The following is a 144,179-nucleotide window of genomic DNA, read 5'->3' as shown; positions in this document are numbered from 1 at the left end:
GAGACACTGTTTTTTGGGTTTTATATTGTCTGTAAGCCATAATCATCAACAATAAAAGAAATAAACGCTTAAAATAGATCACTCTGTGTGTAATACATCTACAGTATATAATATACGAGATCATCCTGGTATAATAAAAGCAATAAATGATTTATTTGTATGATGTGGTTCAGCGCGAGCTGTGCTGTGTCTCCTGAGCCTCATGACGCTGTAATGTTCTCATCTTCAATCTCATCCAGTTTGTCCTCTAATGAAAATCACGAGAGGACGGGAACATGCATTGAGGTCAAAGAAACAGATGGAAAGTGGAGGATGCAGTTCCACAGAGGAGGAAGAGAGAAAAAAAAACATGTTAAATGAGATTTATGGTAAAATAAAATACTGTATTTACAGCTTTGGAAAAAAATATATAGTTGATACGTTTTTTTTTTTTTTATTTTACCAAATTGAAAACCTCTGGAATATAATCAACAGGAAAATGGATGAACTGCTGGAATTTTTGTACCACGAGTAAAGCAGCATAAAGTTATCCAAAAGCAGTGTGTAAGACTGGTGGAGGAGAACATGATGCCAAGATGCATGAAAAATGTGATTAAAACCAGGGTTATTCCACCAAATATTGATTTCTGAACTCTTAAAACTTTATGAATAAGAACTTGTTTTCTTTGCATTATCTTTTTTGTTTTTTTTTTTCTGACATTTTTCATTTTCTGCAAATAAAAAGCAAAGAATGGTTGGTGATTTGAGGTGATTTAATTGGGATGAGCTGGAGCTTCACAGCAAAGTGAAGGAAAAGCAGCAACTATTGTTCAGCACCTCCAGGAACTCCTTCCTTCAAGACGCTGAGAAAACTATTCCAGGTGACTCTCCCTCATGAAGACACTGAGATTAAAATCTCACCAAGAGTCTGCAAATCTGAACTCAAAGAGAAATCTGATACAAAAAAACAAGAAATAACATATTCTGTATAGCTTAAAAAAAGTCTATAATATTAAATTAGCAATATAAAAAAATCATAAAAAGAAAGAAAACACACTGTATAAAAAGAGCTGCATCCAAACTAGACACATTTCAGCTCAGGCGATATATCTTAATTATCGTTATCTGTATCCGTCTGTGCTCACTCACACAAAGACGCACAAAAACAGCAGCAATGTCCCGTATCTATCCTGAATCTCATGATTTACAGGCCATATGGCCTCTGTTTCTGCCCACTCTTCTCCTAAAACAACATTAACAACATCATTTCCCACCATTAGTCCCTGTTGGGTACCATTAGTTTAGGCAGGTAAAGCCCACACATCACCTGATAATTAGATTAAACATTTCAATCTTCCCACGATCTCATTACTGGCTGGGGCGGGGGCTTCCCTACTAGCCCACCGCGCTCCGCAAAACTAGCAAGCTGATTGGCTGTTTCTCCTAAAAGGCGGAACTTTATCCTTGAGCTGGCTCCGTGATTCGTGCCAAAAGATTTTCCATTCACAGCGGACAGCGGCACGTCTCCTCACTAATAATACAGCTGAGCTGAGTGAAACGATTCGGGGCTACTGGAAATTTATTTGGGCCTAAAGCCCCTGAAGCCCAGGCCAGGCGATGCCCCTGATTTTTGTCATACATGAACAAACAGCTCTTACAGAAAACGATGACTAGAAATAATTTTCCGGCATCGATTTGGCGCCCCCTCTAGTGCACCGCCCCTATGCGTCGCATACGCTGCATACCCCCTTTTTGCGCCACTGGTCACGAATACACGGATTTCACTGATGTTGGTACAAAGTAAAAAAAAACAACTGACAACTGCGACAAACCGAATAATGATGTAGCATCAACAACCATCAACATCAACAACCAATCTATCAATCTATCAGTCTTTAAAATGGACTACAGCTCTGGAAAAAAACAAGATGCCACTTAAAAACAATGAGTTTCTTTGATTTTATCAAATTGGATGATCACAAGCCATCAAACCAAGCTGAACTGCTTGAATTTTTGCACCAGGAGTAAAGCAGCATAAAGTTATCCAAAAGCAGTGTGTAAGACTGGTGGAGGAGAACATGATGCCAAGATGTATAAAAAAACTGTGATTAAAAACCTGGATTTTATTATTTATTTATTATTCCACCAAATATTGATTTCTGAACTCCTAAAACTCTTAAAAACATCCCTTTCAGACAGCTTCCTCTTACAGCGTCCACAGTTAATCCTGTTGGATGTGGTTGGTCCTTCCTGGTGGTATGCTGACATTACCCTGGATACCGTGGCTCTTGATGCATCACAAAGACTTGCTGTCTTGGTCACAGATGCTCCAGCAAGACGTGCACCAACAATTTGTCCTCTTTTGAACTCTGGTATGTCTCCCATAATGTTGTGTGCATTGTAATATTTAGAGCAGAACTGTGCTCTTACCCTGCTAATTGAACCTTCACACTCTTACAGCTCTTATTGGTGCAATGTGTAATGAAGATTTAACACCAAAAGCATTTCACTGCACCAAAAGATATGCAACAAACAATGCCCTCAACAAATCCAGAGTGAGTTCCAAAGTGCAGGGGTCTAATGAAGGGTTCCGGTGATTAGTTACAGATGGCCGATGCTGACCTCCATAGCACTGCAATCCATGCAGATACGCTTGTGATATCCGGACATCATGTCCGGCATAACGGGTGATCTCTACTTCACCCCATGTTTCACTGCCCCAGTTCAGCATATTGTAAAGAACAATCAATATTTATCCATTATGCTCTGGCACGCATCATACTGCTGAGTAACTCTACCGCCCTCAGGCTTCGGAAATTACTACATTAATCTGACTTTATCTGCAAAAAAAAATCTTACCTAATCTCAGAGGTGAAAAAGGTACAAAAAAATTGTAATTAAGTAAAAGTACCTTTACTTTGCTAAAATTCTACTCAAGTAAAAGTAAAAGTACCCATCTAAAAATTTACTCGAGTAAAAGTAAAGAAGTGTTCAATTTAAAATGTACTTTGAGTAAAAGTTACATAGTTACTTTTAATTATCTGATGTAAAAAAAAAAAGTACAAATCATAAATTAAATAATTTGGACCTTTCAGGCAGTATTAGTTCAGACCAGCCCATAAAACATTTTTAAGAACAAGTGGCATAGGTTTCTATGATCCATTTTTTTATTAACTGTTAAAAAGTTATGGTTATATAAACTGTATTTTTATAGTTTTACAGTTCATTATTATTTTTTAACTTGCCATTGCTATGCTTTAACTGCTGTTTACGTGATTTTTTAACATCCAATCAGATGTTCCTAATAAAAACGTAAGGAATCGTCATTAAAAACAGGAAATCATACAAAAAACTGTGGGTCAGCGCATGCGCAGTGGTGTAAAGAAGCACATATTGATGGGTAGCACAACTCGACAGAACACCGGTTCCCCCCGAGCCGCGCACACAGACCCCAGACTACACAGCTGATTCACACAGCATCTCCGGCTAACCAAAATAAACACTGCTGGGAAAAAGTTCAGCTGCGCTGCCATGGAGAACAAAACTTCATTTGTTACTTAGTAATCGGGAGTTTTCCAATGTAGTGAAGTAAATTGCTTGTGTCAAAATGTACTTGAGTAAAAGTAAAACTACCTATTTTAAAAACAACTTTAAAAATGACAAATTACTCATAAAATCTGCTCAATTACGGTAATGTAAGTAAATGTAATTAGTTACTTTCCACCTCTGCCTAATCTACAGTATCTAAAAATAAGGTTTCTGTCATATCGCATCTGTGCAGCTGAGTGAAAAACATAGGTGCTTGATCCCGCTTAGTAATGCAGAATAACACAAACACTTTATTAACAGTACCAGTTAAAATTTATATAAAAACTCAAAAGTCATTCAAACTATGAAGGAAGACATAATGAATCATGTTGTTACTTAAAATGATTGAGGCTGGTAACTCTGATGAACTTATTATGTACAACAGACGAAGCTCTTGCTCTTCCTTTCATAGGACGGTGCTGATAAGTGCCAGTTTCATCATTACACATTTTTGAATGTTTTTTTCGACGACTGTACTTGAGAATACTTTTAACGTTCTTGAAATTGACTTTCAGATTGACTAACCTTGGTTTCTTTTCTTATTTATGTAGTTCTTGTCATAATATGTATTAGAACATTACTCAAATAAACGATTTCGAGGTTTACATTTATCTGGGCAAATGTCTCCTGGTATTTATTTATATATATATATTGTTTTGTATATATTTTGTTTTGTCTTCTCAAATAATTTCTTTAATTCATTTACTATTATACATCAGTTTTATACAATATTACAATACAATATTATACTCAGTTTCTCTAATTTGGGAATTTACTCCAACATATGTCAAATAATATTGTTACAAGTGTTTAGACACACTAGACTAACAATGATAACATTAAATAACAGAATGATTGGACAGTAAAAAAAAGTTTAGACACACCTTCTCAATTAGCGTTTTTATTAATGATATTTTTACTGAGGTGATCCAGACTATGTAGAAACACATAAGGAATCATGTAGTAACTTAAAAGTGTTAAACAAACCAAAATACTCCTGTGCAACAGAGGAAACTCTTGTTCTTTCTGTACTTTCCTAGGGCGGTCCTGATGAGTGCCAGTTTCACCATCATATCATTTTTGATGGTCTTTTTTTTTGTGATTGCACTTGAGGATACTACTTTCAAAGTTACACTTCTCATAATATAAGATATTAGAACATTATTTAAATATTCACTATTCACTGTATACCTGTAACTCTACCTCTTCACTACTTTACTTTAACTGTTTCTCTCAAACCTTTACATTAAGAGACAAGAAATTCAAGTTTAATTAACGCTTAATGAGTTTAGCACAGCTGTTAACTGAAAGCCTGAATTCAAGCAGAATCTAAAATATGAAACTCTGTTTATTAAATCATTTCCAGTTTATTTTTAATCTACAATATAGAACATTTTAAAATGATGAAAAAAAAAAACATTGAAACTTTTGTCTCTTTATTGATTCGTTATCTTAATTTGCATTTACATTAATACTATTTTTTTATCTGATGCTCTTTTCCAGAGTAACGTATAAGGTTATTTCTATTACATAGAAGAGCCAATGTAGGGTTAGGAGTCTAGCCCAAGGACTCCTATTGGTGTAGCCCAGCTCTCAGTCACCCAGAGCAGGAATTGAACTCTAGTTTCCCACATGATGTGGTAGCTCACAAGCAGGGGGTGGAGTTATCCACTGCGCCACACCAACATCATGTCCTGATTTCATTGTGTGATGATGGTACCAAATACATGATGTTCATGTCCATCCTACACTACACTGGAATGCCAGGGCAGAGCATCTGTTCCACCCAACCCCCATCCAGCCATCACCACCCCCACCTCCACCCCATTTCTCTTTGATTTACAGTTTTTCTGGATTGTTTACACACATTTTCTGAGAACATGCCTCATATTCTCAGAACTCTAAACACAAATCCAACAAACAAGCACACAGTAGGCAAAACCCTTCAATTATCCTGCAAAATGAAACTTTACATTCAAAACAGTGTTATCTCTTCACAAAAGGCTATTTTGTGTTTAGATGATACACACAAACCATCACATGAACAGACACTCAAAAGAAGCAGCTGAACACTGATGTGCTCGGTGTAAAACACAATTCTCCATTCATCATAATGACTTTTGTCATTTTTTGTTCAGTGTCACACTTACTACAGACAGTAAATACATAAGTGCGTTGTAAATATTTAATAACATTGTTTTTATACTCAGAACACACAAATACACAGTAAAAATATATTTTATTTTTCCAATAAAAACAATGCACACAGTGTACAATGCAACCAACACAAAGATGCAGTGATTTACATACAAAACAACAGAAGAATTTATTGTATAAAGTTAGAGTAAAAAAAAAAAAAACTATGCTGCATCCTGTCTTCTGTTTCGGTCTGCTAAAGTTTTGATTGCTGATTGTATAACCTGTGTGAAGGGTGTTTGCCCATGTGACCAGTCAGTGTGCAAAGTAGACTTTTAAACTTTAGAGTTTTGAATAACAGTGTGTTCCTTGTGAAAACAAGAGATTTTATTCATGAAAATTGTGCCAAATGCAGAAAATTGTGTATGCAGCGTTTTGAAAATGTGTTTTAGAACTGCAGTTTGAGTGTTAAGCAGGAATTGTGCTTGTAGTTTAGCAGAACTGGTTCAAGGGGTTGGTACGTAAGTTACATGTTGTGGTCATTGTGTCTCAAGTACCAGAAATTGTGTGTAAACAATCCAGAAAAACTGTAATTCTCCATTGTTCACACCGGTTTTATCACTTTATTCCTGCTCTGCTGTGTTTATTCCTTCCTCCATTATTCTCCGAACCATTTCTGTAATTAATGGATTGCATTCATCTTTGATTATACATTAAGAGGCTCATTAGGGGGAGATGGAGCAGGGAAAACAGCTGGCCGGCTCTCAGAACATCCACATGTGTGTGTGTGTGTGTAAGAGTGTGTGTGTAATGGTGTATGTGTGTGTGTGTGTGTAAGGGTGTGTGTGTGTGTAAGGGTGTGTGTGTGTAATGGTGTATGTGTGTGTGTGTGTGTAAGGGTGTGTGTGTGTGTAAGGGTGTGTGTGTGTGTGTAAGGGTGTGTGTGTGTGTGTGTGTAAGGGTGTGTGTGTGTGTAAGGGTGTGTGTGTGTGTGTGTGTGTGTGTGTTTAGCACTCTAAAGGCTCGGTGTGAAGCTCGGCAGGACGCCCACGGCCCGGTCCATTTTAGAGCCTCATTACTGAACCAGCAGCACCAACAGAACTTCACACAAGTTAATAACATCCTCCTGTTAATAACATCCTCCTGTTAATAACACCCTCCTGTTAATAACATCATCCTGTTAATAACATCATCCTGTTAATAACATCCTCCTGTTAATAACATCCTCCTGTTAATAACATCATCCTGTTAATAACATCCTCCTGTTAATAACATTCTCCTGTTAATAACACCCTCCTGTTAATAACATCATCCTGTTAATAACATCATCCTGTTAATAACATCATCCTGTTAATAACACCCTCCTGTTAATAACACCCTCCTGTTAATAACATCATCCTGTTAATAACATCATCCTGTTAATAACACCCTCCTGTTAATAACATCATCCTGTTAATAACATCATCCTGTTAATAACATCATCCTGTTAATAACATCCTCCTGTTAATAACATCCTCTTGTTAATAACATTATCCTGTTAATAACATCCTCCTGTTAATAACACCCTCCTGTTAATAACATCCTCCTGTTAATAACATCCTCCTGTTAATAACACCCTCCTGTTAATAACATCCTGCTGTTAATAACATCCTCCTGTTAATAACATCCTCCTGTTAATACATCCTTCTGTTAATAACATCCTCCTGTTAATAACATCCTCCTGTTAATAACATCATCCTGTTAATAACATCCTCCTGTTAATAACATCATCCTGTTAATAACAGTATCCTGTTAATAACATCCTCCTGTTAATAACATCCTCCTGTTAATAACACCCTCCTGTTAATAACATCATCCTGTTAATAACATCCTCCTGTTAATAACACCCTCCTGTAATAACATCCTCCTGTTAATAACATCCTCCTGTTAATAACATCATCCTGTTAATAACATCCTCCTGTTAATAACATCCTCCTGTTAATAACATTCTCCTGTTAATAACACCCTCCTGTTAATAACATCCTCCTATTAACATTCTCCTGTAATAACATCCTATTGTTAATAACATTCTCCTGTTAATAACATCATCCTGTTAATAACATCATCCTGTTAATATCATCCTCCTATTAACATTCTCCTGTAATAACATCCTATTGTTAATAACATTCTCCTGTTAATAACATCATCCTGTTAATAACATCATCCTGTTAATAACATCCTCCTGTTAATAACATCCTCCTTTTAATAACATCCTCTTGTTAATAACATTATCCTGTTAATAACATCCTCCTGTTAATAACATCCTCCTGTTAATAACATTCTCCGAATAACATCCTCCTGTTAATAACATTCTCCGAATAACATCCTCCTGTTAATAACATTCTCCTAATAACATCCTCCTGTTAATAACATCCTCCTGTTAATAACATTCTCCGAATAACATCCTCCTGTTAATAACATTCTCCGAATAACATCCTCCTGTTAATAACATTCTCCTAATAACATCCTCCTGTTAATAGCACACCTTTAAATAACATTCTCCTGATAATTAGATCCTCCTGATTATAACATTCTCCTGTTAATAACATCCTCCTTTTAATAATACCCCCCTGTTAATACAATTCTCCTGATAACATCCTCCTGTTAATAACACACCTGCAAATAACATGCTCCTGTTAATACAATTTTGCTAATAACATCTTCCTGTTAATAACATCCTCTTGTCAATAACATCCTCCTCTTATTAACATTCTCCTGTTAATAACGTCCTCTTGTTAATAAAATCCTCCTGTTAATATCATCCTCCAATAAACATTCTCCTGTAATAACATCCTCCTTTTAATAACATCCTCTTGTTAATAACATTATCCTGTTAATAACATCCTCCTGTTAATAACATCCTCCTAATAACATTCTCCTGATAATAACATCTTCATCTTAGTAACATCCTCATTTTAATAACATCCTCCTGTTAATAACATCCTTCTTTTAATAACACCCTCCTAAAACATCCTCCTCTTAATAACATTCTCCTAATAACATCCTCCTGTTAATAACATCCTCCTGTTAATAACATCATCCTGTTAATAACATCCTCCTGTTAATAACATCCTCCTGTTAATAACATCCTCCTGTTAATAACATCCTCCTGTTAATAACATTCTCCTGTTAATAACATCCTCCTGTTAATAACATCATCCTGTTAATAACATCCTCCTGTTAATAACATTCTCCTGTTAATAACATCCTCCTGTTAATAACATCATCCTGTTAATAACATCATCCTGTTAATAACATCCTCCTGTTAATAACATTCTCCTGTTAATAACATCCTCCTGTTATTAACATCCTCCTGTTAATAACATCCTCCTGTTAATAACATCCTCCTGTTAATAACAGTATCCTGTTAATAACATCCTCCTGTTAATAACATTCTCCTGTTAATAACATTCTCCTGTTAATAACATCCTCCTGTTAATAACATCCTCCTGTTAATAACATCCTCCTGTTAATAACATTCTCCTGACTGATCAGATCCAGCTGTGTCCCGCACAGTAAAGTACAGGTGTGAACGGGATACATATTAGAGCTTATAGACTAAATCTAAGCGTATAGAAAAATCCTAAAATCAAAGGAAACTGTGATTTTTTTTAACATGATTTTTTGCTATTTTTGACAGAATATTTTATGTTGCCAAATATTTGATGTGGCCCTAGAATAAAGTGTCAAAAATGCTGGATTTTATAGTAATTTCAATTAATTTCCATAAGACAGGCAGAGTAAGGCATGACTAATGGAACACTGGATGATTGTTATTCACGTACAGGCCGTGTACCCGGTGTCCCTTTTTAGTTTAAACATAAAGACTGACACACACACACACACACACACACACACACACACACACACACACACACACACACACACACACACACACACACTCCTCTGTAAATATTCATATTGCAAAATGTCACAGCTCTCTTTACCTACAGCAAATCAGCAGTCGGTGATTCTCTGCCTTCAGTTCTTGTAAAAGAAAAGATGATAAAAATGAGAAATACATTTTCAAAAGTTAATAATAATAATATTATTATTATGGTACCACTTTAAAATGAGACTACCTTTATAAAGGGTTTATAAATGGTTTACAATTAGTTTATTAATGGTGACTAGTAAGGTTGTAAATGCCTTAAAAATCATTAATAATCAGTTATAACACATACATAGAAAGGGCAACAATGACCTGTTGTTTGCCAAATAGTGAACCCACAGCCATCTATATTGTTCCCCTTTCTACGTATGTGTTATAACTGATTATTAATGATTTTTAAGGCATTTACAACCTTATTAGTAACCATTAATAAACTAAATGTAAACCATTTATTAACCCTTTACAAAGGTAGTCTTATTTTAAAGTGGTACCATTACTACTACTACTACTGCTACTACTGCTACTTATAAAAATAATAATAATAATAATAATAATAATAATAATAATAATAATAATAATAATAATAATAATAATAATAATAATAATAATATGACTCTGTTTTCTTGTTGTCTTGTCTCTGTCCCAGCCCGACCCTATCTCTAATATTCCCTAGTATATATAGTATTTATAAAATAAATTAGCTAAAATAAAAAAACTGCAACTAATTCAAAGCATTAGTCTGTGTTTTTCAGTTGCTACAGGACTCAGGAATCTGACTGACAGCGTTTTTTAACCAATCAAAGCTTTTTAAAAAATGGCTTCTGCCCCCGCGTGACTGTGTGACCCTTCTACTGATTTTGAGAAGGGTGTAGTAATGAGTCTATTAGCAAAGTCGCAGTACAATCTAACCAATCAGATGCATGATTTTTACTCCAGAGGCGGGGCCATGGCTGTGTAACCCCTCCTCAGCGCTGTGTTGAAGGTGTTATGCGTTGCTTAGTCATAAACGAAGCTCATTATGGATTAATTCAATAGTTAACTAATAGTAACTATCATGGAATTGCAACTGTAAATGAGACAGATATTGTGTCATATTATATTTTAAAAAATCCCTTTTAAAGGCTGTCCTTGAGTTTTTGTGAGTGATCTTTGTTGAACGGTTGTACTTGTAGGCAAATTAAGCATTTATTGTTGGGTCTATTGTATATTTTGTAGTTTGTAGCTGTATGTGTGGGCTGTTGATGTGTATTAAGTTAATATAATATACAATATAATGTAGCCTTAGTTCATATATAGGATTTTAACATACCCAGGGAATGCCCCGTCCGTAACAGTAAGCTACACAGTGAAAATCCAGCAGAGATATAAGAACTGTAGTGACGGCTGCTCTGATATTCCTCTGCTTGTAGGGAATTCTGAGATACTCATAAAGACCCCAGAGAGCTGATGAGCAGTCTGGCTGCAGGACAGAGAATACACACTGTCACACTGAGGTCTAGTGCATCTACAGAAAAAACGAAATGACAAACAGACGTCTTTCATTCGCTATTCAGACGTCCTTAACTGCACTGATGCTGCTCTCTGTACTTCACTCTGCAATGGAAATCAAAGCAAACTTTGAGTGATTTTAAAGGGGACATATTACACAAAACTCACTTTTTGCATGCTTTTGTATTTCCACTGGGTCGAATTCTTCTCATGCAGCTTGCCATCAGCTAGTACAGAGCAGGATTAGGCAGCAGACTTTGTCTGAGGGAGGGATCTGTACCTACTGTCTCTGGTTACCTATATCTGAGTTTTTGTTGTATATCTTATTAAAGAGGATGTTCAACTGAACTCAAACTGATGCGCCATTTCCACCAATACATATAAAATCCATTATACAGCTCTGGGAAAAAAAATAAGAGAGCACTTTAGTTTCTGAATCAGTTTCTCTGATTTTGCTAATATTTATAGGTTTATGTTTGAGTAAAAGACAACATTTTCTCAAATTCCAAATAAAAATATTGTCATTTAGAGCATTTATTTACAGATGAAAAATGAAATAACCACCACAAATAATGCAAAGAAAACAAGTTCAAATTCATAAAGTTCAGAAGTAATCAATATTTGGTGGAATACCCCTGTTTTTTAATCACATTTTTTTTAATGCATCTTGGCATCATGTTCTCCTCCACCAGTCTTACACACTGCTTTTGGATAACTTTATGCTGCTTTACTGCTGGTGCAAAAAATTCAAGCAGTTCAGTTTGGTGGTTTGATGGCTTTTGATCATCCATCTTCCTCTTGATTTTATTCCAGAGGGAGCTGTATATATTGCTGTGCCTTTTGAGTAGTTTGCTGGAACTGCCAATGGTATACAGTACAATACTGAAGTACTGTTCAATAGAGGAAACTCTTGCTCTTGCTCCTGATAAGTGCCAGTTTTATCATCATCTTTAATCTTTAATGAACTCTTTTGGGTTAATATTGCAGAATGCAGAAGAATAAGTTTAGTTCCAGACATCTAAGCAATGCAAGGGGTCTTTTTTTACTATCTAGGAAAAAAGGAAAGGTCATCTGAGGCCATCAAATAAAAAAGGAGGTGATGATGATTTTACTGAAGCGTGATATCGGAGGGGGGGTTGCCCAGGATTAGACGCGTCACCGCTGCCGGTTCCCTCAGAGAGCTGCTGCTGCTGAGCTCTACAGCGTGAAATGGACCAGGATTAGGAATTTATCAGGCGGTACCGGGTCAGAGCGGGTCACTGGGGGAAAGGTATTAGATAACCCAAACCCAAAATCATCCACCCAGAGAGCCAGAGTGCTTCCTCAGCTCTAATCTCTACTGAGATGAAGTGAGGATGTGCAGAAATTGGATTTCAGTGCTTTTCAGGAGACAAAAATGACCAGAAACAATAAATGAGACTTATATTATATATTTATGCTGACATGGGTAATACCTATTAGGGATGCAATGGTACAGTGTGGCCACAGTTCGGTTCGTGTCGCGGTTCTTGGGCCACGGTATCGGTTTGGTTTTGATATATCAATATTAGAGCTTAGATTCTCTGCCCGAACCCGATCCGACACAAGATTTCGCACCTCATTCCTCGGGTCAGGCTCCAAGAAATAGACTGTGACATAGGCATCTGTTTTTTTTAATGTTATTTTCATTTTTTATAAAGCTCTGGCGTGATAATCAGAATATAACCAAGTAGCCAAGTATTATCATTAACGAAAATGAACGAAATAACAAAAACTGAAAGTAAAAAAAAAACATTTTCGATAACAGAAACTAATAAAAACGGTAATTAAAAGAAAAAAAAGTAACTAACTGGAACTGTATTGAGAGTTTATGAAACTAACTAAAACAAACTGAAATTACTGATAGAATACCCTTCGTTTTTGTGTGTGTTAATTTATTTATAAGCGCTGTTTCCACTCTAGCAGTTTTTGCAGCGGGGGAGTCGGATTCGGCACAACAGCGGCAGCACTCAGCAGCCCCTCCCCCTGGCCATTTAGTACCAGGACGTTCGTTCGCTCTACCGCGGTTCATCGGGTGTATCAAACCGAACAGGACGAACCAAACGGTTCGATAAAATACCGAGAACCGTTGCATCCCTAATACCTATTGAGTTACACATATAGAAGTAGTGTGTAACACATGTGTAATGTATAGAAACATTTAGAGAGTTGTAGAGGTTCCTAATGGGGTCCAGTCCTGTGATAATCTATTAGATCCATACAACTCCAATATCTTCACACAGTTCCTGCAGATTGAGCGGTAGGGGTATAGGAGTGTTGATAGAGGGTCCGATAAAATAGCATCCCACACATTTTCTATAATCAAGAATCCTATTTTATTGAAAGCGGGCCAAAATCTGCACCCCCGCCATGAAAAGCACCCCCTCTCGAGAGTGCTAAAGCAATTATCTCCAATTATTTTTTTATCAAGAAGACTGCAGAGAGGGGGCGCTTTTCATGGCGGGGGTGCAGATTTAGGCACTAAAAAAACTATGGTGCCGAATTAACTGTATTTAACTTAATTTTTTTGTGATTAACTGTGATGCTGCAAATGTTGTTCACTATAAGGTGGGTTTAATTTATTCTAGCAAATGTGCCCCCCCCCCCCTCCCAATATCAATCCCACTCCTACGCCGTTGGTGGACGAGCATTGTCCTGTTGAATGGGTGCACCGGAGTGTGTGTTCAGTAAAGGTAGGGCCACGTTCTGGTTGCAGGACTGTTTAGTATATTTGAGCTTTAACGAACATATCGTCACTGTCCAATGAAAAACACAATCTCCAAAACAGCAACTTTACAGGAGAGAGAAAAAAACCTTGTAAACTTTCAATGGAAGTCAATGTAAAAAAAAAAGTTTATTTCAGGTCATTTTGAAGAGTTTCTATTGGTCCGTTCATTAAGAAATTTTGCCACAGTGTAAGAGACAGTTTGGATGTTTAAATTATGTCGTAAACAAAAAAAACGGCAAAAATGGAGATAAGTGTTTAATGATGAAATGATGAAGCTGGACACGTCCCACCCAAAATTAGAAATAGGTAGATTTGTCCCACTCAAAAAAGATACTGCAGAAAAAGCTTTTATTTTGAAAACGCGCCAAAATCTGCAACCCCGCCATGAAAAGCACCCCCTCCCGAGAGCGCGTTTCTAACTAAAGTTAGCTAAAGCAATTATCTATAGTTATTATGTATATATATACAGTATATATATTGCTATATATTTTTTTATCAAGAATAGGGGGTGCTTTTCATGGTGGGGGTGCAGATTTAGGCACTAAAAAAACTATGGTGCAGGAATTAACTGTATTTAACTGTATTCAAATTATGTCATAAACTAAAAATCGACAAAAATGGAGATAAGTGTTTTTCATTGGACAGCGACGATATGTACTTAGAGCCTTTGATCTAAAAAAGTATCTAAAAAAACAAAAACCCAAATGGTTGTAAACAGTTCAGGCTGGTAGTGAAGGGCACAGAGAACACTCTGACCCACATTTCTCAACTTTTCTGACTGTGCGCATATTTATTTCTAGGTTATTTCAGTTCCTTCACTCTTCACTCTTCACTCTTATTCCGCTTGTGCTGACAGAGATGTGTCTTACTATTAAACACAGGTCTATTTATACAGCTGAGCGTGCACAGATATCTCTGTTTTGGGTCATCTGATATATTTAGTGGTTATTTCTGGTGTTATTTTATTTATACACTCACAGCAGTACGTTTCCCTAGAAACTGAGCTTATTTTTATGGATACGAAAAGTGTGGACAGTAATTAAACTTATATACGATATATGTAAGTAATACTTACATACTGTACAATATTATAGTGAAAGGATTCAAGTTTATTGGGTAAAACTGTTGAAAAAAACAATTGAAATTAGGCTCCAGTTCCCTGCTGGAACTAGAGTATTAAACATGCCATTTAACTCAATAATACACAGAATAAATTGCTTAATCATTGATAAATGATTCCATTAAATGAGTTGCTGGTGTTAGATAGATAGATAGATGGATGGATGGATGGATGGATGGATGGATGGATGGATAGATAGATAGATAGATAGATAGATAGATAGATAGATAGATAGATAGATAGATAGATAGATAGATAGATAGATAGATAGATAGATAGATAGATAGATCCTGAAAAGTGTTCCAGGTAGCTGCTCCGTTAAAATAGCAATCCGCCAAAGTCAGAGCTCACCCGGTTCTTAAAGGGAATGACGAGCAAGTGACACAATGATTGGGACAGACAGACAGACAGACAGACAGACAGACAGATAGACAGATAGACAGATAGATAGATAGATAGATAGATAGATAGATAGATAGATAGATAGATAGATAGATAGATAGAAAGATAGATCCTGAAAAGTGTTGGACACTTCCAGGTAGCTGCACTGTTAAAATAGCAATCCACCAAAGTCAGAGCTCACACGGTTCTTTAAGGGAATGATGAGAAAGTGACACAATGATTGGAATAGATAGATAGATAGATAGATAGATAGATAGATAGATAGATAGATAGATAGATAGATAGATAGATAGATAGATAGATAGATAGATAGATAGATAGATAGATAGATAGATAGATATTTTTGTACTACACTATTGTAAGTCGCTTTGGACAAAAGTGTTTGCCAAATGTAATGTAATGTAAAGAAATATAAGACACTAGACTATAAAATTCTAAACTGAGATTTACATAAAAATATATAAATACATAAATATATAAATACAAAAACTATACAAAGTGTGGAAGTAATCAGTCGTAGATGTGAGGTAGTGCAGTAACAGAATAAATTAAGTATACGAGATAACAGATATCAGCAGATTTAACAAATACTAAACATAAACCTGTACAAGTATTGTTTTTAAGTTAGGTGCGTAGTGTAGTGTCCCGGAGTACAAATGAACAGTATATACAGTAAAATGTCAATAAGGACACTAAAAAGCACAAAATAAACATTTAATAAGTCAATCTCCATCACAATTTAGCTAATAAGAGCTTAATAAGTCATTAATAGACGTGGAAGAAGTGCACCATATTCTAAAGTGAGCTTCTGTTCATCACTAATTAAGACACTGAAAATAACTGAATAAATATTTAATCATTCAAAGACCCCTAATTAAGCACCAATAACACTTAATAACACAGAATAAAGCCTGATAAGTAGTGAATAAATCATTTACAAATGTGTAATTAAGGCTTCATTAAGCAAATAATAGGACATTAATAAGCGCCTACTTTGTGTTCCTTAAAATCCACAAAATGTATAGTTTTCAGTAAGAAATAGTTAAAATTAAGGTTTCTCAAACAGTGGGCTTTAGTCGCTCTAAAGGAAGCATCTGCATTTTTATGTTATCATTTGGCTTTTTAAAGACAGCAGTTTAGCTAATCTGTGAAATGTTTGTAGACTGAACATGCTGAGACTTGGACAAAGTGTGACACAAAAGTTGAAATCATTTATTGCAATTTTTTTGATATTTTGAATGAAACTGCATGTCCATTTATTTACCTTGGTTAAAATAATAAAAAAAAACAGCTTTGCCATTGAGCCGCCGACGCTCAGAGGGAGCAAAATTAGCCCTGCTCCCTGTGGGTGGGTACAGTAGATGGTGCTCTCTCCCTTCATCACTCCTAGGGTGATGTCTAGAGCACAGGGCGACTGTGAGCTGATGTATCAGAACAAGTCGCTGCACTTTCCTCCGAGTGTTAGCGCTGTGATGCTACTCGGTAATGCTGCATCAGCAGCAGTTCAAAAAGAGGCGGAGTCTGACTTCACATGTATCAGAGGAAGCATGTGTTAGTCTTCACCCTCCTGGTGTGTTGGGGCATCACTAGTGATAGGGGGAGTCCTAATGAGTGGTTTGGGTAATTGGCCGTGTAAATTGGGGAGAAAATGGGAAAAATTTGAAATTAAAAGAAAAAAAATATATATAAAAAAATATATAAAGAAAATTGAGAATACTGGAAATCTAAGCTTATTGTACATGAACAGAAGCACTTTAATTACCCAAATAAACAGATTTCAGGAGAGAAATCTGTGTAGATTAACAACATGGCGACACCCTTGTTCCTTACTATTGTTGCCTAAAATGCACCTTATAATCTGAGTGCACCGTAAATAAACATAAAAAACATATTTTTATTGTGGACTGTTATGCCTTCTTGTTATGACAAAGTGGATAATGAGGTGGAAAACTTCTAGAATATATATATATATATACATAATGCTCACTGCAGTGAACGCCGGGTCTGATAGAGTTAAGGACATATTATAGATAATTCTTCATTTCTCTTTGATCTTGGTTATTATTATGGCTACGCCTGAAGATTATCAAAGGCTTTGTTCCATTAGAGAAGTTTTTTTTTTGACTGAGTCTCTAAACTCGCGTCCGAATACAGCGAGAAACATCAAAATCAGCCTTTAATCATCATCTCCACACATTAATCATTCACATCACAAACTTTCACTATCAGCTCCGCTCGCTTCTTTGAAGGTCAGGGGGAGGAGCTAATAGGGCTGTCAGTCACGGTCAGTAAGACTGGCTTTCTCTGATACGTTATTGCACACGGTGGCTGATAGGAGGATTAAGCGCAAGGAGAACTGGCACTAAAATACAGTTTGAGAAATGTGGCTCTATTTATAACTGTATGGGCTGATAAATTAATCCTCTGGAGAATAAAAAAATCCTCTTTCAGTTGTTCCATTTCCAATAGAGCTCTTCTGGATCAGATTTAAGTGAGATTTAAACTTCAAAAGAAAATGCTTACAAAGAGAGATGAAAGCACATGAAGGCAAATCTCACAAGAAACACTTTCACACATTTTTATATACAATACCAGTCAAAAATCCAGTGTTTTTTCATTATTTTAAAATGTTCTGCATTGTAGATTAATACACTAAAGTCATCCAAACTGTGAAGAAAAACATCTGGAGTTATTTAGTAAAGAATAAAGTATGTTTTATATTTTACATTCTTCAAAGTAGCAGTTTTATGAGGTAAAGCAGTTTTATGAGGTAAAGTCACCTGGAATTCAAGCTTTCAGTTAACAGCTGTGCTGAACTCATCAAGAGTTAATTACTTGAATTTCTTGTCTCTTAATGTAAAGTTTGAGAGCATCAGTTAAAGTAAAGTAGTGAAGAGGTAGAGTTACAGGTATACAGTGTCAGGCACTGGAGCTGAAGCAGTGGGTACCACGTGGGTGGCAGGCACTGCAGACACAGGAGCGGCGGGCACCGCTGGCACTGGAGCCGAAGCAGTGGGCACCACGTGGGCGGCAGGCACTGCAGCTTGGGCAGGCGCGGCGGGTGCAGCTTGGGCAGGCGCGGCGGGTGCCGCGGGCACAGAGTCAGAGGCGGCCGGAGCCGCGGGCACAGAGTCAGAGGCGGTCGCAGCCGCGGGAACAGGGTCAGAGGCGGCCGGAGCCGCGGGCAGCGCTGATACAGAGGCGGCCGGAGCCGCGGGCAGCGCTGATACAGCTGGCGAAGACGCCGATTCAGCGGGAGCTGAGAGTGCGGCTGCCGCCAAGATCCGGCCTGGAACCGCAGATTCAGCAGTGGGCGAGGCTGTAGAAACCAGACCGGAGCTTGCTTCTGGAGCAGGAGTCGCAGACCTGGAATCCGGCCGGGCTGGAGAGCTGGAAGCAGGTGGGGCTTGAGAGCTGGAAGCAGGTGGGGCTTGAGAGCGCGGTGGAGCTAGCAGGCTAGCTAGCTTAGCCGGAGCTTCAGAGAGCGGTGCTGCCGCCGGCGCTTTCTCGGGGGGCGGCACGGCCACCGCTGAAGTCTCGGAGGGCGGATGAGCCGCGGGGGTCTCGGAGCGCGGAGCCTCAGCCGCAAGCTTCTCAATGGAGTACGGGCTGGTGCGGGGTAGAGCTCCTCCTCCTCCTCGGAGCTACTGGGCGCACATCCCAGGTAGTCCCACGGGCTGCGCGCCACTTGCCTCGGGTACTCATGGCTACTGCCAAACACGGGATGAGACCCGAGGCACCAACCCTTAGCGCCCCCCCAAGAAAATCCTCCCCCGTAAAGGGATCCTCTTCATGCTGGCGGGACCCCTTAGAATGTCTACCCCGAGGCCTGTGGCGTCCTTTAGGCCTCGGGGATTCCAACGCCGGGGTCCCGCATGGTGCATGGCGGATCGCCAACCTGGAGCCGGTCCACTTGTTTGCTGCGTCCATATTTAGGTCGATGCTTCTGTCAGGTGCGGGTGCAGGGAGGACGCGGAGGCGGACGCAAATGCAAACAAAATGGGATTTATTAACGAAAACAAATACAAAATACAAAGGGGGTTACCGAAAACAGGACTGAGGAAACTGGGGAAAACATGGAGCACTGACAGACGATAAACGTACAAGGATCGACACCGGGGAAATGGAACACGGACCTTAAATAGAGGTGCACACACACAGGGAACAGGAAACACCTGGGACGAAGGGGCGGAGCTACAAATGAACACAGGTGAGTGGAAAAACACTGGGAATGAAACACAGACCTGAGAATAACACAGACATGAGAAGCAGACAGACAAAAGACCTGACATACAGTGAATAGTGAATATTTGAGTAATGTTTTAATCCAGATTATGAGAAGCAACAACTACACAACTAAATAAAGAAAAGTAAAGAAAAAAATGACTTTAAAAAATAAAGGTCAATCAATTTCAAAGTCAATTTCAAGAACTTTGAAAGAAGTATCATCAAGTGCAGAGTTTCCTCTGTTCTACAGGATAAGTTTATAAGTTTTTCAGAGTTTCCAGCCTCAGAAACAAACGCAAGTAAAGAGCCACCTAAATGCTTCACAGAGTATTTTGGGTTTTTTAACACTTTTAAGTTACTACATGAATTTTGATGATGATGTATACTTTTTTAAATATATATTTAAATTGTTTTTATTGTATTTGTAGGTTTTACTATTTTATCGCTGTTTATGTAAAATATTTTGCATTTGCCACTTTGTATCAAAGGTGCAATACATGTAAACTTGCCTTGCCTTGTTGTTTTTTTTTGTTTGTTTTATTATTTTTCAAGACGTTATTGATTATTAAAAATGGACTAAAAAGATGTAGGGCCCTATCTTACAAACTGTACAAGGCCATTGGAATGTTCATTGCTACCTTAGACCCCACCAACAGTCTATTTGTACGCCTTCCTCCTGCCTGATTTAAACAGCAGCAGAGCTTCTGAAGATATCTACACTGATGGGTGTGGTGGTCTGATTATGAAATGAGGTGTTTTGAGGTACATTTCTGGAGTTTTGCTTGTTTATCTTGGTAACAGAAAACACAGGAGCTCCACTGACTGAATATACCTAGACAGACATCAGTCAACAGTCAGACGTTCATTGCTATCTTGTTAACACAGGTAACACAGCAGCACCAACCCAACTTTTACATCAACTATAAACAGAATACTAAATAAAATAACACTGCTGTTCCTGTAAATGAGCTACAGGCTAATAATTTGCACACACACACACACACACACACACACACACACACACACACACACACACACACACTCACAAACACACACTATCACTACCCATTATTTTAAACTGCTGAAGGCAGGCAGTTATAATAGGCAATGTCAGTATGAGCCAAGCATGAAATGTCATTGTTTCTGCTTGGATAGTCTCAGAATTGCTCTACTTATATTAACCGCTCATCGTGCTGAATATCAATAACAAGACAATCAATAGATCTGACAAAAAAGCATCACCAACTTTAACTCTTACATAATAACATTTTAATGCACTACATATATCGTCAAAAATAAAGGTGGATTGATTGAATTATATTGAAGAAATACATTTCAATACATTTACACCACCAGATGTATGAAAAGGGCCACCTGCATCAGGAAGGATCCCACCCACCCAGCACACTCACTTCCTGTCCCGCCCCCCTAGGCCGGAGGCTGCTAGCATCAAGTGCAAAACAAGACTGAGAAACAGCTTCATTCCAGAAGCTGTAAGACTCTTAAACTCCTCCTCCTGAGCAGAGGTGGAAAGTAATGAATTACATTTACTCAAGTTACTGTAATTGAGTAGATTTTATGAGTCATTTGTCATTTTTAAAGTAGTTTTTAAAATAGGTAATTTTACTTTTACTCAAGAACATTTTGACACAAGTAATTTATTTTGCTACATTGGAAAACTCCCAATTACTGAGTAAAAAATAAAACAATTTTCTGAATTACAAAAAAAAATAATAATAATTGGCACGGATGCTCGCACATGGAATACCGAGGCAATAACATCCTCATGCAATACAAAATGTGCCCCGCCAGACAGAGCTGCCAGCTTTCAAAACCTCCACATCAAACCTGAGAAAGCATCTGCTTAATGTAAAAAAAAAATCATGTAAATAGCAGTTAAAGTACAGCAATGGCAAGTTAAAAAATAATAATGAACTGTAAAACTATAAAAATACAGTTTATAATCACCTATATGACCATAACTTTTTATTAGTAAAGAAAAAAAATGGATCATAGAAACCTATACCACTTGTTCTTGAAAATGTTTTATGGGGTGGTCTGAACAAATACTGCCTGAAAGGTCCAAATTATAATGTGTAATAATAGTTCATTTAAAACTATTTAATTTATGATTTGTTGTACTTTTTTACATCAAATAATTAAAAGTAACTATGTAATTTTTACTCAAAGTACATTTTAAATTGAGTTCTTTTTTACTTTTACTCGAGTAGATTTTTAGATGGGTACTTTTACTTTTACTTGAGTAGAATTTTAGCAAAGTAAAGGTACTTTTACTTAATTACAATTTTTCAGTACTTTTTCCACCTCTGCTCCTGAGACACTTGTCAAAGTGAAAAGTTATCACTTTTCACTTTTCACTTTTCATGTCACTAAAATCCACGCATTACTATCATGCTGCTATAATAGCAATTTGCACTTGGACTTCATGTTGCTGCTATTTCCCTACTCCTTTATATCATTCTGTGTATTTATCTTATCTATTTTATTATTGTGTTTTTTATTCTATTTTATTTTGTCTCCATATTTGTCTATTTTAAAATTGCACTGGATCGTGAGATCACAATTTCGTTCCACCTTGTCACGTCTGGTGCTGTTAGCTCCTCTGTCCCTTCCACACCCAGCTCTAACGGAGGCTCTCAGTCTAACAACTACGCTACCCAGAACGCACCACCCGCTGACATCACTGATCACATGACACCTCACCTGCTTCCTCCAGGAAGTCCTGAATACTGATTACTGGCACTATAAAAGAGCACTCCACACAAACACCCACGCCGCGTATTGTAGGTTCTCCTCATTACAAAGCGTTACTTTATCTCTTGTCTCAGTTTATCTTGTGTATGACCTTGCCTTTGTTTTCTCGACGCTGATTATTGCCTTTGCCTCTGATATTGGATTGCTTGTGTATTACCTGGACTGTGTTTTCACTACTGCCTCTTGGATTATCTCTGCTGCTGGATCTCTCGTGTATGAACTCTGGACTGTCTCAGGTTTATGGTATGGTTTTGTCTACGTTGCTCCTGTTATTGGTGATCACCTGTTTTTCTGTACCGACCACGATCTACCTTTGTTTATTTTATAATAAACAGTGTATTATCAGTATCTGTACGTGTCTGCATTCTGTACATACCATGACACACCTCATGTACCACATGTGATGCGAATGACAATAAAATCTCCTTGAATCCTTTTTTTATGTAATGGCAATTTTATACTAATTAATTTCCTTAATATTCCTTCTAATAAATATATTGTTTTAAGCATGTTTGAATCATGTTTTTTTCGTATGCTTTATTCTTATTTAATTTTTTATTTCCATTTTTATTGTTTTCTTTCTTTTACACATTTTTTTATTTGACTTCTCTTTGTATTTTCTCATTTTTAAGGCACTTTGAACAATCGTTGTGTATAAGAAGGTGCTCATATAAATAAGTCATCACGAGGGGCATCACTTGGTGTGTTAAAATATGGTTTAAAAAGCTTTATGGTGTTGTATAGCCAATCCTTTTACAGGGCTTACTGAAGAGCCATTTTTCTTCCTGTTTTTTATTTAAATATTTATTTTTTTTATCCGTGTAATTCTGTTTGTACCAAGATTGTCCTAGATTGTGCGGGATTGACCCACAGCAGAGATAGAACAGATTTCTGACATAAAACCTTTTTTTAATCATTCAAAAAACATGAAATGTGCAGCAGAGCATATTTATAAGGAGGGCCTGACCTCAATCAGGCAGGAGCTGGACGGCTTGCGGCATTTCCAGTGAATCCCGAGACCAGAATACACAGCTCATACACGTCTCATATGTCTGACTGCTCATCTCTACAGGAGCACACACACACACACACACACACACTGAAACGAGTGTGAAGAGGGTTAACGGTTTAACTCCAAGCATGAACAAAAAAAATCACAATTTAGAAGCAAATTGTCTGTGATAAAAGTAATAGAAAACACTGTAAAGGGAAAAACACTGTCGTTGTGCAGCTTGATTAAGGGCGTCAGTGTGTCTTTGCTATCGTAACGTCAGGAAAAGTACACTTTGCCCAGCTCGAAATGCGCAAAGACATGTAATAATTCTCTTAATTAATTATGGGTGGGGTTAATTTGGGGCGTAACTCGAAATAAACCAATCAGAGTGCCTCTTGCTCGTCATTCCCTTTAAGAGTCAGGTGAGCTCTGACTATTTCAACAGTGCAGCTACCTGGACATGACCAACACTTCTCAGCAGAAGAAACTGAGCTGCTCATTCACTCTATTAAAGGTTGATGTAAAAGTTGGGTTTGTGTACTGCTGTGTGTTCATATCTGTGTATAAATGCCGGGGTTTTGCCAAGATAGCAATGAACGTCTGACTGTTGACTTTTGTCTAGGCTTGTGTTGTGTACAGTAGTAAAGTTGTAGTAAAGTGGTATTAGTGAATATAATAACTCTGTATTGTAGTAGAGAAGTGGGCGGAGCTTCTTCTGGTCATGGTGAACATTATAAGGCTTGTGTTGTGTACAGTAGTAGTAAAGTTGTAGTAAAGTGGTATTAGTGAATATAGTAGCTCTGTATTGTAGTAGAAAAGTGGGCGGAGCTTCTTCTGGACATGGTGAACATAAGGCTTGTGTTGTGTACAGTAGTAAAGTTGTAGTAAAGTGGTATTAGTGAATATAGCAACTCTGTATTGTAGTAGAAAAGTGGGCGGAGCTTCTTCTGGTCATGGTGAACATAAGCAGGTTTGTGTTTTGTACAGTAGTAAAGTTGTAGTAAAGTGGTATTTGTCTAGGTTGTATTCAGTCAGTGGAGCTCCTGTGTTTTCCATTGCCACACCTCATTTCCAGACCACCACGCCCATCAGTGTAGATATATACAGAAGCACTGATGCTATTTAAACAACACAGGCAAAAGGTGTGAAAATAGGCTGTTGCTGGGGTGTAAGATGCCAATTGCCAATTGTAAAGTTTGGTAGAGGGGGGATAATGGTCTGGGATTGCTTATACCAGGCCTGATTGCAGAAGAAAAGGCTACAAGTAATACATCTGGCTTGAATGCAGACCTAAACATATTTTGGTGGATGGAATTCCACCTGTTTATCAGCAATTTAAATGCTCCCTAGTATTTATATTGTATAAGAAAGTAAAAATAAGAGTCTGCACGGCAAACAAACATTTCCCTCCATTATTCAGAGACACACTGAGAGTGTGAGCTGGGCTATTTTCAGTGTCCACATCCCGGCGTAGTGATAGCAGCACATAAAAGAGCTCAGAGATAGAGGCATGCTTCAAAAAGAGACACACGCTGACAGATGGACGGCAAACAAAAGCACATTGGGCTCTCAAATACACACTTACACACATACAAACACACTCCTATTGGCCAATTTACTAGAAACACCTTCCTAACCACAGAAGCATCCTTATTTCCTGGGGGATCTAAAACTGTGAGGACCTTAAAAGCCAATCCAGAAGCTTCAGTTATTGAACACTCAGGTAGATAATAGTGGTGCTGAGGTAAGTTTTGGATCATTATTCTATTGTTGAAGCCTTTAAAGCTGAATTAGGAGTGGTTGCATCCAGGATATGCTGGCATTTAGTGGCGATCTATTATTTCCCTCCACCTGTGAAACACTGCTGCTCAAGGGATGTTCAATATGAGTCAAAACCATATGGACAGACCGTAAATTCAGTGTTTTTTTCATTATTTTAAAATGTTTTGCACTGTAGATTAATATTAAAGTCATGCAAACTATAAAAAAACTGCTGGTCATGGTGAACATTATAAGGCTTGTGTTGTGTACAGTAGTAAAGTTGTAGTAAAGTGGTATTAGTGAATATAGTAACTCTGTATTGTAGTAGAGAAGTGGGCGGAGCTTCTTCTGGTCATGGTGAACATTATAAGGCTTGTGTTGTGTACAGTAGTAAAGTTGTAGTAAAGTGGTATTAGTGAATATAGTAACTCTGTATTGTAGTAGAGAAGTGGGTGGAGCTTCTTCTGGACATGGTGATCATAAGGCTTGTGTTGTGTACAGTAGTAGTAAAGTTGTAGTAAAGTGGTATTAGTGAACATAGTAACTCTGTATTGTAGAGTAGAGAAGTGGGCGGAGCTTCTTCTGGTCATGGTGAACATAAGGCTTGTGTTGTGTACAGTAGTAAAGTTGTAGTAAAGTGGTATTAGTGAATATAGTAACTCTGTATTGTAGAGAAGTGGGCGGAGCTTCTGGACATGGTGAACATCATAAGGCTTGTGTTGTGTACAGTAGTAAAGTTGTAGTAAAGTGGTATTAGTGAATATAGTAACTCTGTATTGTAGTAGAGAAGTGGGCAGAGCTTCTTCTGGACATGGTGAACATAAGGCTTGTGTTGTGTACAGTAGTAAAGTTGTAGTAAAGTGGTATTAGTGAATATAGTAACTCTGTATTGTAGTAGAGAAGTAGGCGGAGCTTCTTCTGGTCATGGTGAACATAAGGCTTGTGTTGTGTACAGTAGTAAAGTTGTAGTAAAGTGGTATTAGTGAATATAGTAACTCTGTATTGTAGTAGAGAAGTGGGCGGAGCTTCTTCTGGTCATGGTGAACATAAGGCTTGTGTTGTGTACAGTAGTAGTAAAGTTGTAGTATAGTGGTATTAGTGAATATAGTAACTCTGTATGGTAGTAGAGAAGTGGGCAGAGCTTCTTCTGGACATGGTGAACATAAGGCTTGTGTTGTGTACAGTAGTAAAGTTGTAGTAAAGTGGTATTAGTGAATATAGTAACTCTGTATTGTAAAGAAGAGAAGTGGGCGGAGCTTCTTCTGGTCATGGTGAACATAAGGCTTGTGTTGTGTACAGTAGTAAAGTTGTAGTAAAGTGGTATTAGTGAATATAGTAACTCTGTATTGTAAAGAAGAGAAGTGGGCGGAGCTTCTTCTGGACATGGTGAGCATAAGGCTTGTGTTGTGTACAGTAGTAAAGTTGTAGTAAAGTGGTATTAGTGAATATAGTAACTCTGTATTGTAGAGAAGTGGGCGGAGCTTCTTCTGGTCATGGTGAACATAAGGCTAGTGTTGTGTACAGTAGTAAAGTTGTAGTAAAGTGGTATTAGTGAATATAGTAACTCTGTATTGTAGTAGAGAAGTGGGCGGAGCTTCTGGACATTACCTGCCGTAAATTCCCAACTTTGTTTGAACTGTGTTACAGGTTAGAAATTAAGAAATAGATGTATAATAATAAATGAGTTCAAGTTTTTTTGAGAAGACAAAACATTAAATACCAGATTATTATTTACTAAGTAAAAAAAATTCTTAAATGTAAACCTCAGTAAAAATGAATCAGGTACGCTGTTTTTATTTAATTATTTTTTAGTTTTATCCACAGGTTGGTCCATCTCTGCCAAATCCAGACCCATCATTTAAACTGCAGTCTGAGAATAGATGCATATTCAAATGTCTAATTTCCATTTTGATTATTTCGCCTGTAACAAGCTGGCATTTGCATAATCGTCAGGTTGTAAGGCAGGAGCAGAGAGAAACACCCACAAAGCAGCAGGAGAGATAATAGGGCCAGGAATAGACCGGGACCAACTTAAAATAACTGTGTGTTTGGAAGGAAAGGTATTTTCTTACGCCAGCGAAACAAAAACACACACCAACTCTGAGCTCTAAAAACGGGTTTCTGTTCACACTAGAAAGCAACAGTGACTCTACGCCAATGCAGAGAGCAGATATTATATTTTCTTACATTTTATTTCTCCGCCTAACTGCTGCTGATATCTGTAGCATTGCCGAGTAGCATCACAGCGCTAACACAGCGCAGCGACTCTTGTGGTTCTGATACATCAGCTCACAGACGCAGCCTTGTGCTGATTCACATCACCCTAGGAGTGATGAGGGGAAAGAATAGAGCGCCCACCATCTACTGTACCCACCCACAAAGAGCAAGAGAGAGCCAATTGTGCTCCCTCTGAGCACTGGCAGCTTGATGGCAAGCTGCATGACCGGGATTCGAACCTGTGACCGCCTGCTCATAGTGGCAGCTCTTTAGATTGCTCTGATGTGATATTTTGGGGTCTTGAGGACATTACCCCATATGTTTCTTTCCAAACGAATAAAGGACTGTCAGTCAATTTTTGGTAATGGCTCATTTTTATTTATTTATTTTTTTCATTTTTAGCTAACTACTCGTGTTTATAGCAGGGGTGAGCCCTATTATATCGTACGCAATAATATAGCCAACATTTTTGATTATCTTGAACGATATTATAGCCTGAAATCTTGTGCCATATTACCCACCCCTAATTATCACATCAGGGCGCTACTTTTACTTTTTTGCTGTTTTTAGCAAAAGAAAAATTCACACTGTTCTCATTTCCCATTATATATCTACTAGAGACAGATTATATCTGTCCAGTATCATTTATTTTACTTTTATCCTGATATATGGTGATATTTGGAGTGCATTATTATTTGTATCATGATATTCTGAATCATTAACTTTTACTGTTAATAATTTTTTTACAAATCTGTAAAATAAAATTCTTGTATTTTTTTTAATATCTCAGGTAGAGGTGTGCAATATCATGTCATATGCATGAATAAAATTTAATTTTGATTTTGCTGCTGTGTTTTGTCATATACTCGCCAAGACTATCGTTATCGCGGAAATACCATGATAAATTGTGATGTTATTTTAGGGCCATATCGCCCACCTCTAGTGTATAGATATAAGTAAGCATGTAAAATTTACAGTAAGAATTCATTTATTTGGACAGAAATGCTTGAACTTATTCTGTGCAACACAGGAAACTCTTAGGGCCCTATTGTACATCCTGCATAAAGAGCGTCATAATGCTCATTGCTATCTTACACTCCATCAACAGTCCATTTTCAAGCCTTGAGCCTGCACTGTTAAAATAGCGTCTGAGTTTAGGAATAAATCTATACTGATGGGCGTGGTGGTCTGGAAGTGAGGTGTGTTCAGGTACATTTCTGCCATGTTTTTATCTTGGCAACGGGAAATACAGGTGCTCTACTGACTGATTAAAACCCTGACAACAGTCAGCCGCCCAGTCATGTCTAAAGTCCAAACCCAACTTTTACATTAACAATAAAGTTACAATAAGTTCACCCAGCTCTTAAAGGGAATGTTAACTGGTGCACTGATTTATTGGTTTGTTTCACATTACATCCAAAACACACCCATGATTAATTAAGAGAATTAGTACATGCCTTTTGTGCATTTTGAGCTGTGCAAGGTGTACTTTCCTTGTTGTTTTGATAGCAAAGATACACCAATATACACGCCCCAAATCCAACTGCTTGATTCCCACTTGACTGGTGCGCTAAAGATTACTCAAATAGGGCCTTAGACCTTCCTTTCTTGAAGAGGTCCTGATGAGAGCCAGTTTCATCAGTATAATGTTTTTGATTGTCTTTGCGACTGCACTTAATTTCTTTTTAAAGTCATTCCTTTTCTTTACTTAGTTTAATAGTTTTTGCTTATCATAATATGAAATATTAGAACATTACTCAAATATTCACTATTCACTGTATACCTGTAACTCTACCTCTTCAATACTTTACTTTAACTGATGCTCTTAAACCTTTACATTAAGAGACAAGAAATTCAAGTAATTAACTCTTGATGAGTTCAGCACAGCTGTTAACTGAAAGCCTGAATTCCAGGTGACTCTACCTCATAAAACTGACTGAGAAAATCCAGCTGTTCAAATGAGATGTTCAAAACTGATCATCTAAGACAGTTTTTTTCATTGTTTGGATGATTTTAGTATTAATCTACAATGCAAAACCTTTTAAAATAATAAAGTAAAAGTGTGTATGAATGCACATTTATCATGTAATGTGTGCAGAGTCAGTAATGTTAATAATCAGTCTAGAAACCTGTCTACAAACTGAATTACATTGATAGGGATACACACATACATAACCATGCTGGTGACGCATTCATTCTGTTGATGAAATCAAACAGGTTTTTCAGGGTTTTTATTTTTTCACTCTGTCTGTCAGCAGGGCTGTAATACAAAAAAACACTTACATAATAAAATAGATTTACTCATTACCGTTAATGTGGCTCTGCAAAGACAGCCATTACAACAAACACGAGATTGATCTTTTCATTTCCTTCAAAAGAGCACACATGCAGAGAGAGAGAGAGAGAGAGAGAGAAAACAAGAAAAAATGGGAGAGCAGAGGAAAAGAATAGCGAATAAAAGATTTAAAAAAGTGAAGAGAAAAGAATAGGCAGCAGAGCCAAGCAAGCAAGAGCAAGTCAGAGTCGCACTCTTACAGAACGCTCAAAAATCTATCTATCTATCTATCTATCTATCTATCTATCTATCTATCTATCTATCTATCTATCTATCTATCTATCTATCTATCTATCTATCTATCTATCTATCTATCTATCTATCTATCTATCTATCTATCTATCTATTCCAATCATTGTGTCACTTTCTCATCCTTCCCTTAAAGAACCGGGTGAGCTCTGACTTTGGCGGATTGCTATTTTAACAGAGCAGCTACCTGGAACACTTTTCAGGATCTATCTATCTATCTATCTATCTATCTATCTATCTATCTATCTATCTATCTATCTATCTATCTATCTATCTATCTATCTATCTATCTATCTATCTATCTATCTATCTATCTATCAATTCCAATCAGTGTGTCACTTGCTCATCATTCCCTTAAAGAACCGGGTGAGCTCTGACTCTGTTTCCAAGATAGTAATGAATGTCTGACTAAATAGAAAGGTAAAAAAAAAAATCATAGATTACTTTTTTGTAAAGAAAGTGCGCGCTATTTCCTCATTCTATAGGCGATTCATCCATCACACCTCATGTAGCTTAATTTAGGGAATGTCAGTGTGTCTTTGCTATCGTAACAATGGGAATAGCACGAGTCAAAAAATGCAAAAAGGCATGTACTAATTCTCTTAATTATTCATGGATGTGGTTAATTTTGGGTGTAACGTGAAATTAAACAATCAGAGTGTCACTTGCTCATCATTCCCTTTAAGAGCCAGGTGAGGTCTGACTTTGGCGGATTGCTATTTTAATGGTGCAGCTACCTGGACCTGTCCACGGCTCGCTGTCCATGTGTTGCCAAGATAGTAATGAACGTCTGACTAAATAGAAAGATAAAAAAAAAATCATAAATTACTTTTTTGTAAATAGAGTGGGCTCTCTTTTATCATTTTATATGTGAATCGTCCACCAGAGCAAACCATGCAGCTTGATTTATGGCAAAACGATGTGTCTTTGCTATTGTATCCACGGGAAAAGTACAGCTTGCACAACTCAAAAATGCAAAAAGGCATGTACTAACTCTTTTATTTAATCATGAATGTGGTTAATTTTGGGCGTAACGTGAAATTAACCAATCAGTGTGTCACTTGCTCATCATTCTCTTTAAGAGTCAGATGAGCTCTGACTTTGGCGGATTGCTATTTTAATGGTGCAGCTACCTGGACCTGTCCAAAGTTTCTAGCAGAAAAAAACTGACCTGCTTGTTTACGCTGCTCATCCTGTTTAATGTTGATGTAAAAGTTAACTGCTATGGGTTTGTGCACTGCTGTGTGCTCATGTGTTGCCAATATAGCAATGAACGTCTGACTGTTGACTGTTGGCGTCTGTCTAGGTTGTATTCAGTCAGTGGTGCACCTGTGTTTTCTGTTACCAAGATAAACAAGCAAAACTGCAGAAATGTACCTGAACACACCTCATTTCCATCACTTCCTCCACACCCATCAGTGTAGATATATTCAGAAGCTCTGCTGCTATTTAAACGATGCAGGTTGACGGTGTGAAATTGACTGTTGGCCTGGTGTTCAAGAATTGAAAAACACATAAAATTACCCACCGTTTCACGTCTTTGCATGTAAATTATGCATTAAAATAAAAATTCACCCAAACTCTGGTTACCCACAACTCAGCAACACCAAACAGCAGGCCAATAATTACTCACACACACACACACACACACACACAAATACACACACACATACCAGCAGTGCTGTGCCAACTTATCAGAATTCTATTCTATTGTAATGTTCTTTTGTTAGGCCGTGTTTTCACAAAGCCATGCAAGCAGCTAATGGAGGAGCTGAATGACTCAGCATGAGCCGCCTGATCTGCCTCGACTTTCATCCTAATCAGATTCACCTGCATGTAGAACCAACAGGATCTGACCACTTCAACACACCCTCCATATCTTAATTAAACAAGACCGATAAAGCGTGGGAACTGTGGACAATCTGCGGATGAAAATAAAGGAGTCATTAAAAAATTTGAAAAGGCAAAACCACAGTAATCATTTTATTATTAACTAACATGCAAAAAATCGAATATTATATAGATGTATTAGACACAGATTGATCTATTTTAAGCCACTCAAAACCCAAAAGACCAACTGGTTCTTTTGGCAGTGTGGACAGTGTGCAAATCCTGCTGGAAAATGAAATCCGTAACCTCCATAAAAGCTGTCAGTAGCAGAGGGAAGCTGTAAGATATGAAGTGCTGTAAGATTATGTGGGAAAACAAAACTGCACTGACTTTAGACTTGATAATAAAACACAGTGGATCAACACCAGCAGATGACAGACATGACTCTCCAAACCATCACTGATCATCAGTAAATTTAATTTTATCATTTCATTTGAGAAAAATCAAGGGAGCAGAGTCTGGAGGAAGAGTGGAGAGACACACAGTCCAAACTGCTCGAGGTCTAGTGTGAAGTTTCACCAATCAGTGATGGTTTGGAGAGTCATGTGAGACATCTGCTGGTGTTGATCCACTGTGTTTTATTATCAAGTCTAAAGTCAGTGCAGTTTTGTTTTCCCGCAAAATCTTACAGCACTTCATGCTTCACTCTGCTGATAACAACTTTTATGGAGATGCGGATTTCAGTTTCCAGCAGGACACTGCCCACACTGCCAAAAGTAACAATTGGTCTTATATAATATTCAAATTTTCTGAGACACTGATTTTTTGGGTTTCATTTGCTGTAAGCTTCATAATCATCAACAATAAAAAAACGCTTAAAGTACATCTATATAATATATGAGTTTCACATTTTAAAATGCATCACTGAAATAACTCTTCAATGATATTCAAAATTGTTTAGATGCATCTATTCAAATTTTTTGGATACATATTGATGCATGTGTTTCATGGTGTCCTCGTGTCTATGCTACCTCCTGTCTCTCTCCCTTTAGTTAGTTTGTTATGTATTCAGACTTGCTGCATCCTATCACAGCACCACAGTGCTGGAGTTCACTAAGCTCCTGAAAGAGACCCATTCTTTTACTAATGTTTGTAGAAGCAGTCCCAGCATGCCTAGCTGCTGCTTTTATTATTATAGACCTGTGGACACGGAAGTGTTAAATCTTCTATTCAGGTGCTCATAAGCACTTTCAGCCAGAACCTAGAGAAAAAAACACACGTCTTCAAAAGCTACATCAGACAGCCTCCGTCCAATATTACTAATGGCACATCCACTTCACTCAAGGTCCGTCTTAAAAGAGCAGAACCCAGATACTTTCAGAAGAGTGGCCTAGATACCGTGCTCCAGATGCAGGAGATCAATGAGGGACTGGTCTACAACAAACCACAAAATCATACAGTAAAAAGAAAAAGAAACACTTCAATTTCTGTCTTAGTCTATACTGTCTAAAACACATTACAAACAGACACAAATCCCATCACTCAAACCATTTCAGGAGGTGGTCTGAGACATACTTAAAATAGAGACAAATCTAATCAGTCAACCCACTTCAGGAGGTGGTCTAAGACATACTTAAAATCGAGACAAATCTGGTCAATCAAACCATATCTGAGGGTGGTCTGAGACACATTTTATACTGATTTAAATCCAATCTCTTGAACCACTTCAGGAGATGGTCTGAGACATGTTTATAACAGATACAAATCCGATCACTCTAACCATTTCAGGAGGTGGTCTAAGATGCATTTATAACAGAAACCAATCAGATCATACAAACTGTTTTAGGAGGTGGTCTGAGAAATACTTAAAATAGCGACAAATCTGATCACTCAAACCACTTCAAGAGGTGGTCTGAGACTGATTTATAACAGATACAAATCGGATCACTCAAACCAATTCAAGAGGTGGTCTGAGACACATTTAAAACAGATACAAATCAGATCATACAAACCACTTTAGGAGGTGGTCTGAGACACATTTATAACAGACACAAATCTGATTAGTCAAATCACTTGCGAAGGTGGTCTTAAATGCATTTAAAACATACAAATCCAATCACTCAAATCACTTCAGGAGATGGTCTGAAACATATTTAAAACAGATACAAATCTGATCACTCAATTTACTTCTGAATGTAGTCTGAGACACATTTTATACTGATTCAAATGCAACCTCTTGAACCACTTCAGGAGATGGTCTGAGACGTATTTATAACAGATACAAATCCAATCTGCTGAACCACTTCTAAAGCTGGTCTGAGACACATTTTATACCAATTCAAATCCAATCTCTTGAACCACTTCTAAAGGTGGTCTGAGACACATTTTATACCAATTCAAATCCAATCTCTTGAACCACTTCTAAAGCTGGTCTGAGACACATTTTATACCAATTCAAATCCAATCTCTTGAACCACTTCTAAAGGTGGTCTGAGACACATTTTATACCAATTCAAATCCAATCTCTTGAACCACTTCTAAAGGTGGTCTGAGACACATTTTATACCAGTTCAAATCCAATCTCTTGAACCACTTCTAAAGGTGGTCTGAGGTGCATTTAAAACAGAAACACATCTGATCAGTCAAACCACTTTAGGAAGTGGTCTGAGATGCATTTAAGACAGATACAAATCTAATCTGCTGAACCACTTCTAAAGCTGGTCTGAGACACATTTTATACTGATTCAAATCCAACCTTTTGAACCACTTCAGCAGATGGTCTGAGACGTATTTATAACTGATACAAATCTGATCAATCAAACCACTTCCAAAGGTGGTCTAAGATGAATTTAAAACAGAAACAAATCTGATGAGTCTATCCACTTTAGGAAGTGGTCTGAGATGCATTTAAGACAGATACAAATCCAATCTGTTGAACCACTTCTAATGCTGGTCTGACACAAATTTTATACCAATTCAAATCCAATCTCTTGAACAACGTCTAAAGGTGGTCTGAGGCGCATTTATAACTGATACAAATCCGATTAGTCAAATCACTTCTGAAGGCGGTCTGAGACATGCCTAAACCAGTTAAACATTCAATTTCATAAACCACTTCCGAAGGTGGTCTGAGACGCATTAAAATTCAATTTAATTCCAGTCTCTTGAGCCACTTCAGGAGGTGGTCTAAGACACATTTTGTACCGATTTAAATCCAATCTCTTGATCCAATCTCTTCCAAAGGTGGTCTGAGACATACTTAAAACACATACAAATCTGATCATTCAAACCACTTCACTTAATCATGTATTCCTCCTTTAATAAGTATCGAACTGGTTTATAACAGGTTCTAACAATATAGAAACCACACATTTTAGACAGTTTAAAAGAGGTAAAGTTAAAGTAAAGTTGATAAACTAACACTGACGCGGTAGCTGACCCCCCTGGACGTGGACGGAAGATAAAAACTGATGGAAGATTACAGGAAATAACAGTTTGAAGAGTTATTTCTTGCAGCACATGTGTAAAAAAGTGAACGTTCAAAATGTAATGAAGCTGAAATCGTCTGATTATTATAGACGAAAAAGAAAATGGGCTTTTTTTTTTTATATTGTTACCTATTCATTGTCATTCAATCTCAGTGTATATTATTTTTTTGTTCACATTAAAATAGAAGAAATACAATTAAGATTGGGACCAGAGATAGAAACCCATGGGGATCCATGAGGAGCTTAGTTCAATTATCGAACACATCCTCACTAATACTTTATATTTACGTTCAGATTGTAAAAGATTAAATCCTAATTATATTCATGCGGTGACAAGCTGCCTGCAAACAGTGTTCCAGTTAAACTGAGAATATAAATGGGTTTTTAGTATTTACTGATGCAAGATAGAAATATAGTCACCTCGAGCACAGTGACAAAATGCTGTAGAAGACTAAAGCTAATCTAAATCTTGGTCTAAATCAGAATAAACTATGATAGTTAAAGCATGCTGTAATGAAACATATGCATGACCCAGCATCTCAACACAAGTCTGAGCAGAACCCGCAGAACTACAGAACTGAACTACAAAATCTTATATATTTCTGATATATATCCCAGAATTCTTTATCCAGAAGCTTTCATCGAGAGGAAGATATCTGGTCCCCTTGAAACCGAGGTCTTGGTTTCACTTCAAGTGCTGTTGTTGGTTTTCCCCCGCAGGTGTGGAAACTATCTGCTCCTGGTGCAGCGTGTAGGGTTGAGAGATTGGTTCATTTTAGAGAATGATGCTTCTGACACTTCTGATATGATATTACTTCCCATTCTATCAGTATATCCTAATAAAAGTCACTGTGATATGTTCCTCACACTGATCTTCTTCTAATACCTGCACAGTGTAATGCAGAGCATTTTAAAAGTTCAGTTCTTCAAAGTATAAGTGATGGTTTACAATTAACGTGATAAAAAGTGAAAAAAATAAAAGTACAGCTTTACTGTAACTACAAAATCTTCTCTTTGTGTTACTATGCTTTTAAGGCTGATGTACATTATCATCTTTTGTGACTGAGGGCACAAAAAAACGTTACTATTAAAAATGTATATCGTCGCTCTCCAATGAAAAACACTTATCTCAATTTTTGTCGATTTTCAGTTTACTACATAATTTGATCAGACAAACTGTCCCTTACACTGTGCCAAAATTTCTTGATGAACGGACTAATAGAAACTCTTCAAAATGACCTGAAATAAACTCTTTTTACATTGACTTCCATTGAAAGTTTAAGAGTTTTTTTTCTCTCTCCTGTAAAATTGCTGTTTTGGAGATAAGTGTTTTTCATTGAACAGTGACAATATTTTAAGAATAATGGTTATAATCTATAGTTACAGTAGGTACAGAATCACCAGCACCGTAATCTATTGTACATATTATACTGCAGAAAGTGAGTGAGAGGCTGTGTTTCATATAGTGGTTAATGAGGCACAGGTGAGACTGATCAGTAGTCAGGAGACTGAGAGCACATAGAAGTCTTACAATTGGAGGACTGAGGACATGTGGATTTAATGTCCATTTTTCTAAATTTAGAGAAACTGATTTAAAATCTGATGCTTTTGGCTTAATTTCCACACAGATTTAAGTTTGGGAATTCATTGAGACTCACACATTTTGGTTGTATTAATTACTCATTTTACTTTGCGTTGACTTTAAATTTTAGTCAGGATACCTTGAAATAGTCAAGAAATCGACTTGCTTGCCTTAAGATTATTAGTTGTGTTGATGTATAACTAAAGTTGAAGTGTCAGTCTGTATTACTTTGCTTCTAAACTGAAAGCAGAATCATTTCTGAGTGGAGAAAAATATGGATAAAATATTGTGTTTAATGGTACCAGTGTGCTGAATAAAAACAAATATATATTTATTCTAAAAACTGGGGTGTTGAGTCACTTTTCACAGGAGTTCTTCTTCTTCTGACCATGTCACACGTCACACGTACAGCCTCTAAAAGAGGATCCGGCTCAGTTTTACTGAACGCGAGCGGCTGGTGGAGCAATGGAGACTTCAGAAGAGGAAACTCAGAGCTCAGTAGCTCATTCATTTACTCATAGTAAAACCAAAGAATTGAAGGAGTGAAGTTTCTGACTGAGCTCTCTCTCTCTACTCTCTCTCTCTCTCTCTCTCTCTCTCTCTCTGACTGAACATAACCTGGAATCGGATTCATCCGCTCTGAATGGAGACCGCATCACACCCGCCCAGTTTAAAATGATTCCTCCGCATGATTCTCTGTGCAATTACCCATTCTTACCAGGGAGGCACTAAATCCAAAAATTTCCCAAATCCCAAAACTTACGGACACCAGCTTTAAAATGACAAAAGACATTCTACGCATTGTCTATTGTAACAACGTTAATATACCACACAAAAAGTAAAAATCACATTGCAACAAAGTAATTTAAACATAGTTTAAATAAGGTGGTTGGACCCACTTTATAATAAGTGTCCCTAGGTACTATGTAGTTACATAGTAATAATCTATGTAACTACAGTGTAACTACTGATGAAGTTCACATTGTTACAGGTTAACTACAGAGGTACAGGTTATGTAATTACACATGTGTATTAAGGTTACTTACACAAGTAATTGTCTAGTATGTAATTAGGGCTAATTGAGTGTTTTGAATACTAAAAATCATTATTTAGATTTTAGCCCTTTCTTAGCTCACAAAGACTCCACTTATTTCCATTCATTCAGCACAAAAACCCACAGGTTTCCATCTTATAAATCAAATCATTATACACTCCTTCTTATAATATTTAATATAATGTTTAACTACAATTAAAAATCACATGTGAAGTTTGACCAATGCTATGTTTAGACAGCTTGGCAAGAGTACCAGTATGTACACTGCACCTGCACAGGTAATTAAAACATTTATAACTTTTACCTAGTTTTACCTGTATGCTTATGTTGTCACCACATTATCAGGGATCAGCCCCTCTATAACCTTGTAGTTCTAAATTAATTCTGAATTGTAAAGATAAAACTCTTAAATATCCTATTTATTACACTCCTACATTTATTACACATCTCAAAAGCAGTATTCTGATTAACAGCCTGTAATTTACCAGTACTTACATAATGTACAGTGTTGTGAAAATATATTTCCCCCCTATTGAGCCAATTTTATAGATAGGTGATCTAATAAATAACTCCCAGAAAACAAATAATATTCTGAATGAATTAAAAATAAAAATAAAATCAACATCTTGTTATGGGTGCATCTAATTCTCATAATTCTCAGTAGAAGCTGGTAATAGCTCATTAATTCTGCCGTGTGCTCCGTGCCCCGTGTGGTCTGTTAAGCGAGTGTGATCAGATTCGGGGGGGCTGGAAGTCAACATGTTCCTGTGGGCAGCAATTCTACCAGTTTCTGCCTCGTTTATGAGGCTAAAACTACACGAGTGCATGGGGGGTAGAGGAAGTGGAGGGTATAAACGGTAAGAAGCTGTACGGTAAAGGATCACTGGTTCTATCAGGGCTGTTGGTTTTTCGGTCGAGCGGTTAGTCACGACTTGGCACAGAGTTCCACCCCAACCCACTCTGCTCTGGCCTGTTCTGAACACAGCATCCTGCTTTCACTGCGCTCTCACATATAAATGCAGCCTGCGCTCGCTTTAACCCGGATACCATAGCAACACCTTAGCAACCACCTAGCAACACCTGAATAACCACCTAGCAACACCATAGCAACCACCCTGGATACCTTAGCAACACCTAAGCAACTACCTAGCAACACCTGAGCAACCACCTTGCAACACCATAGCAACTACCCCGAATACCTTAGCAACACCTGAGCAAGCACCTAGCAACACCTGAATAACCACCTAGCAACACCATAGCAACCACCCCGATACCTTAGCAACACCTGAGCAACCACCTAGCAACACCTGAGCAACCACCTAGCAACACCTTAGCAACCCCCTAGATACCTTTTACTGCGCTCTCACATATTAATGCAGCCTGCGCTCACTTTAACCCGGATACCATAGCAACACCTTAGCAACCACTTGGCAACACTTTAGCAAACACCTAACAACACCATAGCAACCACCCTGGATACCTTAGCAACACCATAGCAACTACCTAGCAACACCTGAGCAACCACCTTGCAACACCATAGCAACTACCCCGAATACCTTAGCAACACCTGAGCAAGCACCTAGCAACACCTGAATAACCACCTAGCAACACCTTAGCAACCCCCTAGATACCTTTCACTGCACTCTCACATATTAATGCAGTCTGCACTCGCTTTAACCCGGATACCATAGCAACACCTTAGCAACCACCTAGCAACACCTGAATAACCACCTAGCAACACCATAGCAACCACCCTGGATACCTTAGCAACACCTAAGCAACTACCTAGCAACACCTGAGCAACCACCTTGCAACACCATAGCAACTACCCCGAATACCTTAGCAACACCTGAGCAACCACCTAGCAACACCTGAATAACCACCTAGCAACACCTTAGTAACCCCCTAGATACCATTCACTGCACTCTCACATATTAATGCAGTCTGCACTCGCTTTAACCCGGATACCATAGCAACACCTTAGCAACCACCTAGCAACACCTGAATAACCACCTAGCAACACCATAGCAACCACCCTGGATACCTTAGCAACACCTAAGCAACTACCTAGCAACACCTGAGCAACCACCTTGCAACACCATAGCAACTACCCCCGAATACCTTAGCAACACCTGAGCAACCACCTAGCAACACCTGAATAACCACCTAGCAACACCATAGCAACCCCCTAGATACCTTTCACTGCACTCTCACATATTAATGCAGTCTGCACTCGCTTTAACCCGGATACCATAGCAACACCTTAGCAACCACTTACCACCGCCATAGCAACCACCACAGAGACCAGCCAGCACTGCAATCACACTCGCAACAGTAACGGTTATGGTAACAGGACAAAGAGCAACCACCTAGCAACACCTGAATAACCACCTAGCAACACCATAGCAACCACCCTGGATACCTTAGCAACACCTAAGCAACTACCTAGCAACACCTGAGCAACCACCTTGCAACACCATAGCAACTACCCCGAATACCTTAGCAACACCTGAGCAAGCACCTAGCAACACCTGAATAACCACCTAGCAACACCATAGCAACCACCCCGATACCTTAGCAACACCTGAGCAACCACCTAGCAACACCTGAGCAACCACCTAGCAACACCTTAGCAACCCCCTAGATACCTTTCACTGCGCTCTCACATATTAATGCAGCCTGCGCTCGCTTTAACCCGGATACCATAGCAACACCTTAGCAACCACTTACCACCGCCATAGCAACCACCACAGAGACCAGCCAGCACTGCAATCACACTCGCAACAGTAACGGTTACGGTAACAGGACAAAGAGAAACCCAGCGACATACATAAAATGTGTCTTTTTATCTTAAATATTATACATTTATTATTAAAAGAAATCTTTATTTTTAAAGCATAGATGGGATTTAGGGTGAATCCCATTTCTCCCCTTGGCCCTACCCCTTACCCCTACCCCTCTGTTTTGCGCGTGCACGTCAAGGGGTAGGGGTGTCCCGATTCCTGTTAGGATGAAGTGGTAGGGGTAAGGGGTAGGGCTAGTTAGCCCTTCAAACGGAGATTTTCCAGACCCACACTTCGTACCGAGGGGTATGAGAATGACTGGCAAGATGGCGGAACAAGCGACCAAAGAAAGTATTTTCCATGTTAAAAATTACGATTAGCACTGTATTGCCTTAGTTTATTGTGTAGTTTTGATGTTTTATGGCTGAATTCTTCGTAACAAGCATAAAAAGTTCGCTAGTAGTTCGTTTCGGTAGCTAGCTAGCTAGCTAACTTTCCCGTTCCACCTTAAATGGTGCAACAGACGGCAGGCGCTACCGCATTTAAGGCGGAACGGAAAAAATAAATCAAATAAAAAATAATCAGAGCTAATTTCAGCTCCCCATCACAGAGGAATTAAGGAATGGACAATATTAATTAATTTCTGCACCTCTTGCCCCCTTTCTGTACACATACAATGCCCTAAAGTTAACTAGTTAACCAGCAGCTAGGCTACTGAACTTTAGCGCTCCACTGCTATCATCACATCAGCCCAGCAGGGTCACCTACACACCACCGCTAGTAGCCTGGTCATAAATCAGTGCTATTTATTTATGTATTTATTGTTCATTGACAAACGTCATTGTGATATACCAGTGATTCCTCTGTCACTGAGGACCCATATTCTTGCACATTATATTGTTTTTGTAACACATTACCTGCTCCAGGACCAGTGTTGGGAACCAGTGTGATATACAATTTCTAGTATATTATGGAGGCTATTTTCAATAAGATTCACCTTTCACCGGGTGCTTGAAGGGTTGTCCCAATTCCTAGGGGTAGGATTTTACCCCTTCCCCTTGTAACTCCGTTCCAAGGGGAAGGATTACACTCGAAAAGAAGGGGTAGGGGTAAGGGGTAGGGCCAAGGGGAGAAATGGGATTCACCCTTGGAGTCACACGACAACGCAAAACAAAATACATCTCTGAAGAATTTTTCATGGTAAAGTGTATAGTTATATTATAGAAAGTGGGGACAGGTAACAAATGCTATTTTTTCAGTGTTCTAATCAGTTACCATAAATGTTTTTTTTATTACATATCTTACTTTTGCAATTAGGTCAATGTACAAACTATGCTTAGTTTTCTTGTTCTTTGTGAAATACTACAGGTCTCTGAGTTGTACAGTATATTGATACAGCTTATGAAATTGTTCTTCAGCCTCCCTTGTCTGCAGTAGCTGGTAAAAAAGAAAATCCTCAGAAATACGAGTTGATCAGAGAGACACGAAGCTGAACCCGGGCTACAGCATTAGGAGCTATATAGCTAAATAGGGATTAACAGCTCTGTTTATAGCTTATGTTTACAGAGCTAGTTAGCGTTAGCTATCTTGTGTAAGTAACTGTAGGTTTAAATCGGATCTCCGGTTGATTCTGCGTTTTACCGAGACCTTAAATAAACACTAGGGAAGCACGGTTTGACAAGATAGCACAATTCGACAGAACATCGGTCAAAGCGGGCGCCATCAGATTTTATGATTTAGAGCAGATTCTGGGGCTTTGATGTTGTGAAATTACCCAAGCACCAAATCACCAAGTATGAGAGTTTAGTAGCCTTAGTAGCCTCTGGAAACATTTTGTCCTTTAAGTTTTAGAGCTGTAAAACTGACTGTGGGAGAAGGCAGCAAGTAGGCGTTCTCTGCTGCAGTGCTGTTAGCCAATCAGAGGCGATATATTTGCATTTATGAATATTGCTGAACAAGAGCCAAAAACCTGTCTTTCTTCAGAGACCACTAATACAGTGATCTAAAGCAGGGCTAAACAGAAACACCTGAACACCTTTTTTTTTTTTCAGAAAAAACGTCTCACATGGCATTTATTCATACTAGAGACACAACTAGACATTTTAAAATGAATTTAAAATGATGAAATGAGACTCTTAAAGTTATTTTGTGTGCACATTCATACATGTAATTTCATGTGTACAGAAATGGCTCCCATTGTGTGGAATGGCTCATGACTGGTTTTAAAAAGCGATGGAATTCTGCTGGAACAAAAGAGCGGAGGTAAAAACTGTCCTGCTTTGTCTTCCCCAATTGATCCTGTAGTGCTAAAAGGCCTGAAGCAGAGCAGTGAGCCATTAGCCACATGGCAGCTCGTTCTGCGTATAGCGGGACTCGTGTATTTGGTTTGATGGTCGCGCGGCGGCGGGGAAAAAGAGGAGCAGCAGTCGATTCGGCTGCAGTAAAGAAGCTCTTGCTTGAATGGTTTGATGTGATGGGGAGTGTTCCCGTGATTTGACTGGCGTTTTTTTGGACAGTTTTTGGTCGTCAGACGCTGTTGTGAGCAGCTATTTTCAAATCACGGCGACGTTTCAGCAGTTCCACATTCAAGCACCGAGTCCGACACTATCAAAACGCTCTCCATTAATCTGTCAGTGCAGTGAAAGCTCAGAGAAAGGTTTGCAATACCAAGAAACCAAAGTGGGATAAGTGGTGCCAGTGATGATTGTTGATATATATATATATATATACCAATAATAACAGATTTTTTTTCCAGTTGTGGTCTAGTCAGACACTAATCCATCAACCGTGCAAAGTGCAGCTTGATTTATGGGGTGTCAGTGTGTCTTTGCTATCATAACGACGGGAAAAGTACCCAAGCCTTGCATAGCTCAAAACATGCAAAATGCTTGTACTAACTCTCTTAATTAATCATGGGTATGGGTTAATTTAGATTTAGATCATATATTTAAAAATATATATTTTTTTAATAATTTTATTTAAAATGATTCCCATTTTCTCCCCAATTTACACGGCCAATTACCCAACCCACTCATTATGACTCTCTCTATCAGTGTATAGTGATAGTATAGTGATGCCCCAAGAGTGATGTGGGGAGAGAGCGCCATCTACCTACGCCGGCAGCTTGATGGCAAAGCTGCATGAGTGGGGGTTCGAACCTGCGACCTCCTGCTCATAGTGGCAGGGTTTTAGACCACTGGACCACTCGGGGCCCCTTCAAAAATATTTTTACTAAAATCTTTTCTCCACTCTCCACACAAGCTGCAAGCTGATTGGCCCTTTTTGCTGAAGGGCGGGACTTTATCCTTGAACAGACGCCATGATTAGTGTTTCAGTTAGTAACATCTCTGTTTTAACAGGCTTTGACTAAAGAGAGTGAGCCAGAAGGTAACATAGACACAAGGATACTCTATTAATTACTAATTAATTACTACTACTAATTTAAAAAAAATTAAGTAAATTTGTAACATGCTAAAAATTGTATTGCAGTATATTAAAATATATTTTTATACCCAACGCAGTATACTAGAAATGTGCTACTATACATATTTGTACTTTAATGTGTATATATATGGGGTTACATACATAGTTTAAATGTTTAAATGTTACTTAAGTATATTTAAAATAGTTCCATTTTAGTACATTTAAGTACAATTAGCACAACCTAAGTAAGAGTTTTGTACTATTTTTATACAATTAAAGTGTAATAATGCATTTTAGCACTCTTTAAATATACTGATTAATAATAATGCGGCTACAAGAACACTTTAGTGCACTATAGCATAATAATGCTTAGTATATATTCATCTACTTTTTTTTCACTAGGGAAGCAGCAAGCTGATTGGCTCGTTTTGCTGAAGGGCGGGACATAGTAACATCTCTGTTATAACTGGTTATAACTAAAGAAAGTGAGTCAGAAGGTAACATAGACACAATGATACTCTAAAACACTGGTATCCATCCATCCCGGCATAATCAGAACTCAATAACGATGGTCCAAACTAAGCAATGAAACTTTAATTCAGTGAGAAGAATTGTTTAATAAACCATCAACAGTCAGGCGTCTTAAAATCGGTGAACATAAAACTTGTTTATGTTGGTAATTACCAATAAAACAGCATCAGCCATTAACAACATGAACTTATTATAATCCTTGTGAATGTAATTAACGCTGATTGGATTCCAAGTGTTTTGGAAAACAGACGCAGTAAAGCCTGTTGACAAAATAATGAGGGAAAATAAAACACTCGATGAGCTACAATAATAATTTATTATTCATAATTAAACTATAACATTTTCTCATGATTAAAAGCTCCCTGCCATCACTGAGTCAGGAGTTTAATTAATAGCAAGCTGGCAGGAAAATGCCTACTATCCTGCTTACACAGCATGCGCCAGAGAGAAAATCACTGTATTTTAAATCTGTTCCACTCAGAATTTCACTAAACAAACAGCACAGTCCCTTAATCCAGTGATGTATCAGCTTCTGTGACACAGAAAGAGATATACAGGGGTTGGACAATGAAACTGAAACACCTGGTTTTAGAGCACAATAATTGATTGTGGTGACGGACAGTTCTGGTGGAAACAGGAGAGTTGAGGTGCACATTGAATTCTGCCGTGATTTGATCAGCCGTGGTTTTATGGAGTTTTTTGGATACAATCCGGGTTAGCACCCGAACATCCCTTTCAGACAGCTTCCTCTTACAGCGTCCACAGTTAATCCTGTTGGATGTGGTTGGTTCTTCTTGGTGGTATGCTGACATTACCCTGGATACCTTGGCTCTTGATGCATCACAAAGACTTGCTGTCTTGGTTACAGATGCTCCAGCAAGACGTGCACCAACAATTTGTCCTCTTTTGAACTCTGGTATGTCTCCCATAATGTTGTGTGCATTGCAATATTTAGAGCAGAACTGTGCTCTTACCCTGATAATTGAACCTTCACACTCTGCTCTTACTGGTGCAATGTGCAATTAATGAAGATTGAACACCAGACTGCTCCAATTTAGCCGAAACTTCCCACACTAAAATGATTACAGGAGTTTCAGTACATTGTCCAACCCCTGTACATGCTTTAAAGAAGATGATCTGCTCCATTATGATGTTGTCTTGGTGGAGACGACCAACAAATCCATGGGTGGAGGCACTATATAGTTAGCGCTAGGATCAGTGGTTTGTTTGGTAGCATGATGGTTGCTTTTACCTTTACTAACACTCTCTACTCACACTCTGATGCTCTATTCCAACAGGACAATGCTTGTCCACACAAACCTTGAAACTGCTGTTTCCTGTCTCATTCGTAACCCCGCCCCCTAGTTACTTCCACAGGTGTTCCTTGTCTGTGCCTGTGTATAAATACCCCATGTGCTCCTTTGTTCTCTGTCGTGCTTTTTGTTTGACCCTGTCCTAGAGGTGGGCGGATCGATCCAAATATGAACAATATATATTATATATATTGAACAATACTCATGTAAAAAGCAAATACTCGTTTGTTAAAGCAAACATTGTTTCATTACTAAACAAAAATGTTTTGTTGCCACATACAAGTTTGGTGAAATTCTATCCTAGGTATTTTGCAATCTTTGGATCTATGATGCTTAAATATTAAAAAGTATCAAGTATCAATATCAATATCAACAATACTGGCCCTGCATTTACTTGGTATCGGATCGATACCAAAATTCCTGGTATCGCCACCTCTTCCCTGTCTGTTTGAGCTGTCTAGATGTCTGTGTTTGTCGAGCCTCTGACCTGCCGTGTTTTTCTTTGTTTGTTCATTTCACTTCGTTGTTTATTAAGACCTAGTTAGTCATTCGTTTTATAGTCTTTGTTTTTTTTAGTTTTAGTGTTGAATTTTCTTCCTGCATCCAAGGCGTTACAACTATACCATGACTATATGATAAGGAATCATATATTAACTTAAAAGTGTTAAACAAACCAAAATACTTGTGCTTTCTGAGGCTGATAACTCTGATGAACCTATCCTGTGCAACAGAGGAAACTCTTGCTTTTCCTTTTATTGTGGTGGTCCTGATGAGTGTCAGTTCCATCATCAATATAATTTTAATAGTCTTTTTTGCAACTGCACTTGATGCTTTCAAAGTTTTTGAGATTGACTTTCAGATTGACAGACCTTCATATCTTAAAGTTATTTTTAAAGCTATTCACTGTATACCTGCAACTATACTTCTTCGCAACTTCCTGTACACTAAAACTCTGCATATTTTTACATTTATTAAAATATAGAGCAGTTTGCAGGACATATGCTAGTGACAGTGGCCCCGCCCCCTTTGTCAGAGGGAATTTACACTTCAGCTGATGCATAATTCTACAGCATGGCTTTAATACTGAAATGGGAAAGACTGTCACATGATTTCAACCAACTGAGAGGCTGGATTGTAAATTTAATCCATGTTGAGTTTATAGAATGATGTCATCACTCCATTTCAGAAAGAGGAGGATTTCTGCAGGAAGAGGAAGAGAGATGAAGGTCTTCAAAATCTACCTCTTCATTTAAACTTCAAAGCTTCAAAAAAGCTCCTTTTGCACTATATTTAAATTTCTCTAAAGAGAAAAACATTAAATAAAGAGCAATTTCAGATTTTACCATCTCTCTTTTTCACTGTCCTTCTCCCTCTCTCCATCTCTCTCTCTTGCTCTTTTGCTCATTTTAATCTCCCTCTTTCCTCTCTCTTTTTATCTGTTTCTTGCTCTTTTTCTCACCCACTCTATACCCCCCTCTCTCTGTCTCTTTCTGTTGTCTCTCTCCTTCATTTCTCTCTTCTTTACTTTCTCAACTCATTATCTCTCTCTCATTATCTCTCTGTATCTCTCCTTCTCTCTCACTCTTCTCTCTCTCTTCTTCTCTCTCACTCTTCTCTCTATGTCTCTTTCTCTCTCTCCTCATTTTCTCTCCCTCTCCTCGCTCTTTCTTTTTATCTCTCAATCTCTTTCTTTGTTTCCTTCCATCTCTTACTCTCCTCTCTTTCTTCTTTTCTATGTCTTTCATTCTCTCAACTATTATTCTCTCTCTCTGTTAATGTCTGTATGTCTTTCTATATCTTTCTCTCTTTCTTTCGCTCCCTCCTTCTCTCTCCTTGTTGTATCTCCTTCTCACTTACTTTCCTCCCTCTTTCTTTTTCTTTCTTTAATTTTCTCTCCCTTTCTTTCCTTTTTCTCTTTGTCTCTCGTACTCTCTCTTTCAATCTCTCTTAATCTCTCCCGTCTCTCTCTTTCCTTCTCTTCCTCTCTCTCCTTCTCTCTTGTTGTCGTCTCTCTTTCGTTCTCTTATTATCTGTCTATCTCCTTCTCTTTTTTAACTTTCGATCCCTCTCTCACTGTTCTATCCCCCTCTTTTTCCTTCTCTCTCAATCTCCTCTTTCCCTTTTTTTTCTCTATCCTTCATTCTCTTAACTTTCACTCTTATGTCTCTCTCATTCTCTTTCTGTCTCCCTCTTTCTCCTTGTTCTCTCTCTTTTGTTGTCTTACTATCTTTCTCCCCCTCTTTTTCTCTCACTCTCTCTTTCAATCTCTCTCTTTTATCTTTCTTTTTCTTTTCCTTTATCTCTTTCTAACTTTAACTCTGTTCTTCTATTTAACTTTCTTTTTCTTCTCTTCTTTTCTGTCCTCTTTCTTTTTTCCTTTTTTCTTCAATCTCTCAATTCTCACTCTCATTTTCACTCTCTCTCACGTCTGTCTCTCTCACTTCTGTCTCTCTCTCTCCCTCTTTCTCTCTCCCTCTCTCTTCAATCTCTCTCCTTTATCTTTCTTTTTCTTTTCCTTTGTCTCTTTCTCTTTTAACTTTAACTCTGTTCTTCTATTTTACTTTCTTTTTTCTTCTATCTCTCTCTTTTTCTCCGTCCTCTTTCTTTTTTCTTTCTTCTTCAATCTCTTAACTCTCTCTCTCTCTGCAGGAATGCCTGTACTGAGTAGGATCCTCTCTGCAGGTTGCTCTGCAGCAGTAAATGGTGTAATTAGCAGCGCCGCAGAGCGGAACCGGCCGACAGCCCGAGACCCGGTTCCACACGGTACCATCTGCTGCTCGGAGTGGAGGGGCGTCGCGGGGAGGCGGCGGTGCTCTATATCAGGAAGCCAAATTAGACCCCAGGTGAGGATCTCTCAGGCAGGTACTCTGGAACCTGCAGGAGATTATCTGGAAATGAGAGAGAACGATTTGTATGAACCACATGAACTTCTCTGACCCAGGGGTCCTGGGTGTATCACGCATCGCCTGACATGCTACCTACACATTTACTGCACTTAAGAAACCTGGTAAAAGTGACTGTACCAACAGTATTCTCTCTCTTCTTCTCTCTCAGACTCCGGCTGCTGATGGAGAAACAGCATCACCTACTGTACTCTCTCTCTTTCTCTCTCTATCTCTCTCTCTCTTTCTCTCTCTCTCTGACTCCGGCTACTGATGGAGAAACAGCACAACCTACTGTACTCGCTCTCGCTCTCTCTCTCTCTCTTTCTCTCTCTCTCTGACTCCGGCTGCTGATGGAGAAACAGCATAACCTACTGTACTCTCTCTCTCTCTCTCTCTCTCTCTCAGACTCTGGCTACTGATGGAGAAACAGCACAACCTACTGTACTCGCTCTCGCTCTCTCTCTCTCTCTTTCTCTCTCTCTCTGACTCCGGCTGCTGATGGAGAAACAGCATAACCTACTGTACTCTCTCTCTCTCTCTCTCTCTCTCTCAGACTCTGGCTACTGATGGAGAAACAGCATCACCTACTGTACTCTCTCTCTCTCTCTCTCTCTCTCTCTCTCTTTCTCTCTCTCTCTGACTCCAGCTGTGTCTCCACTCTGTTTATTTTGTCAGTCCCCTGACACTGTGTTTCATTCCTTTACTGAATGTTCCAGACTAGCACCACTTATTGATTTGCTAAGCATGGTCCTCCGGGAGATGGGGTTGATTTTCTCTAAGGTCCTTTTTATATTTGGGTGCAAATACACAAAATCTCTCAGTTTTAAATGTACTTTTGTGAACTTTTTGCTGGGACAGGCTAAACTGGCCATTTGGAAATCTTTCAGACTGAAGGTAGATGGGAAGGATTTTAATGTTGTTACACTGTTTAAAGCTCTGGTGGAGTCGGGTAAGGGTTGAGTATCTGTTTTATCAAAATGCTCAAAATGAGTCTGAGTTTGAGAGAAAATGGTGTGTCACTGGAGGTTTTGTGTTACTGGAGGAAGGTGAATTGTTCTTTTCCTGGTGATGTAATTTTTAGTTTTTACACTAGCGTGTGATCATGTCTCTGTCTAACTGATTTTTCAATAAAGGGTTTGTAAACTCTCTCTCAGACTCTGGCTACTGATGGAGAAACAGCACAACCTACTGTACTCGCTCTCTCTCTCTCTCTCTCTCTCTCTCTCAGACTCTGGCTACTGATGGAGAAACAGCACAACCTACTGTACTCGCTCTCGCTCTCTCTCTCTCTCTCTCTCTCTTTCTCTCTCTCTCAGACTCTGGCTGCTGATGGATAAACAGCATGTCATAACAGTGACTTAGTCAGATTTCTCCTGGTTTTGGCTGAGAGTATGGTAGGCTACGAATTGTTAACTTTGTTAATTTATAGTTTATTTACTATAAAAAATAGAACAATGAAAACAATTAGGCCTGCATTTCTTTGTTCGCTGGCGTTCTTTTGTCAGAATATACCTGTATGGCATTTAAAAGAAGGGGTGTCCTCACGTCAAGTCTGGATTACTCAACCAGGCAAAAAACACACGTGAAAACGGGAAATTTCCAGTTGTTCCATTTTCATCCAGGTCTAAAAGAGTTATCATACTGGAGCTACAGATAGACTGTACTCTGGACGGGGCTGTGCATTAGCTGGACACCACTCATCTGGGTTATTGAGCTGCTTGAACAGAGATAACGGTCCATAAAGGGCTGATCCGACCACCAGCCAGTCGTTATTGATTTTTCCTTGCCTGTGGGCCAATTGGAGGTCACCATTTAGGGGAGAGTGGCTGACATTAGGCCACATCTCTCTTTATCTCTCTATCCTTCAATCTTTCTATCTTTTCTCTCTGTGACTCTGTAGCTTTTAATATTTCATTTTGAGGTATGGTGAGATATAAATCTCTTTAATTCTCTATAATCATCTTTTCTGTTTGATTATTTTTCTTATTCAACAGGTATCTTCACAAACATATGTTATATTTCTAGTAATAGACAGTACATCAGAGAGAAAGTAAACTATGTAATAAATAATGCACCAGTTTAAAAATCCTCCAAATATAAGGTAGTAATTGTATACTTTACTGGAGTATTATATTTCAGCTGACTAAAATATGAAATAGGAGTAACAATGCTATTTGTTTAATATAAGGAGTAGAATATTCAGATAATAAGGAATAAACTTAATAGTAAATCCCTTATCCAGATAAATCTTTCCATCCAGATAGAGTGAATCTGTTTGTGATTGGATAAGAGAAGTATAAACATACAGTGGCTTGCAAAACTATTCATACCACTTGAACTTTTCCACATTTTTATAAAATAAAAATTTAAAAATGTGATGTGCAATTTTTTTTTTTTTTTTTTTGCTGTGCATTTACTCTAAACCCCCTAAATAAAACCCAGTGCAGTCAGTCGCCTTCAGAAGTGACTAAATAAGTTAATTTAATTTAATAGAGCTGTGTGGAATTTATTCTCAGTAAAAAATACAGCTGTGGAAAAGTCCAAGGGGTATGAATACTTTTGCAGGCCACTGTATTCCATTCCGACTTATCATTATTGGCTTATACTGTGATCCATCACACCTGCACATAAGCTTTTGTTCTTAATGGCTTTATTTTTTCCCCATTTTACATTTACTTTTACTTTTATACTTTAAGTCATTTTTAAATCAGTACTTTTAGTTAAAGAGTAAAAAGCTTGAGTTGATACTTCTTCAACTTCTACAAAAGTAATTGATTAAACTCTAGTATCTATACTTGGAGATAAAATCACTATATATCTATATATCTACAATGACCCACACTTAGTCGATAGTTCATCCAGGATGATACAAGCCTGAGAAATGAGCCATTCTTCACAGCCACAGAGTAAACGATTTTCTGGAGAGACAGTAAAGCGAAGAAGAGTCGTAAAAGGGTCACAGTGTGATCATCCGCTATTAAAATGATGAACGACTGAATGGATATCAATACCTGAGAGCCGGGAACAACTCAATCAAACACAGACCATAAAAATCCAGCGTTTAGCGAATGTGATGCACGCTGTGTTCTGTTTGAGCTCAGGTGTTGGAGTAATTTCCTAGATCCAATCAGCACATTTTAACTGGAACTGGATCAATCCTACAGATCGGATTTCCTAATAGGAACCCAGACAGTCTTCCAACTGACGGCATCTTTCAGCAGGATAACGCTCACCCACACTCAGCAAAGCGTAACTGAGTTTACCCTTTCTCTTATTATTTAAAATATACAACAATGTATTGTTCTTACTTTTTATTTCTTCATTTTATGATCTTATGATCTTAGTTCATTTTTGTATCTTAGAACTTTAGTGCATCACTCTTTTCATTGCATTGTATCATTTACTTTTCCCTTTTTTTTCTTCATTTTTTATTTATTTTAAATTAGATAAATTATTATGTATATCTCGGCACAGTCCCATGAAAAATAGGTATGTCCAATAAATCTACTTTTCCATTAATAGAAAATAGTTTATTTCAGGCCATTTTGGAGAATTTTATATGTAATTCATCTATGTTAAATGTTTTTATTTTAAATGTGAATTTCTTCTTCTTCTTCTTCTTCTTCTTCTTCTTCTTCTTCTTATTATTATTATTATTATTATTTTATTATTATTATTTTTTTTTATTTTAGTATTTTTTATCTACAGCGCCATCTCAAAAAAATTAGAATATCTTTGAAAAGTTACTTTATTTCAGTAATTCAGTTCAAAATGTGAAACTCATATATTATACAGATATATTACACACACAGAGTGATCTATTTTAAGCGTTTATTTCTTCTTTTATTGTTGATGATTATGAATCTTACAGCCAATACAAAAAATTAAAAAATCAGTGTCTCAGAAAATCAGAATATTATATACAGTAAGACCAATTAGTACTTTTGGCAGTGTGGGTAGTGCTAAGTCCTGCTGGAAAATAAAATCCACATCTCTATAAAAGTTGTCAGTAGCAGAGGGAAGCATGAAGTGCTGTAAGATTTTGTGGGAAAACAGATGCAGATGCAGATTTCGTTTTCCAGCAGGATTTGGCACACTGCCCACACTGCCAAATGTACCAATCGGTCTTTTATATAATATTCTAATTTTGTGTGACACTGATTTTTGGGTTTTCATTGGCTGTAAGCCATAATCATCATCAATAAAAGAAATACACACTTAAAATAGATCACTATCTGTGTTTAATACATCTATATAATATATGATGATGACACATTTTTAACTGTATTACTGAAACAAAGTAACTTTTCAGTGATATTCAATTTTTGAGATGGCCCTGTATTTCTTTAAACTGTAAATGCTCGGCTGCATTGTTATTCCCGAGGTAAAATTAAGGTTGACCATAGAAACCTTTATTGAACATTTAGTTTTGATCTCTAAACAATAGAAGTAAAGTGTGTTTGTTTATAATATTGATGGTGTTTTCCCGCAGAGGGCAGGGACATGCTGATGTCCACACTCTGGGGCTGCTGGGTAATTTCGTAACGTCTGTATAAAGGTCAGTTAGAGCTTACACCATCTCTGTGCTATCTGTCAGTTTACTGGATGACCTGCCCTTGAAAACTTCCACTGCCCATGTAGGTTAACTCCCCCTCTAACTATTGAACTATATCTCTCTTTCTTTATTTCTCTTCCCCTCTCTCTTTCTTTCGTTCATTTATTTCTCTCTCTATCTATGTCCATTTTAGGAGAAAAAAACCTAAATAAAGTTTAATTTTTGAAAGAAAGGAGAAAATCCACGTTTATTGTAGCTTCAAATCTAAAAAAAAAAAAACCCACAGAAGAATGATTCTGTGTTTCCTCCCACTGTGAGAAATCTGCTCTGTGAGAAGCTGAACTCTGTGGCTCTGGAGGATGAGGATGACGAAGATGCTACAACTGAGAAAAGAAGACAAAAGAACTAAAACACCACTTCCAAATCACTCTGCCCGAGCTGCTGCTGATCTCAGAACAATACACCAATCCAAACCTCAGCAGCAGTGCATGTGAGAGGGGTTAGCAGGTATTCAGGGATGGTAAAAAGCAGAAAATTATAGAAAATGGAGAGAAAAATCTCCCTGAAGAGTATTCTCAAAAACTGAGAGTAATTTTCCAGTAAAGAATGAAAGAAGAATAGAATAAAGGGGGTATTATAAAACATTTCATATTATATTTTAGTGTTCAGATGTAGAAGAAAGTCACATCATTATTACTGCGCTTGTAACGTTCCAGCCTGTGGCAGAGCAGGGCATAACCTGACTTTACGTTAATTTACATAAAGTGACATTACATGATGTGACTTTATTTAATGTGATTTTATAGGATGTAACTTTACTTGATGTAACTTTACACCACGTTACTTTACACAATTTGACATTATGTGAATTGACTCTGCGTGATGTGGTTTTATGTGACATGACTTTACATGATGTAACATGACATTGCATGTGTGCCTTTGTGTGGCGTGACTTTATATGGCATGACGTTACGTGATGTGACTTTACGTGACCTGACTTTATATTTTATGACTTTACATGGCATGGCTTTATGTGAAATGACTTCAAGTGACTATGTGACATGACTTTACCTGATGTTGCTTTCAGTGACGTGACTTTAAATAGCATGACTTTACGTGACATGACTTTACGTGATGTGGCTTTACATGACGCGACTTTACATTGCATGACTTTACATGGCTTTACATTACATGACTTTACCTAATGTGGCTTTCAGTGACGTGACTTTACATTGCGTGACATGACTTTACCTGATGTGGCTTTCCGTGACGTGACTTTACATTGCATGACTATCATGACTTTACATTGCATGACTTAACGTGACATTACATGACGTAACTTTTGGTGATGTAGCTTTGCTTAACGTTATATGACTTTACTTGACATGACTTTATGTGACTTTACATGATGTGACCACATGTCATGGATTTAAGTGATGTGGCTTTACTTGACGCGACTTTACATTGCATGACTTTACATGGCTTTACACTGCGTGACTTTTAGTGCCGTGGCTTTGCATGATGTGGCTTTACGTGATGTGACTATATTACAGGACCTTACATGGCATGATATAACATGACATGACTTTAGATGACATGACTTAACATGATGTGACTTTACGAGACATTGCTTTGCTTGACATGGCCTTACGTGATGTGGCTTTACATTGCATGAATTTACAGGGCATGACTTAATGTGACATGACTTAATGTGACATGACTTTACGTGACTTTTGGTGACGTGTCTTTGCTTGACATGGCTTTATGTAATGTGACTTTACATTGCATGACTTAACATGGCATGACTATCATGACTTTACACTGCATGACTTTACATGTCATGACTTAACATGACATTACATGACGTGACTTTTGGGTATGTAGCTTTGCTTTACGTTATATGACTTTATATGACATGACTTTACATTGCATGACTTTACTTGACATGACTTTATGTGATGTGGCTTTACGGGATCTGACTTAAAATTGCATGACTTTACATGGCATGACTTAACGTGACATTACATGATGTGACTTTTGGTGATGTAGCTTTGCTTTACATTATATGACTTTACTTGACATGACTTTTTGTGACGTGGCTTTACGTGATCTGACTTTACATTGCGTGACTTTACGTTGTCACTTTTCATAATGTTATTTGACATGAGGTAACTTAACATGACAAATACTTGACGTAACCTGATGTGACATGACTTAACATGCTGTTACAGGATGTAATGTGGCATGATTTTTATGTATGATTTGTTACCCACCAAACAACAAAATCCTTTCCAGTACTTTCTTTAAATGGAGCCTTGCTGCAAGATCATGTTATACATATATACATATATTTATTATATATTTAGTACATTTACTTAATAATCTGCGTTATTAAATTGCAAAAACATAAACACATTACCCAGATGATTATGTAATGTATCTGGTATTTGTCAGCCATATGCTAACATGTTAGGAAGCCGTATGTCTGGAGCTATTAATAGTACTGATGATTAATGGGTTAATAACTGATGCATAATGTATGAAGCAGAAAGGGCACACTGAATGACTGGCCATGAGGAAAACCGGCTGAGAAACGGGTTAAATGAGTTAAAAGCTCAGAATAGTGAATACACTGTAGCACAGATATGAACGTCTATACTACGTTCCTTCAGACGTTCCTGAAAAGAGGTTACTGTGGCGCGGGGACGCAACACATGGCCTTGAGTCGAGAAACACGATGTGGGAGGCAGTGATGTTGAGTCTCAGCCACATTTGATGAGTTGCTTTCATTTACACTGCTAAAGAGAGAGAATGAGCGAGAGAGAGAGAGAGAGAGAGAGAGAGAGAGAGAGAGAGAGAGAGAGAGAGAGAGAGAGAGAGAGAAAGAGAGAATGCAGCAATGCAGGAATCAAAGAAAAACTGTCCAAATGTCTTCTAAGTAAAAATTGCACCCATCTCTCAGTATAGCTCAAGGAATACAATAATTGGATTGCTGGTAACGTGCTGCTTCAGCATCAGCAGCCAGAGTCTGAGAGAGAGTACAGTAGGTCATGCTGCTTCTCCATTAGCAGTTGGAGTCCAAAAGAATACAGTAGGTCATGCTGTTTTAGCATCAGCAGCCGGAGCCAGAGAGAAAGAGTACAGTATTTCATGCTGTGTCTCCATCAGCAGCCAGAGTCCGAGAGAGAGAGAGTACAGTACGTCATGCTGATTCAGAATCAGCAGCCGGAGTCTGAGAGAGAGACTACAGTACGTCATGCTGCTTCAGCATCAGCAGCTGGAGTCTGAGAGAGAGAGAGAGAGTACAGTAGGTCATGCTGCTGTTTCAGCATCAGCAGCCGGAGTCCGAGAGAGATCGGGAGAAAGAATCGGTAGGTCATGCTGTTTCTCCATCAGCAGTCGGAGTCAAAGAGAGTACAATAGGTCATGCTGCTGTTTCAGCATCAGCAGCCGGAGTCTAAGAGAGAGTACAGTAGGTCATGCTCATAAACATAGTAATAAAGTGATTGACAGGCATCCTTGGCTATCTGCATTACATGAAGTAGCTGAAGAGTTTTAGTCAAGCTAGTTATACTATTAATACTACTATGCCACTACTATTATACTACTGTTACAATCAATAATATCAATCATGTGGCATTATTGTACTGCTGTTTGCATTAACAGTAAAAACACTTATGTATATTATTATGTTAGCATAAAATGGTCAAATTAGTGATGAAATTAACCATAATCCAATAAACTTGTTAATGTAGTTAGTTAGATGAGCCGGACTTGTAGTATTTGTATTAGATATATATTTGGTCTCGTTCAGCACTCTCATCCAAATCCAAATAACTAAATAAACAGTTAAAACATTATTTAATCTTCTTTTAATGACTCTCTGGCAGCATCTCCAGGGGTTAAACCGTAGCACAGTAGCTTTTGTTCATCTCAGCGTTAAGCAGAGTAAACAGAGCTAAGCCCCGGTTCTGTAATTCGATTTTAGCCACAGTGCTAACAGCTGGATTCAGCAAGGTTAGAGCTGTGATGCTAACAGACACAGCAGCTCAGGCTGGAGAAGAATAATAATATAAAGAGAGGACAGAGGGTCTGTGGATCACTCTGCTGTGAACACCAAGCTGCTGAAGCTCTGTTCCTACAGGCCTTTATCAGAATGCATTGTGTGCTCTGCCACTCGCTGCTGATTGGATAACATTTGTCTGTTTGCAGTTTAACCCCTCCCCCCGTATTTGCTTTGGCAAGACAGCAATTTGCAGTTTTTTCCGAGATAGAAATCCTTAAACCAGACTGAGACTGAGTTAGACTTAAAAATGAGAAAAATCTGTGAGACGTAGAGTGATAGTCTCCCTCTCTCTCTCTTTCTTTCTCTCTCTTTCTCTCTTTCTTTCTCTCTCTGTTTCTCTCCCCATCTATCTATCTATCTATCTATCTATCTATTGCTCCCTTTCTTGGTCTCTATCTCTCTGTTCTTTAATTCTTTGCTTCTTTTTAAATAAATGTTTTAGTCTCTTTTCTCTCTCTTTTTCTGTCTCCCCCTCTCTCTCTCACTTTCTCTTATTGTCTACCTCTGTCTTTCTGTCTCTCTTTCTCCCTTTCTTGTGCTATCTATCTATCTATCTATCTATCTATCTATCTATCTATCTATCTATCTATCTATCTATCTATCTATTGCTCTCTCCCTGTTTTAATCTCTTTTCTCTCTCTGTCTCTTCCTCTCTCTCTCTCGCTTTCTCTTATTTTCGACCTCTCTCTCCCTTTCTACCTCTTTTTTGTGCTATCTATCTATCTATCTATCTATCTATCTATCTATCTATCTATCTATCTATCTATCTATCTATCTATCTATCTATCTATCTATACTTCTATTGCTCTCTCTGTCTGTTAGGCACTCTATCTCTCTGCTTCTTTTTAAATATATAGTTTTTAATCTCTCCTATCTCTTTCTCTCTCCCTCACTCCTTCTCTCACTCCTTCTCTCACTCACAGTCTCTCTCTCTCTCTTTCTCTCTCTCTCCCACACACACACACACAGCACCCCCCCCCCCTTCTCTCTCTCTCTCTCTCTCTCTCTCTCTCTCTGTCTCTGAGCTCGTGCGGAGCTCCGTGCGCGCGCTGTGATTGCAGAGCAGTCAGTGCTCATCTTCAGCACGAGCTCCACTTACCTGAGCACGCGCTCCACAGAGCAGATCCTCAAGCGCGCGCGCGCTGTCCCCAACAGAGGAATTACTATCTCCTATCTAACCCTGATCATCCCTCAACATCTCCACTGAACATCTCCACTAAATATCTCCACACGTCTCCTCCAGAATGAACTGGACTCTACCAGCGACTCTACACGGTCTGACTGAAGGTAGGACGTCCATTTAACATTTAATATTAAATAATATATTACTATTATTATTATTATTATTATTATTATTATTATTATTATTATTATTATAGAGTATTATAGAGCATATGATTACTCATGCTTCAAAAATACATTTATCTTATTTATTCATCCAAATAGAAAAACACAGCAGTCATATTTTACACATTATTGACTTCATAGTTTCATATATTTATATATTTTTAATATTATTTACCTGAATGCATCCACCCTGTTATGGTGAGCTGTGTGATGAGTTGAGGGAACTGTTGCTCTCAAGCTTGTTTTTTTTTATTATTAAAGCTTTAATATTTAAGTTTTAACTCTGATCTGATCTGATTCAGACTCAATAAAGCTCATTCTAGTATTCAGCACTTCTGCCTGTATTAATTATCACTTATATTATTGATTTCTGGACAGCTGTTAAGCCTAGTCCTGGAGTATATACATATATATTTTTATTTATTTATTTATTTATTTATTTATTTATTTCAGTGAAGATTCACCACTATTCACAATGCTGTATAGTCCAGGACTGGGCTTAGTTCCCACACTGCAAAAAAAACTAAAGCTTAGCAAGTGAAATTGTTTTAATTTCTAATAATTTAAATTTATATAATTTATAATCAGTGTTATTGAAAACATCCACCTTATTCCACTTTAAGTAATGTGAATTAAAATAAACACAGAATAAGCTCCTAGTCAAGTCATTCTGATTCTTGTGTCCAAATGAGTGATTTTTAGCTTATTTTAAGATATTCTACTAATAAACCTTTTCTTACACCATTGGCAGATTTACGTTGCTTAATATAATCATACACTACTGTAAAAAATACTCAATTTACATATACTTTGTGTAGTTTTTTCCAATGGACTTTTTTCAGAGCATCTAAAAGACTGTCTCTCAGTGTTAAATCAACCCATAAATAAATTTACCCATATACAAAATATTAAATCAACATACTGCAGTAAACTAAAGGTTAGCAACTGAAATTGTCCAATTGCAAGGCAATTAAAGCTATTTATTCTCTGATTTATACATGTTTGTCTTCCTAAGTATTTCAGAATAATGATCTTAATCAGTCTTACTTAGGACCCCCACCTTATTCCACCTTAAATAATGTGAATTAAAATAAGCACAGGATAGGTCACCAGTCAAGTTATTCTGATTCTTGTGTCCAAATTTAAGCCAAATAAAATCATATCAATGATTTTTCTTGATTTAAGTCTAATAAAATTAATTTAATAAACATTTTCTTACACCATTGACTATATGGTATATTTTTGCTTGATATAAGCATATACCTCTCACTATACATATATTTTGACTAGTTTTTGCCAGTGGATTTTGTTGCAGTGTATCTAGGAAACTGGATGTCAGCATTAAATCAACTTAACACTCATCAGAATCTTAATTTAACAATATTTAACTCAAATTGTGTTGATTGCAATGTATGCAAGATAATATATTGGCACTAAAAACTAATGATCAACTTACTTTTGTATAAGATTATAACTATATATTAATCAGAAATCAGCACAGTGAAATATTCACAAATACACAAATTCAATATGTACAAATTGTTTGTATATAAAAGCGTATATAGGTATATAGGCTGAAGCTTGTCTTGCCTTCTTGCTTTCTGTGTGGCTTTAAATATATATGTATATAAACATATACAGTTCCAGTCAAAAGTTTGGACACACCATCTCATTCTTTGTAATTCTTTATTTCTTTATTTATTAATCTATTTTCTACATTGTAGATTAATATTAAAGACATGGAAATCATTAAGGGACACATATGGAATTACATAGTAAACAGTAAAAAAGATTTTAATATATTGCTATATTTAATATATTTAATATAAGTTCTACTATGCAACCATGCAAAAATGAATAACAAAGTATGGTAAAAGCTTACGATAAGGGGACATCAAATAACAGTATTTATTTGATGTTTATGTAATGAACAATGTTAAATTATGTTTTTATGCTTAATAATGTTGGAAATAATATTTAACTGAGATAATTAACTGAGATATTAGTTAATTGTTAGTATTATATTCTTATTTCTTTTATTACGGGAGATAATACACACACACACACACATATATATATATATATATATATATATATATATATATTTAGAGCTTCCTCCTGTATAAAAAGTGATGATCGATCCTAATAAACACCTGAACTGATGTTATCACCTGTCTCTGAGACGCTCTTCCCCACAAAACAAGTTATTTTAATTGATTTAAATTTCAGCTGCAGCTCAGAGAGTTTCGATTTGTCTCCATGCTCGTTTTAATCCAATAAAAAAGTGAATTAATTCACTGCAAACTCGTCTAATCGGCTGATAAATAAGACTGACGTTTGTTTAGCGATGCTGTTTGTTTAACAGACGAAATCATAAAGCAAAGGGCAAGGATTCCCCAGGTCACTGACTGCAGACTGACAGCAGAGTTGCATAAGAAATCCAGGGCTTTCGTCTCAGTAATAAACGATAATATATTTTAAATTTTATTCTTAAAAGTAGCTTCTTCTTGCACATATTTGTGTTTATTTTCTCAGTCAGCTTTATGAGGTAGAGTCACCTGGAATTCAAGCTTTCAGTTAACAGCTGTGCTGAACTCATCAAGGGTTAATTACTCGAATTTCTTGCTTCTTATTAACCTCTAGAGACCCTGCGTCCTCATATGTGGACATTACATTTCTGCATCTTGATACTTCACTTTTTTTTCATTTTGACCCTTTGGCTTTATATGGAGACACTGCTTATACCATTTAGTGGTCAAATGACAATATTACAAAAAAAAAAAAGAAGCAGGAATCCTATTCAAAAGTTTCTACAGCCAGTGTAGACAGAAATACAGGTGGGGATTTTTTTTCATCAAAAAATAGTTTATTTACTAACTGTAAAAAGTCAAAATGTAGTTTCTGGACTAACTAGGTCCTTCCAATCCCAAATGGCAAGAATTAATTTTTAATGTTATAATAAACTACATTTTGAACTTATACTTTTATACTATAGAAATTACTCATCAACTAAGTAAAGAAAATTACAAAAAAATGAAGGTCAGTCAATCTAAAAGTCAATTTTAAGAACTTTAAATGTATCTTCAAATACATTCACAAAAAAAACTTTACGATGATGAAACTGGCACTCAATAGGAGTTGTAGGCTGTAAGAAAAAGCATCCTTTTCTTGCATTAACTCTGTGTTAGTTTTATACTGCATTTCTGCATCTCCTATAGTATTTTAAATCTATGATTTATAAAGTTTGAATACAAAGCTATTTTATTCCTCTGACCATAACATTAAAATTAGAATTATTATGCAATATCCAATATAACAATAAAATAAAATTAAGTGAAATTCACAATTTAGGCATGATAGCAAAAAAGTTTTTAGTGTAATTAACTCAAATTTTTGGTAAACGTTATTTAACAAAAATCTTAAGGCAACCTCAAAATTTGTCAAATAAAGGAAATTCAATGTATCCAGGCTTACACTGTAAATATATATTTAAAAAAAAAGGAAAGTAAGAAGAAATTTGTTTTTTATCTTGTAGTTTGTGGTTTGAGTTCAAACTAATTGTTGGTTACCTAAACTCACTCTGACCTTTCCTCTCCACCCAGGCGACGTGTCCACCAGTTCAAGAATGTTGGGAATCTGACAGAGGCGACGCCATGGATCCCTGGATATTTCCATCCTCGCCCCCCAACCTGACCGAGCCCCCCATGTACGACAGCTACATGCTGAGCAACGACTCGGACCCGCCCCCAAAGAACAACACCGACAACGACAACCCCAATCCCGGCACGGTGGTGATCACCTTCATCTACTTTGTGGTTTGCGCCGTAGGGCTCAGCGGTAATACCCTGGTTATCTACGTCATCCTGCGCTACGCCAAGATGAAGACGGTCACCAACATCTACATTCTCAACCTGGCTGTGGCCGATGTGCTCTTCATGTTGAGTCTGCCGTTCATCGCCATCCAGCTGGCTCTGGTGCACTGGCCTTTCGGTTTGGCGCTGTGCCGCGTGGTCATGACCGTTGACTCTTTGAATCAGTTCACCAGCATCTTCTGCCTGATGGTGATGAGCATTGATCGCTACCTGGCCGTGGTGCACCCCATCAAATCCACCAAGTGGAGAAAGCCTCGGGTGGCCAAGACCATCAACCTGGCGGTGTGGGGGGTGTCTCTACTCGTCAACATGCCCATCGTCATCTACAGCGGCTTGATCACCAAACCAGGCGGCTGTTTCTGCACCATCGTTTGGCCGGAGCCGGAGGAGGCGTACTACACCGCCTTCATGTTCTACACCTTCTTCCTGGGCTTCTTCCTGCCGCTGTTGGTGATCTGCTTGTGCTACCTGCTCATCATCGTCAAGGTGAAGTCCTCCGGGATACGGGTGGGCTCGTCCAAGCGTAAGCGCTCCGAGCGGAAGGTGACGCGAATGGTCTCCATCGTGGTGGCCGTCTTCGTCTTCTGTTGGCTGCCTTTCTACGTCTTCAACGTGACGTCGGTGACGGGCTCCATCAGCACCACACCCATCCTGAGGAGCACCTTCGCCTTCGTGGTGGTGCTGGGATACGCCAACAGTTGTGCCAACCCTATTCTGTACGCCTTCTTGTCGGAGAACTTCAAGAAGAGCTTCCAGAACGTTCTGTGCCTGAAGAAGGTCGGCGGACTCGATGAGATTGAGCGCAGCGACAGTCGGCAGGACAAGTCGCGAATGATGAACGACCCTACGGAGACCCAGAGCACGCTGCTGAACGGAGACCTGCAGACCAGCATCTGAGCTTGGTTACTTCTGAATGTCCTGAATGTCCTGAAAGTCCTGAACGTCCAGGGAAACACTTGTTTAGTCCAAGTTTAGAGTGTTTGGGTTTCAAAACCCAACAGATTCAGGTCAAAGTACTCAAAGTCAACTTGCGTTACCAGTGTCAGGATTGGAATTGGGTCGTTTTATTGAACTCCTTTTATTGAACCCATTGGTGGGTCATCTTAAACATCTTGTCCAAAAGATATAAGAAGTCATGTTCCTTATTTTTCAGGAACATTCAGAACTTCCTAAAGTCTGTTCAAGATGAGGTTACAACAAAATCATTGAATTGTTGGACTAAACGACTAATCATTTCAGTTGCTAATAAGTTTTTGATGTGTAACCCTGCATTGACAAGTCAAGACAAGACAAAACAAGACAAGACAAGACAATCAACAAAAGAGTGTTACATTAGTGGAATTCGAGATGGAATTTCGAGATGGAACTGAGCAAACACTCTAGAGTCTGGAGTGGTGGTGGTTGGCAGCCATTGGCGCCAAATTTGGTGCCAAAACTGGGTTTCGAACCCACAACCTGGTCATCTACAACCCAGTGCCCAACCAAACCCTACAGTATTGTACTCAAACAGGGCCTGTCTTTCCTAAAGTGTCCTATAATTGAGTAACTTCAAACAGAAGAGCATGGTGACCATGCCGTTCTCCAAATAACAGAAGGTCAGACTGACAGCAGACCCATATAAGGAGGTTTGGAGTTGGGTTGCCTGCAGCTGAGAATTTGCTCCTGAAAAACAAACAGGCGACCGGAACAGGAGTTCACCACCGCCGCCGCCGCCAGCGCTGGACGTAGATGGAATTTGGCCTCCACCTTTGATCCATCTGTTGTGTGAACACACAGACACACAAACACTGAAACTGATATGGTCATGCTGGAGTGGTGGGCAGCCATTGCCTTTCTGAAAAAGAGATAGAAAAGGAGAAAAAAGTCCACTTTTTCCAAGAGTGGAAGCTTGAAGCTTGAAGAACATGGGTATCAAACCTACATCCATCATAACCTGGCAATCGATAACTTATTATTGATTCAACTGCTGAGCCAACACTGCACAGAAAAAAAGATAATGCGTAAAATTTACTAAAAAAAAGCAGTTTTGCAACTTTCTGCATTTGCTTTTTTAAGTAAATTAAATTTCAGATAAGTTTAAGTAACTTCAACTCAGTTTCAAGACTTAAATAGAGTTACACAGAGTAAATAAGAGAACTGAACTTCAGTCAATCCTTTCTTTTAGTAAACTTTACTTCATTTATTTTTACTAAATCAATCCTTTCTTTTAGTAAACTTTACTTCATTTATTTTTACTGAATCAATCCTTTCTTTTATTAAACTTTACTTCATTTATTTTTACTGAATCAATCCTTTCTTTTAGTAAACTTTACTTCATTTATTTTTACTGAATCAATCCTTTCTTTTATTAAACTTTACTACATTTATTTTTACTGAATCAATCCTTTCTTTTATTAAACTTTACTTCATTTATTTTTACTGAATCAATCCTTTCTTTTAGTAAACTTTACTTCATTTATTTTTACTGAATCAATCCTTTCTTTTAGTAAACTGTACTTCATTTCTGCATACAATATTACCTAATTACAGTTACTTAATTTATACAATATTACTGAAATTAAAATATTTTTTGTTAAAACGCACATATTACACTGTCTCAACAAATGGACGGCATGTAATATATTATTTTTAGTTTACTAGTATAAAGAATGTATTATATCCCATCCATGTGTTGAGACAGTGTAATATGTGTGTTTTAACTAAAAATATTTACATTTCAGGAATTATAATATATTATGTATCATAAATTATTTGAGTAATATTGTATAAATGAAGTAATTGTAAATAGGTAATACTGTGTGCAGAAATGAAGTAAAGTTTACTAAAAGAAAGGATTGATTCAGTAAAAATAAATGAAGTAAAGTTTACTAAAAGAAAGGATTGATTCAGTAAAATAAATGAAGTAAAGTTTACTAAAAGAAAGGATTGATTCAGTAAAATAAATGAAGTAAAGTTTAATAAAAGAAAGGATTGATTCAGTAAAAATAAATGAAGTAAAGTTTACTAAAAGAAAGGATTGATTCAGTAAAAAATAAATGAAGTAAAGTTCACTAAAAGAAAGGATTGATTCAGTAAAAATAAATGAAGTAAAGTTTACTAAAAGAAAGGATTGACTGAAGTTCAGTTCACTTATTTACTCTGTGTAACTCTATTTATGTCTCGAAACCGAGTTGAAGTTACTTAAATTTATCTGAAATTAAATTTACTAAAAAGAAGCAAATGCAGAAAGTTGCTAAACCTTTTTAAAGCTAATTTTACTGATCATTTTTCTCAGTGTACCCCTATAGTGGCGCAATGTATTTCTGAATTTCTGTATTTCTGCAGCACTCATTGATTTGCACCATTTGATGGATCATTTTCTTATTTTTTCGTCTCACAAATTGAAAGAAATGGACGTACTGAAGGAATTTACTGACAGTTCCTAAGAAATGATTGTTTTAAAGCCCTCAAACTGTTACTAATCCAAGTGCCGTCCACGCTAGTCAGACTTTCGGACTGCTGGGAAATGTAAAAAGGTGCCTACGATTAAAAACGGCACCACAAACGAATGTTTATTATCTACAGAATTGGACTGAATGTCTATTTTGTTCAGCCAGAATGTACAGTTTTGTATCTTGTTGATGAAACGGTTTATTTACACATTTTATTTCATGTAAAAACAGAAATGTGATGTAAAATTGTAGAATAGTAGAAAACAGTATTTGCAAAGACCTTCTATGTATAAACTGTATATCGAAGTATACACTGACACGCCAAATGCCATGCAAGTGTCCCATGACTTCTGACCTTCTTTTTTCAGTCATGTCCCATTAAAGGTCATAAATGGACAGTTTAAGCCAGAAGCCACTGGTCACAATAATTACGTGATATATTGTACTTATATATTGTACAATATATAAACATGAACTCCAATAGTGCCCATTCATTAAAGCTTTAACAAATTAAATAGGTCTATTAATCAGTTTATTAACCAATAACTCCTCTTTTTAATTTAGTTATCACATTATTTAGCTTTTACATATATTTATCTTGAGGTTGTTGCTATTGCTGACATATTTTATTATATTTTTAATTTTAGCGTTTTATTTGAAAACATTTGAAAACACTGCTTTGTTTTATTCGTATGCCTGAGTACTGACTTTTATTTTGACACAGCAGTCTGTTCCTATGTAAAGTGACTTTTAATTTGACATTTAATCAGTCTGTATTTGATGTAGCGCTATAAACTCTGCAGGATTTATTTATTTAGAATATTTAAACATTTTTTCAGATTCTGATTGCAGTAATTTCTTCATTAAATAGTTGAGTAATAAACAATTAAACGTTTTTAAAAGCTATTTAAAATGATCTAATTCCATTATTTTGGTATTATTACATATTATTAGTATATCAGTCAGATAAAATGTATTTAAAAAAAAGACTAAAAAATAATATCGTTAATTGCAATTATTATTAAGACACATTTTTATTAAATAATAAAAAAAATAAAATTAAAAGCTCTTTCAAAAGATAATTTTTTTAAGATTTATATATATATATATATATATATATATATATATATATATATATATTATATTAGTGACATAAAAAATCTTTAAAAAGGCAATAACTTTGTTAATTGCAATTATTATCAGTAAGACATTGCAGTGAGATTGCAGTGTCTGAAACTTATTTTTTATTAAATAGTAAATAAAAAATATATAATTATATAATAAACCTCTTTCAAAAGGTAATTATACATTATTGTTATATTAGTAGCATAAAATATCTCATAAAAATACAATAATATTGTTTATTGCAATTATTATTAAGACGAAATATAGTACAAATTTGTATTATTTTTTTAACGATTTATGTATCGCTAAAAAATATTTGGAAGCTTTTTAAAAGGATTTAATTGCATTATTATGTTATTATATTTTATTTTTATTACTTTAATTTTAATATCACTGACATAAAATGAGTCATATGAAATACATATAAATAAAAAAATATATATATATATTTGTTTATTGCAATATATCATCCAAAAAATTATACTGAAACAATTATTATGATATTATATTATTATATATATATTTTTTAAATTACAATTATTTATTATAGTTATTATGGAAGCTGCTGGTCAACCTCATTATTACCATCCACTGCACTGCACTGTCTACTGTGGGCTGTAATGCTTTTTAAAAATTATTCCCAATAAAAATGTAATATCCCATCCATCTGCACCCACTATCTGACCTTGCTCCTCCCTCACAAGATAGCACCTCATCACCTCATTACTTATACTTTACATATAGTTTGTTATTGGATGTTCTCAAGATTCCCAACCCGAAGTAACACTTCATGATCATGTGATCAGTTTACATACTGCTGTCCCGTGACCTTTGGCATGTGGGTGTATACTGAGGTATATAGCTGAAGTGAATTCTCCTCGTTTATCCTGATTAATCCTGAGTATTTAATTATAGAGTTACTGCCGGTTTTACACTAACCGACCTGCTGCTAGACTGTACAGATCTGTCCCTGTCCTGCTCTTATATCATAAATCTGCTTAAAGATTAAAGATGATCTGATTTACATTTACAAATTCAATTACAAATTAAAAACCTCTGGAATATAATCAAGAGGAAGATGGATGATCACAAACCATCAAACCACCAAACTGAACTGCTTGAATTTTTGCACCAGGAGTAAAGCAGCATAAAGTTATCAAAAAGCAGTGTGTAAGACTGGTGGAGGAGGAGAACATGATGCCAAGATGACATAAACAATTATGATGTCACACATTTTCAGAACGTTCCTGGAAACTTATTTCTGTAACATTTTTGGAACGTAACGTTACACTCTAACCTTTTTGGAACATTTTCAAAATGTTGCAAAACTTTCTTAAAACGTTCCATAATGTTAGTATTCTTCTAGCTGGGAAAGTTGTGTGAAAATGTTTTAAAAACGTTGTGATGTGAACGATTTACAAAAAGTTAGTGGGACATTACTTTTGTAACATTCTTGGAACGTCCAATCAGTCAAGTTTTCTGAATGTTCTTAGAATGTTTTTATTTAATGTTTTTTTTTTTTTTTAAAACAACATTCTGGAAACGTATTCACAATGTCACTTCTGTCAGGGTTTTAATTTTTAGTCTTGGGAAAGCTGGGAATGTTATGTGAACATTTCAAAAACGTTTTAATGTGAACGATTATTAAGTCACGTTCTTTAATTTAACGTTTTTAAACAACATTCTGGTAACGTTGCTGCAATGTCACTAGTGTCAGTGTTTTAATTTTTAGTTTTGAGAATGTTACTGTACTTTTAAAATTTCCAAAATATTAGTGTCTAGCCGGGAATGTTATGTGAAAACATTTAAAGAATATTGTAATGTGAACTATTATTATGTCACATGTTTTTAGGACGTTCCTGGAACGTTATTTCTGTAACAGTCTTAGAACTTCCAATCCTTCATGTTTTCTAGATGTTCTTAGAACATTTTTATTTAATTATGCTTTTAAGCAACATTCTGGTAACATTGCGGCAACGTCCCTTTTATTTCTGTAACATTGCAGGCTAATCTTCCTGAAACCTTTTTAAAACGTTCAAAACCTGATGAAAAAACGTTCTTTAAACGTTGTGGTAAATGCCTGAAGGTTGTAGCCGGGCTGAAATGCAGGAAAATTAAAGTTGATATAAAGCAGATAAAAGATGAAGTATCATTTTTTAAATTCTGGGTATGTTTCTTGTATATAAATCAGATCAGATCAGTTTAAACATTATATAAACGTTTAGCATGTGTTTTTTTTTACATTACGATATGAAGATCCACGCTCACGTCTGATTGGTCGGTGAGCGATTATGGAGATGTCAGATTTGTGAAGGGCTAGAATGTGATGATGCCTAGGCTGAGCTAGGTCCTCATGTTCCCTCAGACTGCAGCTTCAGAACTCATACCTGCTGAGGGCAGATCAATCTCCAGCTCCCAGTATTGATTATTGATTATTGATTAATGGGCTTATTGGTGTGATAACCCCCACCTTATAGAAGTGTAGTTCGCCTGTTGTTCAGTGTGCCTTTTCCCATGTTTAACATGTCAGTGTGTGAAGATTTCTGCTTATTAAAAAAACTTATTTTATTTCTTATTTCATTTCTGTCTTTTTTCATAATTTAATAATTTAAAGGTTCTGCACATGTTCAGTCAGTTTTATAAGGGTATAGTCACCTGGAATTCAGGCTTTCAGTTAACAGCTGTGCTGAACTCATCAAGAGTTAATTACTTGAATTTCTTGTCTCTTAATGTAAAGGTTTGAGAGCATCAGTTAAAGTAAAGTAGGTAAATTTCAAGAACTTTAAAAGCAGTACCACTTAGCAACCGCTTTAGAAATTATAGCAACTGCCTAGCAACACCTTAGCAACCACCTGGAATTTGTTAGCAACTGCCTAGCAACCGCCTAAAAAACATTAGCAACTGCCTAGCAACCACTTGGATTATGTTAGCAACTGCCTAGCAACCACTTAGGAACCACTTTAGAAATTATAGCAACTGCCTAGCAACCACTTAGCAACATCTTAGCAACCACCTGGAATTTGTTCGCAACTGCCTAGCAACCACTTAGCAACACCTTAGCAACCACCTGGAAAACATTAACAACTGCCAAGCAACTGCTTAGCAACCACTTTAGAAATGATAGCGACTGCCTAGCAACCACTTTGCAACACCTGCGCAACAACCTGGAATACGTTAGTTACTGCCTAGCAACCACTTAGCAACCAATTATTAACACCTTAGCAACCACCTGGAAAACGTTAACAACTGCCTAGCAACCACTTAGCAACCACCTGGAATACGTTAGCAACTGCCTAGCAACCACTTTAGAAATGATAGCGACTGCCTAGCAACCACTTTGCAACACCTGCGCAACAACCTGGAATACGTTAGTTACTGCCTAGCAACCGCTTTAGAAATTATAGCAACTGCCTAGCAACACCTTAGCAACCACCTGGAATTTGTTAGCAACTGCCTAGCAACCGCTTAGCAACCACCTAAAAAACATTAGCAACTGCCTAGCAACCACTTGGATTATGTTAGCAACTGCCTAGCAACCACTTAGGAACCACTTTAGAAATGATAGCAACTGCCTAGCAACCACTTAGCAACATCTTAGCAACCACCTGGAATTTGTTCGCAACTGCCTAGCAACCACTTAGCAACACCTTAGCAACCACCTGGAAAACAATAACAACTGCCAAGCAACTGCTTAGCAACCACTTTAGAAATGATAGCGACTGCCTAGCAACCACTTTGCAACACCTGCGCAACAACCTGGAATACGTTAGTTACTGCCTAGCAACCACTTAGCAATCACTTGGAATATGTTAGCAACTGCCTAGCAACCCCTTAGCAACCAATTATTAACACCTTAGCAACCACCTGGAAAACGTTAACAACTGCCTAGCAACCACTTAGCAACCACCTGGAATACGTTAGCAACTGCCTAGCAACCACTTTAGAAATGATAGCGACTGCCTAGCAACCACTTTGCAACACCTGCGCAACAACCTGGAATACGTTAGTTACTGCCTAGCAACCACTTAGCAACCACCTGGAATACGTTAGCAACTGCCTAGCAACCACTTTAGAAATTATAGCGACTGCATAGCAACTACTTAGCAACACCTGAGCAATCACTTGGAATATGTTAGCAACTGCCTAGCAACCGCTTAGTAACCACTTTAAAAATTATAGCAACTGCCTAGCAACCACCTGGAATACGTTAGCAGCTGCCTAGCAACCGCTTGGCAACCACTTTAGAAATGATATCAACTGCCTAACAACCACTTAGCAACAGCTTACTATATCAGACAATTATTAGCATTTCACCATGTTAGCCAAAACGTTTTGGACTTTACCATTTCGTTGAAAGTCAACAGCATAGCAACCACTGTTCACAAGCTTCAGACAGAAACAGCTTAGCAACCATTTTAACTTTTCAACATTATTAGCGCACTTCTCCAGGCCAACTTAAAGTTCGTTCACAAACTTTCCCTTTCTAGTTATTAATAATGTCCTAACTATTATAATGTATATAATACATCATTATTGGAAAGTGAACTAATTAATTGCTTTTTTCATTATTATTTTTTATTAATATAACTTTAAAGCATTATTATAATTTTTTTTTTCAGTGTTTCTGATAAAAATAGGTAGAAAGGAAGGTTTTTAATCTGAAGATGTGTGCTGAGCGCAGTGCTGTAAGAAGCTTTGTGTTCAGCCGTTATAAAGCTTTCAGCTTCCAGGAATCACCCTGCTTTAATACTGTACTGTATACTGGATTCACCCTGAAACACTTTAACCATGTGATTATTTATCAACTTATCATTTAAAATAATATAAAAACTTAAACGTATTTACTGTATTACTAAAAACTGAAGGTGAATAGTGAACTGCTTGAATGTTTTATTGCACCAGGAGTAAAGCAGCATAAAGTTATCCAAAAGCAGTGTGTAAGACTGGTGGAGGAGAACATGATGCCAAGATGCATGAAAAAACTGTGATTAAAAACCAGGGTTATTCCTCCAAATATTGATTATTTCTGAACTCTTAAAACTTTATGAATATGAACTTGTTGTTTTCTTTGCATTATTTGAGGTCTGAAAGCTTTTCTGCATCTTTTTTGTCATTTTCTGTAAATAAATGCTCTAAATGAGAATATTTTTGTTTGGAATTTGGGAGAAATGTTGTCTGTAGTTTATAGAATTGCTATAAATAGCAAACAGAGCTATGTATACAGAGCTCTGTATATATATATATATATATATATTGCATAACTATCTATCCTCTGCACGCTAACAACTCCTGCAACAATGGTTCAACTAAGGATGAGATTGAGGACAGTGCTGTATATAAGATGGCAAGAAAGCGCCCTCTTGTGGACAAATATAAGAAATGCATAAGCATAATAATACTAATAATAATAATAATATCCTTATATATAAATATATATAATACCCTAATAATAAAATCCTTTCCTTGATACGCCTCATATAAAATTTTATGAGAATATTCACCTTATTTCTAACCTTTTTGTATTGACTCACATTATTTTATCTGCTGAAAGTAAACCTCATTATAACCAGATCATTCTAACCCAGAGACATGTCTCGGTTCTGAAGCTCCGGCTCTTAAACTTATAATTTCAAACTTATTTCTCTTATTTTATGTAATATATTCTTACTTAAAGTGTTTTATTCTTTTGGCAGATCATTTTTGCTTGTTTTAAGCATGAGCATTATTTCTTGACACAAAATCTTCCAAAAGTGTCCTGAAATAAGCAAAATTATCTATCTATACCCCCTTTTAGGCACTTAAAATGACATAAAACAAGGACTTGCCACACTGCCTAAAGTAAGTACCAATTGGTCTTATATAATATTTAAATTTTCTGAGACACTGATTTTTGGGTTCTTATTGGCTGTAAGCTTCATAATCACAAAAAATAAAAACAATAAAAAAGAAATAAATGTTTAAAATAGATCACTCTGTGTGTAATACATCTATATAATATACGAGTTTCACATTTTGAACTGAATTACAGAAATAAAGTAACTGATACTCCATTTTTTTGAGACGCACTAATATATACAGCTCTGGAAAAAATAAGAGAACATTTAAAAATTAGGAATCTCTCTCTCTTGATTTTACCAAATTAAAAACCTCTGGATTATAATCAAGAGGAAGATGGATGATCACAAACCATCAAACCACCAAACTGAACTGCTTGGATTTTTGCACCAGGAGTAAAGCAGCATAAAGTTATCCAAAAGCAGTGTGTAAGACTGGTGGAGGAGAACATGATGCCAAGATGCATGAAAAAAACTGTGATTAAAAACCACCAGGGTTATTCCACCAAATATTGATTATTTCTGAACTCTTAAAACTTTATGAATATGAACTTGTTTTCTTTGCATTATTTGAGGTCTGAAAGCTCTGCATCTTTTTTGTTATTTCAGACATTTCTCATTTTTTTGTAAATAAATGCTCTAAATGACAATATATTTAGTTGGATCTTTTTTTTTTTTTTTTTTTTACCATAACGCTCAACCCTTACTGAGCATGGACTCTTTAAATATAAATAATAACCAATAAACCACAGAAGATACACTTTTGGTTCCCTACAGAAACGGTGCATGGATTTAACACGTAAAAAATCACGATCAGTTTGCTATGCCATGATTTTTGGCATGGCAGTGTTTGAATAAATACTCTTTATTTTAAAGAAATGAAAAGTATGGAGTCTGCAGTCACTAACATGGTCCCCATGAGTCACATGACCTTCAGGCCAAAAAAAAAAAAGAAAAGTGAACTTCCCCTTTAATACTTTGCCTTGCATAGGCCTACAGGTTCGGCGGCGCCCCCTGGTGGACACACGGAGGCACAGCGAGCGGAACAGTACAGCAGAATACAGTACGCTGCAGAGGCAGCCAGAATAATTAATACATTAATCAATTAATCAATCAGAAGGTAATCAACCAATCAAAGAGCTCGGAGAGTCGCCTTCAGCTCTGTAACACTTTTCCCAAAAATTACGCAAAAGAAACAAGAAATTACCAATATAAGGGGAATAATAATAAAAAATATATATAATAAAAAATTACCCTGAACTCTAACGAGACTGGTGTATGCAAATCAGGACACACATGCCCCGCCCCCAAATCAATCAATTAATGAATTATAAAAAAATAAACTAAAGAAAAGACTCTCATCTTCAACATCAGAGCCGACCCAAAAACACCAGACACCAGATTCATACAGTCTCTCATAACAAATATCACAAACAATATCACATCATAACCATTTCTTAAAAAAAAAAACGAAATAAAAAAAATATATCTCACAAAAATGAGAGTGCATGTAACTCTGTCTTTCTTGCACTTTTTCCTGTTTTTTTTTTCCTTTCTTTTTTTTGCATTTTCAGTTCAGTTCAGTTCAATATGCATATGCAGTACAGAAACCCCGCCCACCCCACCAGCAGGCGTCCAATGATTGGATGATTGGTCAGTCTGAATGTGAGCACCATGGAGGGAAAAAAAAAAAAAATATATATAAGGTAAAATACTGTAGTCAAGGTTGAGATGAGCCCACTGTGATGATGATGTAGAAACACTGTTAAACAGAATAAAGTCCTTTTATTTGATTATTTTTGGAGAATAAACCCATAAATGTTTTGGAATACACACATAATAATTAAAAAATAAATTCATAATATTTTTTGAATAAAGTTGTAATGCTTAAAACAAAGTCATAACATTTTACCATGAAATTGGTATTTCTATCTGGAAATGTCACACTATTATGGATTTAGGAGAAACATGTTGATAGAAGTTTTCTGGTGGTAACAACTTTATTTGTAAAATATTCCAGTTTTGCTCTCAAAATATAAAAAAACATAATTTTGAATATATTTTCAGACTTTATTCTTGAAATATTTCGGCGCTATTTTCTAAATATTCCAAAATACTGTCAAATATTCAGATTTTATTCTTGAAATATTGTGCCAATATTTTGGAAATATTCTGATGTTATCATCAAATTATCACAAATCTATTCTCAAAATATTTTGACACTGATCTGGAAATATTCAGACGTTATTCTCAAATTATTATGACTTAATTCTCAAAAATTCTCTGATGTTATTCGCACATTATTACAAGTTTATTCTCCAAATATTCCAATGTTATTCTTGAAATATTTAAGTCTTAAAATATTATGACATTATTATCAAATTATTATGAATTTATTATCAAAATAGTCTGACACTAATCTGGAACCATTCAGATGTTACACTTAAAACATTGACATTATTCTCAAATTATTATGACCTTATTCTTAAATTAATATGACTTTATTTTTAAACTATTATGACTTTATTCTCAAATTTCTATGACTTTATTCTCCAAATTTTCTATTTGGAGAATATTTTCTATATTCCTACTTTATTATCAAATTACTACGACTTTATTTTCTAATTATTATGACTTTATTCTCCAAAAATTGTCTGATGTTATTCTTAAATTATTACAAGTTTATTCTCACAATCTTTTGACTTTATTCTCCAAATTCTATTTTTTAAATATTTCGATTTTATATCCCAAAAGGCCAAATTTTAGGACTGTTTTTTTACTATAAAAATATTATGAATTTATTCTTAATGTCAACCTATTTTATTCTTAAATATTACGAACTTATTCTCAAATTATTATGACTTTATTCTCTAAAAATGGTCTGATGTTATTTTCAAATTATTACAAGTTTCTTCTCCAAATATTTCAACTTTATTCTTGAAACATTTCGATTTTATTCTCAAAAGGCCAACTTGTAGGATTTTTTGGTCCCATATAAATAATATGTCTATTAATTTTTATAATTTTTAACAGTGGTCCTATAATATCATCATCATAACCCACTCCACCTCCTTCACCTCCTCCTCTTCCTCTGTTCACAGATCAGTTCGTCCCTGGTGTTCAGTAATGTATAGAGTGGGTGTGGCTTTGGTGTTAAGTAACAGTAACTCTGATCTCAGTGCTGATCTGAATGTGTTATATGATTCCTTTACGTTTTATATGTAGTTTTATGGTGGTTTTCTGGGTTTATTTGTAGTTTTCTGGGTTTATTTGAAGTTTTCTGGGTTTATTTGTAGTTCTCTGGGTTGGCTCCGCGTGGGAGGGAGGCGATGGGTAGTCACAGTTTCAGGTAGGCGTGTTTTATTCTGTCCTGTTCTGCAGGAACGCTGTTCTCCACAGCCTGCAGAGTGGCGGTTATAAGGCTACTCGTATTCAAGGAACTGTTTATGGTAGAATAACAAATACCTGTAAAAGAGAGAAAACAGACATCAGTCACTAAAGCCTTCATATAACGTATTATAAATATATTTTCAGGCTATAAGGTGCACTTAAAATCCTTTAATTCTCCCAAAAATCATCAGTGCATCTTAAAATCCAGTCTTTCTACCAGTCAGGTAGAAAGGAGCAGTATTAGCATTAGCCGCTAAGTGCGCTAAGCGCTAGCACTTTCACTGCTCAGAGGTGAGTATTATTGGACTATAGTCTGCTGCTAACCCCAGCTAGCACTGCTGGAGCAGCATTAGCATTAGCCGCTAGAGAGAAAGAGAAAGCGGTTAGCCACCAATGCTAATGCTCCAACCTTAGTGCTGGAGAAATTTAGGAATCTAAGCTGTACTGTAAATAAACACAAGCGCTTTAGTCACCAAAATAAACAGTTTTATAAGGAGAGAAATATGTGTAGATTAACATCCAGCGCTCGTTTAACTTTAAAGATCTTTTTTTTTTTTTTTAAGAATTACAGTTTTTTTTTTATTTAGCTTATCTTTACTAAACTTAGTAAATAAAACCCCCTCCAGCACCACCACCCAGTGGTGAGTCCTGCTGAATTAGAAGGAAAACATGGCGACACCCTTATTCCTTACTAGTGTCCAATAACGTGCTATATAATCCAGTGCGCCTTATAGTGTGAAAAATGTCAATATATTTAAATATAAATGCTAAATATCATGCAAACATCATAATGATGTTATTGTGTTAGATATAGTACATTCCTGATCCCTGTTAATATAAACTATTCACGCAGTTTATATTATATCATAATATATAAAATGTATAATATTTTGCTTTTTTAGCAATCTTTAGACGAGCTATTAATTGTGAAGCTTGATTTAGGGCATCAGTGTGTCTTTGCTATCGTAATGACGAGAAAAGTACACCTTGCGCAGCTCGAAATGCACAAAAGGCATGTACTAATTCTCTTAATTAATCATGGGTGTATTTAATTTTGGGTATAATGTGAAATAAAGCAATCAGCATGTGACTTGATCATCATTTGCTTTAAGAGTCAGGTAAGCTCTGACTTTGGCGGATTGCTATTTTAATGGCGCAGCTACCTGGACATGTCCAACAAACACTTCTCAGCAGAGGAAACTAAGCTGCTTGTTTACGCTCGTCCATTCTGTTTTATGGCTCATGTAAAAGTTGGGTTTGTTCACTGCTGCCTGTGCACGTTTCCAAGATAGCAATGAACATCTGACTGTTGACTGATGTCTGTTTAGGTTGTATTCAGTCAGTGGCACACCTGTGTTTTTTGCTGCCAAGATAAAAAAAACAAAACTCCAGAAATGTACCTGAACACACCTCATTATTTCCAGATTAACACGCCCATCAGTGTAGATATATTCAGAAGTACTGTTGCTATTTAAACAATGCAGGCGGAAGGTGTGAAAATAGACTGTTGGCGAGGTGTAAGATAGCAATGAGCATGTTCAGTGATTCTCTTACCCTTCACTGTCCAGCACGTCTTTAATGCTGGCTTTAGTGATGATGGCGTCGTCACATTTAAACCACTGGTCCTTGTGTTGGCGGATGAAGCTGGTGTAGTGCCCGCTTTCCAACGTGCCCTGGTGATTTACCACTGCAAACAGGGAATACCTGCCAGTGAGAGGGAGAGAGAGAAAGAGAGAGAGAGAGAGAGAGAGAGAGAGAGAGAGAGAGAGAGAGAGAAAGATGTAGAACAGAGAGCAAAATAATTAAATTCAGCACAGATAGTCCGCACCTCCATAAAAGTTAATATCAGAGGGAAGCTGTAAGATATGAAGTGCTGTAAGATTTTGTGGGAAAACAAAACTGCACTGACTTTAGTCTTGATAATAAAACAGAGTGGATCAACACCAGCAGATGACAGACATGACTCTCCAAACCATCACTGATCATCAGTAAATTTTATGACACAGAGTTCTCTCCTGAAAACTGTTTATTTGGGTGAGTAAAGCGTTTCTGTTTATTTGCAGTAAGCTTAGATTTCCAGTATTTTGTCTCAGGGTGAGTTTTCAGTGAAGTTTTTTCCGCACTGCCACTGCTGGGTGCAGCAGCATTAGCATTAGGTGCTAAACACTGCGCTAGCAGGACGTAAATGCTGCCTGATAGGGCTAGACTGAGGATCCCTGATTGTTCCGGTAAGCCAGAGCTAGCGCCATCAGCTAGCGTAAACACGCAGACTACAGTCCGACATACTCGCCTCTGAACGGTGAAAGATCTAGCGCTGCGGTTAGCAGCTAATGCTAATACTGATGCACCCAGCCTTAGTGCTGGAGAAACTTTACTGAAACCCCTGTATAACTTTGTACTTCAGCAGAGTAGCTTTACTGCTTCTTAATACCTGACTGGTAGAATTCACACATAAGGAGCACTGTTATTTTTTGGGAAAAATTAAAGAATTTTAATTGCGCCTTATAGTCCAAAAAAACGGAACTTTAAATATGAGCCGACCTGAAAACATTTAATACGAACTGAGCACTGGAACGTACTTATTGTCGTTGTTTAAGAGGTCTACAGACTGCTGGTACTGCCCGTTCACTCTGCTCTCCTTACTGCGGGAAATAAAACACAACATGCACTGTAAGAGTCATATCATTTTAATTTAACACTTAAGTGAGTAAGTAATAAGTAATAATTCTATGATCAGCTCACCTGGAGGCCATAAACGGAGTCATATCCAGCTCTAGGGGGAAGGAGACGTAGGTAGTGATCTTTCTCCGTAACTTCGCTGAATGCTCAAACCGCTAAACAGCAGAGAGACGAACAGAGAGAAAGAAAAGAACGTCTTAGAGCAGGGGGCTGGGCATCAGTAAATTAAAAACAATATGGAAAACATATAAAATGAATAAGTAAACAAACGCAAATAAATTAAAAGGGTAAAAATATAAAACAGACCAAAGCTATGAAATAAAATAAGTAATAAATAAAAAAAATCAATAAATAAATAATGTTTTTTTTTTTTATTATTATAGTTTTGTTTACTTCGGCGCCCTCCAGCGGCAAGACCTGCAGAATTACAAGGGTCCACCTTACATTCAGCTTAAAATACCCGATATTAACTGGAAAATATAAATTTTAATAATAACAGCTCTTAACCTTATATTGGTGGCTGATAATGTGTGTAATAATGCGTAATTTCAAATTGCTGGGCTTATTTTAATGGAGACATGGCATTTCTGCACTGTGCCTATGGGATCCAGCTCCCCCAGTGGTGTATAATGACATGGCATTTGGTTTGTATTTGGTTTGTAAGCGCTGCATCATTGCTAGGTTACCTGTATGGTAATAATACACGGAGAGCTTCGGTTACAGTGCATTACCGGCTGATAATGTCACTCATAAAACGCCTCTCAGCCAATCACACTGCAGGGTCGGCACTAACTGTGGTATAATTAATAGATAGATAATTGCAAAAATGCTACAAACAGGTATTGTCCTAGTTCTGCACCTTAGATAGAAGAAGTTTGATCTCCAAATGGCATCAGATGAACTTATTCTACATAAATCATACATTAACGGCACATTAATCCTGTTCTAGTTCAGCGTTTCTTGCAGAAAACAGATAAATAGAGACATTCTGAAGTGCAGGAGACGCTCGCAGATCTTCAGCCGCCACCTTCGGGTTTTTCATCACTTCAGCTTGTCGAGTTCTCGCACTGATCTGTGCCCGACTCCCACGCCCAGCCAGAGAAACGCCGCTGAATCCCAGCCAAATAATCAGCCTGAAATCTTTAACAGCCATACTTTACTTTATCTAAAACACCAGACCAGTTAATCTTCCCTACAAAAATCCTTTTACATTCTATTCCTTAATCAATAATCTCACTGCAAAATGTACTAACCATGATAACACACTGTCTGGGTGTAAATTACCTGAATTACTTGAATTTCTTGCCTCTTATTTTTAGATTGAGAGCATCAGTTGTTCATATTATGAGAAGCAAGAACTACTCAACTAAAAAAAGAAAAAAATGAAGGTCAGTCAATCTAAAAGTTAATTTCAAGAACTTTCAAGAAATCATCCTCAAGTGCATCCCCAAAAAAAGACCGTTAAAAATGTTACAACGATGAAACTGGCACTCATCAGGACTGCGCCAGAAAAGGAAGAGCAAGAGTGTTTTGGTTTAACACTTTAAAGTTACTACATGATTCCTAATATGTTTCTAGTTTACAGACTTCATAATAAAGCTGATACTCAGGTCTGGAAAAAAAACTGGAAGACTAGAAATTAGATCAAAAGGGGGGTCTGAGTGTTCCAGCATTCTAAAGCACTCCCACTATAATCAGGAGATCGCTAGTGCAAATCCCGGTCATGCAGCTTGCCATCAGCAGCCAGAGCCCTGAGAGAGCACACACAATTGGCCTTGCTCTCTCTGGGTGGTTACAGTAGATGGCACTTTTTCCCCCTCATCACTCCTAGGGTGATGTGGATCAGCAAAAGGCTGCATCTGTGAGCTGCTGTATCAGAACCAGGTCGCTGCGCATTAATGCTACTCGAAATGCTAGTTCAAAAAAAGGAGGCGTCTGACTTCACATGTGTCGGAGGAGGCGGGTGTTCGTCTTCACCCTCCGTGTGTTGTGGCATCACTATTGAGGGGGGGTGGGTAATTGGCCGTGTAGATTGGGGAGAAAATGGGATTTGAAAAAAGTTGAAAGCTTAATTCTGCAGCCAAATGAAACTTACTTTCAGGTGAAAACATGCTACTATAGGAAGCTTCTTCATGGTCAGCTGTTTGGTGGACTCCTGATAGCTGTGGCATCCACCACACTTGATTTTGGCACTGCTCCCTAGATGCTCAGGCCGAGTGAACCTGCAGAACACGAGACGGAGAGACAGTGAGACGTTACAGAGACAAAACATTAATTAATAATATTTAATATATAATAATTAATTAATATTAATTCTGGTTGTGCTCACTGACCTCCAACTGATTTTAGAAATAAATGCACAAACAAACAAATAAATAAATAAATGCATAGACAAAATAAATTAATAAATGTATATATATATATATATATATATAAATTTAATTATTTAAAAAGTTAAATTATTTTAACTTAGGATTTCATGTAAGTATTAAATATAGGGCATTAATCAATAATAAAGGCATAAACATTGGCTTTATGTTGTGCCTCAAGTCCATGGAATAATCATGACACTACTCAGATCTAATTAATTGACACCACTAAGACTAAATGACACAATACAGTTAGTTCATGGCCATGCATTCTGGCCAGAGTAACTTTAGCTCAGCTCACTTTAACATGTATTTATTTATAAACTCCAAAGCGCTGAGTTTACTGTTTACATAAAGCCTGTATTTTTATATTTTATTATACATTACATTATTATATATTAATAATGTCTAATGTGTGTGTATTAACTCGAGACAAGTTCTCGACTTAATACACACACATTAGACATTATTAATAATAATCAGCGCTGCACAGCGCTGTTTTGTTATTAAGGTACGTTAATCTCATTGATTAATAATAAGTTAAATTTACCTGCTCACCGCTTCAAAAACCTTCGCCTCCTCCACTTCCTGCTTCCTGTGCGCGGGCGACGTAACGAGAAGCACGCTTTTTCACATTAAAAGTCCGCGCTAAATTACATGCTCTACATTTTTAAATTAAATAAACAATTCCTCGAGGCACAGGAAATTAATCGATACATTTTTCAAATTGAGTAACTCGAATTACTTGAGTAATCGTTTCACCCCTAATCTACTGCACCACACCAACCAACAATGAAGGCATATCCCACAAGTCATTGCAACGTTATTCAGCTTCCGCAGGACATGACAACAATCATGGGACACAACTCGCAATTCCTGTTCCTGTGATCTCTGGCTTATTAGTGTATGAATCTTGATTACAAGAGCCCTGTTATGATTGGCTAAGGATGGAGGTCATGTGGTCGTACCTGCGCAGGCAGTCTGTGAGCGTGGTGGAGCCGGTCAGGTGACCCTCGCCGTTGACCAATCCGCTGTCACCGCCTGGACTCAGGGGCCAGAACGGCGTGGAGGAGCCGGGCAGGTCCAGGCTGATGTCCCAGAACGGGTCTATCGTGGTGGAAACGCCGCTGCAGATAAAGACAGGGAAGGACTGAGTGTTACCAAATACATACCATATATTTCTCACTATAAGACACACTTAAATTCCTTTAATTTATATTCCAGTGTGCCTCATAAATGAATTTTAGTTTAAGTCAGGTATTAAGGAGGCAGTGAAGACACTCTGCTGAAGTACAGAGTTATAAGAGTGAGTTTTTTAAGTGAAGTTTCTCCAGCACTAAGGCTAGGAGCAGCAGCATTAGCATTAGCCGCTAACTGCAGTGTATGAGTATATTGGACTGTAGTCTGCGTGTTTACTGTGTTAAAACAAGCTACGTGGGAAAAACCGCTAGTTGATATTGCCCTGACAGCTTACTGGAACACTCAGAGTTCCTCAGTGCTGGGCTGTCGGGCAGCATTAGCGGTTAGCTGCTAATGCTAATGCTGCTGCACTCAGCCATAGTAGACATCTGGAAATCTTTTCGAAAATAGATGTTCATTTATATTCATATATTTACACTAGTGTTACAATAACTACTGTTACAATAATTATAACATCAATATATTATACAAAATACATAAATTATTTTTGTTGACTTCAATATTAGCCATTGCGCTTACTTTGCAAGGAAAACGTGAACGATCCAGTATATCAAATTCGTTTAAAAACAATTTAATTTTATTTGGAATATTTAGAAATATTTTAATTTAAACTGAATTGTGGGAATATATCTTTAACTGCTTTTTTAAAGGTAATGTGTAAAAGCATTGCTGTGTTATAAGGGGTGTTATAAGACAGATGCAATTTTAACACTATATATTTTATATATTATTTTATATATATAAGTTGAAATATATGATTAAAAATATTTTATTTGACTCAAACTCACAAAATGTAAACCTGCATGTAAATGTTTGTACATTTGGTAAGTAATTATCTTGTATTGGAGGTCAATCAATGTTTACTCTAATTGTAATTTTTTGTACAGTAAATACTGCAGCTGGATTTACAGTTACCCTGTTATTGCTGTGATTATTATTATTTTCATTATGGCATAAAAATTGGCCTGAAAATGACATTTATTTAGTTTATTGCAGTTTCTGTGAGAAAACATTATCTAATATAATAACAATATAAAAAGATAAATTGACAAATGGGAGTAAAATGTATATGAGCCAATCAAGATATTAAAAGATCAAAGGTCAAGGTCAAAAAGCAGTAAAATGGAATATATATATATATATATATATATATATATATATATATATATATATATATATATATATAATAATGTCGTAAATACACATAAAATAGGAATACTATATATATATATATATATAGTAAAAGCTAAAATATTATACATATGAACAAAAACTAAGAATAAGAATATTAACTAAAACTGTATAAAACAAATCACAGTACTGAAATTTATACCTGCACTACTGATATACTCGCACTGTCATACTCACTTTAATTCCCCAAAAACTAAGCTATTATTATACCATATTTGCACCATATTTTACCATATTTTTACTCATATACCATATTTCTACTGTTTTTATTTGTATGGATTCTGTTTATACTTGTACTGTCATCCCGTCTTAATCAACCCCCCCCCCCCCCCCATCACTATTGCACTATTGTCTTCTGTCTCACGTATGTCTATTTGTCTTTGTTCATATAGTACATAAAGTGTCTCCCATTCTTTTATCATGTTATATATCTATTATCTGTATTATCTGTATGTCCTCCTGTTCATATGCAGTACTGACAATAAAAACTATTTGACTTGACTTGATTATAGAGTTTTATCTGCTCAGCTTAAAGATACAGCACGCACACATGCTTCACCCTGATAAAAACATCAGCCTGATGTGCTTTAGGGTAAATATGTCTGCCGTTCTTTCAGGATCATGATATTTAAAGTGTCACATCGCTCATCTTCATCATAAATCAGAGCGCATTATCAAAGATGAGTCACGGTGTGGTTTCTATAATCAGCCTGCGGGGGGAGCTGCAGGACACGGAGGCAGCAGAGCCGGAGCATGAGTCACAAAGAGAAGCCAAGAGAGCGCATGAGTAAGAAACAGAGGTGTGTGTGTGTGTGTGTGTGTGTGTGTGTGTGTTTTAGGTCAGAGCTGCTGTTGTCTGATAGGGCTGCTTTAGGCGAGATCCAGTATATATATATATATATATATATATATATATATATATATATATATATATATATATATATATATATATATATATATATTGTCATTTAGAGCATTTATTTGCAGAAAATGAGAAATGGCTGAAATAACAAAAAAGATGCAGAGCTTTCAGACCTCAAATTATGCAAAGAAAACAAGTTCATATTCATAAAGTTTTAAGAGTTCAGAAATCAATATTTAATGGAATAACCCTGGTTTTTAAACACAGTTTTTTTTCATGCATCTTGGCATCATGTTCTCCTCCACCAGTCTTACACACTGCTTTTGGATAACTTTATGCTGGTTTACTCCTGGTGCAAAAATTCAAGCAGTTCAGTTTGGTTTTCAATTTGGTAAAATCAAAGAAACTCAACTCTTATATTTATGTTTATTTATAGTTATGTGGATTATTTTAAAATCTGCCCGATCACGCACCCACCAATATCCCCAAATAGATCCACGAAGCAGCAAACAGAACTTACAGAACATCTCACCATACAATACTATCTCAATAATGTAATGCTGTGAAACTCGATATACAGTACCAGTCAAAAGTTTGGACACACCTCTTCTCCTCTTCTCAGTGTGTTCTTTTTTCTTTTTATGATTTTTATACATTGTAAATTTAATATTGAAGAATATATTAAAGCTACACAGGAACAGAATTATGCAGATTTTTTTTTAATAATAAACCAGAACGTTTGTTATATGTGTTCATGTCTTTAATATAAATCTACAATGTAGAAAATGAAAAATGAAATAAAATGAAATGAGGGGGTGTGTCCAAACTTTTAACTGGTACTGTACATTAACATGTTCCTAACTAAATCCGGCTTTTTAGAGTTGGTCTTACTGGCAGACTTGACACGTGACGTCTGACTGCAGCCCACCAGTGAAGATTTGGTCTATGATGCAGTTACAGTGATTCGGGTTATTACCCTTCTTCCCATTATCATCACCTGAGAGAGAGAGAGAGAGAGAGAGAGAGAGAGAAACAATTTTTTGAGTTGGAAAAACACGAATGAATGAATGAAGGCAGGCAAAAAAGGAGTGTCAGCAAGAAAAGAAAGAAAGAAAGAAAGAAAGAAATATAAAAAAGTTGACAGGAAAGATGGCAGGAAGGTAAAAAGGATGGTAAGAAGGAATGAAAGGAAGAAAGCATGGAGGAAGAAAGAAAAAAACAGGATTGAATGAATGAATGAATAAATGAAGGCAAAAAAGGGAGTTTCAGTTAGGAAAGAGGGATGAAAGGAAGGAATAAACTAAAAAAAAGTTGACAGGAAAGATGGCAGGAAGGTAAAAAGGAAGGTAGAAAGGAAAGAAAGGAAGTAAGCATAAAGAAAGAAAGAGAGATGGAAAGAATGAATGAAGGGAATGAGTGAATGACGAGAGAAAAGAAAGAGGGATGGAAGGAAGGATTAAACAAAGTTAAAAGAACAGATGGTAGGAAGGTAAAAAGGAAGGTAGGAAGAAATAATTGATAAAGAAAAAGAGAAGAAAAGAATGAATGAAGGGAGGCAAGAAAAATGGAAGTAAAGATGGAGCAAAAGGCAGATAGGAAGATGACGGGAAAAATGTCAGGAAGGAAAGAAAGAGAAAAAGGAATCAAGACAGAAAAGTAGAAGGAAAGAATAAATAAAAGGGGAAAGAAAGAGGGACGCAAGGATGAATAAAGACAGCTAAACAAACACAACAAATGAAAGAAAGAGAGACAGAACAGTATGTGCAGTGTATATATATATATATATATATATGTGTATACGTGTGTATATATGTACATGGGTATACATGTATGTATGTGTGTGTGTTACCTTTGCAGTGTCGGTGCAGGACGTCCAGGGCAGCGATGAGGAACTCGTGGGCGTCCTGCTGCTCGTATCCGGCCAGGTGACGAGCGTGAGTCCAAACCAGGTGCAGCAGCCGGAAGGGGATGTGAGGAGAGCGGTGACCCGAGTAGAACTGCAACCAGAACCATGGAGAGATCAGATTTATATCAGATTTATACTGGCTGTCATTCCTCTTTTAAAACAGTGCAGTGCCATTATTTCAGCAGCCTGGCTTCCCATATTCTACTAAACACATATTAATCACAGTGTGTGTACACAGTGTGAAAACGAGGCTGGAGGGGGTGGAGCTGGCCATCTGGACCGCTTGTCCATCAAAGGGTTGCCACGGCGATGATGTCACGGTCGGCATGGCCACGGACAGCGGCGAGAACGAACGCGGCGCTGCGCTTTTCTACAGGAGGAGCGAATTGTTTTAGAGAACTGCAGCAAAAGAAGGAGGAGAAAGAGAAACGCAGGAACGGAGAGATCAAAGCCCGAGCTCGCTGACTCCAGATCAGACCGCTGGAGATCAGACACCAGGAGAGACGTTCTGATCAAAGCCCGAGCTCGCTGACTCCAGATCAGACTCACCGACTGTGATCTGAACCCCCCACTGATCAGATCAACACATCACAGAGAGAGAGAGAGAGAGAGAGAGAGAGAGAGAGAGAGAGAGAGAGAGAGAGAGAAAGAGAGAGAAAGAGAGAGAAAGAGAGAGAGAGAGAGCGACCCAAAAATTAGGGCTGTCAATTTTAAAGCATTAACACATGCAATTCCATGACCAGAAGAAGCTCCGCCCACTTCTCTACTACAATACAGAGTTACTATATTCACTAATACCACTTTACTACAACTTTACTACTGTACACAACACAAGCCTTATGTTCACCATGACCAGAAGAAGCTCCGCCCACTAATAAACCATCACACAGTGGAAAAACGTAAAAGACAGGGACAATGACACAGATACATCTTTTCTAGAGATGTCCACCCTGTATTTCTCAACAAGACGATGCTAAACCACAGGCTGCACTCATTATTATAAAGGCGTGGCTGTGGAAGAAGAAGGTACAGGTACTGGACCGGCCTCCTGCAGTCCTGATCTTTCCTTAATAGAGATTGTGTGGAGAAATGTTAAGAAATTAAAAATGTGATAACGAACCAAACTGACCTGAATCTGTTGCTTTTCTCAGTCTCTTAAAATCTGGCTCCCAGCTGGTACAGAGCTGAGTAACCGACCATTCCTAACCCAGACACCACCTACACACACACACACACACACACACACACACACACAGCTCACCTCCTGAAACAGCTGAGACATCTCACACACCAGACAGGAGTTGGACTGCATTTCGCATTTGTGCCGGTCGGACAGGAAGAAGTCCCGCAGCAGAGGAGTGTGTGTCAGAGCCTGAACGATGCAGTTCATGAAGCACGTGTTGCCCAGGTTGATCAAGCCCCGTAAACCTACACAACACACACACACACACACACGCACGTTATAATTTATTCATGTGTAACAGGGGTGTGATTCCCAAACCTCCCACTTCCTGTTCTAACTGTACACTGTTATGATATTTTGTCATAAAATCATGAATATTAAAAAAAAAAACTACAGCATTTCATAAAATATATTATTTAAACATATTTTAACCTTTCTGTTTGATAGCACAATGCTAACCCCTGTCTGTGCCAAGCTAATAGATATATTTCCAGTGCTGTTCACTGGTTAGCAATGCTAAGCGAGGCCGGTAGCCGGTGTAGTAAAAAATGCTAACAGCATGGTATCAATGCTAATGGTGCAGATATGATGCTTACTGCTCTGTAGTAACACTAGCTGCTAATGATGCAGCAGTAGTGAAAGGCGAGGCCAACAGCCGGTACAGTAGCGATGCTATTTAGGCTGTATTGATCCAAACAGTGTGGTAGCAATGCTAACAATGCAGTAGCCAGTGTAGTAGTGGTGGTAATGGTGCAAAAGGGATGCTATGGACATCATATCTAATGCTAATGGTGTGGAAAGGTTCTAACACTGTGGTTGTGATGCTAACACTGCAGTAGCGATGCTAATTGTGTGGTAGCAATGCTAGCAATGCAGTAGTGATGCTGGGCAAGGTTGTGGCCAATGCAGTAGTGATGCTAATGGGTCAGAAGTGATGCTTACAACATACCATGAATGCTAATGGCGCAGAAGTGTTGCTAACTGTATTAATGCTAGCTGCTAACGATGCTGTAGCGGTGATTAGTGAGGCAGCCAGTCAGCACAGTATCAATGCTAACGGAGCAGTAGCATTTCTAACACTGTGGCAGTGATGCTAACACTGCGCTAGTGATTCTAACGGTGTGGTAGCGATGCTAATGGTACATCAGCAATGCTAACGGTGTGGTAGCAATGCTAACAATGTAGTAGCAATGCTAGGCAAGGTTGTGGCCAATGCAGTAGTGATGCTAATGGTGCAGAAGCGATGCTAACATACTATAACTGCTAATGGCGCAGAAGTGTTGCTGATGGCTTTGTATTAATAATAGCTGCTAATAATGTTGTAGCGGTCATTTTTGAGGAAGCCAGCTAGCACAGTATCCATGCTAACAGAGCATTAGCATTTCTAACACTGTGGCTGTAATGCTAACACTGTAATAGTGATGCTAATGTTGCAGGACAATATGCTAACAGTGCTAACAGTGCTAATGGTGCGAAGGAGTTGGTAATGGCCCTATATTAATACTAGCTGCTAACAATGCAGAAGCAGTAATTAGTGATGCAGTCAGCTGACACAGTATTGATGCTAACAGACCAATAGCATTTCTAACATTGTGGCTGTGTTGCTAACACTGCGGTAGTGATTCTAACTGTCTGGTAGCAATGCTAATGGTGTGGTTGCAGTGCTACCAATGAATCTGCAATGCTAGGCAAGGTTTTGGCCAATGTAGTAGTGATGCTAATGATGCAGAAGCGATGCTAACATCATGCTATCAATGCTAATGGAACTTAAATGTTAATACTAGCTGCTAGGGATGCTGTAGCGGTGATTGATGAGGCAGCCAGTCGGCACAGTATCGATGCTAACAGAGCAGTAGCATTTCTAACACTGTGGCTGTGATGCTAACACTACTGTAGTGATGCTAATGGTGCGGTAGCAATGCTAACAGTGTGGCTGCAATGCTAACAATGAATCTGCAATGCTAGGCAAGGTTTTGGCCAATGTAGTATTGATACTAATGGGGCAGAAGCGATGCTAACAACATGCTATCAGTGCTATTGGAACTGAAATGTTAATACTAGCTGGTAGCGATGCTGTAGCGGTGATTGATGAGGCAGCTAGTCAGCACAGTATCGATGCTAACAGAGCAGTAGCATTTCTAGCGCTGTGGCTGTGATGCTAACACTGCGGTAGTGATGCTAAAGATTCAGTAGCACTGCTAGGCAAGGTCAGTGGCCAATGGAGTAGTGATGCTAATGATGCAGAAGCGATGCTAACAACATGCTATCAATGCTATTGGAACTGAAATGTCAATACTAGCTGCTAGGGATGCTGTAGCGGTGATTGGTGAGGCAGCCAGCTGGCACAGTATCAATGCTAACAGAGCAGTAGCATTTCTAACACTTTGGCAGTGATGCTAACACTTTGGTGAGGCTGGTGGAAAGCTGCTAATTGCGTAGTACCAGTGATATGCAACGCAATGCTAACACTGCGGTAGCAATGTTAACAGCATGGTAGTGATGCTGGGTGGAGTGACCGTCCCCTGCTAATGCCAGCTAATGGTCACAGTAGTAAGAAAGCTAAAGTTTCATCTTGGCTTTTTATGAAATATTAGTAGATTACTAAAGTAAATATAATTTTGTAATTGAAATATATATTTTAGCCCACCCAGGACCCTCACAGTTAGTTACCTATAGTGCAGTTGGTTGTGATTTTCCTCCGTTTGGGATTGTGCCGCAGAAGCTCCAGCTCCCGCTTGGTGGGCTCCCATGTTGAGAACTTTTCCCCCACGCCTGCACGACGAGAAACACACATCAAATACTGATATTTTATAATTTTTAGATATTTGTGTTAAGTATTTTGCATACTATATCAAGTTTTAAAAACAATAAGAGTATTGGTTTTTAAGTATTAGTTTAGATGTAAAGATTGGTGTCAGAAGTGGTTCTTTTAGTGTTGTGTTTAAGTCCCGCCCACTAGATAAATGTGCTTTATTCAGTCGTTAGATCCCACTGTTCTGATAGTAACAGAAAAGTTTCCTTTTTTCCCATAGATATTTTAAATAATAGCAATATATTGAGATATATTCAATTATAACCCCTGTATCGTGGAAATATCATGAAATATATCATATCGCCAAGTTCTTGCACACACCCTGCAGCTTCCAGGCCTTCCTCTGCTCTTCTTTGGCAATTTGCTCCAGGTCTTTGTCGTATATGTAGTCTTGACAGGCAAAGCAGTAAATTCCACCATATAATAAATCAATAGCTGCAGGAAAAAGAAGAAAAAAAGAAAGAGAGATCATTAAACAACTTAAACTTCAAATGAATTTTTGTTTATTAGATTATAAGGTGCACTAAGCAATGCTCATAAGGATGCCCTCATTGAAGTGAGCAAGGGTGGAAGTAATCGGGAAGTGCCTAATTAAACAAAAGAAAAATATTTTCTTTTAAAGTTAAATGAGTGCTGGATGTTAATCTACACAGATTTCTCTCCTGAAAACTGTTTATTTTGGTGAGTAAAGTGCTTCCATTTATTTACAGATTTCCAATATTTTGTCTAAGGGTGAGTTTTCCAGCACTAAGGCTAGGTGCAGCAGCTTTAGCATTAGCATTAGGCGCTAACCATAGCTCTAGCAGGATGTAAATGCCGCCAAATAGCGGAAGAATGAGGAACCCTGAGTGTTCTGGTAATTCAGGGTGCTATCAGCTAGCGTCACACGTAGCTTGTTTTAACACGGTAAACACGCAGATTACAGTTCGTTACCGTATTTTCCGCACTAAAAGGGCACTATAATAAAGGTCTATTTTCTGGTCTATTTTCATACATAAGGCGCATTTAAAGAAACACTAAGTTAGCTAACTAAGTTAGCTAAGTAAAGCTAAGCTAAGTAAAAAAAAACGTTTATTTGGATGAATAAAGCACTTTTGCTTATTATTATTTACAGTAAGCTTAGATTACAGAATTTCATTAGCATTAGTGGCTAACTGCTGCAGCTAGTGCTGGCCGGGGTTAGGAGCCGGCTACAGGCCGATAATACTACCCTCTGAACGAGGAAATAGTGAGCGCGGTTAGCAGATATTGCTAATGCTGCTCCCGAAGTGCTATCCGGGTTTAGAAGCAGGGTAGAGGCCGATAATACTCCCCTGTGAACGACGAAAGAGCTAGCGCTTAGCACAGTTAGCGGGTAATGTTAATAATGCTCCAGCAGTGCTAGCCGGGGTTAGGAGCGGACTACAGGCCGATAATACTACCCTCTGAATGAGAAAATAGTGAGCGCGGTTAGCAGGAAATGCTAATGCTGCTCTAGAAGTGCTATCCAGGTTTAGAAGCAGGGTAGAGGCCGATAATACTCCCCTGTGAACGACGAAAGAGCTAGCGCTTAGCACAGTTAGCGGGTAATGTTAATAATGCGCCAGCAGTGCTAGCCGGGGTTAGGAGCGGACTACAGGCCGATAATACTACCCTCTGAATGAGAAAATAGTGAGCGCGGCTAGCCGGAAATGCTAATGCTGCTCCGGAACTGCTATCTGGGATTAGGAGCAGGGTACAGGCCGATAATACTACCCTTTGAAGGAGAAAATAGTGAGCACGGCTAGCAGGAAATGCTAATGCTGCTCTAGAAGTGCTAGCACTTAGCGCAGTTAGCAGGTAATGTTAATGCTGCTCCAGCAGTGCTAGCCGGGGGTTAGAAGCAGACTACAGGCCGATAATGCTACCCTGTGAACGACGAAAGAGTTAGCGCTTAGCGCAGTTAGCAGGTAATGTTAATGCTGCTCCAGCAGTGCTAGCCGGGGGTTAGAAGCAGACTACAGGCCGATAATGCTACCCTGTGAACGACGAAAGAGCTAGCGCTTAGCGCAGTTAGCAGGTAATGTTAATGCTGCTCCAGCAGTGCTAGCCGGGGGTTAGAAGCAGACTACAGGCCGACAATGCTACCCTGTGAACGACGAAAGAGCTAGCGCTTAGCGCAGTTAGCAGGTAATGTTAATGCTGCTCCAGCAGTGCTAGCCGGGGGTTAGAAGCAGACTACAGGCCGATAATGCTACCCTGTGAACGACGAAAGAGCTAGCGCTTAGCGCAGTTAGCGGGTAATGTTAATGCTGCTCCAGCAGTGCTAGCCGGGGTTAGGAGCAGACTACAGGCCGATAATACTTCCCTCTGGACAGGGAAATAGCGGTTAGCGGCTAATGCTAATGCTACTCCCACCAGAGAACTGAACTGAAGAATTCATACGTAAGGTGTTCCAGACTCTGAATCTCTGAATGCTCAGTATGATTATTTTTTGACTGGGCCTCTAGCATTGCCTCCACACCGCAGCTGATGGAGCTCTAAACCCGATCAATTAATCAATCGATTGATCGGTTTCTCAGCTCCACCTGCTCCTCTGATTAGAGATAAGGGGTATGAAGGGGTTTAAGAGGGTGAAGCTGCAGTTAAAGATACAGGTCCGTCTCTACGGGCACCTGGCCGCCCCTCACCCCCCCCCACCCTGCCGGCTCTATTCAGCTCTGGTACCTATGTACAGTTGCCTTGACAACCTATTTATAGCCCCTCAGGCTCCTGATGCCAAAGAGGAGGAAGAGGATGAGGAGGAGGAGGAAGCAGGTGGGTGTGTGATGTGTATGATCTTGGCTTGTATATTGTTTAGCACATACAGTACAATACAGTACAAAACTTCTTACAGAAATTACTTACAGGCAATGTTAAGGGTGATTGATGATGAAGATTACAGAGATATATAGAGATTTCATTCAACATTTATTTATTTAATGGTGGAAAAATGAGCAAAATTCAGGAAAACAACTGTTTAATGCAGCCAGGCGATATGGTTCTAAAATAATATCACGATATTTCAGGGTATTTTTGCGATAACGATATACTTGCCGTTATAGGATAACAGAAAAATAATTCATTCATTTTAGGAATATGGTATAATAGTATAACTGTATAATCATTATGTGGCAAAATAAATAATATAGCATAAATATTGCAGAATATTTTCATGCATATAAACTGCAAACTAAAACAATTATACAATAAATACACTTAAAAGTAGTCCATTATTTACTGTGAAGCTTTAAGACAAAACATCCCTATTCTCACGATATGGATTTTTCACGATATATTGTATATATTGGATATAATATTGCCCACCCCTAGTGTAAAGCAGCAGGTTTCAGCTGTGCTGGTAGAAGTTTAACCGTTTTTCTGAGCTGGATTACTCGCTGACGGTTGATGACAGACCAAAATATCTGTATGAGCATAGTTTTCACACTGCCATGTGGCTATAGAGAAAAATCCTGTCTGTGTTGAGCTTTAATAGCTAACTTTAACTTGTGTTTAACTCTGTTTTGTGCCTTGGAATGCAGTAAAGTGCCGTCGCTGCTGAAAAAATCTTAACTTTAGAGTTAACACTGCAATATGACCTAAAATAAAGGAGTCAATATACTGAATGAATTATTAGGTAGTTTTACTGAATATTTACAGACCTATATTCTTGGTTGCCAAGTATTCTAGGTTGCCAAATATTTAGTGTATGCCTACTTTTAGGACTGTAGACACCTTGTAAACGCAGAAATATCGATAGCTTATGGGTAATCACGTATTTTGGCAGAAAATCGTCCAGTACTAATACAAAACACAACCGATCGATCGCTAAATCACTAATCTCCACACCAGTTGTGCCAGCAGGGGGCTGACGGAAGAGTGTGTGTGTGTGTGTGTGTGTGTTTGTTGCTGGGTATCTGTGAGCCAGCTCTTCACACACACCCACTGCAGCTGAGATGGCAGGAGTGTGTGGCTGTGATCCGTGTGTTGCCCCACACTGCTGATTACTGCAGTGAAGATAATCACAGCCTCCGTGGGCATGTGCCAGGAACAATACAATACGAACGCAGAACCATCGCCGCCCAATCAGATTCAGCCAATCCAGCCCGGCCGAGGCTGTCCGATTCCCCTCCGGAGACGAGCTGCGGCGGGTAGGGCCGGGTACGGTATAGCTGCTGGACTCTGTGTTCAAATCAGAGCCCTGCGACAGGTTCTTGGCAAGAATGTTTATTTAAAAAAAAAATAATAAATGCGAAGGAAAGCAGTTCTCGAGCAGAACGAGAAAAAAAAAAAAAAATATTAAAAAAAAGCGTGAAATGAAGAAAACATAATCCTGTTTTTAATCTGAGGTCTCTAATGGGCATCTCTACTGCAGAAAACGCAATTTTTGTGATGCAGCGATGCTTATAAAGCATATTATAAACGTTGAAGGATTAAAGGACCTCAATTATAAGACCTTCACAAAAAACCTTCACACTAAGAATTGCAATATACAGTTTTAGAAAAAAAATAGAGAGCACTAAAAAAAAAAAAAAAATTCTGGAATATAATCAAGAGGACGATGGATGATCACAAACCATCAAACCACCAAACTGAACTGCTTGAATTTTTGCACCAGGAGTAAAGCAGCATAAAGTTATCCAAAAGCAGCGTGTAAGACTGGTGGAGGAGAACATGATGCCAAGATGCATGAAAAAAACTGTGATTAAAAACTATTTGGGTTATTCCACCAAATATTGATTTCTGAACTCTTAAAACTTTATGAATATGAACTTTTTTTTCTTTACATTCTTTTTTGTTATTTCAGCCATTTCCAATTTTCTGTAAATAAATGCTCTAAATGAGAATATTTTTATTTGGAATTTGGGGGAAATGTTGTCTGTAGTTTATAGAATAAAACAGCAATGTTCGTTTTACTCAAACATAAACCTATAAATAGCAAAATCAGAGAAACTGATTCAGAAACTTAATTTTTCCAGAGCTGTATGTAACCATGACTGACATAACCGTGACTTTTGGCGTGTATTTCTATGTAAGTTAACGTAGATTATCTAAGCTTTTATCAAGAAGGCTGTGCGTACACGCTCCCGAGAGAGGGTGCTTTCCATGGCGGGGGTGCTGAATTCGGCACAACACTGGCAAGCCCACTGAGCAGGGAGTGATGACGTAAGCGTGATCGGGCACGGATTGTTTAAACGCAGTGTGAGTGCAGGTTAGCGGTTGCGCCATTTTTAATGAAAAGTAATTTATGATTTTGGTTGTGCCTAATTGCACCATACAGTTGGTTACAGCACCTTTTTCTTACTTTTGTAGTGTGTGTGTGTGTGTGTGTGTGTGTGTGTGTGTTACCTAGGTTGTGTCGTTTGTTTTTGGCGTGTTCGTGGATGTGTTTCTTGGAGAAGCAGCCGAAGAAGACGCAGTAGAGGCAGGAGTGCAGCCGGTTTAGATGAGCTCCACACATATGACAGATACACGACTTGGCCTGAAAAAGAGAGAGAAAGAGAGAAAAAAGAGGTATAAATTTAAGTCCAATAAAAGTTAACTCTCCTTTATTTCATTTGTGGTATTTATCTGACGCTTTTATCCAGGTTTTTCCTGTCACAGAGTTGGGACAACATAGTTTTAGTAGTAGTGGTGTTATCCACTACGCCACACCAACACACAACACCTTTAAAAGTACTAAGGGATCAAAACATAAAAGTTCAATTATTTTTTATGGCTCTAATGTCTTATTACTGCCTCATTTTTATAGCAAGACTTATAGCAAGATTATTATTAGAGGTGGGCGATATGGCCCTAAAATAATATCACGATATTTCAAGGTATTTTTGTGATAACAGTACTCTTGCCGATATGACAAAATACTGAACTAAAAAAATATATATTTCAAGAATACACTACTGCAACAAAATAAAAATTCAAATTAATTATTGCATACGATATGATATAATATTGCACTGATATTTACTGATATATTTTCGATTATTCCCCCAGCGCGCTTCTCAGGCAGCAGCAGCCTGCCACTTAGACACAGAGACGGCGCTGTGTATCTATTTTATTAATTTATTACACTCTCTAATGAAATGAACAGTTGGATCTGTGTTCTTTAAGCATTGATGATATGCTCGATATTCTTATAAAAGCATATAAAATATTAATTATGCGATGAAATCAGCGATGATGTCATTCGATGACATAATGATGTAGTTATTGTTAAAGGCCACAAATCTACCGGTAATAAAAGTAAAGTGATGCAGCAGTGCTCTCACTGTTCACACGAACTGGTGTGCCCTGGCGTGGTGTGCTGGGGAGACTGGCGTGGGCTCTGATATGCAGGAGTGTGTAAGTGGGCGTGTCTAACGGGGCACAGCGGTGCTGAGGAGAATAGTGATGAGGCTGCAGTAAAGTACACATTCACAGGCTCACGCACTAAGCCATGCTTTCATTCAGGCTACTGTGGCATGCCCGTCCCTCACCCAGTACACACACGGGCAGCGCCAGACAGACACTCACCCACCCTCTGTCTGTCTGTCTGTCTGTGTGTCTGTCTATGTAAGCGCGAGAGCGACTTGTCCACACAGCGGCAGCGTCCCAATACTCACACTGAGAAACAGGAAGCAGTAGCTGCAGCTATACGCTAATACACAGCTCACAGTACAGCACTCCACCAGCTCTCCTCCAATGCCATCAAGCACATCCTGCAATGCACCAAATCTGCAGCCCCAAACACACACAGAGACCCAGCCTGCACCACAGCCCCGACCCCAAGCCCCCCCCTCAACACCACCATACACCACCCCACTGAAACACTCACACGTAAAAAACAAAAATGCAAAAATAAAGTGGTTTAGTGGTTTCCTGAATAAATAATAATATACTAATACATAAGCACCTATAGAAACATATGTTTTACAAGCCTGTACTACCCTATACTATATTAGCCTGTAGTAGGCTATACTGGCCTATACTAGCCTGTAGTAGCTTAAACAAGCCAATGCTACCATAGACTGGCCTGTAGTAACCTATAGAAGCCTATACTACCATATACTGGCCTGTAAAATCCTATACTACCCTATATTAGCCTTGACTAGCCTATAAAAGCCTATACTGAATATACTACCCAGTAGTAGTCTACACAAGCCTAAACTACCATATACTAGCCTTTAGTAGCCTACACAAGCCAATACTCCCTACACTAGCCTATACAAACCTATACTTTCTATACTAGCCTGTAGTAGCATATACTACCCAATACTCCATATGCTATCCTATTACACAAGCCTATACCCTATACTAGCCTGTTGTAGCCTATACAAGCCTATATTCCCTATTCTAGCCTGTAGTAGCCTATAAATCCTATACTAGCCTGAAGTAACCTATACATTCTATACTAGCCTGTAGTAGCCTATATATTCTATATTAGCCTGTAGTAGCCTATATATTCTATATTAGCCTGTAGTATCCTATGTATTCTATACTAGCCTGTAGTAGCCTATATATTCTATACTAGCCTGTAGTAGCCTATATATTCTGTACTAGCCTGTAGTAGCATATACTACCCAATACTCTATATGCTATCCTATTACACAAGCCTATACCCTATACTAGCCTGTTGTAGCCTATACAAGCCTATATTCCCTATTCTACCCTGTAGTAACCTATACATTCTATACTAGCCTGTAGTAGCCTATATATTCTATACTAGCCTGTAGTAGCCTATGTATTCTATACTAGCCTGTAGTAGCCTATATATTCTATACTAGCCTGTAGTAGCCTATATATTCTATACTAGCCTGCAGTAGCCTATATATTCTATACTAGCCTGCAGTAGCCTATATATTCTATACTAGCCTATAGTAGCCTATATATTCTATACTAGCCTGTAGTAGCCTATGTATTCTATACTAGCCTGTAGTAGCCTATACATTCTATACTAGCCTGTAGTTGCCTATACATTCTATACTAGCCTGTAGTTGCCTATACATTCTATACTAGCCTGTAGTAGCCTATATATTCTATACTAGCCTGTAGTAGCCTATACATTCTATACTAGCCTGTAGTAGCCTATACATTCTATACTAGTCTGTAGTAGCCAATATATTCAATACTAGCTTGTAGAAGCCTATACCAGATAACCCTCACAGACGGTGGACGGTGTGGTATCGCGGTGATTATGTATGTTTTAGCAGGGAGGAGATGCACTTTCACACCTTGTAATTTGAGCTGCACACTTATGATCAACCGCATCACCCTGGACACATATTCATAGATGTTTAGGGCTTATGATGTCTGAGAAACTTGTCGAGCTCAGCTTGGCTAACTTGGCTTTTGGAGATAAAAAGTGAGAAGTTTCAGTGCAGGATTTTCGTTGCGTCCACAGCGGCCCAGGAGCTACTCAGGAAAGCCGTACCCAGAGAGCATACCCAGGGTAGTGGGCATGTGCCCGTGAGCAGGCTGGCAGTGAAGAAGAGAGGACGGATGAGCATTAGCGAGTAGTGACTCACGCTAGCGCTTGAGTGAACATGCCAGCCTAACGCTCACTCACTCTTACACTCACTCAAAAACACACAAAAACACAGTGATGGGTAAAGCGTTAGTCAGCGCCCGCATCAGACACTGAATCTACACACCCTGAGGGTACATGCAGCTCATGCACAGCATGCCAGAGTTTGGGTACAGAGTAAACACGCACACATACAGGACGTCAGTTACAAACACCCACTACTTGATTGCTTACTAATTTATTATATAATTTTATATATACATGCAGCTAGCTTACCACATCAAACAGACGTTGTAAAATTTGCCGCAAACAACGGATCAGGATTAGCTGAACCACAGTTAGGTTAGTTTGCAGAGTGAAAACATTTAGCACGCTGTCTACAGGTTTCTTTCAACATCACTACGGCATCGTTAGCATGCTGGCTACGGGTCTCGTCCAACATCACTCCTACAGTGTTAGCACGCTGTCTACAGACGTCTTCCAATATCTTTATTACTTACCTTATCTTTATTATTACAGTGTTAGCATGCTGGCTACAGGCTTCATCCATCACCACCACTTTGGGCCTTCCCGACATCACTACTGCATTGTTAGCATGCTGAATACAGGTGTCTTCCAACATCACTACTACAGTGTTAGCACGCTGTATACAGGCTACTTCCAGCATCACCACTATGGGCCTCTTCCAACATCACTACTACAGTGCCAGCATGCTGTCTACAGGCTTCTCCCAACATCACTACTACAGAGTTAGCACGCTGTGTACAGGCTTCTTCCAACATCACTACTACAGTGTTAGCACGCTGTGTACAGGCTTCTTCCAACATCACTACTACAGTGTTAGCACGCTGTCTACAGGCTTCTTCCATCAACACTACTACAGTGTTAGCACGCTGTATACAGACCTCTTCCAACATCACTACTACAGTGTTAGCACGCTGTCTACAGGCTTCTTCCAACATCACTACTACAGTGTTAGCACGCTGTATACAGACCTCTTCCAACATCACTACTACAGTGTTAGCACGCTGTCTACAGGCTTCTTCCAACAACACTACTGCAGTGTTAGCACGCTGTGTACAGGCTTCTTCCAACATCACTACTACAGTGTTAGCACGCTGTCTACAGGCTTCTTCCAACAACACTACTGCAGTGTTAGCACGCTGTGTACAGGCTTCTTCCAACATCACTACTACAGTGTTAGCACGTTGTCTACAAGCTTAATCCAACATCACTACTGTCGTGTTAGCACGTTATCTACAGGCTTCATTCAACATTACTACTACATTGTTAGCATGCTGTCTACAGGCTTCTTCCAACACCACAACTACAGTGTTAGCACGCCGCCAAAGGCTTCTTTCAACATCACTACTGCATTGTTAGCACCCCGACTACGGACCTCTTCCAACATCACTACAGCAATGTTATCATGCTGGCTACAGGCCTCGTCCAACATCACTACTGCAGTGTTAGCATGCTGGCTACAGGCTTCTTCCAAAACTAATACTACAGTGTTAGCATGCTGGATACATGCCTTGTCCAACATCACTACTACAGTGTTAGCATGCTGTATACAGGCTTCTTCCAAGATCACTACTACAGTGTTAGCACGCTGTCTACATGCTTCTTCTAACTTCACTACTATTGGCTCCTTCCAACATCAATACTATAGTGTTAGCACACTGTCCACAGGCTTGTTCCACCATCACTACTATGGGCCTCCCCCACATCACTGCTACAGTGTTAGCACGCCAGATACAGGCCTCATGCAACTTCACTACTGTAGCGATAGCACACTATCTACAGGCTTCTGCCAATGTCACTACTAAAGTGTTAGCATGCTGTATACAGACTTTTTCCAGCATCACCACAATAGGCTTCTTCCAACATCACTACTACAGTGTTAGCACTAAACTGTTCTGTGGACCCAATGTATGGTTATCTAACTAACTATGTTAAGAAAAATAGGACCAGTTCATATGAAAATGTTATCTGAGCAGTTTACCCTCAGTACCCACAACCACTGGGTCCTGCAGTAGAACAGATCCCACTGTAAGCATGTAGTTTCCTATAGTTCCAGTCAGAACTGTTCTCACTACAGCCTGTAGAACCCTGTATCAGACAGTGCTGGGAAGAATGCTGGTAAATGAAAGCGTGAGCATGTTTGTGAGAAGATTAAGGAGGAACTGATGAGTGCTGACGGGTCTGAGCACCCTGTGCTCCTCCCACCCCCCCGTTTAGAGACATCACATCACAGGCTGCAGAAACTCCCTCTGCCAGTGTCGGGATCAAAGTCTCCACCGATGTAGTCGAGCCATGACAGAAATACAAGAACAAGAATACAAAACAAAATCAGATCAGAGACACAACAGAAAAACACAGAGCACAATCCAGCAGAGGCTAGAAAACACAGACATCCTGAGTTAGTAACTGGTAACTGCATGAGTAAAGACATGCGGCAACACTTCCTATAAATCGTATATTTATAATGCTGCATTAGAAACGCATACATATTAAAGGTGGGACAAAATATCAATATCGCAATATAGCGCATATTTTTGGTTTGCGATACATTCTCGTTATGTGAAGTCAAATATTGTGCATATTGTTAATAAAGCAAAAGCATTCTAAACCTAAATATTAAATTAATAAACAATAAATACAGATATTTTGAGTACACATATCAGAATCACAGTATCCTGATATCATAGTTATCATGGGCAACGTACTATAATGTTGTATTGTAAGATGCTCTGTGATTTCCAACATACATAAAAATGTTAATTTTGCTCAAACATATTTGGATAAATAGCAATTTTTCCAAATCTGTATGTGTATGTACATGTATATATATATATATATATATATATATATATATATATATATATATATATATATTATCTTGTACAATAACTTAGTAAGACCATTAAGTGTTTATATTGTTTTATAAGTGTATATTTTTAGTCCCATTTCCACACTCAGGGTTGCCAGGTATAGAACACCGCAGCACACAAACAGCAAGGCTGCATCCATGGAAACGTACTGAGCTTCAGTAAGGTTGCTAACCATAGCTATGCAAGTATTAAGAGTTCAGAAATCAATATTTGGTGGAATAACCCTGGTTTTAATCACAGTTTTAATGCATCTTGGAATGTTCTCCTCCACCAGTCTTACACACAGATATATATATATATATATATATATATATATAAGATTAATATATATAAGACTAATGGCCAGTTGTCACCGTGTGTTGATCTGGCAACCAGTGTGAGCTTTACATTTATGTCAGAAAACACACATTCACACACTCGTTCGCATTTATTACTGATAAGCCATATATATCATATACATAACACATTATTAACTACAAGCATAGTGACACAGAGGTTTTATAATGCCTTATAATATTACATACAATGCTCTTATTAGAAATTATAAGGCATTATAAAAACTCTCTTTTTAAGGTCACATATTTGTACTGTATAACGTGTTCTGTATGCCGCATGTTTCGTGAGTATGTGGAAATTATTATAAGGCATTATGTATGCCATATAATGCATTATAACTGCATTTATACAGGTAGGATTCACAGAAAGCTTTATCAGAGAAGTGTATGTGTCCAGCAGGGCGGCAGAACTCTGCAGCAGAATCACACGGGCTAAAAGATCTCTGCAGCTTCTCTCCAGGGTTAGATTAAAATACACAGAGTTCAGAAACCAGAGCAAAGCCGGGACAGGCCCTGCTGGATTTATCCAATAAAAAACAAAAGAAAGAAACAACTGACCACAACCGCAGACAGGAAACCCAAAGCTGTGGTTTCCTTCTAACGAAATCCAGACCGAGTCTGAGAAGTCACACTACAAAGACAGCACTGGACCTGAAGGCTGAGGACCAGAGGATAAAGCTCAGAAATTTATCAGAAATTATTAGAATTAGGCTTAAGGCTACTTTCACACAGCAGGTAAATTTGGTCCAAATAAGGGAGCACTTAAAAATTATGAGTTTCTTTGATTTTACAAAATTAAAAACCTCTGGAATATAATCAAGAGGAAGATGGATGATCACAAACCATCAAACCACCAAACTGAACTGCTTGAATTTCTGCACCAGGAGTAAAGGCATAAAGTTATCCAAAAGCAGTGTGTAAGACTGGTGGAGGAGAACATGATGCCAAGATGCATAAAAACTGTGATTAAAATCCAGGGTTAATCCACCAAATATTTCTCATTTCTGCAAATAAATGACAATTTTTGGGGGGGAATTTGGGTTAAATGTTGTCTGTAGTTTATAGAATAAAACAATGTTTATTTTACTTAAACATATACCTATAAATAATGATTCAGAAACTGAAGTTACCTCATCATTTCTTCCAAAGCCGTGTATACATTTGCAGCAATGCGACTCAAAAAAGGGCTTAAAAAAATTGGAAAACAGACCTCAAATAGTTGGACTGGTGAGTTTCTTCCAATAATACTAGTCTCGTATCGCAGCCATACAGGCATCCTAATGAATTGGCCAAACGTGACTACAAATCACAGCTGACCTGACCGTGGCCAAATAACTTGTCATTTTCTGAACTTATTCACAGCTGTTCAAATTCTGACGAGGATCAAAGTGAAACTTAACGTGAAGCATTAAGGAACACATATGGAATTATGTAGTAAATAGGGCTGTCCCTAACGATTATTTTTTAAACGATTATTCTAACGATTATTTTTTTCGATTAGTCGACTAATCTATTCATTGAGAAACATATTTAAATAATTATTTTACGTTTTAAAGCAAACGATAAATTACTATATTTATATATAATAACAACAACAACAACAACACAAGCCTACTAAACCAAACCCCACACTTATAATCACTTACATGTACAACACGTTTAGATCTATAACGCTAAAAATGGATAAGCTCCCATACACCACAACCGTGTGTTGCACTGTTTTCTGTGACCGCTAGATTTTGTGACCACGGGCAAGTAGTTCTCAGCAGACCGGTGCACTGGCCGATTCGAAACGTGTTCGTTTCTAATGTTTACCCCGACTGGCCAAAACGGTTCAGTTTAGGGCTGAGGGTAAGGTGTAGGTATAGAAAGCTTCCGTTTTGCCAATGAACGCTCATAACCGTGAGCACTGGTCACAAAATTCCGACGGTGACAGAAAACGGTGTGACACCGCAGCGCCGACGGCGCTAGCTAAAATAACTTAAGGCAGCTAGCTTAGCTAAACACCTGAACTTATGAATAATGCTACTGTTTCTGGAAACTGCGAAATGCCATGCACAAATATAAACCAAAAATGTATAATTTCTGCCTGTGGCAGGTTTAAAACCTTTGGTAGACAGCCTTAAGTCTTTTTAAGGACACCCGCGGAGACCCTGATGTAAACGGTAACTTACTGTGTGACCCTGTTGACATAGTGCTCCTGGATGTTTGCGCTTCAAGTGCTCCTTTTGCACGTATGGCAGAGGACCACATTGTTGCCCTTTTGCGTGAAATGCTCCCAAACTTTAGATGCCCGCTGGCGTTTTTTTGTAGCTGGAGATTGCTCTCCGGAGTCCAAGCTCTCTAGAGCTTAGATTCTCTGCCCGAACCCGACATGACCCGAGGCCCGCCCGTAAATCCGACCCGGGCTCCAGAAAATAGTCCGAGATGTAGGCGTCTGTTTTTTAATTATATTTTTATTAAAAAAAAAAAAAAAACGAAAACTGAAAGTGAAACTAAACTAATTTATTTATAAGCGCTGTTTTCACTACCGCAGTTCTACAGCGGGGGTGTTGTGCCGATTCTGTCCGCGAAGCGGGAGTCAGATTCAGCAGAGAGTCGGATTCGGCACAAACGCGGCGGCACCTCGCGGTCCGCGGTGTCAGTTGTAAGCGCTCGCGCTAGCCGCAAAATACAACAGAAAACACTGAGGGAGCTGCAGAATTATGAATGGGACTAGAATATGAGCACGAGGAGATCAAAGAGAACCTTCACCTGTGAGTAGAACAAGCAAATCTCTCTCTCTCTCTCTCTCTCTCACGTGAACTCCTCCGCGTTTGACTTGCAGAACTGTGTTTAGCTGTTCTTAAAAATCATTTTAATTAAATAATAGTTCTATGCTTCTATGTTACCGTGTTAATTAACATAATTCTGATCATATTTCGCTCATTAAAACAGCCCGAAAACAGCCAGTTGGAATTTTTGGGCCGATCTAACCTCTAATACTCTCCACAGGCGCCGCCATGTTTACGACGCGCCGACGCACGTTATGCAAATCGATGTATTTTTGTAATCGATGACGTCGATTATGTCGATGCGTCGCCCCAGCCCTAGTAGTAAACATTCCACATTAATCCACTGATCTAAACCTGATGAACTGAGATGGTGATCTGAGGTGATTTAATTGGGATGAGCTGCAGCTTCACAGCAAAGTGAAGGAAAAGCCGCAACTATTGTTCAGCACCTCCAGGAACTCCTTCCTTCAAGACGCTGAGAAAACTATTCCAGGTGACTCTCCCTCATGAAGACACTGAGATTAAAATCTCACCAAGAGTCTGCAGATCTGTCCTCAAGGAGAAATCTGAAGAATCTAAAATATAAAACATATTCTGGTTTATTATTAAACCAATATCGTCTTCAGTATTAAATCTACAATGTAAAAAATCATTAAAAGAAAGAAGCATCAAGCTTCTACTGCAGTGCAGGAACAGCTGCACTGGATCTTCACTGTATCCAAGAAAAGAACGAAAAACCGTGACCTAAAAAAGCAAAAGCCTGTCCCATCATCCTCCTCCATTCATATTTAATGATGTTCACCTCCAGACGCAAGGCCATAACTCAGATCAGACCACAGTCTGAGTTCACGCCCGCCTAAAACTAGGGCTCAAACGATTAGTCGATTTAATCCACAATGTCGATTATTAATTTAATTGACGACTAATCATTAATTTGTAATAGTACTGCATTACACAAAGTGCTGCAGTACAACATCTAGACCAGGGGTGTCCAAACTTTTTTTGTTGGGGGCCAGAAGGAGAAATATATTTGAAGTCACGGGCCACAGACTCTGTAATAAAAAAAATAATGAAATATACCACTTTAAATAATACATTTTCCTGATTGCTTTCATTTACACACCATTTTACTTGACTTACTATCTTTATCTTTGACAGTGTTGTGTAAACTAAGATTTTTCAAATTGATGTTTAATTTCATGATGTCTCTTAATATTAAACTCCTTAATTACGGCAACTTTTAGACTCATTTGCCCTTTTTCTGCCCTATGAATGCGCACTCTCTCCGCGTTTAGACTCTTTGGCCTTTTTTTTCCGCTAAAACTGAGAACTCTCTCTGCTTTTAGACTGTTTGGCCCGTTCATTCTATTTCTAAAATATCTCGTGGGCCGCAAATGTAGTTTGGACACTTAAATGGCTTTTAAATCTCATGTTCAGCTGTTTCTATCTTTTTTTAATGAAGGACATGGCAGAAATAAACGTTGACTAATCGAAAAAATAATCATCAGATTAGTCGACTACCAAAATAATCATTAGTTTCAGCACTACTCAAAACACCCTCCCAACAAATGCTCCCAACGAACCCTCCAAAAACGTCTCAACAAATCGTCAAGCACCAACATCTCCGACACGGCCAGGATGTGCCATTTCCTTGCTCCCAGTCTCCACAGGAAATGACATTTCCCACTAGTCAGCAGCAGATGCACGCTAGCCCGGCTAGCCGCTGCAGAAGCTCCAGCAGCTGTGTGTGCTCTCCACCACATACGTACAGGGGTTGGACAATGAAACTGAAACACCTGGTTTTAGAGCACAATAATTGATTGTGGTGACGGACAGTTCTGGTGGAAACAGGAGAGTTGAGGTGCACATTGAATTCTGTGTGATTTGATCAGCCGTGGTTTTATGTTTTTTGGATACAATCCGGGTTAGCACCCGAACATCCCTTTCAGACAGCTTCCTCTTACAGCGTCCACAGTTAATCCTGTTGGATGTGGTTGGTGCTTCTTGGTGGTATGCTGACATTACCCTGGATAATGTGGCTCTTGATGCATCACAAAGACTTGCTGTCTTGGTCGCAGATGCTCCAGCAAGACGTGCACCAACAATTTGTCCTCTTTTGAACTCTGGTATGTCACCCATAATGTTGTGTGCATTGCAATATTTAGAGCAGAACTGTGCTCTTACCCTGCTAACTGAACCTTCACACTCTGCTCTTACTGGTGCAATAATATGCAATTAATGAAGATTGAACACCAGGCTGCTCCAATTTAGCCATGAAATCTAAAATCCCACACTAAAATGATGACAGGTGTTTCAGTTTCATTGTCCAACCCCTGTATGTTTGGCCGTCAGACAGAAGGCCGGGGGAGCAGCAGCAGGCCGGGCTGGAGACCCCGCAGTCTGTGTCTGGTCTGGAGCACCGGGACGCTGCCGTGCTGACAGACGCTCTCGACTCTGGGAGTCACGGCGTGTCTGAATGTGCTAAATCCCAACTTGGGAACGAGCCAAGAGGAGCAGAGGATGTGAACCAGAAGCTCACAGACACTGGATGCAGTTCTGAAAGCTGTTGGGTTAACCCAGTCTAACAGAGAAGCTGCAGGAAGAGGTTAATGATGTGAGGAATAGAACAAAAAAAAAGTCAAGAGTAGAGATGCAACAAATATTTCAGATTAAAATTATTCAAATTATAGGGATGCACAATGAAATCAGAATTCTATCATTATTAGGGTTGGGCGATATTACCAAAAATGTATAATCATGGTATTTTACAAGAACGGTTTCACGGTATATCAAGTATTTTTATTTATTTATTTATTTATTTATTTTTTAATGACTAGGCTTTAATATAGGTTTTTGACTTACTCTACTATTAGGAGTACATAAAACTCTGGAATAAAAATAAGAGACCACTTAAACAAAACTAAGCATTTTAAACACTACCAATAAACAATATAAACTGACCTAAAATACTTTATGTTTAAGTATTCAAAAGAGATATTTCTCAAAAGTTCTACTGCACAAGTAAGACAAGTTTAATATCAATGTACAATTTGATGTTCTTAAAGCCATTAGAGGAATTAAAGTACTAAAATTACAGTATAAAATTACAGCCATTAGAGGAATTACAGTTTCAGCCATCATTCTTAAAATTATTATTTAAGTTACAGTATTAACATATTTAAACAGTGCTATAGTTAATGCTTTTGAAGTTTTAGGGAGTTTTATCACCTAATAAATGATTCTGTCTCCAGGACTGATTCTGGGCTTATCTAGGGGAATTTTTCAAAGTGAATAATTGCTGCCTGCTTTTGTTTTTCTCTGATAAAGTTCTGTTCTCATGTTTCTCCAAAATTATATCCAAATCGCTTATTTTTAATCATCAGCATGATCAATATAATTTCAAATCGATCCTTGCAGATGTACGTATAATCAGATTAGTTGTAAAATTCGATGAAACTGACACCAATAAATTAATAATTGCTGGTATTTACTTATTTAGGAGTATTTATTTCTCTTCAGCAACACAAATATTGTGAAGTATCGTAAATAATTGACTTGTGATATACCGAGTACCTTAGTGTCACAGTATCATGATATCAATATCGTGGGCAACATATCGTGCCAATATTGTATCGTAAAATACTCTCATGATTCACACCCTTAGCGTTATATGTAGAGATGCGCGATTATATCGGAATGACTAATATCGGTATTGGCCGATGAATGCTTTTTTTTTTTTTTTATCCTAATAAAATCAGAATATTTAAGCTAATACTCCAGAATCTTCCCAGAAGCCTCAGCTTGAGCACAGATCTAATACCCTCCCATCCTCCCCCAGTTTACCCAGTTTACCCTCTCATCATCATAAAGCTGAGCTTTATCTTCAGACGAGCTTCCACCAGCGAGTCTGTTTCATCTCCTCCACCAGCGCTCATCAAATACAGTGTAAAACTAAGGCATAATAAATAAAAACCAGAAAACGCACTACATAAATAACCATGACCTTCATGAATATTCCAGTCACATCCAGCCTTTCCAGCCATTCAGCTCTATAAATTATGAACAGGGAGATACAGAGGACCACGCATCCTCTATAAACCTTCTGCTGGCCTGTAGCTCCGCTTCTGCACATTTAACCGATCCTAACACCTACTAATAAACTAATAATCTGATACCGTATTGCAAAATTATAAATACTGTGATATGATACAATATCTATATTTATTTACACCTCTAGAAGGTAGTCCTGCTACTCAGCTCTATACCCCCCTATCACTAGTGATACCCCAACACCAGGAGAGTGAAGACTAGCACACGCCTCCTCTGATGCATGTAAAGTCAGACTCCGCCTCTTTTTGAACTGCTGCTGATACTGTAGCATTGCAGAGTAGCATCACAGCGCTAGCGCTCATAGGAAATATACATCAGCTCACAGACGCTGCCTTGTGCTGATCCACATCACAGTTTTTTCATGCATCTTGGCATCATGTTCTCCTCCACCAGTCTTACACACTGCTTTTGGATAACTTTATGCTGCTTTACTCCTGGTGCAAAAATTCAAGCAGTTCAGTTTGGTGGTTTGATGGCTTGTGATCATCCATCTTCCTCTTGATTATATTCCAGAGGTTTTTAATTTGGTAAAATCAAAGAAACTCATCATTTTTAAGTGATCTCTAGGCCTGTCACAGTAAGACTTTTTTGTGGACGATATATCGTTCCAGAAATTACTGCGATACACACAATATTTTTGAAATTTTAAGATTATTAAGTGCCACTGACATAATGATAACAGTATAGCACAAAAATTAAAGACAACAATATTTTAATTAATGATTTATTATAATAAGTTTGGATGGATATATATATATGTGAACAAACATACAAACAAATCACGATAATAAAAAACGTTTGAGGTCATGTTCATTTATTGTACAATAAATCGATATTGCAATTATTGTGACAGGCCTAATGGTCTTATTTATTTCCAGAGCTGTATAACGCTCACCAGATCACTTTGTGCAGTATATCTGCTAGTATATAGTCTATATTAGGGGTGGGCGATACGGCCCTAAAATAATATCACGATATTTCATGGTATTTTTGCGGTAACAGTACCCTTGGCGATATGGGAAAACACTGATTTTTTTTTTTTCTTCAAGAATACACTACTGCACAATACTAATAATGCACTCCATATATCTCCATATATCCAGTACTGAAGTAAAATAAATGATACTGTACAGATATAACCTGTCTGTAGTAGATATATAATGGGAAGTAATGAGAACAGTGTGATTTTTTCTTTTGCTAAAAACAGCAAAAAAGTAGTTCTCTGATGTGATAATTAGGGGTGGGTGATATTTCAGGGTTTAATATCGTTCACGATATTAAAAGATTTTGGTGATATCATCACGTACGATATGATATGGCACACCCCTGATCTATATCCCAGTATATATATATATATATATATATATATATATATATATATATATATATATATATATATATATATATATATACATATGAGTATTAATGTGGTTCATCCTAGAACCTAGCCCTTCAGCTTTAATGAAGACCTTGGTGAGGAAGAAGTGGTGATGTTCTCAGTTCTGAGCTCATATCTGCAGCACCTCATTGGCCGGTTTGGCCAGCGTTGGCGTGGGATTTGTGAGGGCGGGTTTGGTGGAGCGTGTCCGAGACACAGGGGCAGTGAGACTGGCAGAACCCGGGCCTGGGAACAGAACCTAATTTACTGAGCTGAGGTCAGATCTTAAATTCATTAGGGGTGGGCAATATGGCCCTAAAATAATGTCACGATATTTCATGGTATTTTTGCGATAACGATACTCTTGGTTATATAAAAAAAACGCTGAATTACAAAAAATATTTCAAGAATACACTACTGCAACAAAATGAAAATTTTATTTTAATATTGCATACAATGTGATATGGCACACCCCTAACTGATAATTTTATCAAATTTGTAACAGAAGTCAATGATCTAGAATGATACTAATAATAATGCACTCCAAATATCTCCATATATCCAGGATTAAAGTAAAATAAATGATAATGGACAGATATAATCTGTCTCTAGATAAATTAAAAAACCTCTGAAATATACTCAAGATGAAGATGGATGATCACAAGCCATCAAACCACCAAACTGAACTGCTTGAATTTTTGCACCAGGAGTAAAGCAGCATAAAGTTATCCAAAAGCAGTGTGTAAGACTGGTGGAGGAGAACATGGTGCCACATAAAAACTGTGATTAAAAACCAGAGTTATTCTCTTAAAAACTCTTAAAACTTAATGAATACGAACTTGTTTTTTTCTTTGCATTATTTGAGGTCTGAAAGCTCTGCATCTTTTTTTTTTTTTTATTTCAGCCATTTCTCATTTTCTGCAAATGAAAGCTCTAAATGATGAGATTTTTTTTGGAATTTGGGAGAAATGTTGTCTGTAGTTTATAGAATAAAACAACAATGTTCATTTTACTCAAACATAAACCTATAAATAGCAAAATCAGAGAAACTGATATATAAAATGACCATACTACAACTACTATAGGCTGCCATAGCCCAGTAGTGCTATTGTGTAATGATAGCTATAGGCTAAAGGCTAAAGGCTATATCAGAATTATATAATATCGACCATATTGTCCAGCACTAATATATACAGCACTATGTGACAGATGTCAGTGGAGTATTGGGGGGCTCTACAGAAGCAGTAGGACATGCAGGGGGACAGAGGGACGAGGGGACTGAGGGACAGGGGGGGGACAGATTCAGCTACCCACACAGATTGTGTAATAATGCTGAGGTGGGGCTGGTGGGGGGCTGGCCTGAGCCCAGATGGTGGAACAAAGTAAAGTGTGTGGGGCTTCTGTCCTCATTCATAGTCAAATAGGACAGACTGGGGGGGGGAGGGGGGGGGGAGGACACCACTGAAGTGTCCAGTCCTACATCAGACAGCAAGAGACCTCGAAGGATGAGCTCATTCATCAACATGAATACAAGTTACCATCAAAACACACTTAAGAAAACGGAAAATATACTTGGAAACAGAAAATATTCTGCCAAAAATAACAAAAAAGTTATTTAAGTGATCAGCTGATCAAATAAAAAGACACAACAGTTGTGCCTTTTTAAAACAAGTAATATTTCAAAGTGTTTCCCTCTAATAAAAGGATTTTATCATATTCATTGTATTAAGTGAGCCCAACAAACTGCAGGTTTAAGTTCATTTTTACTCTCTACTCACAAAAATTACATTAAATAAAGCATCAGTTAGTCATTATTATGTGATGCTATGTCATTATGAGATGCTACGTCACATCACCCCCAGATTTATGACTAAGTGTGTCATAATGACTTACTCATCATGACATTATGCCAGGCCGTTATTGTAAATAAGAACTAGCCTGGTGAAATAAAGGTGAAATAAAAATAAATAAAAAATTACTATATCATTGTATCCCATAATTATGACCTACTATATTATAATTATGTCTTACGGTCTCATCGTATATATATTCTCATCATGACATACTGTCTTATAATTATGACTTACTATGTCATCATATATACTCATTAAGACTTACTATCTCAACGCATCTCAAAACAATGACTTACTAGCTCATTGTCATGACTTACTATCTAAACATTAGTATTTACTATCTAACATTACTATCTTAATTATGACAATATCTTATAATTATGACTGGCTATTTCATTGTATATCCGCATTATGACTTGATATCTTATCTCATAATAATGGCTTACTGACATACTATCTCAATGTGTAATAAAATAATGACTTACTATCTCATCAAATATATATTCACATTATGACATTCTATTCTATAATTATGACTTACTGGCTCATCGTATGTATTCTCATCAAGAAATACTGTCTTATAATTATGACTTAATATCTGATAATTATGACTGGCTATTTCATTGTATATTCTCATTATAATCTTATCTCATAATAATGACTTACTGACTTACTATCTCAATGTATATTAAAATAACGACTTACTATCTCATCATTATGACTTACTATCTTATCCTATGTCATAATTATGAAATACTATCTCACAGTACCATCTTATTATGACTTACTATCTCATCTTTATGACTTACTATCTCATCATTGTGACTTACTATCTCATCGTATCTCATAATTATGACTTACTATCTCAATTATGACTTAGTGGAGGACCATTATTTGTTTGAGATAAATGATGGTGTAGAGCTGTAGGTGATTAATAAACTGGTGTAAAACTGGTTATTTGAGCAGGTATATGATGGTATAGAGCTGTAGGTGATGAATGAACTGGTGTTAAACTGGTTATTTGAGCAGGTATATGATGGTATAGAGCTGTAGGTGATTAATAAACTGGTGTAAAACTGGTTATTTGAGCAGGTATATGATGGTATAGAGCTGTAGGTGATGAATGAACTGGTGTTAAACTGGTTATTTGAGCAGGTACATGATGGTATAGAGCTGTAGGTGATTAATAAACTGGTGTAAAACTGGTTATTTGAGCAGGTATATGAATGAACTGGTGTTAAACTGGTTATTTGAGCAAGTATATGAATGAACTGGTGTTAAACTGGTTATTTGAGCAGGTATATGATGGTATAGAGCTGTAGGTGATAAATAAACTGTTTTAAACCACAGATTAACCAGTTCCCATTCACATTCAGCGCTTTAATTCGGTTTATTTCAGCAGGGGTTACCTTTCTCCTCCGGGTCTCAGCGGTTCCGCTCCACACAAAGCACTGGTAGATGATCCGCAGGTTCTGCCTCCAGTTCTCCACTTTAAACCCGCTCACATGCGCGCAGCCGGCCGGACACATGACAGAACCACATGCAGGTTCTGCTGCAGGTCCGATTAGCTAGAACCCGCCCAGAACCGCAGCCCAGAGCCGCTCAGTAACCCGGGGTAGCGGGCTGGCGGGGTCCAGGGCGGTTCCGAATGGGCAGGGAACAGTACCGCTCACTGCAGCCGCTACAGTAATCCAGTGAGAAGTGAGAACGCGCCGAAACACACAATCCGGTTCCGAGTCTCTTCTGGACCGCGCTAGCTGCACATTTCATTTAGAGAGCTAAGAGCTACTGGGTCCAGTACTTTCAGCACTTAGCTAACCTAACCTAGTTCTACAGCAGCAGCAGCAGCGATGCCACAGATCCTCCAGCGAGGAGATCACCCACTCACGAGCCTGTTCCTGATTTATCAAAACCTTTGCTTATCTATCTATCTTAGATTTTTTTTATTCTTTGATTTACATTTATCTCCTTTTTGTCTTTTATTATTATTATTATTATTATTATTATTATTATTATTATTATTATTATTATTATTATTATTATTATTATTGTCGTTGTTGTTGGTTTTTGCAACAAACAGTAACAATTTATTTAAAAAAAAAGATAATCTAAAAAGTAAATTCACACAATAAAAAAGACGATTATTATTATTTTATTTTTTATAAATATACAAAAAAATAATTTAAAAAGTGAATTCACATAATAAAATAATTGTGTGAATTTATTTAAAAATATAATAATTTAATAAGAAAGAATCAAAAAGGGAATTTAGACAAAAATATTATTATTATTATTATTATTATTATTATTATTATTATTATTATTATTATTATTATTATTATTAAAAAAAAACATTTAAAAAGTGTTTTTAAACGATAAAATAATGACGATTACTATTATGATTCATTTTCCATACCATAAACATTATCTATCCTTCTAATCTTTTATTTTTGTATTGTGTGATTTATATTTTAGTTTCTTTTTTCATTTTATTATCATTTTTTTTATTGTCTGAATACTACTATAATAATAAAATATTTTAAAATTCCCTGAACACAGAACAATATCAAACGTTTCACAAAATAATATGCAAACATTTATATTTTAAAAGTGTTTTCAATCACCATTATTACCATTAAAAGAGGACTTTTAGGTTTACAAACGTGCTCTGCCTACAGTCAGTCTATGGTCTAAACCTCTTAGAGCACAGTAGTAGCATTAATGCTAGCGAGTCTGTTTGCAAAAATCAGTTTATTGTTGAAAAGTAAAAATATAAAGATGAGATTTATTTGAATTTTTATCAAAAATCCTAAAGACTCTTTCGAAAAATAAAGGAAACTCTTATAAAATTCATTTAGAAACTAGATTTAATAAGAGTTTTAGCCGTTTAGCTCCATTCACCTCCATTTATTTTACACTCGCTCGCGGGCGCCTCTAGCGGTCAGCGCTGGTTTTCTGCTGTAACCGGATAAACAGGCAGTGGACCGTCTCGCCATAAACCAGCTCGAGCTACACGGATTTGATCAGAGCACCATGAGCTCCGCTGCGCCCGCCCTCCGCGCCTGCTGATTGGCTGACACAGAGGAGTTTCGCAGCTGGTTGGTTAATCGCGAAACTGTTTCCCTTTGATTCCACGCCCATACGAGTTACAGTACGTACGCGATTGGTCAATACGAATGCCTTTTTCCGAGCAAGTGGGCGGGTTTACCGGTCCAGTTTAGCCAATCATATGCGAGTGATTTTCACCGTAAAATCACAGATTCATAAAACATAAAGGCACGTGGCCCAGTTTCCAAAAAGCGGCGATTAGCGAAAAAATCATCTTTTAAAATCTTTCTTATTTTTACTGTTAATTTTATTTATTTAGACAAATAAGAAAAAATATATTTAAAGATAAATACAGCTACAAAATAAATATGAAAAAAATAATAATAAAAAAAAATAAAAATGAAATAAAAATACCTGAAATGTGAATTCAAAAAATAAAAATAATATTATAATGGTAGAAAATAAGAATTTAATTTAAAAATCTAAATCTAAAAAGTGAGAAAATAAAAAAAAAATTATTATTATTATTATTATTATTATTATTATTATTATTATTATTATTATTATTATTATTATTATTATTACAACCATATTATACATTATTATAATATAATTTGAAAAATGAAAAAATGAAATTAGACATTTAAGCAACATATAAATATTGTTCTAAACATTAAGAATAAAAATATTTATTGTAAGTTTGCTTAAATATTTCTTTGACATTTTGGGGAAAAAACTACAGTGTGAGAGTTACATATTTAATCAATGATCTGTATGTTTTTTAAATAACTGATTGGTATCACACATAAGTGTGTATTTATTTATCTTATTATGATGTAGTAGTTACCTTTTATCATTATTATTAACTAATCCAGCTCTGTTTAAAGACTGTTACTGTCTGTTGAACGCTAGAGGAAGCCAGATACACACAATAGCCCAAACAAAAAACAAAAATTATTATTATTATTATTATTATTATTATTATTATTATTATTATTATTATTATTATTATTATTATTATTATTATTGTCACTGTCTTATTTTTTAGTATGGTGCTGCAGAGATTTTTCCAGGGAATCATTTTCTTCAGATCAAATATCCCAGCTGGCACATAGCCGACCTTCAACGTTAAAAAGGGGTTAAAATGTGACTAAAGTAATGGATGTTGTTGTTTCAACATTGAAACAAGGTTGAATCAACATTTAATGTTCAATGGTTGTGCTAAATATTAAATTTTAACGTTGAATCAACATAATGTGCTCAACCTTCTGCCTTTTGAATCAGAATTTTACATTTCATTACCATATAATTTCTAAAAACGGTTGGATGGAGGAATGAAACAGTGTTTTATTTCTAACTGCTTTTTAATTTAACCTCATGTTCATGTCCTAACATTTTTTTTCTAATAATTACTGTTTTAGTGTTTTTGAGATCAGATGTTCAGTAATCAGATTGGTATTGATGATGGGTAATTTTCTTTATACTCAGCTTTACTGCAGGGATGTAAGTTTATTATTAACACTTTGTTAACTATAGGATTTTCTAATTGTAGTGAGCTATGGTTTATTAAAGGTTGAACATAAAACGTTTTGATGCCATATCAACGTTGATTCAACCAATGGGTGTAACTGTGCATTAATTCACTAGAGGGAGCCACATCCTTGTATATTTCACACAGTTTCTGCAGATTATAAATTGCTCATTATTTACTAACTTATTGCTGTTTAATTCAGTTTAACTCCTACTTGAGTCACAGTACCAGTAAACAAGTTTACCTAAGGTAGCCTATAGGGGGGGGTGACTACACACTGACAGTGAGTGTCAGAAACTGAAAATCACACCCTGTATATGAATAGATGCTGCCAGCAGCCAATAGAAATTACTAATGTTAATAGTTTAGAAACTCTGAACAGCTTTATTTTATTATCATAAGTTGAATTAGCTTTATTATGATTTATATTTAGCATTTTTTTGTTTGTCTGTACTTTTATTTTATTTTACTGATTTTCTGTCACAATACTGCAGACTATATACTATACATACTGTTTAAAGCGCTGCACTGCATTATGTAATCATGCTGTTATGATAAGGACTGAAACTGAATATAGATTATTATTACTTTCATTCCATAAAAAAAAAATACAGTCAGCTCATATGTTTGTGTATGTGAATTGTCCATCATTAATGTTATTATATTAAGATATTCCGAGGTGGGAGCCCTGTTTTATTATTGGAAACTCTGCAGCGGTTGATTGATCTAAAGCGAAGCCAGACTCGGCTCCTAATTTCCGTGTAAACACACCTCTACTCACTACGGCGGGGGTGGGCGGAGTCCTGCAGGCTGAGTCATAAGACAGCATAAAACAGGTGTGTGTTCTCCTGTGATTTCTACCTGTATTCTGTATTTTTAAGCAAAATATAAGTAATATATGTACTGACTGTATTTATATAGTTATAGTAATACCCTACAATGACTATATTGCCAAAAATATTCACTCACCCATATACCCACAGGAATATAATAATAAAAGCAGCAGCTAGGCATGCTGGGACTGCTTCTTCCAACACTAGTGAAAGAATGGGTCTCCAGTTCTCAGGAGCAGTCCAGTCGTGAAATTATACTGAGGCGTGCTGTGGTGCATGAACCTACTATTCGCCCACACACAACATTATGGGTGACATACCAGAGTTCAACAGAGGACAAATTGTTGGTGCACGTCTTGCTGGAGCATCTGTGACCAAGACAGCAAGTCTTTGTGATGCATCAAGAGCCACGGTATCCAGGGTAATGTCAGCGAGATACCACCAAGAAGGACCAACCACATCCAACAGGATTAACTGTGGACGCTGTAAGAGGAAGCTGTCTGAAAGGGATGTTCGGGTGCTAACCCGGATTGTATCCAAAAAACATAAAACCACGGCTGATCAAATCACGCAGAATTCAATGTGCACCTCCACAGTTTTGTTTACTGATGAGTGTCGTGCAACACTGGATGGTCCAGATGGATGGAGTAGTGGTTGGTTGGTAGATGGCCACTATGTTCCAACAAGGCTGCAATGTCAGCGAGGAGGGGGCAGAGTCATGTTTTGAGTAGGAATCATGATGGGGAGAGAGCTGGTTGCCCCTTTAGGGTCCCTGAAGGTGTGAAAATGACCTCAGTAAAGTACCCTATAGAGAACCTTCATACAGAGAAATTCAAGCAGAAACTGTTCAAAAACTCACAAGGTCAAAGTAAGAATTGTGAAGGAGATCTCAAAGAAGGGTTCCTATGTTAACGTGTAAATTGGCCTGTAGGTATGTTTTTGATTGAAATTTAAAGCTTTTGATTTCAGTGAATGTGAAATCCTCCTAATGTTGCAAATTCAACAAATGAGTTCTTTACCACCTATAAAATGTTGTGAAACTCTGCTGTGCATAATAATTTGGAACAGTGCATTTTGAGTTTTTTTTTTATTTTTGAAGAATATACTGTTATCATCGGGTGTTTTCTTCAGTAAAATTTGATTTACACTCTAACGGGTGATGAATTTTTTTATACTGACCGTCATTTGCATCGACCATTTAGGAAAATCAGGGAAAAAATATAATTTGCATAATAATTTGGAATGCAGCGTAGATCACTAAAATAGGCCCCTTAGAAGTGTTTGCTTTGTTCTGATGGAGGTAAATAAAAACCTGCAGCACTTCTGAACCTGATGTTCACGTTCTGAATCTAAACACTGGTGATCTCACAGTGTTTTCAGCTGCAGCCGCCGAGCTTTAACTGTTCCAGAGACACTGGAGGAGGACATCAGCTGAGTCACGGCCGCCGATTAAACACCGGACTCCAGACGCGCCTCACGAGGTGGAGGCGCTGATTCCACCGTGTACCGGTTTCTGTTTTCCAGAACGTTCTGTGGTCTGTGTTTTTGTTTTGTGCTTTTTTCATTCATGGAACATTTATCTTCATCCCGGTGTTTCCGTTCCTCCTGTTCTTCCCCAGAACCTGAAACGCAGCACTGATAAGAGAGAACGATGAGTTTTCCTGCACTGGTGAGTAAACCTGCAGTAAGCTCTGCAAATAGAGGAATTACAGAGTGAGACTCACGACTACTGGTGACACATTCTCTCCATATCAATACCCAAGCAGATGGGCCCTGTCCCGACTCGCTAATACATTATAAACATTATAAACATGATTACATATACAGATCTGAGAAAAAAAATGAAGAGAATCTGAATTTTGCTATTTATAATTTATATTTGAATAAAATGAACATTGTTGTTTTATTCTATAAACTACAGACAACGTTTCTCCCAAATACCGAATATACATATTGTAATTTAGAAGCATTTATTTGCAGAAAATGAGAAATGGCTGAAATAACAAAACAAGTTCATATTCATAAAGTTTTAAGAGTTCAGAAATCAATATTTGGTGGAATAACTCTGGTTTGTTTTTAATCACATTTTTGTTCATGCATCTTGGCATCATGTTCTCCTCCTCCACCAGTCTTACACACTGCTTTTGGATAACTTTATGCAAAAATTCAAGCAGTTCAGTTTGGTGGTTTGATGGTTTGTGATCATCCATCTTCCTCTTGATTATATTCCAGAGCTTTTCAATGTGGTAAAAAAAAAAAAGAAACTCATCATTTTAAGTGGTCTCTTATTTTTCCCCAGAGCTGTATATATAAAATGTATAACCCATCATAGCCATGTTTATTATGCATCATGAATTGCATCATGAATCATAATGCTTACAGACGTCCAGGTTATAAACACACCCTGTATAATTATAATTGTCCTGAATATTATATTAGTAATATTCACTTATAATGTATTATAACAGGCTAGAGACTAGATTATTAATGATAGATATGTACTATTTTAACATACATGTTATAAACACAGATTATTACGTATTATATTCACAATTCATAATGCATAATAGACATGGCTGTAATGGTTTAGACATTTTTATTAATATTTATAGCTATGGTTATAAAGCCTTATGAAATATCTTTGGATTTCTAGTTCTAGTCATATTTATGTAAACTGAAGTCACACACACACACACACACACACACACACACACACACACACACACACACACACACACACACACACACACACACAGACGAAAACTCTGAGCACACAGACCTTCTTCTCTGTCAACACCGACATCTCTGATTTATCTGAGCAGCCAGTGACTATTGTTTACTCTCATTCTCTCTTTTTCCCTCTCTCTCTCTCTCTATTTCCCTCTCTCTCTCTCTGTGTCTCTCTCTGTCTCTCCCTCTCTCTGTGAGTAAGGTGGGACAGTCAGTTCTGATTCATGCTCTAATAGCCGATGGTTCATGGCCTAAATCTAATTTGGCTCTTAAACACACACACACACACACACACACACACACCATCTTTAATAAATACACCACTTCAGGTCTCAGAGACAAACACGACCCTTAACTCACCACAGTTTCCATAAACACCTGTGAGCTAAAACATTACGACCACCTGACTCTACAGCAATACACTGTATGTATTTTTTTTTTTTTATCTGAAGCCACACCCACACATATCTGGATAGTTTTAAAAATATAAATATGCTTTATGCTTCTGTTTTTTTTTTTTTCCAAAAGGAAAAACTCGTAGCACCTCATATACAGCAAAATCGGAAAGTGGAATTCATGCTTTGAGATTCCAAACAAAAAGTACATGCTTTACACATGCTTTTCTGGACAAGCTGTGAGATATTCAACCGCTACTGAAAGCTAATAAATACTGTATGACACTGTTTATGCACCTTTCTCAAAAAGTTTTATCCTGTACACTTGACACTTCAGAGTTACATAGTGATAGTACCTCGCAAAGAGAGACATCGACACGTTACTATGATCAAAGAAAACAGAGGTTTAATCCCAAATTACTACCTAAACACAACTTCCTAATAGTGCACTATGTTCAGTAAATCAGGAAATGATGGATTCTAAATCTAAACAGTGCATTATATATCTTTAATAGAACAGTATTGTAAATTTATTCATTTGTGGAAATCTGAAATCCATTATTATTTACGTTGTTCACGATATAGGGAGAAAGAAAATCAGTAATACCGCCCCCTGCTGACTGCTCAGCCCAATCAGCTCTTCCTTCTGCCCCACCCCTAAACCCATACATCATCCATTTTTTCTAATTTGAGCTGAGGGTGGTGCCCCTTTAATGCGTCTTCGTTATCCTTTTCTGCCTGAATCTCAAATACCTCTTTACTTCTATATAGTGAACAACATACAATAAATCGTAAAAATACAGTATCTAAATGCAGATATCACAAGATTTCATATTTCTACATGTGAATTAATGTATATACTGTTCTGTTACTAATGTATACTGCAATGCTCTATATTCAGAGCCCTTACATTTTGTAATATGCATAGGGGAACAGTGTAAAAGAGTACTTTGGGCTTAAACCTCTGTGTTTTCTTCTGTCTTTGTGCTGTTCTGGTGTTTTTTTATGAGGTACTATCACCCCTTAAATCTCAGTGTTGATGGTAGTGTTTAAAAAATAGGGAGGGAAATCTGCACTATGTAACTCTGGTGAATTAGGCAAAAAAGAGTTGAAAACTGCATAATACACTGTGTGACCAGAGTCATATTTGTTAGCTTTCAGTGATGGCTCTGTAACTCTCAGCTTGTCCAGAAATGCATGTGTAAAGTGTGTCCTTCATGAATGAGGTGGAAAGCACCAGACCTCCAGCTCTGATACATCAGCTAACAGATGCCTGTGCTGACCAACATCACAATGGGAGTAATGAAGGGAGAGTGCGCCACCTACTGTACCCACCCAGAGAGAAACAGCATGACCATTTCTGTTCTCTCAGACTCCGGCTGCTGATGCTGACTTATCTTCTGGGTTTTCTTCTGTAAATTGTTGGAATGATAAAAATACATAGAAAGCTAGTGTCAAAGGGTAAACCTAGGAACCTCTGAGCCAATCAACATCTTTGCTTTCACCCCGCCCATCTACTCAGAGTGAGTTGTAGAGATTAACATGAAAGGTGAGTCATGAAAAGCAGGAGAAACACTCTCCGCTCCGAGTCACGTAAGATGCCAACTCACCGCTGTGCCCGCCCCTCAGCGGGCACGATGATACAGGACAGCCCGTCTGTAAACACGGCTGACTCACAGCACGCTGATCTGAGGCCAGTCAGCAACCAGTCAGCAGCTGTGTGCGTCTGTGTGTGTGTGTGTGTGTGTGTGTATTAATGATGCATGGCCTTAAGAGCGATGAGTGTGTGTGTGTGTGTGTTTGTGTGTGTGTTTCGAGGCCATGTTTTTATCAGCACATGTTTTAGTAAGGTGGCACATAGTGCTCAAGGCAGCGACCCAGCGGCACTGAGGATGAGTTACTGTCAGCACTCTGCAACAAAAAAACATTAAACGAGTAGAATAAAGAATTTCCTCTTTATTCAAAATCTAAATGTTTATTTGCTTAATTTCCGTGTTATTTTACAACTCTCTGATTTTGCTATTTATAGGTTTATGTTTGAGTAAAATGAACATTGTTGTTTTATTCTATAAACTACAGACAACATTTCTCCCAAATTCTAAATAAAAATATTGTCATTTAGAGCATTTATTTACAGAAAATGAGAAATGACTGAAATAACAAAAAAGATGCAGAGCTTTCAGACCTCAAATAATACAAAGAAAACAAGTTCATATTCATAAAGTTTTAAGAGTTTAGAAATCAATATTTGGTGGAATAACCCTGGTTTTCATATTCTCCTCCACCAGTCTTACACACTGCGTCTGGATAACTTTGTGCTGCTTCACTCCTGGTGCAAAAATTCATTCAAGCAATTCAGTTTGGTGGTTTGATGGTTTGTGATCATCCATCTTCCTCTTGATTATATTCCAGAGATTTTTAATTTGGTAAAATCAAAGAAACTCATCAATTTTAAGTGCTCTCTTATTTTTTTCTAGGGCTGTATATCTTGTTTTGTACATTATAAAAGACAAACAGAACAAGACATGTACAGAGGTTGGACAATGAAACTGAAACACCTGGTTTTAGAGCACAGTAATTTATTGTAGTGACGGATAGTTCTGGTGGAAACAGGAGAGTTGAGGTGCACATTGAATTCTGCGTGATTTGATCAGCCGTGGTTTTATGGAGTTTTTTGGATACAATCCGGTTTAGCACCCGAACATCCCTTTCAGACAGCTTCCTCTTACAGCATCCACAGTTAATCCTGTTGGATGTGGTTGGTCCTTCTTGGTGGTATGATGGCTGACATTACCCTGGATACCGTGGCTCTTGATGCATCACAAAGACTTGCTGTCTTCGCCACAGATGCTCCAGCAAGACGTGCACCAACAATTTGTCCTCTTTTGAACTCTGGTATGTCTCCCATAATGTTGTGTGCATTGCAATATTTAGAGCAGAACTGTGCTCTTACCCTGCTAATTGAACCTTCACACTCTTACTGCTCTTACTGGTGCAATGTGCAATTAATGAAGATTGAACACCAGACTGCTCCAATTTAGCCATGAAACCAAAAATCCCACACTAAAATGATGACAGGAGTTTCAGTTTCATTGTTCAACCCATGTATGTATAAATGTTTGGACTGCTAAAGATGTTAAACATGACGAAATAAATAATAATTTCAGAGCTCTGCGTGCGTCAGCGGAGTCTCCAGGCTGAGGATTTGAATCCGCTCAGGGAGCGCTGTGTCGGGGTCTAACAGAGATACAGAGCAAGGTCACCAGTACCCTCACGCCACTATTCCCAGGGTCCTGCAGCCTGTTTACATTCACTACAGCTGGAATGCAGCTCTTGATGTTACCAGAATTACACTTTGACGTAACTGAGGAGGAATGTCAGTAATCGTCAGATAAAGACAAACAATAGATCCAATATAGGCCTATATCTTTATACAGTATCTCACCAAAGTGAATATACTCCTCAAGCCTTTTAATAGGACAACATTTAAGCTATTATACTTTGATACAATGTAAAATACTCAGTGTACAGCTTATAATAATGCATCTCAAAAATTATATTAGAATATCATTAAAAAAAGTTTCGGTAACACTTTCTATGAATGTAATCTTTATTAGAAGCTATAACCACATAATATATTATAATGCATTCATAAGGCATTATAAACATGGCTATAAGTGTATATAAAAATGCATAACCCATTATAGCCATGTTTGTTAAGCATTATGACCTGTGATCATAATACATTATAAGCTGTACTTATAATATGTATGTTAAAATAGTATATCTCTATCATTAATAATCTGGTCCTACAATGAAAGTCATAAGCACAAAGACCTGTTATAATACATTATAATTGACTATAATTAATATTATATTCAAGACAAGAATAATTTAGCAGTAGTTAAAAATATATTTATAGGATTATTGAGGGTGTGTTTATAAGTTGGAAGCTTTTTTAGTCATGATACAGAAGGTCTGTAAGCAGGGACTGAGTTTCTTGGTACTGATGTATAACATGTTATAAACACAGCTATTAATGCATTATAATCACAGTTCATAATGCATAATAAACATGGCTATAATCAATTATACATTTTTTATAAATATGTATAGCCATGTTTATAATGCCGTATGAATGCATTATAATGTGTTATGAGTATGTTTATAGAGTCCTATAGAGATGACATTCAAAGAAAGTGTTACCAGTGTTTTTAAGTATTATATTAAGTATTATGTTAAGTATTGTGTTGTTAAGTCAGGGCCTAAACTGAAGGGACATATATGTGTAAAATATTGAGATTTCTTATGTTTTATGCCAATAAAGTTAATAAAGTAGAGTTAATAAAACAGACATTCAAGCTAAAACATATAAAACATTTTTTTTCTTTATTTTCCTTATTATATAAAGAAAGTGCAATAAATATGAATGACAAAATTAATGTCAATCATTTTTTCAGCGACTTTAATCACTGAATGGGGTCAAATTGACCCCAAAATGCTAAATAACTTTATGAACATGTGTTGCATAGTCCATAGACTTACTGTAATGTAACCTGTGTAAAAAGACGTATCATATATCTCTTTTAATTTACTTATAATGCTGTATAACAAACCGGCCCAATACTTTTTATCCTCTACAACAAGACGTTCAAACCAAGGACAATCTAGGGTTAAGGTTTGGGTTAGGTACAGATTTAGTACAGAAAAGCGTGTACAGCACTTTTACCTTCTGCAGTACTTTTACACTCTTTACGAAGATTAAAGAAAAGACAGAATAAAAACTAAACTATAAAATAAAATATAAAACACAGAATTCCACCAGCTCTGCTTCCTGATTCGTCATCATTTAATGGCTTTGTGTTTTCCAGGGGGATTACAGAAAGCTGACAGTAATTGTTTAAATTATAGACTCTGCTTCCATTTGTTCCATTAGAATCAATTTATTACATAATATTAAATAAATAACCAATATGATGACTGTCACCAAGTCCCATCAAATCTAACTGTTTTATATACTAGTGCATGTCAAAAAAATATATAAGAATATCATTGAAATGTTACTTTCTAATTTCAATAATTCAGTTCAAAATGTGAAACTCATATATTATTTAGGTGTATTAAACACAGAATTATCTATTTTAAGAGTTCATTTCTTTTATTATTGCTGATTATGAAGCTTACAGCGAATGAAAACCCACAAATCAGTGTCTCAGAAACTTTGAATATTATATAAGGCCAATTGGTGCTTTTGGCAGTGTGGGCAGTGTGCCAAGTCCTGCTGGAAAATGAAATCCGCATCTCCATAAAAGTTGTCAGCAGCAGAGGGAAGCATGAAATGCTGTAAGATTTTCAGATGTTCTGGAGCAACATTAGCATTAGCCACTAAGTGTGCTAAGCACTAGCTCTTTTGCCATTCAGATGTGAGCATTATCGGCGCAGCATTAGCATTAGCTGCTAAGCGCATTAAGCGCTTTTTCTTTTGCCGTTCAAATGTGTTTAGTATTATTGACCTGTAGCCTGCTGCTAGCACTGCTGGAGCAGCATTAGCATTTATCCACTTACCGCGCTAAACAGGCTACGTGGGACAAACCGCTAGCTAACATTGCCCTGGCTTACCAGAACACTCAGGGTTCCTCAGTGTAGCGCTGTTGGGGAGTTAGCCGCTAGCAGTTAGCCACCAATGCTAATGCTCCAACCTTAGTGCTGGATAAATTTGTGAATCTAAGTTTACTGTAAATAAATGGAAGCACTTTACTCACCCAAATAAACAGGAGTTTTCAGGAGAGAAATCTGTGTAGATTAACATGCAGCGCTCGTTTTTTTTTAAGAATTACAGTTTTGATTACTTAGCTTAGCTTGACTTAACTTAGATAACTGAATTAGAAGGGAAACATGGCAACACCCCTGTTCCTTACTAGTATTGCATGATGTGCTTTATATATATATATATATATATATATATATATATATATATATATATATATATATATATATATATATCTGGTGAACCTTATAGTGTGAAAAATACAGTATATAACATTACAGAATCTCAAAATTCCCAATGTAAGCTCCCAATAAAACACCACACAAGCTGTGCAATAAAAAGTGCATATTTGGGTCTGTGTTGCGATGGTTGCATGTGAACCCTAAACTAGGATCACTTCCTTTATTCCCATGTGGTTCTGTCCAAACCGCCGCAGTGCTCCACGACTGAGGTCACCAGCTGAAGTGGATGCATGAGGGTTTTATTTAAAAAAGCGATCGCTGACGTACGACGGCCGTCCAGAGTGAATGGACAGAACGCTGGCTCTTGTGTAACCAGGTCGAATGTGTCTGCAGAACATGTTCCAGGTCATCAGAGCACTGAATGCCTTGACTGCGGGTGGCATTGTTTGCTGCATGCATTTAAATCCTAACATTATGAATAAACATGAAAAGCATGGCCTTCTGTCATCTGCACTGGTACAAAAGGCCAGAGCTCAGAAACAGCAGTAAAATAAAGCAGTTTTTGACAGAGGTGGAAAAAGTACTGAAAAATTGTAATTAGGTAAAAATACCTTTACTTTGCTAAAATTCTACTCAAGTAAAAGTAAAAAAATACTCAATTTAAAATGTACATTGAGTAAAAGTTACATAGTTACTATTATTTGTTAATTATTTGATTATTTAATTTATTGTTAATTATTTAATGTAAAAAAAAAGTACAACAACCATACATTAAATTGTTTTTAATGAACTATTATTCTACGTAATAATTCGGATCTTTCAGGCAGTATTTGTTCAGACCACCCCATTAAACATTTTCAAGAACAAGTGGTATAGGTTTCTATAATCCATTTTTGTCTTTACTGTTAAAAGGTTATGGTCATATAAGTGACTATAAACTGTATTTTTATAGTTTTACAAGTCATTATTATTTTTTAACTTGCGATTGCTCTGCTTTAACTGATATTTAAATGTTTTTTTAACATGTAAGCAGATTAATGTTTAATGATAAAAATACTCACCACCACATGCTTTCTCAGGTTTGATGTGGAAGTTTTGAAAGCTGACAGCTCTGTCCGGCGGGGCACATTTAGTATTGCATGAGGACGTTATTCCACACGTGAGCGTCCGTGCCAATTATTTCTTTGTTTTTATTCAGACAATTGTTTTTTTTCCAGCATTTTATTTTTTACTCAGTAACGGGGACTTTCCAATGTAGCGAAGTAAATTACTTGTGTCAAAATGAACTTGAGTAAAAGTAAAACTACCTATTTTAAAAATTACTTTAAAAATTACAAATTACTCATAAAATCTACTCAATTACAGTAACTTGCGTAAATGTAATAAATTACTTTCCACCTGTTTTTGATATGATGTTAAAACTCTTAGGTCTTATGATGCAACAGCCATTAAAATACTCATACTTTGAAACAAAACTTAAAGGAACAACATGTATTTTTAATCTGTAAAATAGCTGTCTAATGAATTTACATTATGGCCTGTTGTGAGGGTGTGAGCCAGTTTTTAAGACATATAATGAATTTCTTTAGCCTTTAGCCAACCATTATAAGTGGTATCTTAAAGAAAACAGATCAGTAGCAAAACAGTATATAATCATGTCAAATGATTTATTTTCAAACACAGTAAAAGATAACTTAAAGCAAATAGACCTGTAGGAAAATATTACAAGTTGTACCTTTAAAAACAATGTTTTATCCCATTCCTTATGTTGTTCATGTTCAATGTGTCAGTAACACAACAAAGACTTCAATTCCCAGCATGCACTCACACTGGACCCTTCCGACTCTGCTGATCACGTGACGCTACGGTGCTTCCGCTCCCACTCCCCCAGCTTCTGATTGTCCACACCTGTTCTGTTTACTACAAATGCCCATCTGTTTTCTTTAGCTCTTCGCCAAGTATTAAATCTAGTTAGCAAGCTCTTCTATGATGCGTTTCTTTTGTTTTTCCTTTGTTGCCAACCTAATTTTATATATTGACTTCTCTTTTTGCCTTGCCCTCTTCCCTGCTGGATTTCCTGTGTATGACCCAATTTGCCTCTCACACTCAAACAACACTGTTATGTACTTTGTTCTTGCTGTCTTCTTGTTACTGACCATGCCTGTCCCTGACTACAGCTGTAAGTCTTACCCCCTTGATAATTAACTGTGTATTTGGTATCTGCGAGTGTCTTCCATTGGTTTTGCCTGTGTGACAACTGATAAATACATATGTCCGTTTTTGTCGCTTTTTAGATTACTATATAATTTAAACATATAAATTGACCTTAACACTGTGTCAAACTTTCTTGATGAACTGACCAATAGAAATACTCCAAAAAGGTTTAATCTCTCTCTATTGTAAAGTAGCAGTTTTGGAAATACATGTACTATACATACTGTACTGTAAGGTACATGGAGATATTTGGTCATTTGGACCCAGCAGCTTTGTTGAATTGAAGAGGACATGTTTTAACAAAATTATATTGACTTTCAGATTCAATTATTTTTCTTTATTTAGTTGAGTAGTTGTTGCTTCTCATAATATGAAATATTAGAACATTATTCAAATATTCACTATTCACTGTATACCTGTAACTCTACCTCTTCACTACTTTACTTTAACTGATGCTCTCAAACCTTTACATTAAGAGACAAGAAATTCAAGTAATTAACTCTTGATGAGTTCAGCACAGCTGTTAACTGAAAGCCTGAATAACAGGGGCTCTACCTCATAAAGCTGACTTGCGTGTAATGGTTTTGTTCACACCTGCAGGTGCTAGATTAAGACACCTGATTGAAACTTCTGTTCTTGCGGTTGAATATATATATATATATATATATATATATATATATATATATATATATATATATATATATATATATATATATATATATATATTCATTCTTCATAATTTTTATTTTGAAAGTGTATAGCAAGACAAGTTACAAAGCAATTACAATTACATATTTCCATTTTTTACATTTATGAACAATTTCCCAATCTCCCTCAATCCTACACAAAGTACCCCTCAACAGGTCCCCTTAATTTTAGTAAAAGTCAGATTTTTAAAGCAGGATATAATGTTGGTTAGTTTTGAAATTAACCCTTTTATATTGGGGGAGGTTTCTAATAGGTCATCTAATACTGAGTTTTGAGGAAGTTTAGGGAAGTTAGGATCCAAGTTTCTTAAAAAATGTCAGTTGAATAATTTTGTCAATAAGGAAATCACTTAAAGGACATTTGTTGTTGTATTATAAAAATATATTGTTGTAATTTAAGTTGCATTGGTCTATTATACAAGTCCCTATTCGATCTGATAGTAAATGAGATAAAAAGATAAATGTTAAACGTGCTTAAACACTTTATTGCAAATAATTTTGAACACAACTGTTTCTAAAATATAAAGCATATTCTGGTTTGTTCCATATAATTGCATATCATTTTCCTCAGAATTAGATGACTTTAGTTTTCATCTAAAATGCAATGTTTGTGATGTAAAGAGTGTGATGCACAGCTGATGAACAGATCTGCACGTTCATATTTTCAGATGTCCCCATTTTTCTCTGCCGTTCCACGAATCGTTTTGGGATTCCTGCGAGAGACAGAATATTAGACAAACAGTGATGCAACGCCTTCCTGTACACACATCCCTCTTCCTCATCTCATCTATTCAAAGATCACATGATCCTGAACACCCACACCTGTTCAAACTCCAGGTAGAGTCGGACACAGTGTGTTCAGATCAGGCGTAGACGTCAGAGGAGCAGCATCAGACCCGCTCAATTACAGTCAGACTCGCGGAGAGAGAGAGAGAGAGACGTAAGTTATCACTCTCTTCTTTTCCAGGAACGACAGAGCGTACACGCTGTCCGCAGCCAGGCTGAGCTCTTATCATACATACAGCGCCCGGCGTCTTACAGCACGCGGCGGCGTAATATCATTTAATATCGAGAGAGAACCGGCCAGATCCGGCTGTGTCTGTAAATCTGTAAATCTGTACTGTTATAGATCAGCCTGCAGCCTCCCAGATACTCAGGGCACTATCATTACATTACATTACATTATCATACACCCTGCACAAGGCATTTCACATTTCATGATGCTCATTGCTATCTTACACTCCGTCAACAGTCTATTTTCACACTGTGCGGCCACACTTTTAAAATACCATCGGAGTTTAGGAATAAATCTACACTGATAGGCATGGTGGTCTGGAAGTGAAGTGTGTTTAGATCAATTTAAGGCAAAATTTGGCCAAAATCTTGACCATGGAAAATACAGGAGCTCCACTGACTGATTAAAACCCTGACAACGGTCAACAGTCGGCTGTCTAACCCTACCATAAATCCATAAGTCTGCTGAGAAGCGCAAAAGTGATGCACTGTTAAGATACGAACACACCAAAGTCAGAGTTTATCCGACTCTTAAAATGTAAAGCAATGAAATAAAGAGATACATAATTAGAATAATAAAATACATCAAATTAAAAATAAATAAAAGAATAAAGTAAATAAAATAAAAAGGTAAAAGGCCAAAAGTAAAACAAGGAAAACAATAAATAAAAGGATAAAATGAATATCATGATTGAAATAAATAAAATAGGATAAAAGGTAAAACAGATAATTAGTTGAATAAAAATTAAATAATTTAACGAAATAAATAAAAAAACAGTTACAGGCTGTCTGAAGGTGGTTAGAAGTTTAAAGTTTTAAAAGGTTCCCAGCATATTATCCTAGTTTTAGTAAAAACTCTATTTACCCTAAAATAGATGCAAACAATAAACGAATTTAAAAAATATATATTTGATCATATTTTGAATAAAAAGTTACTTTATAAAGTCCAAATAGAATAAACACGATCTAAATAAACTAAAATACTGTATGTTCTTTAGTGTTTTACAGTACATCCTCTAATTAATATAAACCTGATTAAATTGGGGACTTTTATTATGAAGCCACATTGGCTATTTGCTCACTGCCCATACTAATTTATATGTGCTAGCTGAAGGATCAGCAGGTCATCAGGTCGAGTAATGCTGGAGTTTTCCTGCAGAACAGCAGCAGTGACGAGAATCTGAACCCGTCAGAAATCTATTATTATATTTATTGCATAAGAGTGGAAAAGATGAAGGTCAGTGAACTCTGAAGAACATGATGTTTTTACTGTATCTGAGAGATAAGCTGTCCGTAATCTGAATATCATCTGCTGCTCATTGGATAATCAATTCCTCGTGAGGTAGATTACTGGAAAGACCATTGTGATGTCACTAAGTGTCAGAACAAACCACTGAAAGCATTGTGTCATAGATTCTTCATCCTCTACTCCTCTTCCTCATCCTCATCCTTTCTTTCTTCTGCAGCAGCTGGAGAACACTGTGGCATATGGTCAGATCTTTATCCAGGGAAATTGTTCTTTAGACGTCATATTGGGTAATGGACTATACTGCCATAACATCATATTATCAGTACAGAAGAGCCTCCTAACATTCATTCATTCATTCATTCATTCATTCAATCAACTAACTGGACACCTTACTTTATTTACATACCTGTCAAGTTTTGGACTTAAAAATAAGGAATTTTTTCCGCCGCCCCAACAGCCCAACCGAGGGCTTGTGCTTTATATATATATATATATATATATATATATATATATATATATATATATATATATATATATATATGAAATTGAAGGGTGCACAAATTTACAAGAAGGACATGGATCAGATATATTCCATAAGTAAATAATAGTCCTAAGGGGCCTACACAATTACTAATCTTTCATTAATACTTCTTTCTATCGTTTAGTCCACTCCTGATCAGTTCAGTTAATTTCAGCCCTTTTCACATTTTCTCTCTCTCCAGCTCAACCATCTCTTCTACCCCTTCTAAATAATACATTACATTACATTATAATACATTACCACAATACTTGAGATTTAAACAAATTCTAACAAACCCTAAAACTAGCCCTGAACAAATAGAGTTTGGAAATGATAGTTATTGGCTGATCAGGCACATCAGGGCAGGGCATTATATATATATATGTAGATTTTTCTCAAACCCTGAATATCTATCTAGCTAATTCTAAAGTTAAGCTAACTGAGTCACAAGCTGTATTTTATTAAACACACAATGGGTTTAATTTATGTTTTGATTCAGAGAAGAGTCTTTTTAACCAGCTATCAGAAACAATCTCATCACAGTTTACATGGTTATTTACCTTTCTTTTAGAAAAATCTCCGTATATCCAGATTAGTTTTAACGACAGCTGCTCCGACTAGCTGCCTGAACTCACAGCGAGGGGAGGGGCGGGGCTTCCCGCACACTAAACTGCGCTCCGCAAAACCAGCTAGCTGATTGGCTGTTTCTCCTGAAAGGCGGCACTTTCTCCTTGAACCGGCACCACGATTGGTTAAGAGACACACAGCGGTCAGTGCATTGTCGCCTGTGGCCTATATATTTTTTTATTTAGTATAATACGGGAAATTTACGGGAAAATAATAATACGGGAGGACGGCGGGAAAGAGGAGTAAAATACGGTAGTTTCCCGGCCAAAACGGGAGACTTGACAGGTATGCTTTATTTAATTGTATTATTTCATCTTATTTATTGTATTGCATTTTATTGTATTTTACCCAATAGTGAAAAAAATTAGATTAAAGTATACTAAGCATTATTATTATGCTATAGTGCACTAAAGTGTTCTTGTAGCCACTTTATTATTAATCAGTATATTTAAAGAGTGATAAAATGGAACAACTTTTTTGTACTTATTATACTTTAATTACAGTAAAAAAAATAGTTTAAAAGTCTTTCTGAAATTGCACTAAGTGTACTTAACAGTACTAAAATTGAACTATTTTAAGTATACCTAAGTAACATTTAAACATAGTACTTCATGTATGTAACCCCATATTTTAAATATGCTTAAAGTAAAATTATAATACATTTAATAATTATTAAAACTCTATCACTATTATAAACCGAGTATATTAGGAATATAGTAAGAATTGATGTTAAATATATGTGATCTATTTGCATTAGAGAACAAATATATATGCTTCTTTTAGCATGTTACAAATTTACTTTTTTTTTTTTATTAGTAGTACACTATAAACCCATACGTTGTTTGAACTCAAATGGTTTAAGTCTGTTTTACATAAAATTGGATATTTCTAAACAATACTCAACTATATTGAGTTAGTTGAACATTTGAGGGCACATATACTGTACTATTCAAACTGAGATCTTTGAGTTGAACCAACTTAATATAATAACTGAGTTCAGTCTGTTGCCACTAACAGCTTCTTTTCCATTGGCTTCTGTCACAAATTGAACAACTTTGTTTGTACTTATTATACTGTAGTTACAGAATAAAAATAGTACAAAAGTCTTACTTAAACTGTGCTAAGCATACTTAACTATACTAAAATAAAACTATTTTAAATAGACTTGACTAAGTTAAATAAAGCTAAGTTAAGCAAACAAACGATCAAATGAGCGCTGGATGTTAATCTACACAGATTTCTCTTCTGAAAACTGTTTGTTTGGGTGAGTAAAGCGCTTCCTTTTATTTACAGCAAGCTTAGATTTCCAGATTTTCACTAAGGCTGGGTGCAGCAGCATTAGCATTAGCGGCTAACCGCTAGCCGTGATTAGCAGCAGGCTACAGGCCGATAATACTCACCTCTAGAGCTAGCTAAAAAAACACCTGTCTACATGCAGAATGGAGGGTATTAATATAAATTAATTATTAGCAGTCTTAAATTTTCATTTTTTTCTATTTGTTTTTGTTTTTCATTGCATTTTGGGTTTTGTTTATTTATTTATTTATATCATTTTTTTTTGTAATGTGCATTTAACTATGACGTCTGATATTATATTTATGATGCATGCCATTTCAGTTGGACCTCAGGAAGAATAGCTGCTATTGAGATTGTGTTCCTCGTATCACTACTAGGTGCGACTGACTGCTTTATACGGTTTGCCAGCTGATTATTTTGTATACTATTTTTTTAATCAAACTTTTTTTCTCTAAGAAACCAAAGGTGAATTGGAGATTCCATTCAAAGCTACCACTGATGTTAAATCTGACCCTCAATGGCACAGCCACCCTAGAAAATAACATAAGAAAGAGGCGTGACAATGCAAAAAAAACAACTTTTTATTTGCACAAATCTCTGATTTCCATTTCTCTGAAAATCTGCTTCCTTCTTCCTTCCCCGAATCCGAAGACAAGTGCAGCCGTAAAGCTCAATCAGTCAGAGAGTGTGACAGTCAATAAACCAGTCTGGAAGGGAAAACCAATCACAGCGCAGTATCAGACAGATGGGGAACATTGATTTAATTCCAGATTACTCTCTGCTGTTCATATCAATGAGCTCATTCCCCCACTCTTCACTCTTCACTCTTCCTTGAACACTCAATCGCCTTCAACGAAGAAGAAAAAGAAGAAGATGAATAAAAAGTACAATAAGGTGATCAGAGGTTTCCAGAAATTACATTCTCTGTAGAGGGAAGAGTGCAAACTTTAAAAATGTGCATGAACAAATGCAGAATGGAAAAAACACAAAATTAAGGGAAAATATCAATAAATTATGCAAAAAAAAAAAAGATTTTTCTGCAAGGACAAAGTGGAAAAGTAAGATTATTGCTAAAATTGCAATCCTAAAAAAGGAAATAATGACTATTTTTAATATGGAGCTTAAACACTGAGAAAAGTATTTGAATTCTCATTTTGTATAGTAGAATTAAATTGAAATACTAAAGTATTTTATGAGGCAATTTATGCATTTGATTTTAATAAAATTATTTATGTCTTTTAAACCTTTGAAAAGTGTTTTTTTTTTTAAGATTTAAAAAACTTCTGTCAGATAAAATTCATTATAAATTCAATTCTATTTGAAAATGTATTTATCATGAAAATGTATGGACCTTATTTTACTTTTATCTCTTTATACACAAATTAGAATACTGTCTACAAGTCTATGGGCTACACAAAACACACATGTTCATAAAGTTCTTTACATAAAATCACTCTCACATAAAGATAAAGAGATCTCACCACCTCTATTCTTACCAGTTATAGTCCCTTTCAGAACGAGCCATTTAAGGGCTCTGACACTTTTATGCAAATAAGCTGTTGCTGGCCACGCCCCATATATACACTGAGTGTTTACCACACACTACCACTCATTATTTGAAAGTACTTAAATATTACTTAAGGTTATAAGGTATATTATAACCTTATATTATAAGGTAAATTACCATGTACTCAATTTAAACTAAAATTAAATGTATTATGTTCCATTTGCTTTCCTATTACATTAATTAAGCCTGGATAATTATTATTATGCCAAAGTTAAAGTTTTATGCTCCAAAAATGATTTAAAATAAAATTCCTGTCTTTTTAAACCTTAAAACTAAACTTTTTTTTTTTAGTTGTATGGAAATGAAATTATAAAACTAGATAATGGTCTAAGGAAGCCGTCAGCTCAATCCTGAGTTAAGCAAACATTTATTCACACAGAGCCGTGTAGGTTTGGATTTTATTTTCTCCAATAATAATAAAAACAATGCTTTAAAAAATGCATTTTGTGTTTACTTGCGTTTTCTTTGTCTAATATTTAAATTAGATTGATGATCTGAAAAAAATTTAAGATTGACAGAAATGCAAAAAAAAAAAAAAAAAAAGAAATTATGAAGGGGCATACACTTTTTTACACCACTGTACAGCTCTGGTAAAAAATTAAGAGATCACTTCAGTTTCTGAATCAGTTTCTCTGATTTTGCTATTTATAGACATATTATATATTTTTTAATAAAATGAACATTGTTATTTTATTCTATAAACTACAGACAACATTTCTCCCAAATTCCAAATAAAAATATTCTCATTTAGAGCATTTATTTGAAAAAAAAAGAAAATGAGAAATGCCTGAAATAACGAAAAAAAAGATGCAGAGCTTTCAGACCTCAAATAATGCAAAGAAAACAAGTTCATATTCATAAAGTTTTAAGAGTTCAGAAATCAATATTTGGTGGAATAACCCTGGTTTTTAATCACAGTTTCTTTCATGCATCTTGGCATCATGTTCTCCTCCACCAGTCTTACACACTGCTTTTGGATAACTTTATGCTGCTTTACTCCTGGTGCAAAAATAATTCAAGCAGTTCAGTTTGGTGGTTTGATGGCTTGTGATCATCCATCTTCCTCTTGATTATATTCCAGAGAAACTCATAATTGTTAGGTGGTGTATATCAGCTTTTACAATCTATATATCATATGTAAAAATGTTAAACTGTTTATTCTGCTCTTTATTCTGTGAATACGTGTGCAGCTCGTCTAAAGTAATGGTGAATCTCGTATCAGTTGTTACGGGGAGCAGAGCTGGTAACTGGAATCAATTCTCCCTGCAGGAGGTCCGATAATAACACACAGCTCTCTAAAGGCTGCTTTATTCTCAAATGCCAAATTCAAAGCCCTGGTTCTGCACGGCTCTCTCAGATCTACAGTATAAAGAAGATTTTAGGCTTTATTATATGATCCAGTGCTCATCCTGAAACACCCTGAAACTAAAGCTACAGGACATAAAACAAGACCGGTTACCTTTATAAAAGAAAAGTGCCTTTAAGTATGTTTTTTAAAAGTATAAAAGTATACTAAACATGGGAAAAAGTACATACTTTTAACATTAATTTTTACATTTAATTACATTTAATTTAATTTATTATTTTTTTTAATTAACACGTACATAAATGCATACTAAATGTACTATATTGGAACAACTTTTAGCTAATAAACTATATTTCATCTGTAATTTAGCTATATTTAAATACAACATAAAAGCATTTGATTGTTCTGTTAAATACTTTTTTCATATAACTTTTTAACAAACTTAAGTAGATTTAAGTATGTGTTTTTTAAATATATTTTTTTAATTTTATCATTTTTATTGACTTTTAAGCGATATTTAAGGTTACTATATATTTTTTTCTATCAACACAATGTTTAATTTAAAGCATATTCCTTAAAAATACATTTTATAGAAATACAGAGAAATTATATTTAATATAAACTATATTAAATTGAAAATGTACTTTTTAATTAGTTTGAACATGCTTTTAATGATCTTAAGTGTATTTCCTTTTCAGAAGAGAAGGCTAAAATTTAAAATAAATAATAATAATAATAATGATAAAGTTATATTATTATTGCGTCTTCATTACATTAATTAAGTTAATAATTCATATTAATAATTTCTGTAACAACATTTAAGATGGTTAAATATATATTTTTTTTAAAGTTGGAGGAAATTAAGAATATAAGACTTCATAATGGTCCAAACTCAGTCAGATCAAATAAATAATAATAATAATAATAAAGTTATATTATTATTGCTTCTTTATTACTGTAATTAAGTCTAGAACAACTGAGCCAAAGTTAAAGTTTCTTGTTCCAGAAAATGATTTAAAATTACATTTCTCTATTTTTAACCTTTATAAAAAAACATTTAGGATGGTTATTTTATTTTTATTTATTAATTGAAGAAAATTAAGATTAAGACTTGATAATGGTCTGAACTCCTGATCCTGAGTGTAAAAAAAAAAGTGTGAGAGTGAGAGTGAGTCAGTGCGAAAACTCGTAAGTGCAAGGCGTGAATTTCAGTGCTTAAAAATAAGTGAAAATCTTTCTTCAGGCTTATTATAGGCGGCCTTTGCCCTCCGTGTGCCCGCTGGGTACCATCTGCTGCTGGATTAATTTGATCTGTGTCGTAAACCGACAGGTTCTTATAGTGTCGGGTGAGTCACGACTCCAGTGTGACGACTCAACGGTGAATACACCCCTCCTGCCGCCACACACACACACACACGCACACACACACTCACACACACCTACGTCTACATAGGGAAAATACCTGTGTGTGTTTTGGGTAAGTGATCAAGATCATTAAGAATTTATCATTCAGTGATTCATTGGTGTTTCATTATATAAAAGAAATCTGCATTGTAGATGAATACACTACTAACGTCATCCAAAGTGTGGAGAAAAAAAGAAAAAAAGTGTGTAAAATAAACCAGAATATATTTTATATTTTATATTCTTCTTGATTAGATTATCAGTTTTCTACATCTCTGCTGGATTTTCTCAGTCAGTTTTATGAGGTAGAGTCACCTGGAATTCAGGCTTTCAGTTAACAGCTGTGCTGAACTCATCAAGAGTTAATTACTTGAATTTCTTGTCTCTTAATAAAGTGTTTGAGAGCATCAGTTAAAGTAAAGTAGTGAAGAGGTAGAGTTACAGGTATACAGTGAATAGCTCTACAGTATTTGAGTAATGTTCTAATGTTTCATATTTTGAGAAATAAGAACTACTCAACTAAATTTCTATCCGGACGGGATTAGTTTCTCAGGGGGTTCTGGGGTAATTTATTTCTCTTTTATGGGGGGTTTATCCTCTGTAATTTTATTCCTGTCCAGAACGATCATGTACGTGTTTTTCTCAGACGTCCTCTGAGGTAAAAAATTACAGGCTGAATTATCTACTGTTTTTCTCTGAACTCTTTTCGTGGGTCTCCAGTAATTTTAGTCGCGTCCGAACGCACATCTCTGAGTTTCGTCTACTCACGTTTAATAAAATAGATATTTGTCCACTGCCGCGCACCGTAATTACACTTCCTCAGAGATCCACATAAAAAACACAACAGCAAGTGGAAATGGAGGAGCTACTGAACGTCGCAATGTCATGTGATCGAGAAAGAAAAAAAAACAATAAAAACTCGCTGGTACTACTGTTTTTCAATTGCACTCCAGATGCAAGAGTTTAAGTGAGTTATATATATTTTTTTATTTTTGAGAAACTAATTCCGTCCATATATGGCTTAGTAAAGAAAAAAATCTAAGTATCTTCAAGTGCAGTGGCAAAGACCTTATTTTTTTTTTATGATGATGGAACTGGCACTCATCAGGACAGCCCCTGGAAAGTCCAGGAAGAGCAAGAGTTTCCTTTGATGTACAGGATAAATTCAGAAATCGCAAGTTAACAGCTCCCCAGATAAAAGAGCAAATACTTCAAAGAGTATTTTGGTTTGTTTAACAGTTTTTAAGTTACTACATGATCCATTATGTGTTCCTTCATATTCTGAAAGATCACTTCACTATTCATTTACTTTGTAGGAAAATAAATAAAATATTAAAACATTGTATGAAAAGGTGTGTCCAAACGTTCAGAAACTGTATGTCTGAATCTGATGATATAAAAGTGTGAGTTTTCTGCTCTGCAGGGCTGCAGTATTATAGTGGATGTAATATCTTTCTGATTATGTGATTATCAGGACCTTCAGGAGTTGATTAGAGCGTATTAGAGCAGGGTAATCACTGACTGCTGCAGTCTATTGATCCTGAGGGACAAGAACTCGATACTGCTCATTAAACAGCAGCTCAAAAACACCTTTACTGCACTACATACAGCTGAAATCTCTACCTACTGGCCAATAAAGGGATCCTTTGGTCATGTCTGCTAATATTCCTTATAAAATTCACGCTAAACATCTTTGTAAAGGGATTTTTTAGTGTTTTTATTTCTTTCTTTCTTTATTTATGAAAGATGGAATGAAATGGACTGCATGCATAATAATGTGCTAATGAAACTAAACCTTACAAGTAAAAATCTGATTAATCACACCCTACACTCTAAAAAACAGAGGTACGATATGAGTACTTTTTTGTACTCAAGGGTACACTCTTCATAATTGTACCTTCAAAGGTTCAATATTGGTCAGATCTGTTCCCTCTGAGGTACAAAGTCTTTCCCACCAGCAATAAGTACAAATTTGTACCATTTAACCCGAAAAAAGATACATTCAATATTCTGTATCACTGTACTGATAAACAATATATATTTTAATTGCACATTTTTTTATTTGAAAGCCAGACAATTTTGGATTATCAAGTTTTTGAGCCTTATTTAGTTGATGATAATGTTTATAATTTGTATAATCTTTACTGGCACAAAAACCATGGGTACAAAAAAGGACTTTCACTGAAAGGTACTGTTTTGTACCTCAATATAAGGTACAGCCCCAGAGACAAGCTTTGTACTCTTTTAAGTACAAATCTGTACTCATTTTTCTTAGTGTGTAGTGAAAAAAAGCAGATTAAATTATACTAAGCATTGTTATGCTATAGTGCACTAAATTGTTTTCTTGAAGCCACATTATTAACCAGTATATTTAAAGAGTGCTAAAATAGAACAACTTTTTTTGTTCTTATTATACTTTAATTACAGTAAAAAATAGTACAAAAGTCTTACTTAAAGTGTGCTAAGTGTACTTAACTGTACTAAAATGGAACTATTATAAATATACTTAAGTGATATTTAAACATACTGCTTCATGTATTTAGCCCCATATTTTAAATATGCTTAAAGTAAAATTATAATACATTTAATGAGTATTACAACTGTATCACTGTTATACCTCGAGTATATTAGAAATGTACTAAGAATTGATATGAAATATATGTGATCTATTTACATTAGAGTAGAAATATGCTTCTTGTTCCTGTCTTTTGTAAGTAGCACACTTCTAGTATACTTTGCTGGGTATAAAATATATTTAATTTTATATTTATATTTATATTATATGCTGTTAAAATAGCATCAGAGCTTAGGAATAAATCTACACTGATGGTTTGGTGTGGTGGTCTGGAAGTGACGTGTGTTCAGGTACATTTCTGGTGTGCTTCTATATGTCTTGGTGGTGGAAAACACAGGAGCTCCACTGACTGAATAAAACCCTGACAACAGCCAATCATCAGAGTTAATTCTCATAGGTGGGTCATACTTCATTTGGAGTGGGAATTCAAGTGGATACATTTATAAAAATCAATTTAATTCATCCCAAAAACAAACAACCTTAGAATGTCTATTACCAACTCCACTTACCAAATATGAAAAATGGAGAGCTTGAAATGCAAAGTTTTGGTCAATTTGTCACTGGTGGTATTCCATCTTCAAGAATTTATTTTGTCATTCATTTATTTATTCTTAATTGAAATTACAATGTGGCTGAATGTGCTAAAGAGATTCAATTTAACTTAACATGTTACCAAAGTATGTTTATACACAAGCACTGAAAATATATATATATATATATATACAAAAATAAAAAACATACAAAAAAATAATAATTTTTTGTCCAATAAACATGAAAATTAACTACTGATATAAGAATGAATGATTCTAACATTTCATGCAGGATATTTTAATAAAAAATAAAAAATATATATGAAAAAGGACAAACACCACATGGTAACACATCTGTAACACCAGTGACATTTTTGTTAAATTCTGTTTCTATTAATCTGCTAATTATTAAAACTAATATCAGCTGTGCTGTGAGATTTGCTCTTTTAAAACCTTGTCCTCTCAAAGCATGCTCTTAATGCTCTTAATATCAGAATGATTGACCATCCACCCTAAAGATCTCCTGCTGTTCTCCTGTAGTTTCTGGTTCTGGTTCCGGTCGGGACTGAATGAGAACAGTTTATTGGTTATGTAACTGAATAACTCCAGCTGGGCTCTGGTTTAAACATTATACAGTACTGAGATCTGTTAGCGCTGATCATACGCCGCCACACGCTCACTTCCTGCACTGACTAACCATTAGCACAGCGGCGTCGGAACACCGGGTCACTATTAATCCCTGCTGCAGCACTTTTCCCCTCACAAAACCCAGTTAAAATCATGTCCTCGTCTCTGAGCGGATGCTGAGCGGTCACGTGGAACTGGGGACATTTAGCAAAGAGTAAACACAGACATTATTCCAGCCTGCAAAAAAAAGAATGTACAGTACTGTGCAAATGTTTTAAGCTTCTGTTGGAATTTTAAATAAAGTTAAAGTGAAGTAAAACTGTTATTATCTCAGTAAAACATCAGCATTACAATAAATACAAAAAACAGCACTTTTACAGCCCTGTTTATACAGAACTTTCAGTGAAGTTTCTCCAACATCAAGCAAGACTGGAGCAATATTAGCATTAGCCGCTAACTTTTGCCAATCAGAGGTGAGCATTATCGGCCTGTAGCCTGCTGCTAAACCTGGTTATCACTGCTGGAGCAGCATTAGCATTACCCGCTAACCTCAGCATAAGCTCTTTCACTGTTTAGAGGTGAATATATCAGACTGTAGTCTGTGTTTTAACGTCTTAAAACAAGCTACGCAGGATGAACCTCAATTACAATAAAGCATTATAATAAATACAAACAGCAAATTTACAAAAAGCAGAAAAAAACTTTTACAACCCTGTTTATACCGGAGTTTCAGTGAAGTTTCTCCAACACCAAGACTGGAGCAATATTAGCATTAGCCAATAACTTTTGCCATTCAGAGGTGAGCATTATCGGCCTGTAGGCTGCTGCTAAACCTGGTTATCACTGCTGGAGCAGCATTAGCATTACCCGCTAACCTCAGCATAAGCTCTTTCACTGTTCAGAGGTGAGTATATCGGACTGTAGTTTGTGTTTTAACGTCTTAAAACAAGCTACGTAGGACGAACCTCAATTACAATAAAGCATTATAATAAATACAAACAGCAATTTTACAAAAAACAGCGTTTTTACACCCCTGTTTATACCGGAGTTTCAGTGAAGTTTCTCCAACACCAAGACTGGAGCAATATTAGATAGATAGATAGATACTTTATTTATCCCGAAGGAAATTTAGGTTTAGCATTAGTCGCTAACTTTTGCCGTTCAGAGGTGAGCATTATCGGCCTGTAGCCTGCTGCTAAACCTGGTTATCACTGCTGGAGAAGCATTAGCATTACCCGCTAACTGCAGCACTAGCTCTTTCACTGTTCAGAGGTGAGTATATCAGAGTGTAGTCTGTGTGTTTAACGTCTTAAATCAAGCTACGTAGGACGAACCTCAATTAAAACAAAACATTATAATAAATACAAACAGCAAATTTACAAAAATCAGCGCTTTTACAGCCCTGTTTATACAGTAGTTTCAGTGAAGTTTCTCCAACACCAAGACTGGAGCAATATTAGCATTAGCCGCTAACTTTTGCCGTTCAGAGGTGAGCATTATTTGTCTGTAGCCTGTTGCTAAACCTGGTTATCACTGCTGGAGCAGCATTAGCAT

General features: G+C 37.0%; 2 protein-coding genes across 2 annotated transcripts; one reads left to right on the top strand and one right to left on the bottom strand.

Annotated features, from left to right (window-relative positions):
• Positions 1-58,447: 58,447 nt before the first annotated feature.
• On the top strand, positions 58,448-64,995 carry LOC103036843 (somatostatin receptor type 2). The gene is made up of 2 exons (XM_022679951.2): positions 58,448-58,745; positions 62,408-64,995. Exon 2 carries the CDS (start codon positions 62,459-62,461, stop codon positions 63,572-63,574), a length of 1,116 nt encoding a protein of 371 aa, XP_022535672.1. The 5' UTR covers positions 58,448-58,745; positions 62,408-62,458; the 3' UTR covers positions 63,575-64,995.
• An 8,879-nt stretch (positions 64,996-73,874) lies between these two features.
• Positions 73,875-114,355, bottom strand: LOC103037145 (ubiquitin carboxyl-terminal hydrolase 22). Its single transcript, XM_049467642.1, has 13 exons — positions 113,913-114,355; positions 96,006-96,138; positions 90,981-91,094; positions 90,518-90,619; positions 87,926-88,092; positions 86,608-86,755; positions 85,650-85,755; positions 82,474-82,632; positions 81,232-81,358; positions 79,200-79,291; positions 79,037-79,099; positions 78,012-78,161; positions 73,875-76,532 (listed from the first exon to the last, which is right to left on the bottom strand). The coding sequence occupies exons 1-13, from the start codon at positions 114,030-114,032 to the stop codon at positions 76,490-76,492; spliced, it is 1,524 nt and encodes a 507-aa protein (XP_049323599.1). The 5' UTR covers positions 114,033-114,355; the 3' UTR covers positions 73,875-76,489.
• Between the last annotated feature and the right edge of the window lie 29,824 nt (positions 114,356-144,179).

The sequence above is a fragment of the Astyanax mexicanus genome, chromosome 19 (genome assembly GCF_023375975.1).
Source record: "Astyanax mexicanus isolate ESR-SI-001 chromosome 19, AstMex3_surface, whole genome shotgun sequence".
Lineage (NCBI taxonomy): Eukaryota > Metazoa > Chordata > Actinopteri > Characiformes > Acestrorhamphidae > Astyanax > Astyanax mexicanus.
This window is presented reverse-complemented; position numbering and strand designations above follow the sequence as displayed.

Bases quoted from the DNA above. Each gene is read 5' to 3' on its own strand.
- LOC103036843 (XM_022679951.2), top strand. From the start codon at position 62,459: ATGGATCCCTGGATATTTCCATCCTCGCCCCCCAACCTGACCGAGCCC.
- LOC103037145 (XM_049467642.1), bottom strand. From the start codon at position 114,032: ATGTGTCCGGCCGGCTGCGCGCATGTGAGCGGGTTTAAAGTGGAGAAC. The intron at 79,292-81,231 runs GTAAGTTTCATT...TCTGCTGTTTAG, and splicing joins TAGCATGTTTTCACCTGAAA to CGGTTTGAGCATTCAGCGAA. The intron at 76,533-78,011 runs GTAAGAGAATCA...TCTCTTTTACAG, and splicing joins GACGTGCTGGACAGTGAAGG to GTATTTGTTATTCTACCATA.